Genomic DNA, 144,179 nt, shown 5'->3' with positions numbered 1-144,179 from the left:
ACGTAGCAAGGTCTTTCTCAGGATGCAATGTTTGTTGTTTACAGAAGCATTGCAGGGATTACGTTGCTACGGGGACGCTACTTTCTGACGAGCTGCACATATAGGAGAGTAAAGTGTACACCGCTTATCCAGTATATTTAAACCGGAACCCAGCTTTCTCACAGTAAGCCACATTCTCACAATCACCCCCTTTTTTGGTGTACATCTGAACGTACTGACATAACCATTTGCTTAACAAATGTGATCAACTTGTGTCCACACTCAACAGCACCACCCAGTGCATTTTGTTATAACTGACAGTTTTAATTTGTGTGTTCAGGATTTAACATGCATTTCACTGTATATATGTCCAGCAAAGCACAACTTTGCGAAATTCGAATAGTATTTTATATGCGTTAATATTAATTAATGCATAACGAATATTCGAATATTCGACTACTCGTGCACATCCCTAGTGTTAATCATAGATAAGTGATGTATTTTAAAAGTTGGCATACAGTGTTCATTATAATGGGGCATAGCTTTTGCAACTCGGTACTCAATACTCACTACTCATAAGTACTTTTAAATGAGCTACTCTTTAACTCTTACTTGAGCTACTTTTACTCTACACATTCTACATCAGTAACAGTACTTCTAATTGAGTAGGATTTTTCAGTACTCTTTCCACCCCTTGCCGACACGAATAACAATTTTTAAAAATCTATATTTAGTATTAGCCAGCACTTGTAAATTTGATCAGATGTCAGACACTCAAGTCCCAAAATGCATTGAACATTTCAGCTGGAGTCTCTATTTCCACATTCCTTACAATAGAATCACCAATCATTAGGGCTCTTTCAACATGATTCTCAGTGGGTGCATCATTGAATGGGGAGAATCAATTGGAAACACTAACAGGAAAGGGAGAGTGGTATCGCATTGCTGAACGAGTATGCCTCCGAGACGTCACCCAAACACCCTGCAGCGGGGGCTCTAGAGCCGCAACCAAAGTGTGTGTGCTGCTCACTGTTCTACCCACATCCGAAACAGTACCTACCGGCTACACTTTCTCACTGATCTCCGTTAGCGTTCGGATGTGTTTCTAAATCATTAACCTTCTCCCTCAGCCTGAATAATTCCTTACATTTATCACATGTGAATCCTCACTGCTGATGGAAGAAGCTATAGTGAACATGTGACATGCAATGCAAACACAAAAGAAGAAAAAACACAAGCGGTTGCCATGACTTACTTAATTTTAAATAATGACAACTTAATTTTTTGTTGTTGTTGGTTGTTCCTGATCGGTGAGGGTTTGAGATCAATATGCAATATGTTGTTATGGTTGTTCATGATAAGCGGTGCTTTGAAATTGATCCAATAATCCATGTAACAGAGAAGAAAAACGGGTGCATGCTGTAAAATGTGCGCAGTTTACTTGCGATAAAAATAGAAAAAGGATGCATGCAGAAAATGCAGTTGATTCATGATAAGAGAATAATAATAGCGGAAAATAATAGCTGAAAAATAGCAGAGGTTAAGGATTAAAAGCTGGAAACAGATAGATAAGCAATGCTAAGCAGGCTAGCAGGCTACAAACACTCGTGCAGCATGCCATCAGCAACAGGAAGTCCAGGAAGCAAGTTTTGCATCTTAAATTATAAAAAGTTTTTTAAGACAAGATCAAGATGTTAGGCTCAATAATATACTATAATTTTTTACATTTTAATAGAGGTCATTGAGGCTAAGATGCATAGGTATAGTATATTGTTATCAATAAAAGTTGCTCTTCCAGTATAAGAGGTAGTATCTTCTTGTATTTTAATATGATGTATGTGATTAACAACATGGCCTGGTGACTTTAAACTCCTCTGTCAGGCCAGTGAAGGGAAGCTGCAGCTTGCTGGTGTGCCCATATAGAGCAATACCGCTAAGCCTCTTCGGCAGGCCCAGCCAACTGCGAAGGAACTGGCTGATGTTTCGCTCAAAGCTCTCCACGGTGGTTATTGGAACTTCGTATATCAGCAGTAGCCAAAGGAGTCTTGGCAGGATTCCGTGTTGATAGATCCATGCTTTGAACTTCCCTGGGAGTCCTAACTTGTCCACTGCTGACAGCCATGATTTCAGTTCCCCTGGACCGCCACGGTGTCTCTCAAGGTTCCGTCAAAGATCTTCCCCAATTTCTTCATGGGCACGCCTGGAACGCCTCCCTTCTGCACTGCGATATCTATATAGGAATTCCTCAGGAGGTACTCAGTAAGCCGGTTTGCAAGGATCTTGAAAAAGACTTTGCCTTCCACACTTAGCAGCGAGATGGTGTATTTGAGATGGTGGCAATGCTTATATACTTTGTATGGCACTCCTCTCGGCCCTGGAGCTGCACTTGTCCGCGCTGCTCTGACTATATCCCGGACTTCTGCCAGGGTGAGCTCTTTGTTGTTAAACAGGATGGATGGGTCTGGTGGTGTAATTAGCTCTCCAAGGGGGGGCAGGTCTTCCTCTCTCCTACTGTCACTGTAGGTGTCACTGAGGTGTCGGTTGATTTCCTCTTCTTGGCATGTGAGGGTCCTGCTCCGCTTCTGCCCTAGCAGCTGTTTAGTGAATCCAAAGGGATTTGAAATGAAGGCAGTCCACTTGCGAGCCCTCTCCCAACCACTTGTCCTATGCCACTCTGCGCGTTGGAGGGAGATAAGCTTCTGTCGTATGATGTTCCTCAGCTCTGTGAGGGCTGGTCTGTCCTCTTCTCTTGGCTTTAGAGACCGTAGTTCTTTCCTGAGCTGGGGGATCTTAATCTCACGGCGGTTTGGCCTAGCTGTGGTGCTGGCTTTTAGTTGTTTAATGCCAAATCTTTCAGCACCGTTGCTGATTATCAAAGTGCACATCAACTGAGCTACCTACCCATGTTTTTATGTCAAAGCTGTGTTAATTTCATGCCCTTTGGTTTGCGAGAAACACAGCCAATGGCTCTTTTATGAGAATTGGCACTCTAGGGCCAACATCAACTGCTCTTTATTAGGTTTAGACAACACCAGCCTTTGATTTTACAGAGATAAAAACAAACTGTCACCTGAACTTTTCACCTTTCTCTTTCCCTCCCTCCCTTCCCTCTTCCTCTCTTTTTTTCACTCACACACACAAACACAACCATGTTTGCAAGCACACTAATCTGTTCGCATTAGCACTTGTTTGATTAGTATGAGAGGTATAAAATACCAGCAATGAGCATGGAGGTGGAGTGGGGGTGGTGTAGTGGCTAAAGCACAAGGCTGTTATACAGAAAGTCACAGGTTAATCAGACGGTCACAGGTTCTAACCCCACAGCCACCACCATTGTGTCCTTGAGCAAGGCACTTAACTCCAGGTTGTTCTGGGGGGGGATTGTCCCTGTAATAATTGCACTGTAAGTCGCTTTGGATAAAAGCGTCTGCCAAAATGCATAAATGTAAATGTAGGTGATTCGAGAGAAGGGTATGACTCGAAGTACGGATGAATTATGACTTCAATGAGCACCATTAAGGTTGTTAACATACCCAGAATGCACTGGATTTAATAAAAATAAAACACCGCCTCTGTGCTCTATATAACTATCACCATTTGCCAAAATTAGGAAGTGTGAATCAAGAAGGTCTATTATTCCAGGGGCCTCATTTATAAAATGCACATAGGATTAAATCCATGAAATGTAGATTTAAATCAAAAGCCAGGAACAAATCGTGATTTACAAAGGCAGAAATGGGCGGATTTGCGATTTCTGAGGCCCCAAGAAACCGACCAAACCGGGGCCCCGTTTTGAAAATATTTATTTCAAAGAATTAAATAAAATTGATTTTAAATCATAATTGTAAATTAATCCTTTAAGCCATTGTAGGCAAGTACATTAAAAATTAAATGTATTGTTAAATGTAATTAATGCATGTTTTGCAGTTTTTCCACAGATAAAAAGCAATATTTACCTACATATTGTATATTTTTACAAAACATTATATATATATATATTTTTTTTTTTGTGAACAGGGTGTGGAAAACCTACTACTTCACCCAGTAACATTTTGGAATTTAGCTGGTAATTATTAATATTATAATCATCAATTTTTTTATTGTTGTTCAGTTTGTCATAACATGATACAGTATTATTATTATTACTATGAGGATTTGTTGTTTACAATAGTAATATATTCCTGTTTTATTTACTTCACCTGGAGCTTATATTCTGATGCTGCAGTTTATTGTTCACCATGTTGCAAAAGGCTGTATTTATTTATTTTTGTTGTAAGGATCATAGACAACATTCAAATCAGAAACAGTAAACACAGGCATGGCGGCCCCTCAGCACACTAGAGCAGAAGGGGAAAAAACATTCAAATCAAAACTTTGCTTGGTGCAAATGTTTAACATTGTACAACATTGTATTAAACATAAAAAACAATCTAGATGCAGCAAAACGAATGAAACAAATTGCAGGTGTCTCAATATGCGTTTTTGAGACCTGAAGTTACTTGACACTGTAGCGAATCAGCTCTACATTCTTCCACCATTAGGTAGCGAATCAGCTCTATGAAATATTAATAATCAATCATAACTTGTTATAATCGATTATGAATATTTGGATCAGTTAATCGGGTTAACTTGATGTAGCTACATTAACATTACAACCAAATACTCGGTTCATCCGGTGAACACTCAATATTGGTTATTAATTAATTAATTAATAGAAAGGTACATTTCGGGGCATGGGAAATGTCTTTCTTACTAAGTATTAAGAGCAAGTAGTCAAAATCTATGATTAGTGACTTTAGATATGAGCTTGAGACACAGACAACTTTACATGTGACATGAACAAGACTTTATTAACTAGACTAAACATTTAAACTACTCTAACATACATATACATACATTCATACAGTTTACCAAGGGAAAGAGGGCTGAAGCAGAATACAGGAAGGCAAGAAGTTATAGCATTGTTTGAAGTTCAGCAGATCAACAGCCTGAGCAAACCATCATATTAGTTCTGACACGCCCTTTTTAGAAAGGGGTGAGGATACTTAATGTATCAAATAATGAGACTAAGTTTGATACTTGCATGTCCCATTTGAATTAAACTGTCCTGATGCAATTTGTTGAGGCTCCAGTTGATCTTTGATGATGTTGTCTTGATGAGAGAGAACCAGTGAGAGTCAGAGGATCTTGGTGAATGGAAAGACAAGGCCGTAGCCTGGCGCACGCTTGGGAGTCCTTGGGGGCCTTCTAGTTCAGCATCATCTTCATTAGGACTTCTCCGGAAGGCCCAAGAGAGTAAGAGAGCACAAGGCTCAGAGAACAAGAGAGGCAGGAAGCCAGAGGAGCATAAGAGAGCGAAGAGATAAGAGAGAGAGCGAGAAATAAGAGCTAAGAGCATTTATAACCTTAGAAAACATGTCCCACCTCTCATTGGCTCGACCAATGAGAAGGGTTTGGGTTCCAGGCGGGAATTTGGTTTATTGCTCTTTGTTCTCACATTTCTCATTGCATGTGCAAGAAAGAAAACTAGGAAATATACTTGTAATACTAATATGTTGTTGTTATCGACATATCATGTACACAGTCATTTCGATCTTCAAAATACCAAGTTATAGAGACCAAATATGCCACACATATGATTTCGGTTAACCATAGTATGCAAAGTCTGAAACATTAACCCATTAGTTTGCAAGAAAACATAGATCAAGCACAATTAAGGGAAAATGTGAGATGGCACATTAGATACATGTCAATATTTATCACATGGATATATAGAATATATATATAGGATTAACAGGGTCCATTTCTCTTTCTCAGTAAGAGAATGAAGTGAGGGTCAGCACTTCTCTGAACATTCCTTTCTCACATGGTACGGGTTCAGAAGGTGAAGTCACGAGGGTCTCTGGAGTGTCTCTCTGGGTCGTAAAAACGTCAATAGCGCATTCTACTCCAGACTCGCTGGCGCTCCCCGGTGATTTAGATGGGGAGAAACAGTGTGGGGGTTTTCTTTAGGACCCCTAGCACACAATGTGTGCCCTGTATTTAGAATTAATGAGTTCATGATTCTCCGTTCATACTCTACAACACAGTGTCTAAAAATGTGTCACTCCTACATGAGACACTAAAGAAACAGCATGACATGGTGCAGCAGTCAAGGACATTCGTCCAGCAAATTTACATAGGAAAACAATGAAAAAACAGATGCACACAAAAACACATTTGGTGGGAACGGCCCCTAACTCATCCGTTCACGTTTCTGAGCATGTGAGTGAAACAAGTTCGGACAGCCTATATATTTAGTCATAAATTACAAACCCAAATTTCTACTGACCTGAACCTGGCAACTTCTAACGTGAACCTCTCTAAGAGTGCCGACAACGGCGTGTTCGGACGTATACCTACAACAACATTTCACCTCAAGCTGTTTTTGTGTAGCTTTGCTACTGTGGTGGGGGACCTCTCAACGTCCGGGGCCCTACGGAGTTGCGTGGTTTGTGTGTTTCTGCTACTGGGCAGAAACAGATGTTACTGATAAAAAGGTTCTTATACCTATACGCCAACTGAAAAGCATATATACTAATGTTTTTTGCACGTGTCAGTTCACGCTGACTATCGCTTGATGACTTCAACCCTTTAATGCATGGTAATTTTCCCAAATACTCTTACATATTCGGGTGTTTATCGACTTGTAGGAAAAATCGAGAACATGATTAATTATTTTAACACTGAAACATGAGATGCAACTTGCTGTCAAACACATATTGAGCTACACAATGCATAATCTACATAAAATAGACATCAGCTACACGTAAGTTACACATGTATTTTCTCAGGCACTTATGGAGTCTAAATAAATGCACAACATAATTTTTTTCAGTAATAATTAAATTACAATATTCATGACAATGTTCATGCTATGTACAGCTGTGGCCAAAAGTATTGGCAGTGACATACATTTTGTGTTTTGCAAAGTTTGCTGCTTCAGTATTTGTAGATTATTTATTCTATGGTATACTGGAAAACAATGATAAGCATTTCATAACTTTTAAAAGGAGTTTATTGGCAAAAACACTCAATATATGCAAAGAGTCAATATTTACAGTGTTGACCCTTGTTCTTCATAACCTCTGTAATTCGCTCTGGCATGCTAGATATCAGCTTCTGGGCCAAATCCTGACTGATGACGATCCATTCTTGACTTATTAGTGCTCGGAGTTGATCGCAATTTGTGGGCTTCTGTTTGTTCACTCACCTTTTGAGGATTGACCACAAGATCTCTATGGGATTAAGATCCGGGGAGTTGCCTGGCCATGGATCCAAAATTTCAATGTTATGATCTCTGAGCCACTTCATTATCACTCTTGCCTTGTGACATGGTGCTCCATCATGCTGAAAAATGCACGGATCATCACCAAATTGCTCCTGGATTGTTAGGAAAAGTTGCTCTTGCTGGACGTTTTGATACCATTCTTTATTCATGGCCGTGTGTTTGGGCAGAATTGAGAGAGAGCCCACTAACTTGGATGAACAGCAACCAAACACATGGATGGTCTCAGGATGCTTCACTGTTGGCATGACACAGGACTCATGGTAGCATTCACCTTTTCTTCTCCGGACTATCAATTTTCCAGATGTCCCAAAAAGTTGGAAGGGGACTTCAGAGAAAATATCTTTGCATCAGTCTTCTGCTGTCCAATCCTTGTACTTCCAGCTGAATGTCGGTCTGTCCTTGATGTTTTTCTTGGAAAGAAGTGGCTTCTTTGCTGCCCTTCTTGACACAAGGCCATTGTCCAAAAGTCTTCGCCTCACTGTGCATGCAGATGCACTCACACCAACCTGCTGCCAATATTGAGCAAGCTCTGCACTGGTGGTGACAGGATGCTGTTGCTGACACCTCAGGAGGAGACGGTCCTGGCACTTTCTGGACACTCTGGGATGTCCTGAAGCCTTCTTCACTGCAGTTGAACCTCTCTCCTTGAAGTTCTTGATTATCCGGTAAATGGTTCTTTCAGGTGCACTATTCTTTGCAGCAATTTCCTTGCATGTGAGGCCATTTTGAGGCAAAGCGATGATGGCTGCACGTCTTTCTTTAAAGGTAACCATTGCTAACAAGAACACAATGATTGGAAACACTTCTTCCCTCCTTTTATAGCAATCAGTCTGCAGAGTGATTTCACCTGACTAGTACTTGTTCACACTTTGCCAGGTGCTGTTGATATGATTAGTGAAATGATGTTGGCTGGTCATTTTGTGCCAGGATCAAAAAACAGTGAAATTTGGGTTCTTGTGATAAAGTAAATTTTTTTGGCCAATGAAGCTTTTTGCAATTATTCTAAATGCATCTGATCACTCTGCACAATAACCTAGAAACAATGTGAATCAACACCACAACAACTGAAGCAGAAAACTTTGCAAAACACAAAATCTATGTCACTGCCAATACTTTTGGCCATGGCTGTACTTGTTACTTTAATGTAGTTTTTTCATCAAATAGCAATTTCAAATGTAAATCAATGAAACATCAGCCCACCTTGAGTAAGAAATTGCATGCATAATATGTATAGTGTGTACACGCATATGCAGGGGTGGAAAGAGTACTGAAAAATAATACTCAATTAAAAGTACTGTTACTTCTTAAAAAAAAACATTTTAGTATAAGTACCTGTCCTTAAAACTACTCAAGTAAGAGTAAAAGAGTAGCTCATTTAAAAGTACTCATGAGCAGTGAGTTACAAAAGCTATGCCCCTTTATAACAAAAACTCGATGCTGCAATTTAAAAATGTAGCACACATACCCTAATTTACATTCCCTTTTATGGCTGTTTGCCAGAAAGAATAACAAATATAGGTATTTCATATGTGTTTGTGATTGACAACTTTTAAAATACATCACTTATCTATGATACTGTAAACACTACATAAAAGGGTGATATGATTACAGAAATTAAAAGATGAAAAAGTTATTTTCAATATAATAATGTATGAAACAATTACTTTAAAATCAGTTTATGTGTAGGGTCTAAATTTTCCTTAATGCCAACTGAGAGAGTTGTTGATGCGCATAAAAGAAATGCAAAAACCAGTAAAAAAACAGGGTCATTTGGCGCGTCATGTACCGCACAATAGAGGCAGTAGAGGAGTTGTTTGGTACAGGGGCCACATCAGGCTTTAAAGGAATAATTCACACATTTCTCATTATTTAGTCACCCTTATGCCATCCCGAATGTGCATGACTTTCTTTCAACACAAATGAAGATATTTAGAAGAATATCTCAGCTCTTTTGGTCCATACAATGCAAGTGAATGGGTGCCAAAAGTTTGAAGCTCCAAAAATCACATAAATCAGCATAAAAGTAGCCTAATCCATGTGACTCCAGAGGTTAAATTCATATCTTCGGATATGATCGGTTGGGTGAGAAACAGATAAATATTTAAGTCAAATTTTCTCCTCCCTGCTCTGTCAATCTCCACTTTAGCCTTTCACTTTCTTCTTCTTTTGTTTTTGTTGATTCACATTCTTCATGCATATTGACATCTACTGGGCAGGGAGAAGAATTTATAGCAAAAATGGACATAAATATTGATCTGTTTCTCACCCACACCTATCATATCACTTCTGAAGTCATGGATTTAACCACTGGAGTAATATGGATTACTTTTGTGCTGCATTTACGTGCTTTTTAGAATGTCAACATTTTGGCATCCATTCATTTGTATTCTATGAACCTACAGAGCTGTAATATTCTTCTAAAAATCTTAATTTGTGTTCTGCTGAAGAAAGAAAGTCACACATCTGGGATGTCATGAGGTTGAGTAAATGATAAGAGAATTTTCATTTTTGAGTGAATTATTTCTATAAGTAGCACATGGGGGGCCACATTGTCCTCCTTTTGAGATACAATGTTCCATATTGATTTAGTTCTTGTATCTTTTAAGCCCAGAAATATTTGTGTTCTCATTCTAATGCATGATGCACAATTTTCTGAAGTTTGTGACTGGTGGAATATTCTGCTGAAGTATTGCTCTACAATGGTTGATACTTTTCTGTCAGGCATAAGAAAAAAACTTGATAAAGGCTAAGCATAATTATAAATTATTTTAGGGGTCGGAAGGGGTTGGTATTATATAAAAAAAAAAACTAACAATATTTAAAAAATATATTATTATTAAAAATATCACTGTTTTATTCCATTACATTAATTTTAAAGCTACTCAAGTTAGTCCGCCAAAAGTAGTGAGTGGTTTTCTCATTTCCTTGTTTTTGTTGTTTGATTAATGGCCTTTTTATGACACAGCTCTCTAGACAGTGCTAAATTCGATTACATGTACATTTGAAGTCTGACATTTTGATAGAAATATGCTTTTTGTCCCACTGATTACATTCACTTTAGACAAAACCGACTACGGTTACATTAATGCCTCTTCTAGATGGGCATTGGCAAAATTATAAAACGTATTTGACTATTTAGGTGCAATAGCACACAAACATTAGCCGCCTATCAATCAAACAGCATGCAGCTACAGATGTCAGGAAATAAATAGTCAATCTTTTACATTTTATCTAGATCAACCAGAATAATCAGCTTCTTGTCTGCTGTTGTTGAAGACATAAATAAAAACAAATGATTTCACTAAAATACTAAAATGCAGCATAATCAATGGCAAGCACGAGCAGAAGAGAAGAGCTGGAAATCTTACTAGTCCATGCACTCATTTACGAGTGCATGGACTTTTATGATTTTTAAATGATTTGAGATTTATAATGTTTAATGCATTTCATGCATACACATGTTTTATAAATTGTTTGCAGGAACTTTTGAAAATTCACATTCAGGATCATTCTGTGCAGAACTTCATAAATGAGGCCCCTGGAGAAACTATCCATTCTTTCAATATTAAAATGATTTCTTGTATCCCAGCTTAATATGCAGAGACTATTAAAATATTTGTAGATTGATTTTCCCGAAAAGTAAATATTGTGACTCTGTGTTGCTATGAAAACCTTGCACTGTTTGTGGAAAATCCTGAGTAGCCCAGCACAGCAATTGGCTTTAATTGTATAACCAATGCTTGTTTGAAGTGGGACCATACAGTAAGTTTGTTTAGCCAATGGCAGAGAGAATACAGACAAGCTGTTAAAAAACAGTGTTTATTTTGTTGCTAGTGTAACAGAAATTCACCTTTTACCTCCTCTCCAAGTGGCATTACAGATAACCTCTCAATTCCTTCAGCTATCATTAAAAAATCATTCCTTTCAAGTCTTGGATGCATGTAGCAGTTCACGAAACACATGTTGCTCCTATTCTTCCAGTCACTTAGTGTCCACAAAGTGAACTGCCAGGAGTGGCAATGGGTGTCCGAGAGCTTTGAAAGCCCATTGAGCTTCAAACAGAATGAAAGCATGAGCAGAGTCGGAGAGATGTGCCCAGGCTGTTTTCCTCCCTAGGGCTTCGTGCATTAGTTCAGGCCATGTGTCTGTTTTTGTTCTCATCTAGGGCACCTTTTCTGTTCAATCTTTTTTTCTCTTTCCTCCCATGTGATCCTGTGTTTAAATGTTAATGCTGCAGGACTGAATACATGATATTGATGTGGAGCAAGGTCACCACACACTCATACACTTAACCAAGGCTGACGTCAACAACGACTGTCAAGATTTTGATCCTCCTCATGTTACAGAACCCTGAGATCCAGGTCTGTCAGAGTGGTGAAAAGGTACTCCTAACCACACACAATTTGTTTCCTGCCTCGTTCACCCCATTCATACCTTTCTTTATTTATATGTTGCACTCTCTCTCCCTCACTCTTTTCCCTGGAAGATATTTGTGTGGTCAGCCTGTAGATAATTGTGTGTCAAAGCCAAAGGGATGAAGCAGATCTACCTAGCCAGAGGAAAGTAGAGCATAAGAGGATAGGATGCAGAGGGTTGAGAGGACATGAGTGCAGTTGATTGAGGAGAGAATAAGAGGAGAGGACATGAAAGAATGAGAGGAGTTGAGAGGAAAGGATAGAAAAAGAGAAGAGGTTACAGAAATAGGAGAGAGTGAGAGAAGAGAATGAGAGAAGAAGAGAGGAAATTAAAGGAGCAAAAGAGAGGAGAGAAAGAGAAGACATGAGATGAGAGGAATGGATAGAATAAGAGGAGAGGTGTCAAGAGGAGAGTATGAGAAAAGAAGAGAATGTATGAGGAGAGGACAGAAAAGAATGAGAAGATGAGAGGAAAAGAGATTAGTGGAATGAGGAGTGTAGATGAGAGGAGGGGAGAAGTGAGGGGAGGGAATGAGTGGAGGCTAGATGAAAGGAAGAGAGATGAAAGATTAAGGGGAGTGGAGATAACAAAAGAAAACAATGAGAGTTGGGGAAACAAGAAGAGAGGATAAGAGAGGAAGGGAGTCAAAAGGAGTGGAGAGAAAGAGGAGTTGAGAGGAGATAATGAGAAGAGGGGAGAAGAGAGAATGAGATGAGATGAGGAGGGAATGGAATAAGAGGAGGCTAGATGAAAGAACGAGAGAGGAATGATTAAGGGGAGCGGAGATAACTAAAAAGAAAACAATGAGAGGAGGGGAGACAAGAAGAGAGGATTAGAGAGGAGGGGAGTCAAAGGGAGAGGATAGAAAGAGAGAGAGAGGATAGAAGTGGAGACAAGAGGAAGAGAGGGGAATCCAAAGGAGAGATGGGGAGTTGAGAGGAGAGGGGAATCAAGGACAGGATTCAAGAGGAGAGAGAGGAGGGGAGTTGAGAGGAGGAAGGGGAATCAAGAGGAGATGAGTCAAGGGGAAAGGAGGGGAGACCAGAGGAGAGGAGTCAAGAGGAAAGGAGTGGAGTCGAGAGGAGGGGAGTTGAGAGTAGTAAAGAGGAGGGGAGGGTGTCAAGATAAGGTGTGGAGAATCAAGAGCAGAGAACAGGGGAGTCGATAGGAGAGGATGGAAAGAGAGTCGAGAGAAGAGAAGATGTGAAGGGAGTCAAGAGGAGGGGAGGGGAGTCAAGAGGAGAGAATGGGATATGAGAGGAGCTAAGAGGAGGGGAGTGTGTCAAGGGAAGGGGTGGAGAATCAAGATTAGAAAGGGGTGTCAATAGGAGAGGATGGGAAGGGAGTTGAGAGGATGGGAGGGGAGTTGAGAGGAGAACAAAATGGTTTTGAGTCACGGGTGGCAGCCACCCACAAAGGAGAGTTCTCCTAGGTAATCTTACAGAATTACAGCCCCTCTAGTACTGTGGTCTGGGATCATCAAGCTAAGTAGTGAAAATGAAAAGCAGTGACCTTAGAATACAAACTGCTGCCCTCTGTTTGTTGAGGTCAGAACACTTAAAACAGTATTGTGGGTTGGTATTAAATGAAGATAAAGTTATGCCTAAAACAGTTAAAAATCCTAAAGAAATGTGACAGGATCCTTAAATGAAACTACTAGGATCGAGTTAGAATCTTCCAAGAATCAAATAACATCCCCCAAGATTTTATTAGTTTTAAGCTAAATTTGATAGAAATTATACACACATTTTTAAAAACCTTGTTCCTGGGGAGAGCTATTTGTTCTACTTGATTTCAAAAGCAGTTGCTCGGCTGGCACATGCCCTACAGCAGTGGTCGGGAACCTATGGCTCGAGATGCCACAAGTGGCTCTTTGTTAAAAAACAAGTGGCTCGCCGGGTCTCTCACCATTCACCAAACACATGATCATTGAAAACTTTCTAGAGATACTTTTCCAACAGAAAATGTGGGTGCTATTGCAAAGCTTGAAGTCAATGATACTGTTTTGGATTCCTATCTCTAGAATTTTACAGCCTACTTCTGGTGAACAAGGTTTGAAATGAACACCCGCTAAATGCAAAGAGTACTCATGCAGAGTATTTTGCTGATGTACCAGCCACTGTGGAAGGTGACCTGAAAGACTTGTCAGAAAGATATATAACAAGAAATTAGACACAAAGACATGTGTTTGACAAAACGTGATTATGTTTTGAAGACCAGACGCATGAAAAGCCGCGGATGCGTGTCTGATTTGATGTGTGTGTGTGCAGTGAGCTCTGAGTGCAATGAAAGCGCTTCTCCAACACATAAACATTCATAGAGGTCTGGGACTCGTTTCCCAATAACTATTGACCTTAACTGTTAAGAGCATTTTCTACGAGCGATTTTATGAACGTTCGTTATTTTTTATGTGCAACCAGGGTGTGATATAGCACCCGCAAAATGCGACGAGACTCAATCCAGTTTGCGAGCTCCTCTCCAAATGCATTTCATGCGTGAGTAATTTTGCTCATCTACCTGCAAAAGGTGTCTCGGAGTGACACATGACAAGAAATGCTGACATGTTTGAAGAAACACACTTTATTATATTTTTAAGAACAGACAAAAGAAAAGCCGTCAATGCTCGTGTCTGATTCACTGTTCAGAGGCGTGCAACAGGACCCTGTCTCATTGAACAAGCATAATAACTTTATCACTCATTTTTCTCAGTTTCATTCCACTGAAAACTGTTTGGAAGAATAATGTAGTCTATGAGAATGCTGCAAATGATCTCTGATCATCTCGTGAGGTACTGCGAGTTATGTTCGCTCTTACACATTGTGAACGCAACTCTGCAGGTCAGTAATACATACATGTATCTTTGTATTAAATAAACAAAGACAAAAGTGATTAAATCATAAGGTAATACAAGACATGTTTGCCTTTGACCTAAAATTGAGTTCTATTTTTTTCCTTTAGGCAGCTTAAATATTACCAAAACGGAACACACATTTGGCAGCATTTTTTGGGGAACACAATAATTTTTTAGGCTTATTTATTATGATGATTATTATAATTATCTTTACATTTATAATTGTCGTTAGTTCTTAAGTTGTATGCTAGTAATTTTCACCTGTTGCTGCATTCTGATACTTGCGTGAATGGAGCCTTTGGAGACGGTAAATGTTTGGCTTTGGAGAGGTGGTTATATATATAAAAAAAAATTTATCACTTCATTATTTGTATTGCTTTTTCGTTTCGTTTAAATTACCATTTGAATTTATAAATGTCTTTTGTACAAGTTTTTCACGTTTCAATAAATTAAAGCAAAATCAATAAAGTAAAAATATTCACTGACCTTGGGCATTGACCATATAATGGGTGAAATGCGATTATTATTCAAATGTTTTTTTTACATATCGCCCAGCCAATTGAAGTTACATTTTTCATGAAGTAAAATTAAGTAATTTTACGGAGACCCACACAAACACTTGTACTCAATTCCATATTGCAACAGGTTACCTATTAATATTTGCATATGTGTTTGTATTTGAGTAGTCTAAAGGCAATGTAAACATTGTATTTTATTGAAAAACTTAGTAAAATAGTAAATTATTTGTTTGTGGTATGGCTCTTTCAAAAAAATCCATCAACCAAAAATGTAAAAAAGGTTCCTGACCCCTGCCCTAGAGGAAGAATTCAACCTGTATGCTGGCATCTTTGCTCATGGGCACTTTTCTTTTCTTTTTTTCAATCAGCAGAGTTAATCAGCAGCTTTAAAATCACGTATTGACATGCTGACAGTGTGGCACCACATGGAATTTTGAACTGTTCAGTAAAGCTTTTTTTAAATCTGATCTTGAACTTTAAAGGTGCAGTATGTATCATTCTGAATTTTAGGGTTGCATGATATACCAGTGCTACGGTAGTATCACGATACTAAAGCTTCAAAGTACTGCCGGTGCCACGGTATTTTTTAAACAGTAGTACCGTTAATACAGAAGTACCATAAGTCATGTTGTATGTACGGAAGTAAATCAGATTATTTTCACTAAAACCATACTTTGAATCAGATCTATGTCTGCAATAACATAAAAAATTTAGTTTTTCGAGGGGTGTTCCCTTCACACAGTGCCCTTTAAAGCTCAAAATGCTGTTTAGAATTTGAACCTTATGTGGTATTGTTTATTTGTCAATGTTTTCTCATGCTTCAAACACATACACATCTGATCCCAGCATGTTAAATTGGCAGTCGTGTCTTCTAATGGATAATGTGGATTTAAATGAAACTTTGAACAGCGAGAAGCTTTTTAAAAAACACAATGTGTGAGATTCATGTAATGAGATTTGGAATTAATTTGGGGTTTGCCTGATGAGACCGCCGTGAATGCCTACAAAGATTTCAAGCCAAAGGTGGAAACACCAGCAACCTTATTGAAACACCTTCAGACACACCCCATGGCTTCTGCAGAATACACACGGGTCAGTGCCACTTCATTTAACATAAATGCTTTATCTGAGATTTACTGTTTCTTTGAAAAATTGACCATTGCACTTGTTTATATTTTTCCAATTACAAATCGGTTGTTTTGGTCACGATTTGATCACGTCCCTGAGCCATGCGATCAAACCGGTGTGTGTGTGTGTAATCTTCATACTCTTTAAAAAAAAAATTTGCACTGCTCTTTACTGAAACAGCTGCTCAAAATCATCTTATCAACGTTACAATATCTTTATTTTTATGTTACCTGCATTCAAATAATCACAGATTAATGGAATAAAAGTTTAAAGCCCTTGCCGTTGAACTGGTTGTTTTGATGCTGCAAAATCTTTTATTTAATTTTATTTTTTTTACATCAAACTAAGAATGTATTTGGTAACAAGTTAGTCCAACACACTATCATGATATGATATGATATGATTTATACTACATTTAAATACACATTTTTTACATGTGTGCCCCAAACGTGGTCAAACTCCACACATGCAATCCATATGCATCCTTCACAAATAACCCACAACAAACACTCAATTTGAACATATGACTCCTATGAACATATTTAATGCAATTTAACAAAATTTTGTGTAGTATTTTATATTTACCCAAAGAATTATAAACCGATGAACAATGTATCATCTCACTTTCTAACCACCACACACACACACACACACACACACACACACACAGCAAGTGTTGCAAAACCCTTAAAGGTGCCACGTCTAATTTATGACCAGTTCAGTTCAATTACACAAAATTTCTCCACTTGGCAACACAAAAACTCATTTCATAAGAACACATGGCTACTTTTGAATGGCCGCCAACAGAGAAATATACTATTTGCTCACAAAATGGTGTAATTAAGATTATACCAACTGGAGCTGACTGCCCATGCTATCCATACAAACCCTGCAACTTTGGATTGATGAACTTTGGAGCGAAGCTATTATCTTAACTCAAGTAGCTTGATTTCAAATCAAGTATCTTTTCAGTAGTAAAGCTTTTTTATTGATTAGGTAGCAGAGTAGCATTGACACAACACTGCATTTTACATCAAGCCAGGTATACACTGAAGTCTGATTCACAAATGAATTATTAGTTTTATTTTATTTATTTGTTTCTGTTGAGTAGTTGTTAGCTTAGCAAGCTAATTTTTTTGAGTCGCTTGCCTCACACTGTTTATGGCTATCTATTTCCATTCTCAGCTTTATCCATCACTCTTTCCTATTATAAAAAACATGCTCCTTGATCACAATTACAATTTTCCTCCACAAAAAGCCAGCTGCAAAGTTAACTGGGGGCTTCCTAGTTCAGCTGTATGTTATTAATTTCTGGAGCTGTGTCAGTATACTGAGATAGATGGCAGGGAACATTGGCTCTTTTTCTCACTAAGCCTGGGAGCTGTGTGCAGCAGCTGTGCCAGGCTGAAGATAAGTGATGACTAGCTCAGTCGCTCTTATTAAAGGTCAAACATGCTATGAGTATGACAGAACAGTTCTTTTTTATAAGACTGCATACATCAAAGATGGTTTTGCAGGAACAGAAGGGCACAAAATCCACTTACATGGACAAACTCCATGTCACAAAGCAATGTTGTTGCATCATAGGAACGATGAAATCTTAGATGGTGTTGAAAAAATTATTAACCTTTAACCAACAGAAAATATGTGTCAGGGCTTTATTTTTATTGCTGTGTCTGTCAGTGGATTAAATCATATTTTTAATCAAATTATAGTCAACATAATATGCTGATTAATTAATCAAATGAATCACAATTTATCACAAAAATGTATAATATAAAAATTCAGATAATTAAAATACATTACATTATTGTAATGACATTCATAAGCAATCCATTCAATCTAGTAATCCATTTCACAACAGAAGTGGCATCATAAACACAGTGTTTTTAGGAGGCTGTGTCAAGTTAATCCAGAGACTACTAAACAGAGACGGGCCAAATCTCTTCAAATGAATGGGAGATTTTGGAACATCCAGTGACAAACAGACATTGAAGAAAAGTAAGTCCTGCCATATTGTCCTACCAATCAGCTTATAGATACAGACATCCCCTGTCAATCAACTCAAGAACGTGCATGTGCATTAGCTAAACAAAGTGGGGAAAAAGCTTTTTTTTTTTTTTTTTTGCATAATCTGAGATAAAGAAGCACAATTTGTGATACTAGTATTGTCAAATTTTACTGCTGATTTGAATTATGTTGTTTGACTCTAATCTTGACAAACCGTTTTGGAGATTTTGGTATTCCATATTCAAGTAGATTGGTGCTGTACTTGTATGTTGCTAGTTTACATAGAAAAATAGCTGCCCAGCCTGCCCGAGAGCATTTCAACTTGCCTTGAAGGAACTTTGGTTAAATGTAGTGTGAAACTTAGAAAAACTCACATCGAACCGCCTGCATTTGGAGATACGCTCCATCCAATAGCATTTGCACACAAAAACATGTTCTCGTGTTATGCTGTCTGCTGTCGAAAAGTCTGGTTGATATGTTGCCTGTACAGCTGGAGCCCTGCTGACTGAGACTCGCAAAAATTAAAGGCAGAACTTCAAGCTTAAATTGCTCCGATGGTTTGAAAATTCCTTATAATGAACCAGGGGCATAATTAATTGTGTAATTTCTTAATTGCATATGTTTTTTATATAATTAATCAAATTATACTAATCGACATCCATACTTTTTTTTTTCCTGCCTGTTGATTGATTGATTGATTGATTGATTGATTGATTGATTGATTCAGTAACTGACCACTTGGTCTCAGCCTTTTTGTACTACTGTAGCATTCCATGCATAGAGCAGATACATTTCTGTGTTGATTCAAGCTGATTGAGTCCAGTTTTTTTTTAAGTTTTTGTTTTTAAACATAATGTCAATAATATTATCACGTTATCTCTGAAAATTACTCTACCAGCAGCCATATCACCCTGCAGCTCTTGCCTGGTTGCCCAATATAGCTAAGCAGGGTCAGTACCTGGATGGGAGACCTCCTAGTGAAAGATATGGTTGCTGCTGGAAGAGGTATTAGGGAGGCCAGAAGTGGGTACTCACCCTGTGCTCTGTTTGGGTTCTAATGCCCCAGTATAGTGACAGGGACATTATACTGTAAAAAGGCACTGTCTTTCAGGTGAGATGTTAAACTGAGGTCCTGACTCTCTGTGGTCATTAAAAATCCCAGAACACTTCTTGTAAAGAGTCTGGTGTCCTGGCAAAATTCCCACAATTGGCCCTTCTCAATCATGACCTCCTCATAATCCCTATTGATTAATTGGCTCTATAGCTCTACTTTCTCCTCTCCACTAATAGCTGGTAAGTGGTGGGCATTCTGGTGCAATATGGCTGATGTTGCATCATCCAGGTGGATGCTGCAAAACTGGAGGTGGTTGAGGAGATTCCCCCTATACTATGTAAAGTGCTTTGAGTGCCTAAAAAAGTGCTATATTAATGTTAGGTGTTAGGAATTCCTTGTCTTGTTTCACTGTTGCCCTCTGTCTGCCATTTTTGTCACCTTGCATTCCATAGTTTTCATTTTGTCCCTTGTTTAGCTCCACTGTCTCACTTGTCATTGTTTAGAACTACACTTCCCAGAATCCACCTGCCATCATCACTGCCATTTTGTTCATTGTTTTCACCTGTGTCTCATTCTGTCATCACTCACTGTGTATTTAAGCCCTGCTTTTTGTTCACTCCTTGTCATTCGTTGAATGTTGTTATCCTGGTGTGTGTTCCCTGCCTGTGTTTTCTAGTTTTATGTTTATTTCCCCATTGAGGGTTTTCCTTTGTGTTTTTTCTTGCTTGTTTACTTAATAAAGTTGAACTGCGATTGGATCCGCATCTCCTCGTCTGCTTCGCTGCCTCCATTCGTAACAGAACGAACGACCAAACATGCATCCAGCGGTTCGAAAAGCGAGCTGTCAGCTGCTCAGCCTTAGTCAGGGAAATCGTCCGGTGGAGGACCACATCCGCGATTTCTTCGCGATTGCGAGTGCCACCGAATTCCCTGACTCCGACCTGGTGCGGTTTTTCCGGGCGAGCCTGAACAGTGCGCTCAAGGAGCGGTTGCCACAGGCAACGCCGGCTGGGCGCTCCACGCGTTCGTGGAGGAGACTCTGCTGGCCTGCGGTTCACCGTTTACTGTGGGCGTCATCGAGGAGAACCCTGCCACTCCTCCCACAGTGGTAACTCTCCCTTCGCCCGTGGTTCGTCCCTTCACGCCTACCACGGCCAATGAGCCAGCGTTGCCAGCTTCGTCCGCCCGGCGGAGGAGGAGAAGAGGAAAGGCTTCTGCTCCCCAGTCTCCGCCTGCCCCGGTCTGCGAGCCAGAGCCCTCGCCTGCCCGGTCTGCGAGCCAGAGCCCTCGCCTGCCCGGTCTGCGAGCCAGAGCCCTCGCCTGCCCGGTCTGCGAGCCAGAGCCCTCGCCTGCCCGGTCAGCGAGCCAGAACCCTCGCCTGCCCCGGTCTGCGAGCCAGAGCCCTCGTCAGCCACGGTCAGCGAACCCAAGCCAGCGCATACCACAGTCACCCAGCCTGTCGCCTCAGAGGGTCAGTGAGCCAGTACCTGTCGCCTCAGAGGGTCAGTGAGCCAGTACCTGTCGCCTCAGAGGTCAGTGAGCCAGTACCTGTCGCCTCAGAAGTCAGTGAGCCAGCGCATACCACAGTCAGTGAGCCAGTGCCTGTCACCTCAGAGGTCAGTGAGCCAGTGCCTGTCGCCTTGGTCGTCCCTGAGCCAGCGCCTGTAGCCTCGACCGTCCCTGAGCCAGCGCCTGTAGCCTCGACCGTCCCTGAGCCAGCGCCTGTAGCCTCGACCGTCCCTGAGCCAGCGCCTGTAGCCTCGACTGTTCCCGGGCTAATGCCAATAGCCTGGACTGACCAAAAGCCAGCGCCAATGGTCATGCCCGTCCTAGAGCCTGCACCCCTCGAGCCTCCCGAGCTTCCCAGAGCTCCGCCTCCCGAGCTTCCCAGAGCTCCGCCTCCCGAGCTTTCCAGAGCTCCGCCTTCCGAGCCTCCCGAGCTTTCCAGAGCTCCGCCTTCCGAGCCTCCCGAGCTTTCCAGAGCTCCGCCTCCCGAGCTTTCCAGAGCTCCGCCTTCTGAGCTTCCCGAGCTTTCCAGAGCTCCGCCTCCCGAGCTTTCCAGAGCTCCGCCTCCCGAGCCTCCCAGGGCTCCGCCTCTCGAGCCTCCCAGGGCTCCGCCTCTCGAGTCTTCCAGGGCTCCTCTTGAGCCTTCCAGGGTTCCGCCTCTCAAGTCTCCCGAGCCTCCCAGGGCTCCTCTCGAACCTCCCAGTGCTCCGCCTCTCAAGCCTCTCGAGCCTCCCAGGGCTCCACCCTTCAAGCCTCTCGAGCCTCCCAGGGCTCCACCCCTCAAGTCTCTTGAGCCTCCCAGGACTCCGCCTCTCGAGCCTCTCGAGCCTTCCAGGGCTCCGCCTCTCAAGTCTCCCGAGCCACCCCGGGCTCCTCCTCCCAAGCCTCCTAGGGCTCCACCTCCCAGGGCTCCATCTCTCAAGTCTCTCGAGCCTCCCAGGGCTCCTCCTCTCCAGCCTCCCAGGGCTCCTCCTCTCCGAGCCTCCCAGGGCTCCTCCTCTCGAGCCTCCCTCTGCTCTGCCTCCTGAGCCTCCCACGGCTCTGCCCCCTGAGCCTCCCGAGCTTTCCATGGTTCCTCCTCCCTCGGCTCTGCCTCCTGAGCCTCCCACAGCTCCGCCCCCTGAGGCCTCTGAGCCTCCAGAGCCTCCCTCAGCTCCGCCTCCAGAGCCTCCCTCAGCTTCGCCTCCAGAGCCTCCCTCAGCTTCGCCTCCAGAGCCTCCCTCAGCTGAGCCTCCCGAGCCTCCTACGGCTCCGCCTCCCGAGCCTCCTGCGACGCCGCCTCCAGAGCCTCCCTCAGCTGAGCCTCCCGAGCCCTCCATGGTTCCTCCGCCCCCTGAGGCCTCTGAGCCTCCAGAGCCTCCCTCAGCTCCGCCTCAAGAGCCTACCTCAGCTGAGCCTCCCTCGGCTCCGCCTCCAGAGCCTCCCTCGGCTCCGCCTCCAGAGCCTCCTACGGCTCCGCTGCCAGAGCCTCCTACGGCTCTGCCTCCAGAGCCTCCTACGGCTCCGCCGCCAGAGCCTTCCAGGTCACTGCCTTTAGGGCCTCCTCCCAGGGGTCCTGACCCTGTCCCTGACCTGTGGCCTCCTCCCAGACCTTCTGACCCTGTTCCCGTCCTGTGGCCTCCTCCCAGGCCTCCTGACCCAGTCCCTGTCCTGTGGCCGCCTCCCAGGCCACCTGACCCTGTTCCAGTCCTCTGGCCTCCTCCCAGGTCTCCTGACCCGGTCCCTGTCCTGTGGCCTCCTCCCAGGCCTTCTGACCCTGTTCCCGTCCTGTGGCCTCCTCCCAGGCCTCCTGACCCAGTCCCTGTCCTGTGGCCTCCTCCCAGGCCTCCTGACCCTGTCCCTGTCCTGTGGCTTCCTCCCAGGCCTCCTGACCCTGTTCCCGTCCTGTGGCCTCCTCCCAGGCCTCCTGACCCGGTCCCTGTCCTGTGGCCTCCTCCCAGGCCTCCTGACCCGGTCCCTGTCCTGTGGCCTCCGCCCAGGTTTCCTGACCCAGTCCTTGTCCTGTGGCCTCCTCCCAGGCCTCCTGACCCGGTCCCTGTCCTGTGGCCTCTGTCCAGGCCCCCTGACCCAGTCCCTGTCCAGTGGCCTCCTCCCAGGTTCCCCAAACCTGTCCTTGCCCGGTGGCCAGCTCCCTGACCACCTGAACTTGTCCTTGCCCTTTGTGCCCCCTTGGACTTCCTGCCTGCCCTTTGTGCCCCCTTGGACTTCCTGCCTGCCTTCTGTGCCCCCTGGACTGTCTGTCTGCCCCTCGTTGCCCTCTGGACTGTCTGTCTGCCCCTCGTTGCCCCCTTGGTCTGTCTGCCCACCTCAAGCTCCCCCCCAGTCATGGACATTTTTTTTGTTTTGTTTTATGTCACTGTGACCGATCCTTGAGGGAGGGCTATGTTAGGAATTCCTTGTCTTGTTTCACTGTTGCCCTCTGTCTGCCATTTTTGTCACCTTGCATTCCATAGTTTTCATTTTGTCCCTTGTTTAGCTCCACTGTCTCACTTGTCATTGTTTAGAACTACACTTCCCAGAATCCACCTGCCATCATCACTGCCATTTTGTTCATTGTTTTCACCTGTGTCTCATTCTGTCATCACTCACTGTGTATTTAAGCCCTGCTTTTTGTTCACTCCTTGTCGTTCGTTGAATGTTGTTATCCTGGTGTGTGTTCCCTGCCTGCGTTTTCTAGTTTTATGTTTATTTCCCCATTGAGGGTTTTCCTTTGTGTTTTTTCTTGCTTGTTTACTTAATAAAGTTGAACAGCGATTGGATCCGCATCTCCTCGTCTGCTTCGCTGCCTCCATTCGTAACATTAGGAATTATTATTACTCTAGCTTTATAGTCATAACATAGTAGTATTGCAGTATACAATATAGTAGTATGCTTATACTAATATAATATATTAATATTAGGAGTGCTCTTTATTCTTCCTTCATTCCCCTTACTGTTAAGTGGTATGGCAACTAAATTCTAAATAAAAATGCATGTCAACTTTCAGTTGGTGTTAACCTATTTTGAGGCATTTAAAGGAAGAATTTGTAACTACTTTGGAGAGTTCTTCTTTACAGAGTTGATTGTGGGCAGTCATGACATGGCCCATATGCTGTCCTACTTTTCAGTGGAAAAGAGAATTAAAATCAGTCCCTGTGGTTTCATTGTGAAATCACTTCTTCTCTGAAATGTGTCATATATTGCCACCCAAGGACATGCTGCGCTGAAACGTGTTAATAAGCTTGAAGACACTCATATTCCCTTCTATAAAATTATACACATTTGCCAGCACAAGCACGCACATGCATAGACGATGCATCGTATTATGGAATATGTATGAATTTCTTATATTGCTGTTATATGTTATCAAACCGTGAAGAAACTCAAATGCCCCAATTGCACAGTAATGTTCTCAAGTACACTCTTATGAGTTACAATTTAGGCTTTTCAAGGACATCATGGCCTCTTATTGAGAATACATTATTTACAGAAGCAGAAAATTAAACATAATTTACATTATTCATTTCAAGAATAAAGACCAATAAAGCATAAATAGATTAAACAGCCTCAAACTAATTGCCAAGATAATGTTCATTCCAAAGTGTGATACTTTTGGTTTAAAGGAATTGTTCACCCAAAAATAATGGGTGTATGATGAACAGTCCGAAATGTAAGATGTTGTTCACTCTGTCGTTATTCACTGTAAACTGGATTATTGGATTGTGGGTGGTAAAAGACACCTGAAATGCCACATTAGTAAATTTGCCCCTGTGTGTATGTTCACATTTCCACAAAACAAGGACTGCTTATTTAGACCATTGCAACTCAATAAGATTATTAGTCTCTTGTCATTTGCATCTTTCATTACTTTTCACAAATCATGTCCTTTTTTCTTTAATCCCTCTTCTCTCAACCTCATTCCACAGGCAGGCATCAAAGCCCTAATTTGAGCTATCTGAACACATGTGGAGCTTCAGGGAGATGCCTGGGAATGCTTTTTGGAATGCCTCAGTTATGTGTGAGTGTTAAGAAGCTGGTAAAGCACAGGGGTGTCAGTCAAGTAAAGAGAAGAGAGGTGATTCCAAGCTCTGCAGACAGGAAAAGCCCTCAGAGCTCTGGGCTTATTTTCAATCCGCCAGCTGTAATTAGTTTCAGATAATTAAAATGCATAACATTCCTGTAGCAGAAGAGTTCATCTTTGATAAGACCATTCAAAAAGCAGCTTTAGAATACAATGTATTGTTTACTACCATATTATTGATCATAATCCAATCATTGGCACACAGTTCACAGCAATCCATTTCACAAGTGAATTTGTCAATCAGTTCAAGATTTATTATGAGGGCTTGTTTAAGGACCCGTCAATGTACACCTACGTCAGACATGCTTGTGTAGTGTCTTGGGTGCTTTGTGTCATAAACATAAAATGTTTAGGTCACTGTGTCAAGTTAAATATAGTTTAATACTCAATCTTTAAACACATCTTAGTTAGGGTTTGCGCTCCATCAAGTGTTTTGAACTTGAGAACGTAACGCATGTTTGTGTTGTTCTGCCTACTGAAGTGTTTTCTTCACTGTATAAACTGCGCGTTGCTCATACAGCTGAAATTTCACTTACTGCCCTCTGGAGTAAATAGGTGGTACTACAAACTTGCATTTGTCAGGAATCTTCCTTATTGTGGTCCGGGGGCATTGCGATTAATTGCGTACATTTTTTTAACGTGTTATTTTTTGTAAAATTAATCGCACTGAATTAACGCGTTTAATCGACAGCCCTAAAATATATATATATATATATATAAATAACTAATGCAACACGCATGCATCACACCTCAGCAGCACACTTGAAAAGGACAGTGGAGCCACAGATCAATCAAATCAAATTCCTTTATAGTCACTTAACCATATACACAAGTGCAACAGTCATCGAAAGTCTTTGGTGCAGTTCCAAGCAACATAGTATTATGACAATTACAATAAACATCTGATTTACACAGTTTACATATAATGTTAAACAATATACAGTATACACAAAATAGAAGACTATACAATAAAAATAATACAAAGTATACACTGTATAAAAGAAAAATACACTGTACCCCCCTCCATGTAATCAGTGGAAATAAATATGAAGTGTTGTGTTGCCATTCAGCTGTCGGTTAATAGTCAGTTGCCATTGTGTTATAAAAAGAGAAGTATAAAATGTGAGTCCAGTCTGAGGCTAATAAAGCGTGTTGCTGATATATGTATCGTGAGCAATCAAGATTTCAAAAGTCTGATTGCTTAGGGGAAGAAGCTGTCATGAAGTTGTTTGGTGCAGGTCCTGATGATGCGATACCGCCTGCCTTATGGTAGCAGTGAGAGCAGCCCATGGCTCGGGTGGCTGCAGTCTCTGGTATAGATGTGTAGGAGGGAGGGAAGCTCACCTCCAATGATGTGTCTGGCAGTTCGCATCACTCTTTGCAGGGCTTTGCGGTTGAGGGTGGTGCTGTTGCCGTACCAGGCAGTGATGCAGCCAGTCAGGATGCTCTCTAGAGTGCTGGTGTAGAACCGTGTTAAGGTGTGGTGGTTTCATTCCAAACTTCCTCAGTCTTCTCAGGAAGAAGAGGTGCTGGTGAGCCTGCTTCACTTCAGTGTGGACAGACCATGTGAGTTCCTCAGTGATGTGGACACCGAGGAACTTGAAGCTGCTAACTCTCTCCACCAGTGCTCCATTGATGGTGATGGGGCTGTGTTCGCTGTCTTTAATCCTGAAGTCCACCACAAGCTCCTTGGTCTTACTGACATTGAGGGAGAGGTTGTGCTCCTGACACCAGCATGTCAGAGTGTGCACCTCCTCTCTGTAGGCTGTTTCATTATTGTCAGTGATCAGAACTACCACCGTCGTATCATCAGCAAACTTAATGATGGCATTGGAGCTATATTTTGCCACACAGTCATGTGTGTACAGGGAATTCAGGAGTGGGCTGAGAACACAGCCCTGCGGGGCTCCAGTTTTGAGGGTCAGTGATGAGATGTTGCTGCCCATTCTAACCACCTGGTGTCTGCTTGACAGGAAGTCCAGGATCCAGCTGCACAGTGATCTGTTTAAACCCAGAGCCTGGAGTTTCACATGTAGGCTGTTTCATTATTGTCAGTGATCAGAACTACCACTGTCGTATCATCAGCAAACTTAATGATGGCATTGGAGCTATATTTTGCCACACAGTCATGTGTGTACAGGGAATTCAGGAGTGGGCTGAGAACACAGCCCTGCGGGGCTCCAGTTTTGAGGGTCAGTGATGAGATGTTGCTGCCCATTCTAACCACCTGGTGTCTGCTTGACAGGAAGTCCAGGATGCAGCTGCACAGTGATCTGTTTAAACCCAGAGCCTGGAGTTTCACATCAGTCAGCATCATCAGTGGAGCGGTTGATGTGGTAAGCAAACTGCAGTAAGTCCAGTGAGGCAGGCAGCACAGAGCAGATGTTCACTACCGAGACAAATTGAACAAACCGCAGTAGCTTCGGCCGCGGGAGCTCTCTCCGAGAGAGCCGTGTTATTTCCCTCGAAACGAGCATAAAAAGTATAAGCTCAACTGGGAGAGAGGCAGAGTTTTTATTCCCTTTGAAGTCTGTGATTATATTATTTCCCTGCCACATGCTTCTAGATCCGATGTTGAAATTGGTGATGGGCATTTTGTCTACTCCAGTACTCGTCGAGTACTCAAGGGGCAATTCCATGCTCATAACTCTCTCTATATATATTTATATATATAACATGTCTGACAAATGTCTATGGCTGCTGCATTGCGTCTTGTTCTAGTGTATTGTCTATTCATTATTATAGGCTGTTATAAAATAGTATGTTACAAAATGTACAAAATATTGCATAATCAAAATGTAATGCATCATATTTTGTCATTATGTGAAGACTTGCTGCCCAACTCTGAAAGAATGTGCACAATGCGCATCTGTCTGTTCTTCCTTCAGATTACCGTAGTAATCTTAGTAAGTGTGCATCTGTCTGAACAGTATATTTTCAAATCACAGGAGATGCCATAACCATTGCATTTTAATATGCATGTTAAGTTCAAGTTCAGTGTTTTGAAGATGCTGCATTGTGTTCCATTTAACTGTGCTCTGTCTAGCTGTTTGAAACACTCGCCTGCTGTACACTGCCACACCCGCCAAATGTCTAAAGGGCAGGGAGGTTTAGTCAGTGAAAATCATAAATTTTTATTACATAATATCCATTAATGAGTCAAAGTTCTTACATTTAAATGATAATAAAGCGTGTTTAGCAAACGTTTTACAGAGACAGGTTTTCAAAACATGGTTAATTGCACTCTATTTGTTTGATTATTGTAATGGTAGCATTACAGCATCGTATCAGATTTTTGCCATGAGAAGTCTCTGATAATCGATGTACCCATCAAAGTCACAACGTAATCAATCTCCAAATTAAAAATAAGCTCCCTCTTTGACTTTTAGTTGTCAGGTAATTGTCACTGGATTTCGAATAAAGTGAAAATTCACATCATGCGTGATCACTATCGATAATCGTTTTCAGGATCGATCATTGCTGCCACGTCCGAGAACTCGAGTCCTCGAGTACTCGTGCCAATTTATAGTTGAATTGTCCTTCAATCTTGTCCCTGTACTGGCATTTGGCTGCTCTGATAGTTTTGCGGAGGGCATAACGACTCGGTTACTAACGTAACCTCGGTTCCCTGAGAGGAGGGAATGAGTATTGCGTAAGTAGCTTACGCTATGGGAAAACTCAGTTTCTCGAGAAATATTGAAGTCTTTATGTAAAATGCATTGCAGCTGCACAGCAGACAGCAATGAGCGAGGCAGCTCAGTCATTGGCTGTGCTGCGGCAACTTGCTTGAACCAATGACGGGGCGACTCTGAACGCGCGACCAATGAGCGCGCGCTTAGCGACCAAGCGCTCAGAGCCAGCCAAGATTAGCATGGCTAAGGCTATATATTAGGCGCCCCGTCATGAGAGTTCTTTAGGTTCAATCGACTGAAGCGAACTGACCAAGCACAAGCATGGCAGCTTACGCAATACTCGTTCCCTCCTCTCAGGGAACCGAGGTTACGTTAGTAACCGAGTCGTTCCCTATCGAGAGGTCTCTCCTATTGCGTAAGTAGCTTACGCTATGGGAACACCATGTAAAACGCCGTGCATGCTGACTTCGCTCTATAAAGCCAGAGGCAGATGCCTGAGCCTTAAAGCAAAGTGATTATTCCACGAGCCGGCCAACGGCGAGCTACATAATGGGATAGTATAGAGCCCTTCCAAGGTGGTCCATGGTGGGCGCTCATAGTACAAACACAAGCACATATCTTATGTACTGAGTTTTCTATGTACTGATATGCATAAAAATCCTCTAAGTCAGTCAGAGACGGACCTTGTAAGGGAGGAGATAATGCTCAGCATATACATACTCCAGTCCATTCTACAGTCAGGCTGATAGAATGTTGGAATGCATTTTTCTATGTACTGATATGCATAAAAAATCCTCTAAGTCGGTCAGAGACGGACCTTATAAGGGAGGAGATAATGCTCAGCATATACATACTCCAGTCCATTCTACAGTCAGGCTGATAGAATGTTGGAATGCATTTTTCTATGTACTGATATGCATAAAAATCCTCTAAGTCGGTCAGAGATGGACCTTATAAGGGAGGAGATAATGCTCAGCATATACATACTCCAGTCCATTCTACAGTCAGGCTGATAGAATGTTGGAATGCATTTTTCTATGTACTGATATGCATAAAAATCCTCTAAGTCGGTCAGAGACGGACCTTATAAGGGAGGAGATAATGCTCAGCATATACATACTCCAGTCCATTCTACAGTCAGGCTGATAGAATGTTGGAATGCATTTTTCTATGTACTGATATGCATAAAAAATCCTCTAAGTCGGTCAGAGACGGACCTTATAAGGGAGGAGATAATGCTCAGCATATACATACTCCAGTCCATTCTACAGTCAGGCTGATAGAATGTTGGAATGCATTTTTCTATGTACTGATATGCATAAAAAATCCTCTAAGTCAGTCAGAGACGGACCTTATAAGGGAGGAGATAATGCTCAGCATATACATTCTCCAGTCCATTCTACAGTCAGGCTGATAGAATTTTGGAATGCAATGAGGGGACCTGTAGGTTATAAAACCTGATAAATGTCGAAGGCGAGGCCCAGCCCGCCGCCGCACAAATATCTTCAATGGGTATCCCACTCGACCACACCCACGAGGAGGCCATGCTCCTCGTAGAGTGAGCTCTGACGCCTAAGGGGCATTGACAGCCCTTGGCTTCATAAGCTAGCACTATAGCATCCACTATCCAGCGTGATATCCAGCACTGCACATTTCACTTCCCTGATCCGACTGATGACCTGAGGTAGCATCGCGATCGGGGAAAAAGCATGCAAGGGGCGGCTCGGCCAGACTTGGGCGAGCGCATCTGTGCTCTTTGAGAAGAAAAGGGGGCAGTGCGCGTTTTCTCTGGAGGCGAAGAGGTCGACCTCTGCCTCACCAAAGGTTTGCCATAACCACTGAACCGTCAGGGGGTGGAGAGACCATTCTCCTGGGAGAACCTTGTCTCTGGACAGCATGTCCGCTCCCTGGTTCAGGGCGCCTGGCACATGCACTGCTCTCAGCGAGCGCAGGTGATGTTGTGACCATAAGATGAGCTCCCTGGCCATAGAGTGTAGAGAGCTCGACCTGAGTCCACCCTGGTGATATATATACGAAACTACCGTCATGTTGTCCGTTCGGACCAGGACGTGTTCGTTTTTCAGGTACGGAAGCAGGGCTCTGAGAGCCAATGTGACCGCTTTCATTTCCAGACAGTTTATATGTAGGCGCTTTTCCGGGTTTGACCAAAAGCCGGAGACAGGCCTGCCCTCGTAAAGGGCCCCCCATCCTATTTTGGAGGCATCTGTCGTGATCATTTTTCTCCGCGTATTTACGTCCAGACTCACGCCAGTTTGATACCAGTTGACGGCTTTCCAGGGCGTCAGGGCTTTTATACAGCCGTGATTCGCTCTGATCAAAAAGTGGCCCGAGCGCCACGAGTGAGTGGGGACACGGCTCTTGAGCCAGCGCTGCAGAGGACGCATGTGCAACAATCCTAGCTGGAGTACCGCTGATGCCGAGGCCATGAGACCGAGCATTCTTTGAAATCGTTTGACGGGGGCGTGTGCACCCATTCTGAATGATGTTGCAAGGTGTCGAATAGAGAGCACGCGCTCTGATGAGAGGCGCACTGTCATCTGCACTGAGTCTAGCACTATTCCCAGAAAAGAGATATTCTGGCTGGGGGATAGCATGCTCTTTGCAAAATTGATTCTCAGACCCAGGCATTCTAGATGGCTGATAATCCAAGATCTGTGCATCGTTAACTGACCCTCTGATTGTGCTATGATTAGCCAATCGTCGAGGTAATTCAGTATTCGCACTCCCCGCTGTCTCAGGGGGGAAAGTGCCGCGTCCATACATTTCGTGAATGTACGGGGGGCCAATGATAGGCCGAATGGTAGTACTGTGTACTGTGTACTGGTATGACTGTCCCTCGAAGCTGAATCTCAGAAAAGGCCTGTGATGAGGCGCTATCGAATGTGAAAGTAAGCATCTTTCAAATCCACTGATAGAAACCAATCCCGGGCGAACTTGCGCGAGGATATGTTTGGTTGTTAACATTCTGAACGAGCGAATCATTAAAGCTTTGTTCAGATGTCTGAGATCTAGGATGGGGCGGAGGCCACCGTCCTTTTCGGGACGAGAAAATAGCGGCTGTAAAACCCGCCTAGCTCATAGAGGGAGGAACAGTTTCTATAGCCCTTCTCTATCAGTTTGAGCACCTCGGTGCGTAGAACATGTCACACATCTTTCCTCACTTTCGTCTCGACCACCGCTGAAAAGCGGGTGGTCTGCGAGCGAATTGAAGTGAGTAACCGTGTTTTATTATGTTCAAAACCCATTTCGGCATGTCGGGATTTTTCCCCAGGCTTTTGTTCGCACAGATATGGGCTGAATGCTGGCTGGGGGCGTGTCGCAGTGACATATGGGCCCCACCGGCAAATTGCCTTGTGCTAACACTGAGTTTATAGCTCTCAGAGGCGCAGGTGCGCGCTGAGCAGCCGTGTTGAGTGCCGAGTGCAGGGGTGCGTGTGAGAGTACAGGCACGCGCGCTATCTCCGAAATGCTTGCAGCATGAGTCGGAGAAATGCTTGAAACTCTATGGACAGAGTTTTCGGGTGGGGGTGCATACATCGTAATAGGCACGCGCGCCACATTCATAAAGTCTTCCGCTCGCGGCGGGGTTTTTTTTTTTTTTTTTGGCTATGCATACAGTGTTTGTGTGTAGGGGTGCATGCATGGCAGCAGGCACGCGCGCTACTTTTATAGTATTTCCCGCTTTTACTGGGGAAGTGTTTATAAATGTGGGAACAGTGCTTGTGTGTAGTGGTGTTTTAGACAGGATGTGGACGATCTCTGAGTCCATGCTGGTGCCCGTGCTCGTGTCCGCTAATGTCGACGGCGCGGGGTCGAAGGCTGAGCCCGGCCAGTCGTTGGATGCAGCATCAATGGAAAGGCTGTCATCCTTTTCACCGTTGTCCCCTGACGCGCCGAATGAGACGAGACCCACCGCTCTGTAGGAGGGGTGCTGGTCCGCCTGCGTTGAAATGGACTGGCGGCGGGGAGTTCTCGTGTAGTGGTGAAGCACGCGGGGACTGGCCCGGCGTGACGTCACTGAAGTCCGCGTGCTCTGGCGGCCTCCGTGAGTGGTGCTTTTTCTTGCGCGGCTCGAACAGAGGGGACGGCAGCACGGTGGTAGCAGGCTTGTTCGCGCGAGGCGGCAAAGCGAGCGCGCAACTCGGTGAGGCCCAGGGAGTCACATTCGGGGCGTCCGCCTCGAGTGAGAGCAGCTTCTGCGTGGTCAGGTCCCAGGCAGCGAGTGCAAATGATGTGACGATCCCCGTTCAGGAAGAGGGCCTCTGCACGAGGCGCAGGCTGAAGGCATTTGCTACAACGCCTTGAAAAATTACTTTTTTACTCAATCAAAAAGCATCACAGAGGCGAGCGCTTGCAGTAAAAGGATATAGCGATGCGCGCCGGATGGCGTAGCAGAAGGCTTCGAAGGCGGCTGAAGGCGCCGGCTTCCTCTTAGCGGTCCTGCTGTAGGCTTTTCGACGGCGGCCGAAAGACTCCAACAATCCGGAGGATCCAGCGAAGAGAAGGTCTTTGCTGAAGGAGATTAAATCTAAAGAACTCTCATGACGGGGCGCCTAATATATAGCCTTAGCCATGCTAATCTTGGCTGGCTCTGAGCTGGCGCTGAGCACGCAGCTCATTGGTCTCGCGTTCAGAGTCGCCCCATCATTGGTTCGAGCAAGTTGCCGCAGCACAGCCAATGACCGAGCTGCCTCGCTCATTGCTGTCTGCTGTGCAGCTGCAATGTGTTTTACATAAAGACTTCAATATTTCTCGAGAAACTGAGTTTTCCCATAGCGTAAGCTACTTACGCAATAGGAGAGACCTCTCGATGGGAACTGGCTTGTTTATGCTCCTCCGCATACCCGAAATTAAAAGTGGTGGTCCGCGCATTAAGTGCCGAATGAAAATCACTATTAATCCAAGGTTTCTAGTTAGGGTAGATCCATATTGTTATGGTCGGCACTACATCATCTGTGCACTTCCTGATGAAACCCATTGCATATCAGCGTAGACCTCAATGTCGTCATCAGAGGCGGACTGGATTATCTCCCAGTCCACGTGAACAAAACTGTCCTGTAGCATAGAATCTGATTGGTCCGACCAGCACTGGAACATTCTGAGGGCGGGTGCTTCCTGTTTCAGTTTCTGCCTGTAAGCGGGCAGAAGTAGAACAAAAGAGTGGTCCGATTTGCCAAATGGTGGGTGGGGAGGGGATTTGTAGCCATCCCGGAAGGGAGAGTAGCAATATTCCAAAACCTGGTCCCCTCATGTGTTGAAACTGATGTGTTGGTTGTATTTCAGTGCTATTGACTTGAAGTTGGCTTTGTTAAAATCCCTGAACACCATGAACGGGGCCTCGGTGCAATGATTGCTTGTATGTCACTAGGAACCCGAACAGGCTTGTGTGCTTTCAAAGACAGCTCTACCTGTCTACCTGGGGTGGCTGTGGCTCAGGTGGTAGAGTGGGTTGGCTGCCAAAAGCAGGGTTGGTGGTTCGATTCCTGGCCCACATGACTCCACATGCTGAAGTGTCCTTGGGCAAGACACTGAACACCAAGTTGCTCCCAATGGCAGGCTAGGGCCTTGCATGGCAGCTCTACCGTCATTGGTGTATGAATGTGAGTGTGAATGTTTGTGTGAATGGGTGATTGGGATACAGTGTAAAGTGCTTTGGGAACCTCTAAGGTTAAAAAAGCACTATATAAGTGCAGACCATTTACCTAAAGGACATGGCTTTGTCTTAACACTCTCTCCTTTCCCTCTTCTCTCCTCCAGGCTGGGACTTATTGGAGGTTGAGAATCGTTAAAAAGTGGAAGATCTGAGTTATCATTCCTCCCACTCCCCTGTCCTTTACCTGAATGATACATTGTTTGAGATCCTTTACTGCTCTCTAGCTGTTTTTTTGGTAAAAGTGCTAAACCACTACATTATAGTGGGTAAAGTTGCTACAGCTTCAGAAAGTGAAATTGAAATGAAATGTAAAACACGTTCAGTAGTGTGACATAGATATTAGGTTTGTTTGTAATCAAGTTCAATCAAGAACAAGTTCGGCGCAGAACCAATTACCAGTGAGCACTGCCAAGTACATGTCAGATATTGTATTCTATAAAAAATTATGTGCGTGTGTGCGTGCGTGTGCTAAAGCTCTACATTATAATTGTTTTGTGACAAAAATTACATAATTCATTTAGACTTATTGCCTTTTTATACCTTTATATAGAATAGGTTTTCTCAACTGATTAGACATAATTTCTTAAAAGTTCAATTCAGATTTTCATTTTGCCATACAGCACCACCACATTTTCACCATCATACCTGAAATAATGCCTATTTTTAACTGAAAATTTACATTGAAAAAAAGGCACAGATTTTTGAGGGAATTCAAAAACGGAAACATTGCTTTCACATCATATAAAATGTGAAATATAAAAGCAGCAGTATTTTAATTTTATTAGCTTTATCAGCAACAAAGAACACAAACGCAATATGTCCAGGTATTGTCCAACTTAACTCTTTTCTGTTCCCCCCTGTAACTGCAACCGCCAACTCTGGTCTACTTATAAGGCGAGGTGCTTTACATCTCAAACGAGCCTATTCTTATCAAAGCATGTTTTCATTTGATTTCTCCAATGTGCACTTGCTTCGCTCAAAATATTTTTGGAATTCTGATGTATAAAGCTTCAATATACTGTATTTACTGTCCCAGGCTATTCTTTTTACTGTCTGTCTTCTCTTGTCACTGTCAGAGGATTGTCCTCCACCCCCTCATCCCTGTTTAGATCTCTAATCAGCCTTTCATGTGTTGGCCAGTCACAACATCTGCTGTTTATTTTATTTTATGCAAATCAGGATTTATGCAGACACACCACAAAATTGAAAATAATGAGGCAATAGAATGTCAAAGTCTCTTCTCAGTGACCCTAATTTTCAGAGCGGGAGAGTAGATGAGGTGACAGCAAAATTGCATAGGAAATGGTAGGTAGGTCATAATACTTTGGTTTGTAAAGACATTTTTAATTAGTTCTCTAAAATACAGTACACATATAATTTGTCTGAATGCAAATAAATTATTTAGCTTTATTCCCCTGCATATTTGTGCACGGAGTGGTGGTGGCGTTGTGGCTAAAGCACAGGGCTGTTAATCAGAGAGGGTCCCTGGTTCAAACCCCACTGCCACCACCATTGTGCCCTTGAGCAAGGCACTTAACTCCAGGTTGTTCCGGGGGGATTGTCCCTGTAATAATTGCACTGTAAGTCGCTTTGGATAAAAGCGTTTGCCAAATGCATAAATGTATTAAATGTATAAATGATATTTACAGCAAACAGTGCAGGCCATTGTGTCACTTCCACATTATCACACAGGAAATCAGTGTGTTAGTTCCAAATGTTATTCCACCTAAAGTGGAACATTTTGCTTTCTCTCACAATAGCATTATTCATCGACTACAGTAGATAGAATACTGTATTATTACAGTAACCAAAGTTGTTGGGAGTAAAACCATAACCACAAAATTGACTGTTTTTACTACAGACACTTTAGTATAACTACGGAACACAAACCATAGTATAACTATTGGACAGAATCCATATAGTTCAAATATGGTATTGGTGGTAAAACCATTGGTTTCACTACAGTAACTGTATTTTAACCATGATATTTGTTTATAAATCAAGGTACATGTGTCACAAATTAACATTGGAGTTGAGTAATAATAAACATAAAATAATAAACTATAATAACCATTTTTTGTTTTTGCAGAATGATTATGGCCATTCTATGTTGACCTCTCTCATCAACAAGGCATTTCTTTGCACAGAACCACCGCTCACTGGATGTGAAAAAAGACATTTTCAGAAAAGAACATTTACTTTAAAAAAAAAAATTTACAAAATAAAAATATTCCCTCCCTGTCCGCAGTTATGAAGACAACTGTAGTACCAGCTTCGGCCACTGGAGACTGTAGGGGAACAGTATGTGTGTGTTAGGAATTAAATTAAACTGTCTGCATATCTATTGGGGCTTATCCACTGCACGGTACAACTCGACTTTTTAGGGTTTTCCACTGTGGATAGTACCTGGTACCTGATAATTTTTTAGTACAACCTCGGTCGAGGTTCCAAGCGAGCCGAGCCGATACTAAATGTGACGTCAAAATCCTGCAGATCACTGATTAGTCTGGGAGAATCGTCACTACAAGCGTCCCTGGATTTCCGACAAGCGACATCAACCCGCTAGTTTTAAATTTAGCAACAGTGATAACAGTATAATTTGTTCACGTGACTTTCGAATTGTGAAAAAAGAAATGGCTGTTCGCAAAACCATGCCGTGGTCAATAAACGAGGTGCAGATGGTCCACGCGTTAGCGAGGAGCGAAACAAAAAAGTCTCTCAGGAAGTGTCTCAGCTGTTGGCTGCACACGGCTACCAACCTTAAAAGTGACTACAGAACCATCAAGGAAAAGTGGAAGTGGTTCGACCAAATGGACACTATCTAAACCGCCGAGCAAATGGGAGGGAGAGTGCCCTGGACTCAGCCACGATGGAGGATGGTACGTTTTGTTACATTAACTCTATACTCTGCTTGAAAGCTATAGAACGTCTCGTTGTATCTGCTCACAATTTCTATTGTAAGGAATTACCTTTTAATAAGGAAATTATGACTAATTCACTAATTGGAGTAATATTATTCTCATGGCTTATTGAAAATAATATCACCCATAATTTCGGTATAGCTTCAGGGCTGAATCTTTGAAAAAAATCAAGGGAATAGATTATCAAAGTATACCACAGTCAAATTATCTTTGAATACAAACAAGACTTAATTGCTAATCTAAACAAAAAAATTTATCCAACACATGCAAACATGAAACAGGTTGGGGAGTAAAGTGAAAAATTGTCTTGAAAATGATCTATACAGTGAAAAGGAACTTTATGGAGTTTTGAGACAATGCCTTAAGAACCATGGATACTACTTTGGGTAATCAGATTGCCAATCGATTTAGACTCAAAGTATTTAAATAATACACCAGCACTTTCAGCAAAATTGTTTTTAAAAACTGGTTCTGTTGATGTTTTGGACATCTGTTAAGATTGTGTATAGCTTGTTGTCTGTTGCATCGATGGATGATGAGGGCTTTGTAGCGAGGCCTTCTGCAGGGAGGGCCGTCACGTGTGTGTTGTAGTGCAGAGAGGAGTTTTACTCAGAGCCTTCCTGGACTTCTGCATTGCACGTAGGCTGCAAGCTACGAGGGCGAGAGCGCAGAGGAAGTGGAGTGCGGAGCAAGAGAAGAACTTGGAACTCAAACTCAATCAGAGGTTGTTCAAGCTTGCCTTTTTTAACTCATTTGGTTTGTTCACACCCCAAAGAGGCTCTTGGCTAATCAGAGGTGCTTTTGAGAGTCATATGGTCAACTTGTCTGTCCTTGTCAAAGTTAAATAAATACCACAAGACTAAAGATTATAATCATCAATTTGTCAGTTATAAGTGATTACAAATCACTACACATATTTTAAAATATACATAAGCCTGTAATCATTAATTTGTCAGTTATAAAAGTGATCACAGAGCATAACGTCAATTTCAAAATTATCTAGCAAGGCTAGGTATTGTGTAAATTTTAGAGGGTTAACTCAGCGAAGTACTGTGACTTTGTGTGAAATGTTCCTGGATTAATATGAGATGTCTTCGGATTAAAATCGTGCAAACAATAGTAAACTTTAGGTCTGTGTCTTGGTAATTAGTTTTTTAGCATGTGACAGGAAATGTCTCATTTTAAGTGTTCGGGTGTTATGAAATAAATGAAACAAAGGGACTTTTTTTAGCTGCTGCATGCAGAATACTGATCAGAGAGGATGTCTCATGACAAATTTGGAGCCTAGAAAATTGGTTATTGTCCAGAATAAAGAGTCCTAGAACTGGCATTGTGTTGTTAATTGTAATTCAGGAGGATCTGTGTTTTACTATGTGTCTTTTATTGCCCATCACTTCTTCTACCCTTTAAGTGGTGGTACTCTCTAGAACATCAGTCCTCCAGTCATTTGAACAATTTATTAACATGAGTGTTTTCAAGTATGTGCTATCTGGACAAGTCTCTTTTGTTCATTTTATTGATCAGATATGTTTCATCTCATTTAGCTGAGCCATGCCAGACTTTAGGGAGCCATTTTGTCAGCTCTTAGTTTTATGGCTCGGAGGAATTTATAATGCTCTAGGTCACCTTAGTGAAATGCTGTTTTAATTCTTCTTAATTTCCTTCTGCCAGGCTACTCCAATCCTACAGACAGTTCTAAAATTCAGAAAATTTTGAAAGCATAGACTGATGTTATCAAACGAGAAATTATACATTTGGTCGCCAATATTCCTGTTTGAACAATCTGGTCACTTGCAAAATTACTGGCCAGCTTCTAACACTGTGTCCTAACCAGACACACTAATGTGTCTAATTAAACACGTCATGGAAAGTTTTGCAACAGCCATTTTTATCTACATTTAACAAACTAAATTTGGACCATGGTAACCCATTTATAATGTTTATACTTAAATACTACATTAAAAAAAATCCTCTTTACATTGCATGTTCTTGGTCTTATTGTGTACATTATTCCACAGAAAAAAAGGTTGTTCCTTATCTAATCAATTGTATTAAGTTGCTCTGCTTCTAAACAACCTGTTTTCCATTTTGGCTTACAGTATATCACCAACCCCTCTTTCAACCTCCAACCACCTGTCATAGGCAACTATGAATAAAATATTCCAATGGATTAAATTTCATACACCCATCATACAATTTATTTCGTAAAAATGCCACAGTATGGATTTAAAATGTAAAACGCTCTTGATTAATACACTGTTTCAACCCTGTATGTTTGTCATCCAATTTATTTATTTTTTTCTGAGAGTACAAACTCTAAAGCACCAACACACTTTATGTATTAAAGATCGTACCAAGAGAGTCCCTGTATATTTCTGTGTGTTCTTTGTGTAAGTAATGTGGTGAAAGGCTGAGAGCTGACAACTTGTCTTCAAGTTACGGCATTACCCTCAGTGAAACTAAGCATTTCTGTTCAGCAAAGTTCAGAAGTAATGATCTTGAATTGATCTGAGCAAATAGCCTTTATTAAACAAGTGATGCAGACTTTTAATGAAGGGCAATATAACAGCTCAGTATGAAGAACAGAAATAAAGGGGTCTCGCCATATTAACCCCAGGATGATTTGGGTTTTCAGTGGCATATGACTGGAGCTTCAACACTCGAGCTGCTTTAGCCACTAAAGTAATTTCACTGCTTTATGTTGCTTTCAATGATTCATCATGCTATTTTTCATCACTATCAAGCCTTCAGATGCTCCCTGAGAGCACATGCCTCCAGTAAATTGACTCCAATGACACATTTCTCATTGAAAATCTTAAATTTCTTTCACAACGCCTTCCAAAGGTTGCTATTTTGTGAATGCGTGGGGAAAGAAAATATACAGTATGTTCTCTGAACTGAAATAAGACAACAGAAGGGATTTTCAATTAGTGTGAGTCGGTTTCACCTCTATTACCTTTCCATTCTAGGTGATGTCAGGGTAGTCCTTTGAAAAGGCATTGGTTTTACCAGGCTAGTTATCATACCCAGCCTGTTGCTATGAGAACTGCTGCAGCAGCAATCCTTCAGCAAATAAATTATCCCGTCTCATAAGTATTAACAAATATGCAATTATGCAGTATGGGTCGATAGCAAACAGAGATAAGATGGCATAAATAACACTAATGACACAGTTGTCTAGAAGTTCCAGACTCTCTGTCTAATGACAACAAAGGACTGTGTGACCAGGGCAGTGTGCTCTGATCTAGCAGTAATCAGTATCTGGAGAGATGAGCCCATCACAGCCGGCTTAGCTGTGTCATTACCCAGCAGGCTTCAGTGTCATTACCCAGCAGGCTTCAATCACTGCAGGTGGCAGTAATGTTGTGCACCAGCTCTCAGTTCACCACACCATTTCTCAAAAAGTGGAGATGGCACTGTTGTGTATGATTGGACAGTGGATATATTATTTGATCATAGATATTATTCTTATGTTGAGTGCAAGATGTTGAAAGTTTAAAACGTTCAAAAGAATGTCAATATTGGTATGTCAATAAGGGATTAAAACTAGACTTTGTCAGCTTTTTTGGCTGACGTCATTGGACTTCCTGTTTCTGACGGCACAGCACGCACGCACGCTGCACGAGAGTTTGTTTGTGGCCTGCTTAGCACTGCTTATTCTCATACGTTCAACGTTATAGTCATCGTTCATAGTTATATCCTTTGTTTTAATCATCCGCGTTTCAGATTCTTCCGCTTTTTCTCACGTTTCATCTGCGTGTATTTTACCGGTTGCTGCTGACACCTAGCTAGAGTCTGTGTTTGTAGCCTTTAATCCTTAAACATCTGCCATTTTTAAGCACGCATCGGGTCTTCCCGTATTATTCTCTTAACGGGATTCAACTGCGCGCATATTCCACCTGTATCCACGTTCTATTTTTATCGCGGTTAAACTGCGTGCATTTTTTCAGCGCACACCCGTTTTTTCTCCTCTGCGGTACACAGATTATTGCATCGATCTCAAAGCACCGCTTATCAAGAACAACCACCACCAACAACAAACAATTTTGTGAGGGATTCAAATCAATCTCAAAACCCTCACCGCTCAGGAACAACGAACAATTTGCGGTAAGTCATGGCATCGGCTCATGTTATTTGTTCATGCATTGCATGTCACATGTTTAAAATAGCCTCCTCCGTCAGCAGTGAGGGATTCACTTGTGATAAATGTAAGGAATTAGTCAGGCTGACGGAGAAGGTTAATGAGTTAGAGACTCGCATCCGAACGCTAGTAGAGGTCAGTGAGAAAGAGAAGCCGTTAGATACTGTTTCGGATGCAGGCAGTACAGAGAGCAACACACACACTTTGGTTCCGGTTATAGAGCCCCTGCAGCAGGGCATTTGGGTGACGTCTCGGCGGCATACTCGTTCAGCAAAGAGACACCACTCTCCCGCTCCTGTTAGGGTTTCCAATAAATTCTACCCACTCAGTGATACACCCACTGAGAATCATATTGAAAGAGCCCTTGTTATCGGTGATTCTATTGTAAGGAACGTGGAAATAGAGACTCCAGCCACTATTGTTAATTGCATTTCGGGGCCAGAGCGCCTGACATCAAATCAAATTTACAAGTGCTGGCTAATGCTAAACGTAGATTTTCTAAAATTGTTATCCATGTCGGCACTAACGATGTCCGGCTTCGCCAGTCGGAGATCACTAAAGATAATGTTAAAGAGGGGTGCAAATTTGCAAAAACGATGTCAGACACTGTAATATGCTCTGGTCCCCTCCCTGCTCGTCGTGGTGAAGAGGTTTATAGTAGATTAGTGTCACTGAATGGCTGGATGTCTGAGTGGTGTCTGCAGAATAAAATAGGATTTATAGACAATTGGAAACGTTTTTGGGGTAGACCTGACCTGCTAAAGAGAGACTGACTCCACCCCTCCAGGGAAGGTGCCGCCCTCCTCTCTAGTAATTTGGCTCATAGACTTAATAATGATATTAATTGACTAAATGGGGCCCAGGTCAGGAAGCAGACAAACTGGTTAATCCGAACGTCTGCTAGCTGCCTTGAGACGTCACACAGGTCACATAAACTACAACACATAGAGACTGTATCACCTAGATATCTCATAGAGACTGTGTCTGTTCCACGAACTACGAAACACAATACCCTCACTAAATCATTTAGAAAAAATTTGATTAAGGTCAAACTTGAACAAAACAAACAAATAAGAATGTACATCATATAAAAATAGGGCTACTAAACATTAGATCTCTTTCTACCAAAGCACTAATTGTCAATGAAATGATTACAGATCATAGATTGGATGCTTCTGTTTGACTGAAACCTGGCTTAAACCGGATGAATATATTAGTTTAAATGAATCTACTCCCCCTGGTTATTGTTATAAACATGAGCCTCGTCTGAAGGGTCGAGGAGGAGGTGTTGCTACAATTTACAGTGAAGTTTTTGGTGTTACTCAGAGGACAGGATATAAATGTAAGTCTTTTGAACTAATAATGCTTAAGGTGACTAATGCTAATTTTTTATCAGATCTTGTAGTTACTGTATAGAGCCTTAATTGTTGGTGACTTCAACATTCACATAGATAATGAAAATGATACATTGGGATTAGCATTTATCGATATTCTCAACTCTCTTGGAGTCAGACAAAATGTAACAGAACCAACTCATCGCCATAATCATACGCTAGATTTAATTCTTTCATATGGAGTTGATGTTGATAATATAGAAATTCTGCAGCAGAGCGATGACATCTCGGATCATTACCTTGTCTCTTGCATGCTGCAATCAGCTAATGTTACTCAATCTACACCACGCTATCGTTCAGGTAGAACTATTCTTTCGACCACTAAAGATAGCTTCACTAATACTCTTCCAGATCTATCTCATATACTCAATAAACCCCAAAGCCCAGAAGAACTTGATGAAATAACAAAAAATTTAAATGCAGTCTTCTCTAGCACCCTTGATGTTGTCACCCCACTTCGATTAAAGAAATAAGCCCTGCACCATGGTACAATGATCACACTCATGCTCTCAAGAGAGCAGCTCGGAAAATGGAGCGCATGTGGAAAAATACAAAATTAGAAGTATTTCAGGGTGCATGGAAGGATAGTGTCTGTAGCTACAAACACGCACTCAAAGCTGCCAGGTCAGCATATTTTAGTAAACTCATAGAAAATAACCACAACAATCCTAGATGTTTATTCAGTACTGTGGCTAAATTGGTTAGGAATAAAGCCTCAACCGAACCAGATATTACGTCACAGCTCAAGAGTCATGAATTTCTTTACAGATAAAATTGAAATAATCAGAAATAAAATTGGAATTATGCAATCATCTGTCATAGCACCTCAGAAAACATTGTCGAATAATTTCCCTCATGTGCAACTTCAATCCTTTGCTATCATAGGTCATGAAGAGCTAACAAAACTTATCGAAACATCAAAAGCCACAACTTGTTTGTTAGATCCTATACCAACTAAGCTCTTAAAAGAGGTAGCTCCTGTAATATCAGAACCTCTTCTTAATATCATTAACTCCTCGCTATGCTTAGGACATGTCCCAAGAAACTTTAAAATGGCAATTATTAAACGGCTAATTAAGAAGCCACAACTTAATCCTGGAGAACTTGCTAATTATAGACCGATTTCAAATCTCCCGTTTATGTCAAAAATACTAGAAAAGGTAGTATCCTCCCAAATATGTTCATTTCTACAGAGAAATAGCATATATGAAGAATTTCAATCAGGATTTAGGCCTCATCACAGTACAGAGACTGCACTTATCAGAGTTACAAATTACTTGCTCTTATCATCTGATCGCGGCTGCATTTCTCTTCTATTGCTTTTAGATCTTAGTGCTGCATTTGACACGATAGATCACGACATTCTCTTGAATAGGCTAGAGAATTATGTTGGAATTTGTGGAGTGGCATTAGCATGGTTTAGGTCATATTTAGCAGACCGCTACCACTTTGTCTATGTAAATGAGGAATTGTCAAACCAAACAAAAGTAAAATATGGAGTGCCACAGGGATCAGTTTTAGGGCCTCTGCTTTTCTCCATGTATATGCTTCCCCTGGGAGATATTATCAGGAATCGTGGAATAAGTTTCCACTGCTATGCTGACGATACACAACTTTATATTTCTTCAAAACCTGATGAGATTTCACAATTCTCAAAATTTGCAGTGTATTAATGAAATAAAAGATTGGATGGCCAGAAATGTCCTTCTACTCAATTCTGACAAAACAGAGGTTCTAATTATTGGACCAAAAAACTCTAAAAATAAGCCACTAAAATATAATTTGACTCTAGATGGATGTACTGTTACATCATCTTCAACAGCGAAGAACTTAGGTGTTATATTTGATACCAATCTGTCCTTTGAAAATCAAATTACAAATGTTTGTAGAACAGCATTCTTCCACCTAAGAAATATTGCTAAATTAAGGCATATGCTCTCGGTGGCTGATGCCGAAAAACTAATTCATGCGTTCATGACCTCAAGACTAGATTATTGTAATGCATTACTGGGAGGATATCCAGCAAGATCAATAAATAAACTTCAATTGGTTCAAAATGCAGCAGCCAGAGTGCTGACGAGAACCAAGAAATATGATCATATTAGCCCCATTTTATCATCGTTACATTGGCTACCTGTTAAATTCCGTATTGATTTTAAAATTCTGTTAACTACGCATAAAGCTTTGAATGGTCTAGCTCCACAGTACTTAAGTGATCTTCTACCATGCTATATTCCAACACGTTCATTAAGATCGCAAAATTCTGGCCTATTAATAGTTCCTAGAATATCAAAATCCACTAAAGGAGGAAGATCCTTTTCATATTTGGCTCCTAAACTATGGAATAGTCTACCAAACACTGTTCGAGATGCAGACACACTCTCTCAGTTTAAGTCTAGACTAAAGACTCATCTATTTAGCCAGGCATACACCTAATTTATCCTCCAACCCACAATTAGGCTGCTTTAGTTGGGTCTGCCGGAACCAGAAAACAGAAACACTGAGCATGATCTCTAACTCTGCAATAAATTAAATGGCATCTACGCTTACATCTTTTTATTTGTTTCCCTGTCTCAACCTCAGGACTCCTATCCTGAGGTCACCAGAACCAGCTGGATCCAGCACCATTCCTGCTTCATGTTGGACTCCACTGCTACATGTCGCAGATGACTAAATGCAGCCGGTGCCAGCCAAACATCACTTCAATCTATTATGACGGACTTCACATACAAATACCGAAGCATTCGGGCCCTCACGGCCAGACTGTGTAACAGCTTCTTCCCCCAAGCCATCAGACTCCTCAATACTTAGAGACTGGTTTGACACACACGTGTCCTGAGTTGCACTTTAATTACTGTCACTTTATAACTGTCTGCTACCTCAATAACTGCTATGTGCATAGAACACTATCTCTTAGTATGTTATGTTTACATTTTTAGAAACTGTCATCTTTTTGCACTACTGAGTACTGGTCGGCGCTGCACTGTCTATTGTCCTGTTCATTGTCAGTAATTTGTTGTACTGTCCTGTACTTTTTGCACATGTTTGCAGCGCACTTTATATAGGTATATATAGGTAGTTTATATAGGTATTTTATTTCGTTGTGTAGTCTCATGTGGTCTTATGTTGGTCCTTTGTTGTTTTTATGTAGCACCGTGGTCCTGGAAGAACGTTGTCTCGTTTTGCTGTGTACTGTACTAACTGTATATGGTTGAAACGACAATAAAAACCACTTGACTTGAAATGATGCCAACTCCAACCTGCATCACCTCGGTCTATTTATGGACTACGATCTTGAAATTAAATGCTTAGACTAACTATTGCCAACAAAAGCCTTCATCAGCCAATTAACAAGGACAATTGCATCTATGTAAACTTCTGCAATTAATCAAGATGGACTTCAAAGACTTTGGTCATTAATCTTACAGTTCAAACACAATCGATGTTTAATCACTGACCCTTAACAATTAGTTTAAGAATTTTAAACCATGATTTTACCTATACATAATTACTATTTACATTACATTCATAATGTTTTCAGTGGGGAACTGGCCCCCACAGTGAGTCTGGTTTCTCCCAAGGTTATTTTTCTCCATTAATCTACATCTTATGGAGTTTTGTGTTCCTTGCCACAGTCGCCTACAGCTTGCTCACTGGGGTTATTAATACAATTATCATTTAATTATTTTTAAACACTATTAAAAATCGTATTTTATCTAAATTACACAATGATGATTAATCGACTTTATAGACATTACAGTTTTATCGTCTGTTAATGCTGATATTCTGTAAAGCTACTTTGAAACGATGTGTGTTGTGAAAGGCGTTATACAAATAAAATTGACTTGACTTGACTTTGCATTTCCTGAAGGAAATACCAGTGCTTGCAGAACAAAACAAAATGTATTTTATTAGAAGTTCAGACAATAACGGAATTTCTGACATTATTTACTCACAGTAATGTCGCTCCAAACAGGTACAGTTTTCTTCCATGGAACACAACAGGTAATTTTTTGTACCTTTTATTCAGCATAATGACAGGGAATAGCGACTGTTCTGTCAATCAAGAAAAGGGATAAAAAATAAAATGAGAACTTATGAGATTTGATGTTACTGACGTTGCTGCCATATTTGATTTAAATGAATATTATGGGTTCAATATGTTGTAGCATAATGCTGATTACCACAAAAAAATTAAATAAAAATAATAATATTTGGAGGGTTTAAAAACAGAATTGTGAAGCTTATATTATTACAGAAGCACTTTAATTCTGTTTAAACACATGCATTATTTAAGCTGCAAATTTATTTTCAGGATTAGATTTAGTACAATGCCAAGTCATCATGGCAAGCAAGTTGTAAAATTGCCAGAAAATTTTTTACAGAAAAAAGGTTTTTAAGCAATTTTATCACACAACAAATGTTTTAATAGCATATTGTTTGTCTTGTTGTTATCATTTTGAAACAGTATTTTAACATTAACAGATTGGCCCCATTCACTTCAAGATTTTTGCCTTTTTTCCAAAATAAATGTTTGTGGTAATTAACATAATGCAGCAAATGCTGTCCTTTTTTGTGTTAATTACATAATTTAGAGTGAATAATGGTTTAAATTGCATTCTTTTCTTCACACTGAAGAGACAGGTGTTCCCTCAGGGCACAAAGTGATCGTATGGCTTCAGAAGACTTGGAATTTGCACTATATACCATAATGAGTCATACAGCTTAATTTATCGGTGGTTTTGTCCTTTTTCAAACTTCTCAGACCGAAGTCACTTATCACAGAAGAAAGACATATGGGTTTACAGTGACATGTGAGAAAATAACAGAATAAAAATTTTGGGTTTGTTTAGTTTAGGTTTTAAATGTTGCATCAGAAATGCTTTGCTGTTGTCATGACACTCTGCATGCATTATCAACACAGTTACTGAGCAGTGTAAATTTAGCCATTTTTTGCTAAACATACATTATGCAAAAAAAAGACAAAAGCAATTGCACAAATAACAATAACCCAGTATGCAAATATTATGATGTCTCACCATTAATGGTAACATTTTGATTCAGAACATTCTATAAAGTCAGAAGCTGATTTTCCAACTTTAAACTTGCATTTATTGCATCTGAAATATTTCATTTTAACATTTAAATTGACAAGTACAAAAACTAAATTGGAAAACAAAGAGGCTGAATTTATGTACAAAGCATTCGAAGAGTTTATCTGGTAGAGCATGGCATTAGTAACACCAAACTCTTGTGTTTGATTCCCAGGGAAAGCAATAACTGATAAAATGTACATTGAATGTGCGCTAGTTCAGGAGACAGAAAGAGCCACATGCGGCCACTGTGTCTCTATGTGTTTAAGTTGATTCAAGCTCATTTAATGTTTTTAAAAATTAAGCTGAAAGTTCAGCCAGTTCCCACCTCCTCCTTGCCCACCTTACCGTTACAAATGTACTGTCACTAAAATTACCTGGCAAATGCATACATGTAATGTAAATAAATCTGTTTGCTAAACGCTTTGGATGGAAATAATTGCAGATGCTTAGTACTAAGGGTTGAAAGCAATCCGATTAAGAAATATCAACAATGAGGACGAGTCCAAGACAAAAGCCAATTCCACACTCTAAAACACAAATCAATTGTCAGCATTATGTAAGCACTGTGTCATAAGACACATCCCTATCAAATGTCAAGCATCAACAGAATGTTAATACTCCACTCCCTTCACAAACATGCGTCTAAATGCGACTGATAATATTATATCCAAGAACCTAATCTAATATCAATAAATCATCGCTTTTGAAATGCTTTTATGTTTTCATTACCACTAATATGCCCAGTCCCATCAGACTCATTTCCTGTGTGGCGACACTGAACCCAAGACCACAGGATGTTGTTTACTCTTGACTGATATATGGAAAACACAGTAATAACAGGTCAAAACAGAAGAAAGACAAGGAAATTTCACTGGTATTTTTTCCACTTTTTACAAACAAAATACATTTATTCTCCCAAATACAAATGACAAGGACTTAATTTACAGAAGGCCAAGCTGTAATAGTTCACTGTCATTTCTCAAAAGTTATGAGGGAATGCATATACAGTATATCAGTATATCTGAGCAGTGTGTGCTAGTCACGATGAGCGTGAAAATAGGACCAAAAGCAAAACCAAACCCTGCTGTGGATTGTTCGAGTTAAATGCGAGTTCAACTCCAAAGATGTTAAAAATGAGACCATTAAGGTAAATTACTGCTCACAAGCCATTTTAGAGGGACCAGTTAGACGTCCATAGGAGAGAATAAAACAATGGTTTGGTGAAATCAAAATCAACACTTGTGAATGTACACACGCAATGACGAGCCCATCATACCCAGCAAGCTCATCAGAATTTTGGTTTGTTCTCAGACTGGTAAAATGACAGTTAGAATTGATGAACTTTTAAAATCAGTGGGGACTGGTGACACAAAATATTGCAGTTATAAATAAGGGCGGATGTATGTAAGTGAAATAGCATTGAAGTAATCAAGTGATTGTGTGACTGTCTTTGAGGGCAGAATGACAATCCATGTCATCAGTCCTACTCAAGATCAATTTTGCATTTTTGTATTATGCAGGCACAGATTGAGCAGGTTACTGCGGTTTCCTGGGCTGGGTAGCGACATACAGGGCCATTAAACAGTAGAGAGTGCCACCAATCGTCAAGCCCATTGTGGTCCTATACAGCATTTTGTCCATGACTCCACGCTTCAGGTGAACCGGTGCTCCATCAGCTTTCTGTAACAGATCACATAATTTAGTAAAAAAAAGCAAAGCCTTGTTACAGAAGCCCATATTGAGCATGGTTTACCACTTTTCTTCGGTCTTGTTTTCTTGTGATCACTACTTAAGTGTAAATCACTGCAGAATCATTCCAGAGATGTCATTCAGTATTGCAATGTCAGAGGAGCAGGATTGCATCACATATCTCTTCCGTTTATCGCAACGGTAGGCTTCTCCAGGTCAAGGAGATGGATCACGAAAAAACGTTTATGTCAAGATTAAAAAAAATGGACAAACCAAATCGTGTGCGTCATTGTAATATAAAAGAAAAAATTATAATTTCTTCAGCTTCAGATGATGTAAATCGTGAAGCATGTGGGAATTATACAAAAATACAAAATAAGTTAACACAAAAGCACTCTCATTGTGAAATAAACCAGAGCCGAAGCTGCTGTTCTGCTTAAGCAAAACTTGCATGTCATAGTATCTTTAAAGGAAACACCCTGGCGTTAAATCTTTAATGCATCCTTTTTAAATTTCAAATAATAAGGAAGCAGGTCATTGGCGCTTCTATGTGTCACGTGTGAAGTGACCCGATCTAAGGGGTAGAGATTGATACTCCACCCGGCTGATGTACACTCTGGCGCTCATTCCACTCTCATACACTCGTCCCTGATGTTGCTGCAGCTAGATTATAACGTGATGGCTTGCGATGTATTAAATCATAATATATGTGTCACTGTATGTTTCTTATCATAAAGAAAATCTGCAATACGCAGCTTTATTAAGAATAGAAATTTGTTAAAGATGGATCGAAGTGAACACAATAGGTGAGAGCTAGACTTCGCCCATTTATACACTGCAACAAAATACGTTTTTGATTTGTTTTGGCTTGTTTTCCAATATAAATATCTAAAACTCTTTTAAAGAAAAATACATAATCTTTAGCAGCTATACTGCAGAAAAGAAAATTGTTATCTGATAATAATAAAAATTTAAATATTTGAAAATATCTAAAAATCCTTTTAAAAATGTTCACATGAGAAGCAGCATATAAGATATTTAGACTTGCTTTTAGAGAATAGATCTTGAATAGAAGTATATTTTGTCTTTACTGCACTCGCAGATGTATGAACAAGTGAAGAAATACACTTACTGTATTATTTAAGATACATTCTCTTAAAGCAAGTCTAAATATCTTATATGTTGCTTCTGAAGTAAATGTATCTTGTTTTAAGGATTTTTTTGCAGTGAATTTCCTTACTGAATTAAACTTTTTTTTTTTTTCCTTTAATTCAGTGGATGTCATTTAGAGGTATTTTTAAAACATGATTTTGTCCTCTTTACTGTTAGTAAGCATGTTTAACACTATTTAAATTGGGACACAATTTGAATAATTGGTTACGAGCTAATGAATCATCTTGCAATAATTGCAGAACAGTCGAATAATCGTTCTATTTAATGGCTCGATTAATCGATTATCAAAATATTTATTTATGAGTAACTCGTTTTTTATGGGTTAGAACACTCGATTACAAAATTCTAACAAAGTGCTCATTCCTAGTTCTATCCAATCCTCGACATTTCTGTCGAGCAATGGCGAATCAGAGATGCTTAAATTAGATTATGATCTAACTTGCATTGCAGAGTTTGCTTGAAATATGCCGGACTCAAAAAGTGTAAACCTGCAGTGAGTGACAGCTTCAGTCATTATAATAGGAGAGTTCCAATATTCTCACATTGCTCGATTTAAAAAAAAAAAAAAAACTTTTATCAATTATTTCTGTCTTCTTCTCAGAAGGCCAAAGTGAAGGATTTACAGATGTATAAAACATCAATAAAGTAATTCAGCTTAACAGTTCTCAGCTTGTTTTGGATGTGTAGTGTTCATAAAGAAAATGGCATCATGTTTAACAAATAAGTATTTAATGTAACTTCTATTAATCATCATTAAGGATTGTGATTGCAGCCTTAATTTAGTATAATACCTGGAAGATCTTCTGCAGCTCAGGGACTTTGTTTATTCCCAAGTAGTTTACTGTTGGACCTGCTTCTGAAACCACCTTGGTTGGTGAGGCAAAAATCATGGGAGGGGGTTGAGAGGGCACTGTGGGCTTCAGCCCCTGTCAGAACATAAACAATAAAAGGAGAGCTATAGAGGCATTCTGTCTTTGGCATTGTAACACTTTACAATACTGTAGTTGCACGTGCACTTAATTAACATGAATATTGAACATGGAAAAGTCATGGTGGAAGGCTGAGGGCCTAAATGTCAAATCAAGGCCATTAAACTGCTTTATTATGATCTGGTCATGTGATATCAACATGGTGGCCCCCCTCAGTGGGTGACCTGCTATTACTGGAGTCAATCTTATTAATCTCATATTAAGTCACAAAATATAATTTATTTCTTTGAGTTTCACAAATAAATTATGTTCTGCTTATATTCGATTGTTCAGCTCCCTTTCAAGAGTTTAGAATAGCCACAGCACTGTCTTTCTGGCAGTCAACAAGCAGTTATGACTATGAGACAAGAAACTACCAAATCCTGCCCAGGACGTCTTGGCTGCAGTCTGTTTTCACTTACGTTGCGAGAAACCGTAACCTCTATTATTTTAATAAGAATGCAACCCTGATAGTAGCACATGAGTATGTTTATCAGCACAGTAAACGGACAGAATTGCGCAATGACAGTGAATGGCTCTTCCTGTGAAGGTCATCCGTGAAAAATCGCTTCATTAAATAAAACAACGGAATAGTTCACTACCTGCGGGCTGCAGGCGGACGCTGCGGTAGTTCCCGTTAATTTTCCGGTGACTCCGCTGACTTTATAGTACATGGTTAATGAGAGAACTGAGTTACAGCGGATACAAGCTGCACGTCCACCACCGGCTAAAAGGAACGAGAGGACCCTACTGCCGGCGGAAATTACATAGACTTAGAACACCGCTTCTTGCCTGATTAAAAAGGTCAAACTACCGTTCAGCTTTGGTATTTTATGTACTCTTTATTCATTGAATATTCCTGTTTCAATCCAAGTTAAGCTTAATTGTTAGCATTTGTGGCATAATTTTGATTAACACAAAAATGTATTTCGAATCGTTCCTACTTTGTAATGAGGCACTTTCAAGTTAATGAGGCCAATTTTTGAGGGTTTAAAGGCAGAAATGTGCAGCTTATAATTTTATAAATGCAGTAACATTGATTCTTCTGTTAAAACTCATGTATTATTTGAGCTAAGTTGTTTTAATTGTCAATTTTACAGTCATTTTAGGGTAGGGTTTTTAGACATGACATCGTCATGTCATCGAAGTTGTAAAATTCCCCAGCTAACAATTTTTGGCTCCTATAACATTCTGGGAACATTAGTTTGTGTTCCTGGAACGTTCCCAGAATATATATTTTAAGGTTATTTATTTATTTTATTTTATTTATTTATTTATTTTTGGTTAGCCAGGAAAGTTTTATTTATGTAAAAAGAAATCTCAAAATCTTAATTTGCTCTGACAGACAAAAATAGCCAGTGCTAAAGCATTTTACAAGCCAGTAATTAGCATAATTAATTCTAATAAAAAGTATTGGCCAGTATCGTCCAATCAGTGGCAACCATATTCAGATAAAATTTAGCATTATGAATTTTGAATCTAATTACTGATTACCATTGTCCCAAACATGTTGAGTGCTCAAAACATCATCTGCAGCCTCAAACTGAACTTTTGGTCGGATGTTAGGAGTAAATGCACTTGTCTGCTTAGGAAAGCTAAAGGATACTCCCTTCCTCCCAATTGAATGAATGATTTAACTTCCAGTGTGCTGTCTGTCTGCACTGGTCTCAGAACAGTTCAAAATGCATAAATTTCCATAGATAACTCCATAGAAAGCCTCTGATAAAGCAAAATTTTTCAGCTTTTGGATCAACCCCTTGATTCTCAGTGTGATAATGCATAGTAAATATAGGATATCTAAAGAAGGAATAGTGCTAAAGTACACAATATTTGTACATTGTGTTCAGCACAGTGACATTTTACAATAAGTCGCTAAAATTAAACAAAATGGCATATCAGATGAAACTTAACTCTACAGCAGTCTTTTGACTCAAACAGGTTTCAGTGTAAATACTTAATTAGGTTACTTACCAGATGTAAGACAAACACTGCTGAGATCAGCGGCATGTTGTTTTGTCACATGACTCGGTACGTTGAAAATGTAACCATTTACTGACAGCCCAGGGAGTTCTGAACTGAGATCAGCAGGTTTAAATTAATTTAAATTATGCATTGCCTATAACAAATCCAAAATACAACATCCAGGCATGTGTATGCAGGCTTGCAAGAGGTTAAGTTAAAAGATGACAAGAATAACAGCATAAATTAAGTCAACAAAAATAAGCCTATAACACTAACTGCATAATTTATTAATGTTGAAATGCATGCTGGAAACTCGCAAATCAGTAGCATTGTTCGATGTGAAATTGTTCTTTCAGACAGCTCTGTTAGACTAGATGTGACAACATTTGGGGGAATATAGTTCATCTAACATGTTTTTTTAATATATTTTTACAAAGTTATTTACATTTCGTAGTATCTATTACTCAAAAACAGCTATAAGCAGGATAAAATATAATAAAATTTTACAAAGAGGACAAGGCTCAAAATACTCATTCCCTTTGGATTTAGAAAACTTACTGTATTGACCTAAAAAGTAAATAGTACATCCTTAAAGACCAGTGCAAAATCTACATCAAATGTTGACTTGACAGTCCCAAATGTAGTGTAAATTTGGAGCATTACCCAAAAGTACAGTATGTCTCTATATCTTGTTACATATATATGTTTTTGCTGGGTATCTATTTAATAATTTAAATGTCATACTTTTTTTAATCTATGCTATATACCACTAGAGGCAACTTCCAAACTTTTTTCATCCAACATTGTTAACAAAAATGCTCCCAGTATGACAAAGGATTTAGGTTTACGTAACTTAAGCACATGGAGCTTATGTAAAATTTTATTTTGATGACTGAAAAAACATAAACAAACCACAAAACATTTCTTCATATTGAATTTATTAATGTCCAGTTTTCATGAATGTATGCAAGACCTGCTTTAGCTAATACAGCGGCATATAGTTAATTTAAAATAGACTTTCTATTTAAAAAATACATTGAAAGCTTACAACATACATACAAATCATTGCAGAAAAAAGGGGGGAAAATAATTAACTGTTTTATTTCCATTTTACAGCATAATTTCAAACAATTTACCAGCTTACACTCTAAACATTGGGTTTTAAAACAGCCCTACAAAAAGCTCAAGCCATCTGTGACAAGCCCAAGCTGTCATATCATATTCATAATGTTTATAAATATGATCATAATGCACACAATTTGTTAAAACGCTTTGTTAATTTGTTTTTAAGTTGTTAAATATCAGAATGCTTTGTGTTAAATGCTAGTTCTACCAATAAATCAATGAAACAAATAATACGATTAAAAATTATTACAGTAAACATATTCAAAAACATGTCCAAGGTGAGTGTTTTTGCTAACACAGTGTTTATCAAGTGTCATGTAAAAGTGAACAGTGCCCGATGAGAATATTCAACAATCCGTTTTCATCATAAAATGTAAATTACAAGTCCCCTGCTGTCTCACAATTCAAAATACATCAAGTCCCATCAACAAATTGGCCATACAAACAAGACCTATTGGTTTGAAAGATGATAAGTAGGATACCTCAAGTTCAGCATGGTTAATAAAGCAGGCAACAGAGAGCCAGTGGTAAAAATCTATTGAGATAGAACCAACTGGCAGCCTACAAATGCAATCTGCAATTAATTTCAAGGATTTAACTTTTTTTCACATTTGTATTAATTTATGGGTGTTGTTGTGTTGTATGTGTGTGTCGAGGGATTTTGTTCCATCTCAGTATTCTAAAGTGATCTCGAAAACACCTCGCGGCATAATCGCTTCAGGCGGTTTAATTAATAAAGAGGGAAGTTTTGGCACATTATGGTCTGACACATTTTGCATCCTGTAACCCAAATTGGAACACATCTTTTTGCAATCACACAAACTTCTGATAATAAATTCACAAAGGAATGTGCTGCAATCAGTGGCTGATGGTTTATATGAACACATCACTGTGGAGAATGTGAATAAAGATGATGATGAGTTAGAATGTGGTAATTACAGAGAAGACAGTCACCTTGGACTAGAGGGAATTAAAGACCTTTTTCACACTCATGGTTTTGGAACGTGGAAGTAAACTTTTGCAGGGTAAACTTCGACAGTGGTGAATTTAAATGTCATACTCACAGCAAATATTAGTTTCACTTACCTATTTGCTCCAAGACAAAAATAAAAAAATGTGGTGGATTAAGAGAGTAAAATGGGATCGCTGTAATCGAAACCCCCTCACAGCTGTGGTAATTAGTTTCCTTTTTTACTCCAGAGTAATATAACACAAATAATACTGCAACAAACTTACACTAACAATTTAAAAAAGGTATAATATATAAAAAAACATTGCGAGATTTATAATGATAGATAAGGTGGAAATGCACCATTACAGTCTGTGAAAAAGGTCTATTATGAAAAGGAAAACGTTTGTGGCTCTAGGCTTATTTCTATTGTGTCTACAAGTGTTTGAAAAAGTGACAGAAAACATTGTTCCTCATTGTTTAAATATTACAAAGAGGAAAGTTTGAAGATTCTAGAAAGACTTAGCTTTTTGTCTGACAAATCTTTGCTTGACAATTTAAAATACGAGAGAGAGAGAGAGAGAGAGAGAGAGAGATAGAAAGAGAGAGTTAGGAGCAATTACAGTGAGAATTACAGTTTGTTACAGAACAAAATTGTCTGTGTGATCGGTTAGAAAGGAACCTGAGTCAGAACAGGCTAGAAGTTTGGTGGCTATAGCAGGAAAACTCTAGGAAACGTTACAATTTAAAAGTTTGGTCTCAGGTTAGAAATTTGGTAAAAGAATAAAGACAAGTTTGTAAAAATAACTAAATCCAACAAACATATTTATCTAAAGTTCTGTCAATCTCATATCCAGCCTTTTTTTTTGTTGTTGTTAGTGGAAAAAACAAAACAAAAAAACAATGAACAGGAAAAGGACATTTTAAACACTTTAAAAAACACATCCTTACAAATCAAACCAAATATTACATAAATGATGGTTTTTGCCCTCTGTCCCACTGAGAAATTGAAATTAAATAATACAATATTTTACAATTTTCAGCTCAATTGAACAGTCATATCCTGAAACACACCTGAATATATGCCCTTAAATATCTAATATAATAATAATAATAATAAATAATATAGAGATGGATGTAAAGAAAAAGGCTAAAACCTGACAAAAGTGATACAATGGAGCCACTTTATTACACTTGAAGAAAAAGCATGAACTGCAAGAACTGGAAAATGTTCCAAATAAATAAATAAAATATAATTAAAATACTAGAAACAAAGTTAACAGAGTTCTGAAAGTTTTGCAATGCTTGAAATTAATATGTTTCTCATACCATAGTCCTTATTTTTGCAACATAATCTCATGATAATATGTACGAGACTGCAAAATTGTAAGACATCGCATTTGGCTCATGTGAAAAGGTACAACTTTTATTCTCATAGAGACCAACCAATCAATAAACAGAATTTAAAATCGATACAATTTACAACCACCAAATTTTAGGTAGCCTCCTATCCAACACTTTATTTTAAGAAAGAAAATGGCTGTGAAGTTTTGTTACAATTCAATATTTATATAATCATTACAAATGACTGATGTATGGCAATATCCTGTATACACTTTCATTGTCTTGTTCCAAATGCTCGTTTTTTCTTTTCTCTGTGGTAAACAAGACTTATTTTCCTACAAAAATCATGGCTAGGTTTAGGGTTTGGGTAAGGAGTTCAACTTAAGAAAAATCGTTATAAGATCGTTCGTTGGTTCAGAATTTTCTTCTATGGGAGTAAAATTCAAACGTTTTCTTACTATTTCGCCATATCGTACTATTATTAGGATTTGTCATGAGATATATCATGGATTGAATATGAGGTGAATGAATGGACACTGGAATAACTAATACATTTACACTCTGTGCAGTTTGAAGTTGGAACAGGACACGTTCATTAAAAAGGTAAATAGTGTCAATTTTAACTTCATTTTGAATTTAAAGATTTGTTTTTCCTAGAGTTTAAATAGAAGCTCAACAATATTTGAGCCCATTTTTTGCATTTTCTCCAGCAGATGCCCTCCCATGATAATCATTCTCACAAACTTTGGAGAAATGTGGAAACATAAAAGCAAACACATTGCCTGGTGTCTGTCTAAGAGTGTTAAGGAACATTAGAGCCACAACAACATAGAGACAGCAGTGAGTCGGGGAGAAGTGGGTGTTATGGGTGACTCCATTGGAGGAGAGAGGGCCTTGAGGTCATTGTGTCCCGAAAGATCTCCCGAAATTTTCATGGACTTACAGAGAACTTTATGTGAAGATGTGCACAAGCCTCAAGGCTTCACCTTCCTCAATCTTAAAAAAGGCAAGCCAGTAGAGAACCTTCACAGGTAGCTGATTCTGGAAGAACTCTACGTGCTCTGCGTGGTGCCATCCAAAACACCAACTCTCCATGACAGCACTCTCTCTCCATGGCCTGTTATGTTCCACTCTACGTACGCTACATAGCTGCCCACACAGCTCTCATTCCATGCCTATAATTCTCTCTTTGTCTTTCTCTCGCTGTATTCTGCTCGTTCTCTCTGACTATCTCTAGAGGCTTGCTGTCACACCAAATTGAGCTCTACATGACAATTTAGCCTGGAAAGAGTACTCAGTAACTGGAAAAGATGGATTGAAATCTTTTGTTTTATTAATCTATTGTCAGTCATCTGTGTTTTTGATCTCATTAATTATAGCTTTCTAAAAAGTAGGTTTTGTTGCCCTCAATATTTTAAATGCTGGGGGAAATGGTGCTGCTTTAAAACTTCATTGCATATAATGAATGAAGGCATCATCAAAGAGAGGTTCCTGGGTGACAAATGATTGAATTATTTCTCTCCTATGTGCCTGCCAACCCTGTAGGCTGTCTAAGAAGCATTCAGAAGCTAATTCCTTCTGGCGGGATGCCACATGGATAGAGCAGTTCGAATATCTAAAGTGCAAGGATGTTGGAGTCTTTTTAAGGCCTCTGATTGACATTTGAAAGCTGCCCTCTGGCAGTGTGTACCTTTCAAATATATCTGGCCTCGATGCCACCATCACCAAGGCAGCCTCCTCAGCCCCTTGAGTAACAGATAAAGCACTGAAACTCAGCAGCATCGAGGAAACCTGTTCTGGAGATGAAAATATCTGATGGAATTGCCTCGGGAGATGTCACCACACAAATATATTGGGTTTGGTTTCTCTAACAGAAAGTGGAGATTGGACAGCAGAGAGTCACATTATTTGTGATAGTCAAACCTAGGGAGGGAGTCAGTTGAGAAACTCAGCAGAGAGGCTTCTGGTGCAGCGAGCTGAACGGAATTTAAGTTCATGGTAGCACTGCACAAAGCTGTGATAAATGAACGTGATTGGAAGAGCCAGCAGCACTATACCACTGACAACGCACATGCCACCAAGCACACGTCCCGGCACAGTGATGGGGTACATGTCTCCATAGCCGACAGTCGTCATGGAGATAATAACCCACCAGCAGGCAGCAGGAATGCTAGCGTATTCATCGTTCCCAGACTGCAGATCCAGACCATGCTCAAGAAGTTGCGCCAACGCCCCAAATATGGACATGGCCACGCAAATGAAGACTAAAAGCATGACCATTTCACGGTAACAGCGCCTCAATGTCAGCCCCAAAGTCTGAAGGCCAAGGAAATGCCGTGCTAACTTGATGACCCAAAAAATTCGCATCATGCGCAGCACACGTAATGTCACGCCAGCCCTCTGCAGCTGAGAGTTCTCTCCCGTGAGAACAGTCATGGTAACGGAGATGTAATAGGGTGTAATGGCCAGAAGATCTATGATGTTTAGTGGACGTCGCACAAACTCGCACTTGTCTCTGGAAACAATGAAGCGCACAATGCACTCTGCCGTGAACCAGCCGATGCACACCGCCTCGATGATCCTGGACAGGTGTACATTGATAGGGAAAGAAAACAAAGAGAGTCTGAGAGAGAAAGAAGACTAATTTGAAGAGAAACACGTTGATTCGGTTCAAAGAGAGTGGGCTCATTACACAAATTAGCATTTAACTAGCTGAATTTTCATCATTTTGTGATAATTCAAAGCCATTTTAAAGCTTTTACCGAGATTTATCTTGCAATTTGCTAAGATTCTGAGTGCTTTAATGTGTTGCTTTAGATACTCACACACAAAGACCCTTTAAATAGACAAGGCAACAAATAGTAAGGTCAACCAAAAGCCAGCACTCAATGTAAGAATGAGTGCTGAATACAGAATGTAGGATTAGGATCAGGGATGAACTTTAACAGTGGCTTTGAATTAAAGATGACGTCTTCATCGACTTGTGGTCCAAATAACCATTTACTAATTACAGACTAAATATTTACTTGACATAATTGCAGAGGGAAGATATGTTTTTACCATGTGAATTCTAAACCAGTTGAAATCCCGTAAGGCCTGGCAACACTTTCTCTATTGCAATGTTTGCAAAGTAATGCACTGTGTTGATCACAGTATTGTATTCCAGTTCTGAGTCTAATGAAGGCTTAAGACAGTCAGGAAAATGTAATGGAGCATCTTGCCAGAATGCCAATAATCATTATTAAAATGAAAAAGAGCTCAAATTAATAACATTCTGTTTCAGTATACTGCGGTAAACTCATGACTTATGTTAATGCTTACTGTTTTTACTTGTTTTGGAATTTTGTTTAAAGGGTTGCTGGGTCTTAGAGGGTTGGCAAAAAACAAACAAACCAACAAACAAACAAAAAAACATAAAAGCAATTCATTCCAGTTCAGAGCCATAATTTTGTCCTATTTTTTTCATATATATCATTCCAAATATGATTCTGAAATCAATAGACAGTATTGATATGGGATTGCACAGAAACAAATTTCTAATGTGCAATTGCTACCTTGATTTTGACCCTTAAAAATGATATGTATACTGATCAACCACAACATTAAAACCACCTGCCTAATATTGTGTAGGTCCTCCTCGTGCTGCCAAACAGTGCTAACCCGCATCTCTGAATAGCGTTCTGAGATTATATTTTTCTCACCACAATAGTACAGAGCGGTTATCTGAGTTACTGTTGACTTTATCAGTTCAAACCAGTCTGGTCATTCTCTGTTGACATCTCACATCAACAAGACATTTCTGTTCACAGAACTGCTGCTTACTGGATGTTTTTTGTTTTTGGCACCATTATGAGTAAATTCTAGAGATTGTTGTGTGAGAAAGTCATGCAGATATGGGTCAGGCTCTTCAGTTAATGTTCACATCAACCATCAGAATGGGGAAACAATTGACCTCAGTGATTTGGAGCGTGGCATGATTGTTGGTATATATATTATACTGATTAGAAAAGAACCAGATGTTGTTTAGATGTTATCGCATCAAGCAAATTGTCTGAGGTTATATCATACTTTTTTTTCCAGTAAATCTGTGTACTGAGTATACCAAAAAGGACTGGTGAAGCAAAGATCTGGTAAAAGATAATAATGATTATTTATTTCCTTTTGTTTCTCTGAGAAAGAGAAAGCTGTTTTATAAATGAATAATACTGATGTTTTTTTCCATTTTGAAAAACATCAGACACTGTCAACATGTGTTACACCAAAATGACTGGTGCAGCCTACTTCTATTCCTCTGTTTCAAATCCTAAAATAGATGCGTAAAATGTGTTAACATCAAGTGAAGTGGAACTCCAGTTTATATGCGACAAGGTTTCCTATGCTTTTGCCTCAGACAAGTCAGAACTGGAATGAATGCATTAGCGGAGGATGAATGGAGACTGGTTTAGGTTGAAAGCTCTCTTCAAATACATAATCACTCATATTGTTTTTGCATGAATAACAATCCTGATCTTTCGGCAACATATACCATGTTAAATTATTACACACATACACACAGTATGGAAGTTTGCTCCTTAGGTACGAGTACCTTCAGAGCAGTCCACGTGGCAGTCATGAATACGGAACAGACAAGCACAGAGGTTAAAAGGAATATTAAACACAAGAACATTGTACTTATATTTGGAAATTAGCACTAGGTAGGTAATGGTTTGCTAGCTTTTATTTGTATTTTTTCATAAATTTGTTCATTTTGGAAGATTGTTCAAAATGGCATTACTGGGGTCAGAATGGGCAGAGCTTTCTTTAGCGAAAACTCATTTTAACCAAATAACTGTCATCAAGCAGAATTCTTTTGTTGTTTAGAACTTGTTAATATCTCAAGATGATTAATTCCTAAGTACAATCTACAGACCTAAACTGTTGGCTCTCAACATTCATTCAGATCCTTGGAGAGTGACAGTTTTTAGCTACACACACAGTTACCTTGAGAGATAATTTTCATATATGTGACATTTATAAATAATTCTCACAATCAGGGGAAACCAAGGAGCCCTTAACTTCGAGATGCTCCAGTAGGCTATAAATGTATAATTCTATGAAAGTTTATGACTGTTTCATGCTGAAATATAAAAGACAAAAATGTAAGACATGTGCCATACACTTGATCCAAAAAATGTCCTCTGCAACTTAATCTTTTTTTAATTATTATTATTGTTTTTTGCATGTTTTGATTAATCAATCTGAGTGTATTAAGAACCAATCTGCACTACTTTTATTTCAAATTAGAATAATAATAATGATAACCTAATCCAGATGGCATTGCATTCCATTACTACCCAGCATTTTGAGTAAACAAATTAAAAATATCTCAGACGGGAGGCAAGAGTGTGTAAACATGCCCTAAAGGTTCCGTTTATAAGGGAATGTTGCATTTGGCTGCGTTTTTAAAACGCTGGAATAGTTCATCCAAAAATAAATTCTGTCATTTTCTTACACTCATGTGGTTCTAACTCATATTACTTTCTTTCTTTGGTGGAAAACAAAATAATATTCAAAGCAGAATGTCCAAGCTGCTCTTTTCCAAAGAATAAAAGAGAATAGTGACCACGGCTGTCAAGAAAGATGAAGACTTTTGCTTAATAATGACTTCAATTTCAGGTTGTTCCTCACACAAACTTAACTACTTTTATGTTGATTTTGTGAGCTTGACAGCACCCATCCACTGTCATTGTATGGAAGAGTGCAGCTTGGACATGCTGCATCAGTGACGTGCACAGACCGCACCAGGGACAGGGGCAGAAGAATGTAAAAGGGCACTGTTTTTTTTAATGAGTAGTAAGTATATATACTTAAATAATTTATTTGCTGTTTGAGCATTTTTCCTTGTTTTATATCATTTTCATTTGTTTTCCCTTTATCACAAGTAATAGCCTATTCTCACACCAAAAGTTCCATGGTATTACACTTACACTATTTATTTATTTTCAGACATGATCTGTGATTACCCCATGTTTATGATATGTGTCATGGTAAAGTCATTGTATTTTTTATGAAGTACCTTGGAGTACCATGATAGTATCATCAATTAATATAATAATCATTACCATGGTATTACCCTGTCTCATCACTCTTTTCAATTCTCATCTCTGCTCCCTCACTTCATCCTGTCATCAAAACTGATACTTCTTATATTAATTTCTCTTCTTTTCTTAAAATAATTATATAGTTATTTTACTGTATTCTGTCATTAATATTTATAAATATACAGGACCTTTAATAATATCGTGGATCCATGGTACAATGATGGTGTCAAGATGGTACCATGTTTTTGAATGGTTATCATGGTTGACTACATATCCAAATAAAATGGTAATACCGTGGTATTTTTCTGAAAATTACTCTAATGGCTTATTAGTTTCAACAAAACCAAACAGGCTAAAAGACGAATTTATTTTCTATGGCTTATTAGTTTCAACAAAACCAAACAGGCTAAAAGACGAATTTATTTTCTATCACTGAAAGCAATGTGACCGCTCCCATTCTAATTAATACATCTGTCTACACTAGTGCTACACTATTTCGGAAATGCAGTAGCAATCGAGTATTATTCTTTTGATGGACTTATAACATAATGCATGGGGTGGACTTTTTGTCTGACCTGTTACTTGTCTGAGGTAATGGCATGATCTGGGGTGAATCCAAAACTGCATTTTTGCTTCCTTGAAGGGCACTCCTGCGGGAGGGGATGGCACTCCCAAGCTTGTCTAAAACGAAAGTGAGAAAATGTATCTTTTCTCTGAGGGCCCTTCCACAAGACTGTTAAGGAAGGGTACATTCATGCAGTAATGCCACGTTTCCTTTAGAGTACCCTCTACAAGGGCTCTGCAGTTTGGAGTGAGTATAGGGCATGGGGAGTATCACGTGTGTTTGGAATCTGCCACCGATCTGCTGTAGCTCTTGAAGGCACCTCCGCTTAATTTTCTTTAATACACCCACGATTTACAAAGAAATCTCATAATAATACATTACTGTTAATGTGAGATTATTACAAGATCTTCATTTTGTTTAATTAAACTATTTAAATGTAATTATGAAAATGTCTCCCCATTTTATGGTCGACCAAAAGGGCACCTTTAGATTCGTGCAGGGGCTTGCTCCCCTGCTGCCCCCCTTCTGTGCATGTCAGTGTTCTGTGCAACTTCTCCTTTCCTGTCACTGAAGAAATAAATTCCTATGGATTTAGAGTAAATGATGACAACATTTACATTTATGGTGAACTATTCTATTAACAAACGGGGTCAATAAGTTATATTCCCTTCCACCGCTCTACGTCCAAGCGTCTTGTGTGAACTGCCCCTACTAGGGTATTTCTTTACTGTGGACATTTCTCACCAAGCAGTTTGTTAATGGAAAGTAAGTTTAGACAAGAAAGAAGACATAAATACCCGGATGGATGCTCAAAAGAGTACCTGTTCTGTTCCACTATGTTGCTATCAGCAGTTTTCCAGTCAGGAAGAGTGCTAGCGCAAAGCATTACCATAGACACAATGACAAAAATGACCGAAACGGACGCCAAAATCTGTGCGGCCAAAGAGGAGGTGGGCTCCTCGAAAGTCCTGCGCATCTGCTCCAGCCACTTGGAGTCCCGCTTTGCGTCCACCCGACTTGACGCCTGATCCGTCGTCCTAAATTTCTCGTCCGTTTTGTGGTCCTCCTCAGGAAAGTGAGTGTACGTTTCGGACATGCGATCGTCAAGTCTCCGCTGGCAGCAGAACTCCAAATGAGAGCTTTCCAAACCCCAGTAAATCATCTCGTTGTAAAACGACAGCTCACACATATGCGGGACGAAGCGCAGTTTGCCGTACTTCACGTAAAGCATGATGAAGCCGAACGCTTCCGAATGTCTATCAAAGAAGAACTCGTTACTCTCTCGATCATAATCATCACACACTTCCAGCACTTCTCTCTCCGAGGCGCAACTGTGGAGACGACTTACTCTCCTCAGAGGGAAATCCTTGATTACGTCCTTTGGAAAAGCATATTTAGTGCCACCCACGTTGATGATACAAACGCTTTTGCCAGACTTCATTTTTGCGAACCTTTAAAACATAGAGTACAGAATAATGTCATTTTTGAGTGGGTCGCGTCAAAATGACTCCCAGGATTGGAGTTTGATTCAAAGTTCACGTTTCAGCCCTTTTCAAGTGTCCACCACGTGGCGTGGAAAGCAGCAGAAGATAATGCTGTATCTCTGAGTATCTTCTGTCTGAATGAAAATTGCGCGCCCGCGGTGGCGCACTTTTACATGTGCGGCGGTTGCAACGCGGCGCGCTTCGCTCCACTGGCTAGGCATCGCACTGGATCAAGATCTGAGGTAGCCTACTTCGGTTTCCGCGAGACTCCCAAACTGAGTGAGCCACCGGAGCGCAAACAGGGATTACGCGTGTGCACACTCGCGCACGCTTCCACACACACTGCTTCAGAGGTGCTCTCAGGTCTCTTATCTTGATGTTCTCTTGTCTAAACACAGTTTTCAGGAGGCACTTGTTTTTAAAAGTCCATTATTTAACCACATTTCTTAATCAAAGCATAATCTTTTCATAGCATCCCTTGCACATCTAGACTTCATGTTAAAGGATTAACTGTAAACCAAACAATTAAAATCTACTTAAACTAGTTATAATATTGTAATTAATATTGAATACATTTATAAGGTTAAAATGCATGGGACAACTTGCCCTAATACAAAAATTTCAACTTGTCCTTACCTGGCATTTATGAAAAATATCCTGGTGCTGAGAAAGCAGTTTAACCTTTCTGTTAAAATCTACCTTCATAGATGACCCTTGTCTTAAAGGAATATTCCGGGTTCCATATAAGTTAAGCTCAATGGACAGCATTTGAGGCACAATGTTGATTACCACAGAAAATATTTTTTGACTCGTCCATTCTTTAAATAAATAAATAAAAAATCTGGGTTACAGTGAGGCACTTACAGTGAAAGTGAATGAGGCAATGTGCTATAGACATTACAAAAATTGCTTCTGATGTCACTACTATAATCACTAAAATCATTAGATACTTCAGACACCACTAAGGGATCCACATTGGAACAAATGGTTCTGAGCACATGAAGAATTGTTCCAGTGGCATTTCCACTTGAGGTTCTGCACGATTACAAACTGTTTTCGGACAGGATTTCTCAGTATGGTTTGCTAACCGTGCTGGTGGAATGGGTTTAGTACGTGCCAAAGCCAAGGAAACTAATTTGTTTGGTAGCTGATATAGTTAGCTGTGGTGAGGGTAATTAAAAATAATGGTGTATGTTTTGTGCATCTTCATGATATTATAATGATTGTTTAACTCATATTGTACATTATTTTTATACATGCCTTTTTCATCAGGGCGGTAGATTACACTAGCTAGCTCATTCAAACATATATAATATATAATTATATTACTCTTATTATATTTTGTACTTTTATCTAATCTGGGAAATTTTACCTTTCTGTGTGTTCATGTCCGGTGGCATGAACACACAGAAAACCTCTTTAGCAAATTATGGAAAACCTCTCACATTTTTCTCTTTGCTCTCCTTTTTGTGACATGGGCCATATCTTTCCTGTGCTTTTGTAGAGTAAATATCAAGGGGGGAAATGCAGTCTTAAAAACTAGAATATGCATTCATCCTCCATTGCGCTCGCTCCAACTTTTACCTCTAAGCTGGTTATTACAGGAACTTTTGGTTTTTATTTAATAGCTTTCTAAGAGAAATGTGACAGACAGACAGACTAATTCTTCTCTATGAGTAATAGGTAGTAAATATGAGTGTAAAATGGAAAAACATCACAGCTAGAGGGCGCCCCCTGTCATTCTTTTATTTGTTCCCCTGTGTGAGAGACATTCACTCCAGGCCAGTGTATGAACACTAAAATAAGGTATTAAACCACTCAATCAGTTCAATATGTTGATACAGACAGACATCAGACTATGAACTATGTGCAGAACACTAGACTCATTTTGAAAGTGATGATTAAAGACTGATAATTACAGCTTCTGCCTTGGGCTTTAATTACCCATGGCAAATAGAAAAACCTGATTATGAATCTATTTTAATTAAAAAGCGATTTAATGCCAAAGAGCTCTGGAAAACAGGTATGCAGCAGGGCTCTTAATAAGAACCTCATATAGACTAGACAGAACTGAACATTATAAAAACAGTGCCTGCTCTTGGGTGAATAATAAAAAATACCACGTTATAACATTGTTTTATTTTTACCAAAACACTAAATGTTAATGTTATAAATGGCTAATTCTCAAACACAACATAAAAGGAAGTCCTACAAAAATGCAAATCCAATCAAATTTATATTTTGTTCAGAAACACTGAACCAGCCAGCCTGAAATTAAGCAAATAAATATGTCTGGATATTAAAATAGAATCTCTTGCTGCTTTCATCCTTTCACACCCAAAAACTTGGTTGTGTCAAGTTTTTTCCTCCTCCGCCCAAATACTTAACAGGGGTTTTCTCTTGCTGTCCATTTGCACAAAACCGCTATTTTCTATAGCCTGAGGAGACGAGATAGGCCTCAGGACTGATAGCAAAAATTACTTGCAAAGTGCACACTTCATGCTTGTGACAGGGCGGAGGGCAGGGCCAGGTTGTGATTCTACACACCCAGCCCTTTTTATCAGGCTAATCAAGCCTCCGAGAGGGATAAAGCCCGACTGCGGACGGTGGTGCAACGTAGAGAGAGCATTTATGGGCAGCTGTCTGTCATATCTGTGTGTTTGTGTCTTTTGGTTCAGTTTTATATTAAAACTATTATTTATATCGTCAAGCCAGTTCTTGCCTCCTCCTATCCCTTAATCCCTTTACACTGCTATATGTATATCAATGACGTGTCACACTTTATATTAGGTGGCCTTAACAACTATGTACTAACATTAAATACATACAAGACTATGTATTTACTGTGTGACTACATGTTGATCTGCAAAATTCCCACAATTGCTGCTAATGAGGTTGAGGTACGGGTAGGTTTAGAAGTAAGGGTAGGGTTAGGTTTAGGATTAGGGGTTTGAGTTAGGTTTTAGGGTAATGGTTGGGTTAAGGGTAAAGTTAACAGTGTAACTACAAATGTAAGTAATGCAAGTACTTTAAATGTAAATACAATGCAACAACATGTATGTACATAATACGTACATTGTATCAAATGGTTAAGTACATAGTAGTTAAGGCCACCTAATATAAAGTTGGTCCCAATGGCACGGCAGTCAACTAATTGTCGACTCTAGTTCCATTCATACTGGACATATCAACCAAAGTCAATCTCAAAATTACATTTAAGTCACCTCAATTATAGAATACTGATGGTTGTCACTCTCAAAGCTAACTGAACTGTGTTTAAACAAAACATTCTTTAGCACTCCAAACAGGACTGACAACCATATTCTGTTGCTGTGTGAATGTGTGAACCCAGAGGTGACTTTTATCCAACCGAAAGGTGTACTTCATCCAGCAGAAACACAAATAACCAACTAACTTTCTGGTCAATCAAAACTACCCCACATTGCCACAACAGGACAAAGAGGAGCAAATGTACAAGGGATTGTAGCATATAACATATATATAAGTATTGTACGAGACATGTTATTGAGCCCATTGGGAACTTGTGCCTTGTGAACACATTAGGGCATTTAAATAGTTGTTATTAAGAATTCATTGAGGTTTTAGCTTTGTTGTAGTACTCTGCTGTTTTGTTGCAAATTGTTGTTTTGTGTGATGTTATTTGGGAGATCTCTGTCACAGTCTGACCTGACTGTGCCTCCCCTGACTATCTGTTTGTCTTGTCTGAGTTTTTTCCTGTGTTTGCCTTGTCTCTTACACTCTATTTTGTCTTACAGGTGCCATGTTGAGTTTGTGGCACCTGCTCTCCCAATTACATCCTATATAAACTCTCCTCATGTTGAGTCCATTGTCAAATTGTTTGTATTGTGGTGCTGTTTATATAAGCACATAGTAAGAGAAGATTACGATGCAACACTCTTGATCTCCTTTTACCCTGCTCAGGCTTCACTTCATAAATTGGAACATCATCAGCAACTTGGCGTGCAACAATGTGGTCTTGGTCTCCCAATAATTCCTGAGTTTTCCAGGTCCTCCTCTTGGGGTCAGGTTCTTTGCAAGGACTCTGCTTCCTGGAACTACTTTTTTTACATGTTTTCTGGTGATCTCTTGGGCCTCTTGCATTTTTTTCCACTTTTCCATGTATTCACTTTGACTAAAAGAACTGTTATCTGAATTGACCCTGAAGAGTGCATCGATGGGGAGTCTTGGAGAATGACCAAATGAGAGGTAGTAAGGTGGGAAACTGGTAACTTCACACTTGGAACAGCTGTAGGCATTGATTAACTTGTGACTTCCTTGTGATGAGGAGGAGGGCGGGGCCGGTTCAGTGACTATTTCCAGTTTGATTTCTGTTTCTCTGTCAGGGTTTTCAGCATTTGCAACAATGTTCAGTTATATCTTTCCACCTGCCCATTTCCTTCAGGGTGGTCCTTGAACTGGTGATGCCACCATACATTTGGTGTTGTGTTAATAGCTGATTTTCAAATGCACCACCTTGGTCATGGTGCATTTATGGGAACACAAACTTCAGTGTGAAATAATTGAAGCGTCAGTCAGCCACTGTTTTTCCAGATTTTGAGGTTGTTGCATAGGCCTGGGTGAATCTTGTGAAGTGGTCGAACGGGCGGGTCGTTGCTCTTTAGGCATGCTCTTGTCTCTCGGCATGATTTCTTTTGTTAAATGCAGGAGCAGGCTCACAGAGCATGATGTTCTATATCTCTATGCATGTAAGGCCAGAAGAAGTGATCTCTGATCAGCTTGTGGTGGGGTCAACACCCTGATGTCCCATCTTGTCATGCAGTTCTTTTAGAACAGTATTCTTAAATTTTGCTGGCAATACAAGCTGTGTGCTCTGAGATGTTTTTCTGTGGCAGGCCAGAGTGTCAACCCCCAGAGTGTACATCATGCCGGGGGTTCCATTACCTGAGGCAAAGGAGGGAGGAGTGTGATGAAGAGGGCGGGGCCGGGCCGTGAGTGCGCACGGCCCGGCCCCCAATCGGGTTGATCAGCTGAGGAGAGGGATAAAGCTGAGCCGGATGTGGCAGTTTGGGAGAGAGCGTGCCACACGCAGCCGCCGTGTGTGTTTATGTTTGTGTCTTTTTAAGTTTTCATTAAACATTATTTTGATGGTTCAGCCGGTTCCTGCCTCCTCCAGGGCCGACCTTTACTTATTACAATGAGTTGCATACTGTTTTGATGCTGGATGATGCTGAGGCTGTTGTAAGGGCATTGAACATGGCTGTAGACTGTGAGGATGTGATACTGCATACTGCTGTTGCAGAACTGCACTCTGTTGTGATTTGAGATGGTGGGACTGATGCAGATATAGCTGTTGTTTATTTGTGGCTTGGCCTAGTCCCAGGTTTGGTGCTGTGGCTCTTTGCTCCACTTTGAAGTTGGCTGGTAACATTGCGAGAAGTCCTGCAGTGGCTGGTGAGCTGGTGAGGTTGATGGATGGTTTCTTTAATTTGCATTATATCCTTACTGAGACTTTTTAGTTGTGGTATCAAGTCAAATTTAGGCTGTTTTGGTTGGCATTTTTGGTTTGATTAACTGTGCGGGATTAACAGCAGCACTGTATTCGAATTTCCATTTGTTTTGCCTTTCAGACTCATAAGAACAAGCAACATTTAATTTCGCCAATAGCACTTCATCTGAAATTGTGGCATCGGACAGGTATGGCTGGAGGTCTCTCTGAACATGGTCATTCTGTAAACCAGTCAGCACTGTTTGTAGGAACATATTTTGTATTAGAGCTGGATCATAAAGCAAACTGAATTTTCTGTCTGAGATCAATAACATATATCAGAAAGCTTTGTGGTGTTTCTTTAGTGTCCTGGGTCTCAATAGTGAGCTGCTTGTACAGTTCAGTAGCATTTCTCTTTTGATAGTGAGAGTGGAGTATTCGTCTCAATGTTGGAAGTGTCAGACATGCTTTCCCCTAAAGATAACTATGCAACTGAAGTGCCGGTATGATGGGCATAATGACTGAAACTATGACTTCTTGCTCAGGGTAGCCTTTATTCAGTCCATTTTCTATTTGATGCGCAAGGCTTGAAAATTACAATCTGTCTGTCTGACCAGGCTCACCAATAAGACCTGAGATTTTGAAGTCTTTGTACCATATTACTGATGTGGTTTGTCTCTGCGATGGGGGCGGAGGACCAACCAGTGTACTGTATGTTGCTTCTTGTCTTATTGCCATACTTTTGAGACAGCAGGACTTATGTTCATGGCGGAAAATTATTCAGTTGCAATCTCAATTCTTCTCAATGGTCTTTAGACTATATTAATTTCTTCTTCAGCTTGCCTTAACTCTGTTCTTGGATCAGTCACATTAGCATTTGTCATCATCACCTCATTTAATTTCTCATTGATGCTCAGAAGTTCACCCATGCCTCCGTCCTCTAGCTCCTCTAATTCACTTCTTAATAGATGGTTACTGAGAAGGTTTACTAAGGACAGTTGTGTGACGTTTGCTATAACCTCTGCAGAGATTTAGAAAATGACTGAGCTCTATGAGCTTTTCTCATGGTATTGTGCGTAGTCTTTCACCCATTTCCTCTTGAAGGCATTGAAGCACATCCATCTTTGACTGCAGTATTAAACATGGTATTGGAAGTGGACATTTACCTCACTGACTTGACTTAGCTGCCTCTGATAGTCACTGTACATCAAGTGCATGCACTGCTCAATCAGCTCTTTCTTGCAACTTCACTCTGCTGCCTCACACTGCTGCTCATCTGGGTAGTTGAGGGACGAATGTTACTAGGCGGGATCTGCCGATCATGGAGATGAACTGCCCAACATATCCCAGCAGTGCCTCCAAAACTCTAGTACTCTTGAAAAAGGATAATAATGAGAGAAGGAACAACTCTGATGCGATGCTTCACCAATGGCACTTTATCTCTAATGAAGCACATCACAGGTTTTCTTTCTGTGCATGCACACGGTGACATGGGGCACGCAAGTGTGTAAAGGAATAACTAATTTGGCACTCATGTAACAGAACATTATGTAAAACATACACTGCTATGAATAATTAATATGATAATATTTATAATTTACTGCTTATAATTTGAATTACCAAAGAAAACTGTATAAACTCAATAACCTTAATTACTGTATCTCATTTTAATCTGCAAATAAAGTGATAGTTTTATAACTCTTGTCAGTTTCCATTTATGAAAACAGTAAATACCTTTTTAATTCAAAAAAATATGCAATTAATTATTTGCCTCTGTAAATACCTTTTGATGCACAAGAGTTACATTTGTTTCGTTATACAACATTCATGCTATTTCATTCTGCTTGTGCATGTGCAACTGAAGTACAAGTATATATGCATTTCGGTGGAGAATTTAGATAATTTAATGATTGAATCAGTTATCATCTTCTTTATTTAAGGTAAGATATGTTATTGTATGACCAGAATGAGCACATTCAATTGAAATTATTAAGTAGAAATTATTAAGTTAGTTAAGTCTATTTGCATCTAGTTACCTTTAAATAGTTAAGTTAATTCTATACTACCAAAAAACACCTAAGTATATAAGTATACATTAATAAAGTACTTCTAAATCATTTGTAAGCTATTTGTTTATAGTTAATTCATAATCTATAAATTGTTGTCTCCACATTGTTAATACATTAATAGTCTGTGGCATGGGGGGGCGTGGTCATGTGTCTGTCTGCGGGAGAGGGAGAGTGGTTAGGCTCGTCACCTGGGTTGTGATGATATCCTGATAACCCTGAGGCCGTTCAGCTGGCAGAGGACTAAATGGTGGCATTTCAACGAGGCAACGAAGCAGTATCTTTTATTATCTCTCTTCTCTCTCTCCACCCACTGTGACTCATTCCCCCCCAGTTCCTCCCTGTTTTGGCTCCGCCCTAACCCTTCCCCGGTTCAGGGGACCCCTCCCCTTTTCTATTCCTCCTGCTCCCCCTGTCTCCCTCCACTCTCCTCCCCAGGTTGGCAAGACCACCCCTATGAGTGTGGTGGGGAAGCCTGGGCTGGCCTGTCGAAGCAGCGGGGAAGCTGGGCACTGCCAGGATCGATGTCCGGTGATGGAGGTGAGGACACTGATCCAGATCCCTGATGCTCCGCAGGTAGCCCCCCAATCGGGCAGATACTGATAGGAGTAAAGGGGGATACACATTAAGCTTTGGTGTATTCGGTTTGTTCTCAAACCTCTATCCACCATCACATGGTGCAACGTGGGGCGTTGAATAATAATAAACGGGTGAGTGTGAGGTGTGTGCATGGTGACAATCACAAGTATCTGGTGGTTACTATTGAGATAAGATTCAAGGGAAAAAGGCAAAGAGTCAAGGCTGTGGTTAATTCCCGCCTCACTCATCCACTAATTATGGGAAACAATTGGCCTGGTTTTAAAAAAATGATTGAGGGTAATATGTGTGGATGTGTCCTGCAAAGTGGGTTGTGGTGTGGCGTGCGACGCTATGGCTGGGGAGGTGATGCCAGGTCCGTTGATATCTGCTCCCCATCATAAGGACGCAGAAGAGAGAATTCATGTACTCCCATATGCATATTCAATTGCAAAAAAATATTACACAAAAGCTTTAAAGGGATAGATCAATTGAAAATGAGAATTTTCTCTTAATTTACTCACCCTCATCCCATCCCAGATGTGTATGTCATTCTTCTGCAGAACACAAAGATTTTTAGAACAATAACACAACTCCAGTGGTTTAATCCATGTCTTCGGAAGTCATATGCTAGGTGTGTTAAGAAACAGATCAAAATTGAAGTCCTTTTTTACTATGAATTAGCCCAGAAGGTGGCGATATGCACTAAGAATGTAAATCGCCAAAAAACAAAAGAAAGTGATTTATAGTAAAAATGGACTTAAATATTGATCTGTTTCTAACTCACACTTATCATATCTCTTCTGAAGAAATGGATTTAACCACTGATGACATATGGATTACTTTTATGCTGCGTTAAAGGTGCAGTATGTAAGATTCAGAAACCCTTGTTATTGATGATACCTGTTGCTGTTTAGTGAACGGCAGCCAGCTACCTTTTCTTGTGCTCGCGCTTGTGACGTAATGTACAAAGAGACTGAACGTGATTCACCGGCATCATGCTAGCATAATTAAAATGACACAGTTATGATTGTTTTTCTACAGACTTTGATACTGTATTATATTTGATGGATGAGGACAGTTGCTATTTATATAATAGGCTGTACATTATAAATATGTTGACACAATTCAGTATTGATGTTCATTGATTCCATCACAACTGTCATTTTGATGCACTATTGTTTTATAATAATAGAATGTATATATTTTCTGGATAACCAAGTTCCCCTTCTGTCGCACTCTCCACGTTGTGTCGGAGAAGCGACACTAGGGGTTTCTCTTGAGCGCCGATATCCACCTCTGATCTATGAAAAAAGGCCAATGAGAGTTGGCAGCCAGTATTTGCATGTCCGGCCCCCGGACATACGGGTATTTAAGTGGCGCAAATACGGGAGTTCATTCAGAAAATTTCTTCGGAGCCGATGGTCTGTCTGCAGTTTACTGCGAGTTACACACCACTATAAACGTTCCTGTTTCCTCTGACGATCTGCATGCTGTTGGATCTTGACGGCGACAACAGCGGCTTTCTCCTTCACATTGCACGGCGTGCATTGTTGCCCCTGAGCTTCGACAGCGCAGACACACACACACACACTGTGTATTAAAAGAGTACATTTCTATTAAAAGAGTAATTTCTCTAAAAGAGCAAACACAGCGGCGTTGAACGTCCTTTTAAGGACGCGTCTTTTTCAAGATGCCTTTCCGCCCCTGTATCGTTCCTGGATGCGGTAGAGTGCTTTCCGCTTCAGACGGCCACAGGCGCTGTCTCGTGTGTTTGGGCCGCGATCACACCGAGGCGGCGTTTGTGGATGGTTCATGTTCTCACTGCGAGAACATGACCATGACCATGACCACGTTGCGGTCGCGGCTTGCTTTCAACAGAAAGCAAGCCACCCCAGCTGCACCCCGCATTGCTCCTTCTTCCCACGGGATTGAGGACGTTGCGGTTGGCGCTGGGGGCGATTTGGGGGCGGCAGCGGGTGCAGTTTCGCCGGGTAACCCCCCGCGAACCTCCCGTTCCCGACACGCTCGATGGTTTCCGTCTACGCTCGCGGCGATAGCAGCTCGCCTCACGGCCTGGCTGTCTATCCTCCCGAGTCCGAAGCAGATGAGCTCGCCGCTGCATCGGAGAGTGCGGCGTCTGGTGCCGAGGACTCCCCTGGACTGCCGTTCGCGGCCTCGCATCCCCCCGGTTCCTTTCGTCCCGGAGGTGCATGATGAGCTGACGTCTACGTGGAGAGCCCCGCTCTCCACTCGTCTAGGTGCCACCCGCTCCACTCTCACCACCCTCGACGGCGGAGAGCGCCACGGATACGGGGCGATTCCCCAGGTCGATAGGGCAGTTGCGTACCATCTATGCCCCGGTAGTCCTACCGCCTGGCGGGGCCGCCCCGTACTCCCATCCAAGCCCTGTAGGACAACATCCTCGCTCAACGCGAAGGCCTACAGTGCGGCTGGACGCGCTGCCTCCGCCCTGCATGCGATGGCCCTCCTGCAAGTCCACCAGGCCAAAGCACTCAACATGCACGGGGGTGGACCTGATCCTGATGTGCTGCAGGAACTGCGCTCAGCGACCGACCTCGCCTTGAGAGCGATGAAGGCCACAGCGCAGGCACTCGGACAGGCAATGGCCACCCTAGTGGTCCAGGAACGCCATCTTTGGCTCAATCTGGTCGAGATGCGTGAGGCTGATAAGAAACGCTTCCTGGACGCACCTGCCTCCCAGATTGGCCTTTTCGGCGACACCGTCGAGGACTTCGCCCAACAGTTCTCCGCGGTGGAGAAGCAGACGGAGGCCATCTCTTACATGATGCCCCGCCGCAGACCTGCTGCTACGGGCCAGAGGACGCCAGCATCAGACCTCCTCCTCAGTCAGGAACCCGCCCCCTGCCGGGTGCGCGGAGCAAGGTAAGTGCTTTGAGTCTATTCTCAGCACCTCAGCCTCGGGATGCAACGAAGCCGCCCGACGCTGCATTACCTGTTCCGCCCCGCTGCGAGGCCCCGTCGGGGTACGTCCAAAATACTCGTCCCTTTGGTGCCCCTAGCGCAGAGCTGGGAAGCGTGGCTTTTGCTCCCCAATGCATCACGCTGGCTGCACCGGACCATTCCACTCGGTTATGCAATTCAGTTTGCCAAGGGTGTGGTAGAGCCCGTCCCTCCAACCGAAATGAGGAAGGGTTTCTACAGCCCTTACTTCATTGTACCCAAGAAAGGCGGCGGCTTACGACCAGTCCTGGACCGGCGGTTTTCAATCGGGCCTTGTTAAAACTCCCGTTCAAAATGCTCACGCAGAGAAATATTCTGGCTGGCGTTCAGCATCTAGATTGGTTCGCAGCGGTAGACCTGAAGGACGCGTACTTCCACGTCTCAATTGTGCCACGACACCGACCCTTCTTACGGTTCGCGTTCGACGGCCAGGCGTTTCAGTACAAAGTCCTCCCCTTTGGCCTGTCTCTGTCCCCTTGCGTCTTCACGAAGGTCGCAGAGGCGGCACTTGCCCCGCTACAAGTAGCCGGCATCCGCAGAGACCAGGTGCTCCGGCACCTCAGCTCTTTGGGGCTTCAGGTCAACTGGGAAAAGAGCAAGCTCACTCCGGTTCAGAGCATCTCTTTTCTCGGGTTGGAGTTAGACTCAGTCTCAATGACAGCACGTCTCACGAGCGAGCGTGCTCAGTCGGTGCTGGACTGCCACGCTTCCCTCAAGCCAGGCACAGTGGTCCCTCTAAAACTTTTCCAGAGGCTCCTGGGGCATACGGCATCCTCCGCGGCGTCGCGCGCTGGGGTTGATGCATATGAGACCACTCCAGCACTGGCTCCAGACTCGAAGTCCCAAGACAAGCATGGCACCACGGCACGCATCGGGTAAGGATCACCCCCGCCTGCCTCAAAACACTCCGACCCTGGACAGACCTCTGCTTTTTACGGGCAGGAGTGCCCCTGCAGCAGGTGTCCCGACGCGTTCTGGTCACAACCGACGCCTCCCGGTCCGGGTGGGGTGCCATGTACAGCGGGCACGCAGCAGCGGGCCATTGGAAAGGGGCCCCGCTGCGTTGGCACATCAATTGCCTGGAGTTGCTGACCGTCCTTCTTGCTCTCAGGAAGTTCCTCCCGTTAGTTCGGGACAAACATGTCCTCGTGATATTGGACAGCACCACGGTGGTAGCATACATAAATCGCCAAGGCGGTGTACGCTTCCGCCACACGTCACAACTCGCCCACCGTCTCCTCCTATGGTGCCAGCAGAGACTCAAGTCGCTGCGTGCCACTCACATCCCCGGCAAGCTCAACGTCATAGTGGACGCGCTATCACGACAACGCCTGCCCGGCGGGGAGTGGAGGCTTCACCCCCAGTCGGTCCAGCTGATTTGGGAACGGTTTGGCAAGGCCCAGGTAGACCTGTTCGCCGCCCAGGAAACCTCCCACTGCCCGCTCTGGTACGCCCTAACAGAGGCTCCCCTCGGGACAGATGCGCTGGCACACAGCTGGCCCTCGGGCTACGCAAGTACGCATTTCCCCCAGTGAGCCTTCTTGCACCGGTGCTGTGCAAGGTCAGGGAGGACGAGGAGCAAGTCACGTTGGTGGCCCCCTACTGGCCCACTCGGACTTGGTTCTCGGAACTCAGGCTCCTCACGACAGCTCCTCCCTGGCGAATTCCCCTGAGAAAGGACCTCCTCTCTCAGGGATGGGGCACGCTCTGGCACCCGTGCCCAGACCTCTGGAACCTCCATGTCTGGTCCCTGGACGGGACGCGGAAGAGCTAGCCGGCTTACCGGCGACCGTTGTGAATACCATCAACCAAGCCAGAGCCCCCTCTACCAGGCACCTTTACGCCCTAAAGTGGCGCTTGTTCGCAGATTGGTGTTCTTCCCGAGCCGAAGACCCGCAGAGATGCGTGATTAGGTCAGTGCTTCTGTTCCTACAGGAGAGGCTGGACAGGAGACTGTCCCCGTCCACCCTCAAGGTGTATGTTGCCGCTATCGCCGCCCACCACGATCCTGTAGACGGCAAGTCTTTGGGTAAGCACCGACCTGATCGTCAGGTTCCTGAGAGGCGCCGGAGGTTGAATCCCTCCCGGCCAGGCCTAGTTCCCTCCTGGGATCTCTTGGTAGTCTTGGCAGGACTCCAGAGACCTCCCTTCGAGCCGCTCAAATCAGTTGGACTCAGGGCCCTCTCTCTTAAGACGGCCCTGCTGATCGCTTCGCCTCCATTAAGAGGGTCGGGGACCTGCAAGCGTTCTCTGTCAGCTGACACTTGCCTGGAGTTCGGTCCGGCAGATACGTCTGTGATCCTAAGACCGCTGACCGGGCTATGTGCCCAAGGTTCCTACCACACCATTCGAGATCAGGTAGTGAACCTGCAAGCGCTGCCCCGGAGGAGGCAGACCCAGCCCTTTCGTTGCTGAGTCCAGTGCGCGCCCTGCGCATTTACCTGGACCGCACACAGAGCACCAGACGCTCTGAGCAGCTCTTTGTCTGCTTTGGGGGACGGCAGAAAGGGAATGCCGTCTCCAAACAGAGGCTCGCCCACTGGGTTGTCGACGCCATCACACTGGCTTATCACACCCAGGTCGTGCCCCTACCCTTACGGGTCCGAGCTCACTCAACAAGGGGTGTTGCGTCCTCGTGGACACTGGCCAAGGGCACCTCCCTAGCAGACATCTGTAGAGCCGCGGGTTGGGCAACACTCAACACCTTCGCGAGGTTTTACAACCTCCGCGTTGAGTCGGTTAGCGCCTCGTGTTTTCTCAGGTCCGAGCCCGTGAGAACTTCGGTAACACGTGAGACCGACCGGCCGGGTGGATCAGCTATGCCCAGCGCCCTTTCCAGACGTCAAGGTAAAGTAGTGCGCCTTCTTCCCAGGGCGTCCCACTCCGAGTCGGGACCCTGGTCGATTCCTCCCCAGCCCTCTGGGTCCAGCGGTTCAGCGGAGGAACTCGCCGACCCAAGCCACTGCGGGTATCCTGATGGCTACCCTGTAATGGTATAGGTGCTCCACAGGTAAAATAGAAGGCCTCCTGCTGGCGCGCCCCTGTGCGTATTTCCACAGTTCTGTCCCCTACGAGCGGACCCCGTGTCTTCCTTAGGCAGTTACAGCGGCCCCGGCCGTGATTGCTCTATGTGAGAAACATAGAGAGAAAAGAGGCCCAGCCAGGCTGGCCCGTTCCCATGTTGGCAAACATCGCCTTGTTCCCTCCCAGGGTAACTAGAAGGATCCCGATGTTCAGTATGGGGCATTGGGGAAGGGTACGTGCAGCCGGGTACAGACGATGCGTGGCACTGGATGAATCCCTGCCCACCTCTGTATCGGCAGTTCACGCATACGGTTCAGCACATGGCAAGATTGGAATGGGTCCCCTAGTGTCGCTTCTCCGACACAACATGGAGAGAGTGACAGAAGGGGAACGTTTGGTTACGTATGTAACCTCCGTTCCCGAGGGAGGGAACGACACGCTGTGTCTTTCCTCCGCCATGTCACTGAACTGAGCCACTGTTGTGGCCGGACCATTTCGGCTCCTCAGAAAAATCCTGAATGAACTCCCGTGATTTGCGCCTCTTAAATACCCGTATGTCCGGGGCGGACATGCAAATACTGGCTGCCAACTCTCATTGGCCTTTTTCATAGATCAGAGGTGGATATCGGTGCTCAAGAGAGACCCCTAGTGTCGCTTCTCCGACACAACGTGTCGTTCCTCCCTCGGGAACGGAGGTTACATACGTAACCAAACGTTACGTTACACAAATGAATGGGTCTTTTTGCATTATCTTGAACGTTGTCTAGCATTCATTTCATGTGTTATTGTAGTTTAACTTGCTGAATAATCACAGATTAACATTGTTTATGTCAGTTACTGTGAATCAGCCTACCTCAAATATGGAAATATATATAAATAAATATAAAAATATCAGTTTCATAATATTTCATTTTTTTCATTTCAGTTAGAGCTGCATATATTTCCAGTTCAGAAATATATGCAGCTCCAACAGATGAAAGCCATAACAGTGATGATAGAGGAAGAGGGAGGACAAGAGGAAGGGGTCATGGCAGAGGTGCAGGGCAGAGGAAGCGGCAGAGCCCGGGGGAGGTGTAGGGGAAGAGCAGGAGCCGATTATGTCACGGAAGAGGACAGACTCCGGGTCACCCAGCTGACTGCTGCCAGGACAGCAGTGATGCAGGTTGGTCAGCCATAGATCTTTGTTTATATATATATAAACCATAAATGAAAAGTCTGCAACCACTTGAAATGTGAATCTAGCCATTCTAAACAGATGTTACATTTCCAGAGAGAATTGCAACAACTGTCCCAGGAAGAGAGGGATGAAGTTCTGCAGATGGTGGTCACACGTCTGCTAGGGGTTTTTCTGGACATTATGGATTACCGGAGAACAACAACAGGAGCATATGGTAGTCACACATCTGCAAGGGGTTTTTAAGAATGTAAATCGCCAAAAACAAAAGAAAGTGATTTATAGTAAAAATGGACTTAAATATTGATCTGTTTCTAACTCACACTTATCATATCTCTTCTGAAGAAATGGATTTAACCACTGATGACATATGGATTACTTTTATGCTGCGTTAAAGGTGCTGTATGTAAGATTCAGAAACCCTTGTTATTAATGATACCTGTTGCTGTTTAGTGAACGGCAGCCAGCTACCTTTGCTTGTGCTCGCGCTTGTGACGTAATGTACAAAGAGACTGAACATGATTCACCGGCATCATGCTAGCATAATTAAAATGACACAGTTATGATTGTTTTTCTACAGACTTTGATACTGTATTATATTTGATGGATGAGGACAGTTGCTGTTTATATAATAGGCTGTACATTATAAATATGTTGACACAATTCAGTATTGATGTTCATTGATTCCATCACAACTGTCATTTTGATGCACTATTGTTTTATAATAATAGAATGTATATATTTTCTGGATAACCAAGTTCCCCTTCTGTCGCTCTCTCCACGTTGTGTCGGAGAAGCGACACTAGGGGTCTCTCTTGAGCGCCGATATCCACCTCTGATCTATGAAAAAAGGCCAATGAGAGTTGGCAGCCAGTATTTGCATGTCCGCCCCGGACATACGGGTATTTAAGCGGCGCAAATACGGAGTTCATTCAGAAAATTTCTTGAGCCGATGGTCTGTCTGCAGTTTGCTGCGAGTTACACACCACTATAAGCGTTCCTGTTTCCTCTGACGATCTGCATGCTGTTGGATCTTGGCGGCACAACAGCGGCTTTCTCCTTCACATTGCACGGCGTGCATTGTTGCCCTGAGCCCGACAGCGCAGACACACACACACACTGTGTATTAAATGAGTAAATTTCTATTAAAGAGTAATTTCTCTAAAAGAGCAAACACAGCGGCGTTGAGCGTCCTTTTAAGGGCGCGTCTTTTCAAGATGCCTTTCCGCCCCTGTGTCGTTCCTGGATCGCGGTAGAGTGCTTTCCGCTTCAGGCGGCCACAGGCTGTCTCGTGTGTTTGGGCGCGATCACACCGGCGGCGTTTGTGGATGGTTCATGTTCTCACTGCGAGAACATGACCATGACCATGACCGTTGCGATCGCGGCTTGCTTTCAACAGAAAGCAAGCCACCCCAGCTGCACCCGCATTGCTCCTTCTTCCCACGGGATTGAGGGCGGTGCGGTTGGCGCTGAGAGGCGATTTGAGGCGGCAGCGGGTGCAGTTTCGCCGGGTAACCCCGCGAACCTCCCGTTCCCGACACGCTTCGATGGTTTCCGTCACGCTCGCTGGCGATAGCAGCTTCGCCTCCACGGCCTGGCTGTCTATCCTCCGAGTCGAAGCAGATGAGCTTCGCCGCTGCATCGGAGAGTCGCGGCGTCTGATGCCGAGGACTCCCCTGGACTGCCGCCGGGCCAGCAGGCCCAGGCTGAGCCGGCAGCTCAGATGTTCGACATGCTTGCCGGGCGCCATGGCGTGGGGTTGGATTGGAACCCTCCATCCTCCCCACAGCCTTCACGGTTGGATGATTGGTTCCTGGGGTGGCGCCGTTCAGCGACCTCGCATCCCCGGTTCCTTTCTTCCGGAGGTGCATGATGAGCTGGCGTCTACGTGGAGAGCCCGCTCTCCGCTCGTCTAGGTGCCACCGCTCCACTCTCACCACCCTCGGCGGCGGAGCGCCCGCGGATCTGGGCGATTCCCCAGGTCGATAGGGCAGTTGCGTACCATCTATGCCCGGTAGCCCTACCGCCTGGCGGGGCACGCCCGTACTCCCATCCAAGCCCTGTAGGACAACATCCTCAGCTCACGCGAAGGCCTACAGTCGCGGCTGGATGCGCTGCCTCCGCCCTGCATGCGATGGCCCTCCTGCAAGTCCACCAGGCCAAAGCACTCAACATGCGCGGGGTGGACCTGATCCTGATGTGCTGCAGGAACTGCGCTCAGCGACCGACCTCGCCTTGAGGCGATGAAGGCCACAGCGCAGAGCACTTTCGGACAGGCGATGGCCACCCTAGTGGTCCAGGAGCGCCATCTTTGGCTCAATCTGGTCGAGATGCGTGAGGCTGATAAGAACCGCTTCCTGGGCGCACCTGCCTCCCAGATTGGCCTTTTCGGCGACACCGTCGAGGACTTCGCCCAACAGTTCTCTGCGGTGGAGAAGCAGGCGGAGGCCATCTCTTACATGATGCCCTGCCGCAGACCTGCCGCTCACGGGCCCTGCCCGTCTGCCGCCCGAGCGTCCCCTGCTGAAGAAACCAGCTCCTGCTCCGCCTCAACCCGGGCCCAGCTCTCAGCCCCAGCGTCGAGCACCCGCAGGCGGCGCATGCCCCTGTCTCACGAACCCCTCCAGGACCGGAAGGCTCCCAAGCGTTCCTGAGACAGCCGACCCAGAGCCGAAGATGTTAGCTCGGAGGTGGTAAGACCGCTCCGTCCCGGTGGAGGGCGGGAAGAGAATCCTTTGTTTTTCATGTTTCCACACCCCTGGCCGGGGCTGTGGTACCCACATTCTCATTAACAGAGCTATTTCCTTTGCCTCTGGGTCACCTGGCCCACAAATGCCGTTCTCCACGGCAATCTGCTTTCAGATTACGACAGTCCGGTACACGGACGTGGCGATCCGCCTTCCGCCTGCCCACGACTGTCCCCGGCCGGCCGGTTCAGGCGAGTCCAGAGGGCGCCAGCATCAGACCTCCTCCTCAGTCACGAACCCGCCCCCTGCGGGCGCGGAGCAAGGTAAGTGCTTTGAGTCTATTCTCAGCACCTCAGCCTCGGGCGCAGCGAAGCCGCCCGATGCTGCATTACCTGTTCCGCCCGCTCGCGAGGCCCGCCGGTACGTCCAAAATACTTCGTCCCTTTGGTGCCCCTAAGCGCAGAGCTGGGAAGCGTGGCTTTCAGCTCCCCAATGCATCACGCTGGCTGCACGGACCATTCAACTTCGATTCACGCAATTCAGTTTGCCAAGGGTGCGGTAGAGCCCGTCCCTCCAACCGAAATGAGGAAGGGTTTCTACAGCCCTTACTTCATTGTACCCAAGAAAGGCGGCTTACGACCAATCCTGGACCTGCGAGTTTTCAATCGGGCCTTGTTAAAACTCCCGTTCAAAATGCTCACGCAGAGAAATATTCTGGCTGGCGTTCAGCATCTAGATTGGTTCGCAGCGGTAGACCTGAAGGGCAGCGTACTTCCACGTCTCAATTCTGCCACGACACCGACCCTTCTTGCGGTTCGCGTTCGACTGACCAGGCGTTTCAGTACAAAGTCCTCCCCTTCGGCCTGTCTCTGTCCCTCGCGTCTTCACGATGGTCGCAGAGGCGGCCCTTGCCCGCTACAAGTAGCCGGCATCCGCAGAGACCAGGTGCTCCGGCACCTCAGCCGTTTGGGGCTTCAGGTCAACTGGGAAAAGAGCAAGCTCACTCCGGTTCAGAGCATCTCTTTTCTCGGGTTGGAGTTAGACTCAGTCTCATTGACAGCACGTCTCACGGCGGCGTGCTCAGTCGGTGCTGGACTGCCTCGCTTCCCTCAAGCCAGGCACAGTGGTCCCTCTGAAAGTTTTCCAGAGGCTCCTGGGGCATACGGCATCCTCACGGCGGTCGGCGCGCTGGGGTTGATGCATATGAGACCACTCCAGCACTGGCTCCAGACTCGAGTCCCAAGACAAGCATGGCACCACGGCACGCATCGGGTAAGGATCACCACCGCCTGCCTCAAAACACTCCGACCCTGGACAGACCTCTGCTTTTTACGGGCAGGAGTGCCCCTGCAGCAGGTGTCCCGATGCGTTCTGGTCACAACCGGCGCCTCCGGTCGGGTGGGGTGCCATGTACAGCGGGCACGCAGCAGCGGGCCATTGGAAAGGGGCCCCGCTGTGTTGGCACATCAATTGCCTGGAGTTGCTGACCGTCCTTCTTGCTCTCAGGAAGTTCCTCCCGTTAGTTCGGGACAAACATGTCCTCGTGAGATCGGACAGCACCACGGTGGTGGCATACATAAATCGCCATGGCGTGCGCTCCGCCACACGTCACAACTTCGCCCACCGTCTCCTCCTATGGTGCCAGCAGCGACTCAAGTCTCTGCGTGCCACTCACATCCCGGCAAGCTCAGCGTCGTAGTGGACGGCTATCCGCGACAACGCCTGCCCGGGGAGTGGAGGCTTCACCCCAGTCGGTCCAGCTGATTTGGGAGCGGTTTGGCAAGGCCCAGGTAGACCTGTTAGCGCCCAGGAAACCTCCCACTGCCCGCTCTGGTGCGCCCTAACAGAGGCTCCCCTCGGGACAGAGCAGCTGGCACACAGCTGGCCCTCGGGGCTGCGCAAGTGCGCATTTCCCCAGTGAGCCTTCTTGCACGGTGCTGTGCAATGTCAGGGAGGGCGAGGAGCAAGTCACGTTGGTGGCCCCCTACTGGCCCACTCGGACTTGGTTCTCGGAACTCAGGCTCCTCACGACAGCTCCTCCCTGGCGAATTCCCTGAGAAAGGACCTCCTCTCTCAGGGATGGGGCACAGCTCTGGCACCCGTGCCCAGACCTCTGGAACCTCCACGTCTGGTCCCTGGGCGGGACGCGGAAGAGCTAGCCGGCTTACGGCGACCGTTGTGAATACCATCAACCAAGCCAGAGCCCCCTCTACCAGGCACCTTTACGCCCTAAAGTGGCGCTTGTTATGAGATTGGTGTTCTTCCGAGCGAAGACCGCAGAGATGCGTGATTAGGTCAGTGCTTCTGTTCCTACAGGAGAGGCTGGACAGGAGGCTGTCCCGTCCACCCTCAAGGTGTATGTTGCCGCTATCGCCGCCCACCACGATCCTGTAGGCGGCAAGTCTTTGGGTAAGCACGACCTGATCCTCAGGTTCCTGAGAGGCGCCGGAGGTTGAATCCCTCCCGGCCAGGCCTAGTTCCCTCCTGGGATCTCTTGGTAGTCTTGGCAGGACTCCAGAGACCTCCCTTGAGCCGCTCGAATCAGTTGGACTCAGGGCCCTCTCTCTTAAGAGCGGCCCTGCTGATCGCTTCGCCTCCATTATGAGGGTCGGGGACCTGCAAGCGTTCTCTGTCAGCGACACTTGCCTGGAGTTAGGTCCGGCAGATCGTCTGTGATCCTAAGACGCTGACCGGGCTATGTGCCCAAGGTTCCTACCACACCATTCGAGATCAGGTAGTGAACCTGCAAGCGCTGCCCGGGAGGAGGCAGACCCAGCCCTTTCGTTGCTGTGTCCAGTCGCGCCCTGCGCATTTACCTGGACTGCACACAGAGCACCAGACGCTCTGAGCAGCTCTTTGTCTGCTTTGGGGGACGGCAGAAAGGGAATGCTGTCTCCAAACAGAGGCTCGCCCACTGGGTTGTCGACGCCATCACACTGGCTTATCACACCCAGGCCGTGCCCCTACCCTTACGGGTCCGAGCTCACTTAACAAGGGGTGTTGCGTCCTCGTGGGCACTGGCCAAGGGCACCTCCCTAGCAGACATCTGTAGAGCCGCGGGTTGGGCAACACCCAACACGTTCGCAAGGTTTTACAACTGTAGACTGGTTTGGTTGGGGGTTTGGAAGAGTCAGGAGACAATGAGGCAGGTTCAAGGTTAGTGTTTTTATTCCCAGTATTTTTACAGATATGACGGTAACCGTCGTTACGCTTGTACACAACAGGGCACAGGTCTCCACTCTCTGGCTGTCGTGTTTCACGCGTTCACTCTCTCTCCCTCTCGACATTTGGCGTTCCTTAAATGTCTCTCTCCGTATCACTATAACAAGACACAGGTGTTAGAGGTAATTAAACTCCAGGTGACAAGCCTTACCGCTCTCTCTCTCGCCCGCAGACCGACACACACCCACGCCCCCCATGCCACAACAACCTCCGCGTTGAGTCGGTTGCGTCTCGTGTTTTCTCAGGTCCGAGCCCGTAGAACTCGGTAACACGTAGACCGACCGGCCGGGTGGATCGCTTGCGCCCAGCGCCCTTTTCCAGACGTCAAGGTAAAGTAGTGCGCCTTCTTCCCAGGGCACCCCACTCCGAGTCGGGACCCTGGTCGATTTCTCTCCAGCCCTCCGGGTCCGCGGTTCAGCGGAGGAACTCGCCGACCCAAGCCACTGCGGGTATCCTGATGGCTACCCTGCTCCACAGGTAAAATAGAAGGCCTCCTGCGCGGACGCCCCCTGTGCGTATTTCCACGGTTCTGTCCCCTTACGAGCGGGCCCCCGTGTCTTCCTTAGGCAGTTACAGCGGCCCCGGCCGTGATTGCTCTATGTGAGAAACATAGAGAGAAAAGAGGCCCAGCCAGGCTGGCCCGTTCCCATGTTGGCAAACATCGCCTTGTTCCCCTCCCAGGGTAACTAGAAGGATCCCGATGTTCGTATGGGGCATTGGGGAAGGGTACGTGCAGCCGGGTACAGACGATGTGTGGCACTGGATGAATCCCTGCCCACCTCTGTATCGGCAGTTCACGTACACGGTTCAGCACATGGCAAGACTGGAATGGGTCCCCTAGTGTCGCTTCTCCGACACAATGTGGAGAGAGCGACAGAAGGGAACGTTTGGTTACGTATGTAACCTCCCTTCCCGAGGGAGGAACGACACGTTGTGTCTTTCCTCCGCCATGTCACTGAACCGAGCCACTGTTGTGGCCGGACCATTTCCGGCTCCTCAGAAAAATCCTGAATGAACTCCCGTATTTGCACCGCTTAAATACGCGTATGTCCGGGGGCGGGACATGCAAATACTGGCTGCCAACTCTCATTGGCCTTTTTTCATAGATCAGAGGTGGATATCGGTGCTCAAGAGAGACCCCTAGTGTCGCTTCTCCGACACAACGTGTCGTTCCCTCCCTCGGGGAACGGAGGTTACATACGTAACCAAACGTTACGTTACACGAATGAATGGGTCTTTTTGCATTATCTTGAACGTTGTCTAGCATTCATTTCATGTGTTATTGTAGTTTAACTTGCTGAATAATCACAGATTAACATTGTTTATGTCAGTTACTGTGAATCAGCATACCTCAAATATGGAAATATATATAAATAAATATAAAAATATCAGTTTCATAATATTTCATTTTTTTCATTTCAGTTAGAGCTGCATATATTTCCAGTTCAGAAATATATGCAGCTCCAACAGATGAAAGCCATAACAGTGATGATAGAGGAAGAGGGAGGACAAGAGGAAGGGGTCATGGCAGAGGTGCAGGGCAGAGGAAGAGGCAGAGCCCGGGGGAGGTGTAGGGGAAGAGCAGGAGCTGATTATGTCACGGAAGAGGACAGACTCCGGGTCACCCAGCTGACTGCTGCCAGGACAGCAGAGATGCAGGTTGGTCAGCCATAGATCTTTGTTTATATATATAAACCATAAATGAAAAGTCTGCAACCACATGAAATGTGAATCTAGCCATTCTAAACAGATGTTACATTTCCAGAGAGAATTGCAACAACTGTCCCAGGAAGAGAGGGATGAAGTTCTGCAGATGGTGGTCACACGTCTGCTAGGGGTTTTTCTGGACATTATGGATTACCGGAGAACAACAACAGGAGCATATGGTGGTCACACATCTGCAAGGGGTTTTCTGGACATTATGGATTACGGGAAAACAACAACAGGAGCATATGTTCAAAACAGGGGACAACCTGCATGGTGCACCTGCCTGAAGTACCGGCTTATGCCGACAGATTTAGAAAATAAATGTTGTGGTCAAATCCAGAGAGGTGTCTCAGCAGGAAGGCCTATATGGAACTTTATTGTTGGCTAGACAGACATGGAACAACATTATTGCACTCACTGACAGATAGGACCCAGGGGTAGATAACAGAGAGTATTGGTACTCTGCATATCGCCAGTTCACCATCTGGCAACATTGATGTCTGGGAACCAGGAACAGGGTGGTAATACCGAGCTGCTGCGTGTGGCAAAGAGACAAATTCCCTGACCCCTTTTGTAACAATGTTGGCTACAAGGAAGCACCATTTAGGTGAAATTAAAAACTGTGTCTGGTGTTCCTTTTGTTTTTCCAACATAAAAACTTGTTAGTTTTAAAAAATAAATGATTGTTTTGTAAACAACTTATTTTTTCTTTTTGCTCCATTTGTTCATTTAGCAGAAGTCATCTACTATATGTAAACAAAATAACAAGAATTATGTACACAAGTATTTCCCCAACCCATTCTGAAAAGGCACAAGTTCCAGGAAGTATTTGTTCAAGCTCTAGTCCTGCTCAGCCGATCCAACATATTACATTATTATATTAACAATAGATATGCAAGAGTAAATACCACAGTAATTAATAATGCTAATAATGAATATGCACTGCTAAAAGATAATAAACTAATAACCAAAAAGGGAAGTACTGAATTAAATAATAAACAAATAAATTATTTGAACTGAATGTAGCAATGGGAGAGAATTGAATGGAAATGCTGCTTATGGGGAACCCATAACCCATGGGGCTTTGGCAAAATGGTGATAAATAATACTTATTTAACATTAAACAAATTATATACCTATTATTTGAAACAAGCTGACCACAGCCCAGATAGCAATAAGTCGGCGGGCCGCTGGCGGTGCTCCGGCGGCAGTAGAAGCGGCAGAATGGCGATACGTTTGACGGCGCACCGCCGGCGGCAGCCACTTTTTAAAAGCGGCAGCCACCTTCCTACCGCCTTCGTTCCGCGGCCGGCCTGCTGGCTATCCGCCGTTCCGCCGCCGTTATATCGAAGGCGGACCGTCGGAGGCAAACGCTTTTTTCGAGCGATCTGCCACCGCTTATTGTATATATATATATATATATATATATATATATATATATATATATATATATATATATTATATATATATATATATATATATATATATATATATATATATATATATATTTATAGCATGCAGTTTATCAAGAATAATGATTGATCAAACCAGACAAATTTCCATTTGGCGTTTTAATTCCACATTTCAAAGTACAGTAACTGTCATTGAAACATGTCAGATCACTGAAATATAAATAACAGAAAAATACAAACATTATATACACACACACACACACACACACACTAAAGAACATGCAGGTTTCCAAATCAATTTTGGTAAAAAAAATTTTTTTTTTTTAAAAAAAACACTTTTGTAACACTTACAATAATTGTTAATAATATAAAGAGGTCAGCTCTGGGATGAAAAGAATTACCAGTAAACATAAGCAATGAGTATATTTGGTACCAAATAAAGTGCAGGATACCAAATAAATTGAGGTATAACATCATATTTACAAGTCATTTCTAACAATAGGTTAAGTGGTAATAATTTAGAGTAAAGCTCTGGAGTAGAATATACCATTATAACTGCAATGCTGACCTGTGGCACAAGGATTTACAAGCTATATTTAACAATAGACTAGTTAAGCACTGTAACAATGAAATAAGCAGCAAATTCTATATGAAATAATTGAGATCTTTGGTATCAAGGAATGTGCAGGATAACAGGTATAATATACATTTTGACATTCAACTTACACATGACAACAAGTGGGAATAAATATAATTAACAGCAGAAAATCTGGCTGTAGAGAACACAGCCAATCAGAATGTCTGGAGAGGTTGGGGACTGTGTGGCGTAGTGGGCTACGAATCACCGGTTTTCCCCGACCTCCAGAATGAGGCAGTGAAAATTGGCATATCTTCAGTGATTCCTCGTGTGCCTGTATAAAAGGAAAAACCATCCCATATTCATCCGAGGAGCTGCCCTAAAAGCAGGGTCACGAGAGAAAAGAAAAAAAAAAAAAGCAATTTCCACAGTGAACAGTGTGGATTGGGTGAGTGTAGTCTGACACTTTTAGCAGGCTTTTTTAGGGGTCTTGATGTTACTGACTGCAGGATAAAGAAAGGGTTCCAGTTGTCAGTGATGCTGGGGTGTCAGTAGTCAGCCTAGGTTTAAGGGGTCGGCTGTGGGTCCCTCTCAGCTGTGCGGCGCCTTTTTCCACCTTCATGTTCAGATGCTCCTTTCAGGTAACGCGTAACGTTAATCTGGTCACCTCATCAGTGGCATCCTGGGTTGCCGGGTTCTTCCGGATGGCTCCTGTAGAAAATAAAGATCTGTCATTCCATTTGAATGGCATAAGGTCATACACATCTACTTAAATATAAAAAAAATATCCAACTTACTTTGAACAATTCAGGAACATGTCTCTAAAACATGCTTTATCCCCTACACCAGTCCAGGTTGTATTGATGGAAAGGTGATTAGAGAAGATACTCTGAAGCATTCGCCACACGGTTGTCTTTAGGTCCCTCCTACATTTGATTGCCAAAAACCGAAGCTGAAAATACAAAAAAAAACATGTTACAAATTACATTTCTCTGAAGCTTCTCATAAATTTAAAATGTGACAGGCTGTGGATTCAGACTGTAGAATATGCAGTGTACGATCTTAATTTTACTTTTTAGATTACCCTATGGCGTTATAATGAAATCGGCACACTTACAAATCGTTGCTGGAGCTCTTTATCCTGCCTCAAACTGTTGTCAAGCAACGGCAAATCTTCCTGGGTGTCTAGGGGGGAGTAACAGATCCCCTGGCAGGGATAACTCTCCAACAGACACATTGGCACTGAAATGTTGCAGCATAGCATTTTGTTGTCCATGCTATGCACAACATCGCCAAACTCCAAGACGTCGCAGCATTAGGGTTTGATCTGCACCTACGGGGGTTCCCAGAATAAAAGAATAAAGTAGTCAGTCCTGGTCCTTCAACTACTAAACTATGACATTTATATCTAGGTCTACTACATGTACAGGTGGCCCCAGTGGGAATTAAACCAACAACCACAGGTGTTGTTTGCAAGTTGTACCCGATTGCCCAGTGCGAGCAAATGTCTTCAACATTGTCCCAACTTGCTTCACCTGCTCTTGAAGCGAGCCGCTGTCATCTGGGAAGTAACAATATATTGATTAGCAATACACTAAATATAATAGTAATATAATATAATCACAATTATCATACCAGTAACTTTCCCTGTAATTTCTATCCACAGTATGTTATGCATGGCATACAAGTTCATAATGAAAAACCCTTATGATAACATCAATTTCATTTTTTTCTTTGAAGCAGAATATTTGTTTGTAAAAGGGAGGAAAAGAAAATAATGAAATATTGGTATACAGATTTTGGTTGATATATCATACTGTACAGTGAAATTTGCTATTGTTGTATCCCTACTCACCTGAAGGACGGATAGATCAGGCTAATCTCCAGTCAGGCCTTTGTAGAGTGTGTGCTCCTGCATATCCACAGGTATTTTAATTCAAACATGCAACATATTGTAATAAAGCTACAATATTCAGCCTTTACCTTACACCCTCGGTTGTTGCTCTACACTTTTATTATATTAAATACTTATTTATATAGCTTGCTCATCAGTGGCGGTTCTACATTGAATTGCACCCTGGGCGAGACAACCTTTGAGTGCCCCCCCAAAAAAAAACACACACACACACAAAATTCACCTGAAGGCTCATGCTGGAGAGAAGTAGAGGCAAAGTTGACTTCATCCTCAATATCTGATATTTGTGGAGAAATTTGTGAAGACATACTGTGGCAGGGCGGAGGGCGGGGCCGGGTCGTGATCCTGCGCACCCAGTCCCGTATTAGGCTAATTATGCCTCCATGAGGTTTAAAGGCTGACTGCAGAGGGCCGTGCGGGAGAGAGAGATCGTTAGCGGACATGTCCGTCATGTGTGTGTTTATGTCTTCTTTTAAGTTTATCATTAAAACTATTATTTATATTGAAAAGCCGGTTCTCGCCTCCTCCTTTCCATTGATCGCATTACACATACACTCACCTAAAGGATTATTAGGAACACCTGTTCAATTTCTCATTAATGCAATTATCTAATCAACCAATCACATGGCAGTTGCTTCAACGCATTTAGGGGTGTGGTCCTGGTCAAGACAATCTCCTGAACTCCAAACTGAATGTCAGAATGGGAAAGAAAGGTGATTTAAGGAAGTTTGAGCGTGGCATGGTTGTTGGTGCCAGACGGGCCGGTCTGAGTATTTCACAATCTGCTCAGTTACTGGGATTTTCACGCACAACCATTTCTAGGGTTTACAAAGAATGGTGTGAAAAGGGAAAAAACATCCAGTATGCGGCAGGTCCTGTGGGCGAAAATGCCTTGTTGATGCTAGAGGTCAGAGGAGAATGGGCCGACTGATTCAAGCTGATAGAAGAGCAACTTTGACTGAAATAACCACTCGTTACAACCGAGGTATGCAGCAAAGCATTTGTGAAGCCACAACACGCACAACCTTGAGGCGGATGGGCTACAACAGCAGAAGACCCCACCGGGTACCACTCATCTCCACTACAAATAGGAAAAAGAGGCTACAATTTGCAAGAGCTCACCAAAATTGGACAGTTGAAGACTGGAAAAATGTTGCCTGGTCTGATGAGTCTCGATTTCTGTTGAGACATTCAGATGGTAGAGTCAGAATTTGGCGTAAACAGAATGAGAACATGGATCCATCATGCCTTGTTACCACTGTGCAGGCTGGTGGTGGTGGTGTAATGGTGTGGGCGATGTTTTCTTGGCACACTTTAGGCCACTTAGTGCCAATTGGGCATCGTTTATATGCCACGTCCTACCTGAGCATTGTTTCTGACCATGTCCATCCCTTTATGGCCACCATGTACCCATCCTCTGATGGCTACTTCCAGCAGGATAATGCACCATGTCACAAAGCTCGAATCATTTCAAATTGGTTTCTTGAACATGACAATGAGTTCACTGTACTAAAATGGCCCCCACAGTCACCAGATCTCAACCCAATAGAGCATCTTTGGGATGTGGTGGAACGGGAGCTTCATGCCCTGGATGTGCATCCCACAAATCTCCATCAACTGCAAGATGCTATCCTATCAATATGGGCCAACATTTCTAAAGAATGCTTTCAGCACCTTGTTGAATCAATGCCACGTAGAATTAAGGCAGTTCTGAAGGCGAAAGGGGGTCAAACACAGTATTAGTATGGTGTTCCTAATAATCCTTTAGGTGAGTGTATGTGTAGCTGAGGACATAGATGGTAGCTCATCCTGAAGAGTCGAGACCATTCCAGAAGAGGCCTGTGTAGCGGGGGAGGTGGGTGGCTCATCCTGACCAGTGGCAGAGGATGCTCAAAAATATTTTAGAAGTGCCCCTGAATTGCAATTGAAATTGAAATTAAAAGACCATATGATGATGTTTTATAACAGCTAAAACAGCCAGTCAAATTGACCCCAAACATAATAAGAGACACATAAACATGACAACTTCTTGACATTACCAAGACAACATAAATTGTCATAAATATGTCATAAACATGCAGATGAATTATCAAACTTAAGAAACCACTTAGCTTTATGGGTTAACTTTACATTAAACTGTCATGTGGTTGGTTTTGACATTGGCTGTCATGAGGCCATTATAACTGTGTCATGAATATTTTTCTTGACCTCAACTACAGTGGTACACATTGAATTTGTCATTAAAATGTCATTGTACCACTTGAGGTCAAGAAAAGTATACATGACACTGTTATAAAACAACTTGAGAGAGTATTAACACTTAATGACATTTTACTGACATTCAATTTGTACTACTTTGAAAAAAAGTGGTCAGAAAAATATTCATGACACAGTTATAATGGCTTCATGACAGCCAATGTCAAAACCAACATGGCACTTTAATGTAATGTTAACTCATAAAGCTAAGTAGTTTCTTAAGTTTAATAATTAATCTGCTATGTCATGTTTTTTATGACATATTTATGACAGGTTATGATGTCTTGGTAATGTCAAGTTGTCAACAAAGGCATCTCAAACAAATAATGTCATATTTGCATTATAAATGTCATAATTGAGCGAGTGACACTTAATGACAGTTGTCATAAACATGCATAAAAACCTCCTTCATATTCATGGCATGTGTGATGTAGCAAATAAGTAGTAAATAAATAGCAAATGTCGTCTCTTTGAAACTACCTACAGATTTAAAAATAATTACAGGGCCTAACGTAACCCAACTGATGGAAATAAATAATAAATGAACTTGTAACAGTTTGGTTGCAAAGCACAATATTATGGTGAAATTAGATCTCGTGTTTGTTGACTTAAAACCGAATTATTGTTGTATAAGCATAGCAAGCATCATAGCAAATAGGCTAACAAACGTAAGCGTTACCAACAATTAACATTAGCCCTTCATTCATGACAACATGGATACCGTAATCATATCACAGAGAGAACATAGTTGCATACCTTTATCTTTTGCTCGTTTCTCCTCTTCTTTTCTTTTTTTCCTAAATTGTGCACCTGATGGCTTTGACCTTTTCCTATCCATCCCTGTTTATTTGGCACTCGACAATCAACAGATTTCCCATCCCCCGCCCCCCAACACTGTCACTCACGTTACGAGTCACGGCCAGAAGTCAAGACTAAACCAATTCACCTTGGTGAGGTGACCACATAATCGTTTTGTATTACTTATTTTTATTAGCCATTTCACACAGAAAAACAAAAATGTGCAGGAACTATATGCCTGTATTTATAATATTATGAATAAAATGTGCGTTATTTGGAAGAAAGTCGAGCGTGACTGACTTTAGCCCACTAATTTCATTAGAGTATTGCTCTGTTATACAGTGGACCCCCAGTCAGTCACCCAGAGGTGAACTATCCCCTGCCTGCTCGCCCCCTCCCCTTTCCCCTTCTCACACACGGCACCTTCTCAGCACGCTGGGCCTAATTTGCCAATTCTCCACACAGTGAAATGATAGATAATAGAAAACCTCTATGTAGAAAACCGCTTCGCGGCGCAGAGGATTTTTTAAATTTTTTTTATTAAACTGCTCGTGCCGCCCCCCATGTGACATGAAAAAATGCCGCCCCGGGCGACTGCCCGGTTCGCCCGTGCCTAAAACCGCTACTGTTGCTCACTGTATAATCATGATAGCCTAATACTTATAACACAAGATTGCATCTTAAACGAATGACTGAGTTGAAAACTTGAATAAGAACGCATTTTACACAGAGGGGACCAGCTAGGGAAACTTACCTGCCTACAATAACTGTTTTCATTTGATTTGAGTTACATTAAACATGAATAACCTTAGCCGAGTCCCCAGGAACATCGGGCTATTAAAGTAACAAGCCTGTAACTGCGGTCTTATCAATTCTAGCTTCACCATACACTCAAACTGTGAGGTTTATCTGTTTTCCTCATGGACCTGTAGCACAATGCCCTGACAGTGACTTCACCTGTGCCTAGATCTTTATTAGAAACTGAGAGGAGAGCAAGTTAATATAATTGATATTACAATTATCACAAAAATTAACAAACAGTCTGCTTTAAAACTAAGAAAAAACAAGCTTCTATACTAACCTTACATTAAAAATGAACACGTGGCGAACTAGCTTAGCCGCTATCTGCCGGCACACCACATTAGATTAAAATACTTACCCTTGTAGTTGTGCAGATAACTCGATATGTAGAGTTTAAAGCCCTTGTCCCTCTTGCTTGTCGGAGCAGGGGACCAGGCATCAACAATGCGATGAACATCGCTGACGCGTATTTTCGGAAGATTCTGGAGACATCGAGTAAAAACAGACATTTTGGCCGACGCGCAAGTAAACCGGAAACAGATATGGCGACAGCGGAACTTCACAGTCCAGTTTTTGTAATGTGTTTTAGCAATACATTTTTAACATTTATAATGCGTTTAGATTTTTTTTTTTATTGCCTTTACAGGGACTTTAACACTTTCTTAAACATTTGTACAGGTCATAATTGCAAAACCTGTAAAAGGTAAAATAACAAAAAAAAAAATTGAGGTTGGAAAAAATGTAGACATAAACTAAATTTCTGCGCAACTGTGAAACCAGAGGATAATTTCGCTTTTTCATTGAGTTTATCCTTCACGTCAAAACAGGGATTTTCATGTTTATGACAGATATCACCATGGTTGCAAATTAATAAAAAAAAATTTAAGTATACCTGAGATTCTGGCCATGTTGCAGATGTCTTTCACTGTTCACTGATAGTCAGGCATTCGTGAAAAGTCTAACTTCATCAGTTTATTCTGCTAAATTGTTCATACCATGAATTAAATATCTATTTTAAAACCTAATCAGAATCATAAAGATATTTATTGCCAAGTAAGTTTTACAAAAGGAATTCTTTTTGGTTTATTGGTGCATGTCTCAAATGCGCAGCAATCAAAGAAATGTAAACAATTTTGAAGTGCATAAAATAATTCAATATATTTTACATATATTACTGTATAATCGCTTCAGAGTTTCAAAGTAATTTAAATGTAATTTCCTAAACCTTACCTTATCATGGAATCAAGAGTCAAGACTCCGTTATAAACCCTAATGGCTTTGGAGCAAAAATAATAATAGCCAACATGGCTGGTCGATTTTGAGAGTAGAAATCCTTGTATTTCAAAGCTGCTTGCCGCCAGCCGCCATGGTCGATCAGCCCGCGACAACCGCCAGAGAAAATGAAGCGGGCGGCCCGCCAGCGTTCGTGGGCGCATATCGCAAGAAATGGGAGTGACGAATTCGGCGGCAAACGTTTCATCCCCGCCAGTGGGACGCACCTATAGCCGACAGCTTAGGGACGGCGGCAAAAAGAAGCCGTGCGGATATTTTTTGCTATCTGGGAGGTAACTGTTTTCCAAGCAAGTTAGAAATGTGTCTGGTAGCTGTCTTAGCATCTTATCTGATGTGAATGAACATTTGTTTGTTCATTCACCAAGGATCCAATCACAGTGTGACACATCTTCTTCCACACTGGCAGTTAGAGAGGGGCCCTGCCATAAACTGGTCCCTGCAATGCCATTTTAACTGATGTTCACCACAACAGCATGAAGTCCCCACCTTGCATTCCATACTTCAGTAATGGCTTGCTGTTCCACTTCCAGAGCCGATGCCCATGTGTGCAAATCTATGATAGGGAAGACAACACATGATCCATACAAAGTCAATAACAAGATCTTTTTAACAATAATGATCAACAGAAAACAAATTGATTGTTTGTACTGTTAATTGGCAGCCTTAGTGAAGGCTCTGCAAGCAACTTTTATTTGCACTTATTTGCACTAAAAACTTTGAAGGAGATAAAGTAGATGAAATTAGGAATGTAAACTCACCCACTCAACCATTATTGCAGTACCCCTTGAATGAAGTTTCACATGAAAAGGTGGAATGCCATCATATTCAGTACCCGTGTAGTCACTGTAATTGCACTTCTGGATGGGTAGCTGGAGGAAAGTGGCCAGTTGCACCAAGCTGCTGTTTTAGGTGATGCTTGCTGGCAGGTCAATGAGATGGCCTTCAGAAACTACTGGAACAGTGCCAGGAAAGGAGGACATATCACAGGTAGGTTGTTGTTCTGGGTTATCAGGCAGGTCTGGCTCATGGGCTGGTGCATCCAGTCGGTCATGTATGTTTATTACACTTTCTTCAAGAACGATAACGGGGAGTCTGTCAATTATATTCTGTAGTGCACCATCAGCTCTGCAGGGGTAAAAAAAGTTATGAAAATAGATATTGGCACTGTCAAATACAAATGAAAGTTATCAACAACACAGAACTGCATTAATATTTATTCAATTTGGGTATTTCTCAATACATACCGCACACATATAGGTGGGACATAATCAACATCTGAAAAGTCAGAAGCAACATCACCCTCCAAATCAGTTCTATAATAGCAACAGAAGAAAAAAAATAAGTTCCAAAATGTACAATAGACATGCAAGATGACAAGATGTGGTGATGATGCGTTACACTTTCACACTGTTTGCCTGTTCTTCATCTACACACAAAACAAGTCTGAGTACATATTGTATGATAAATAAAAAACAATCACACAATGTAGAAGCACCAAATGAGATTCACAGTGGACATATTGAGGTAATTTCTAGGCATTATAAGGAATCACTTACCTTTCTGCAAAGCCTCTAAACAATGTTCATCTGCTAGTGGTCCAACTTCTGCCACTCCAAAGTCAGTCTACCGGCTTTAATAGGCAACCTAGGAAGGGCTAATTTATTAAGTTGCGTTACAAGCCATTCACACATTGGCAAAAAAAGGTGAATATTACATACTTTTTTTCACATATTGCACCTTTAATGTGCTCTTGGAGACTCAAAATTCTGGCCACCATTCACTTGCATTGTATTGACCTACAGATCTGAAATATTCTTCTAAAAATCTTTGTTTGTGTTCTGCAGAAGAAAGAAAGTCTGGGACATCTGGGATGGTGTGATGGGGAGTAAATTATGAGAGAATTTTTATTTTTGGGGTACCTATCCCTTTAATAGACCAGTACCTTATACTTTTAGCAAACACTTTTATACTTTTACTCAAGTGAAAATTTAAAAGGAGTAATTTCACTTTTACTGGAGTAATATTTCATCAGGGAGTCTACTTTTACGCAACTACAAGATTAGTGTACTTTTTCCACCACTGCTATTTACCCCTAATAAAACATTTATTAATGATTCATTACTCTTCATTACATAACCTTCTTTAATAAGGCTCAAAACACACAACACAAGTGATAGAGAAAACATACAATACATTTAATTTAGTTAATGCAGGCTATGTGTTCTGTATATTTTCTTTTCTGTAATAATTAACACCTTATTCAGACTAGTTATTAGGTCTTATTAGGACTAATTGCTTATCATAGGACGGTAACACTTTAGAATACTGTATCTTACTTAATGCACAACTAATAAGGAATTACTGCAGAACTAATAGGTCATTCTTCATAACACTTAAGTCACTACTATTAACTACTAAGGAAGATGCGTATTGCATTTCCATAGTAATAATAACATTAGAAGTAAGGAAGAAGAAAGATCCACAACCTGAATATTGTAATGGCTAATTGTTATGATATTATTGTAATTGTAATTAATCGACTGTTCATTAGTAGTTACTCAATAGTTATTTCTCCTGAAGCTGAATTAGTAGATAATTAAAAGTAGTTCATCAGGAGGCATGACTGAATTCAATAGTTATTGATTAGCTAATTGTTACTTAACACAACTATAAAATGCTATTACATACTGATTAGTTAACACACCTTCCTTAGTAGTTAATAGTAGTGACTTAAGTGTTAATGAAGAATGACCTATTAGTTCTGCAGTAATTCCTTACTAGTTATGCATTAAGTAAGATACAGTATTCTAAAGTGTTACCCATAGGACTAGTTACAACAGTCTGACTGTACCCATGAGTAGACCACTTAACTAAGTTGGGACTGTGCTAGAGGAAATTCTGGTATCATACTCTATGACAGACACTGTTATCTTTTCATCAGGCTCTTAATGATTTAAGTAATCAATACTATTTTTTGTTAATTAAATTTGTTTATCAAACATCATTCAAACAGAAGATAACAAAACATCTTGGTTACCGATACTCTAATCCCTGACGGAGGGAACAAGAAATTGTGTCAATGTAGTGACACTAGGGGTTTGATCTTGAGAGACCCAATCACCTTTGCTTTATTCAGAAAAGGCCAATGAAAATTGGCGAGTGTAATTTGCATGCCACTCTCTGCCCCCAGACATACGGGTATAAAGGGAAATGGCGTGCATCACTCATTCAGATTTATTCTGAGGAGCCGAGAGAGTGTCCCGGCCAGGTCAGCATCTCAGCAGGAGGGACGCAACATCTTGTTCCCTCCATCATGGAACAGAGGTTGCATATGTAACCAAGACGTTCCCTGTCTGTCACTCACTCAACATTGTGTCGATTTAGTGACACTAGGGGTACCTACTCAGGTGCTGAGCTGTGTCACAAGTATGGAGGAGCGGACACGGGCAAGCTGCTGCATGCCTCACAGCGAGCACTCGACCACGTCGTGACCTTCCAGCCACCTAACTGGTGCTATCCCGTAAAACTCGGGTTGAAACCGGTTCTATGGTTAAACTGTGTATTTCATGAATATACTACGAGCTTGTTTATGCATGGTCATCCCATGAGCTGCAGCAGCTGTTATTTTATGCCAAGTTTCACTACCCATCTGGCTAGTGGATTTGTATTCATGTTCACATATTTTAGTGAAGTAAATCATCTTGCAATACCATCGCCATGAATATCCTCCTATCCATCATTTTGCTCCTTATTACTATTATGATACGAAGAGGAGAGTGTCTGTGTTTTTTAACAACCTGTGTTTTAGTGGGCATTGTCTGTGCATGCGAATCAGTTTTAATAATAATAATTCCTTACATTTATATAGCGCTTTTTCTAGGCATTCAAAGCGCTTTACATAGTACAGGGGAAACCACCACCAGTGTGCAGCATCCACTTGAATGATGCGACGGCAGCCATAGTGCGCCAGAACACCCACCACACACTAGCTATTGGCAGAGAGGAGATGGTAGAGTGATGTAGCCAATTCAGGGATGGAGATTATTAGGAGGCCATGATATATAGGGGCCAATGGGGGGAATTTAGCTAGGACACCAGGGTTTCACCCCTACTCTTTACGAGAAGTGCCCTGGGATTTTTAATGACCACAGAGAGTCAGGACCTCAGTTTAACATCTCATCTGAAAGACAGTGCTTTTTTTACAGTATAGTGTCCCCATCACTATATTGGGGCATTAGAACCCACACAGACCACAGGGTGAGCACCCCCTGCTGGCCTCCCGAATACAACTTCCAGCAGCAACCTTGGTTTTCCCCAGGAGGTCTCCCATCCAGGTACTGGCCAGGCTCAACCCTGCTTAGCTATAGTGGGCAACCAGGCAAGAGCTGCAGGGTGATATGGCTACCAGGGCCGGTAGCGCAGCATGATGGTATACATTTCCCCATAACATCGGCTATCAAATGCAGCGTCAAATCACCATCTTGAAAGGGAATGATAAGGTTAAAATTGCGTAGGCTGACAGCGCCACTGAATCTGCGCTGCGAGGGCAGAGTATCGGTTTGTACCCTTTAGTCAAATATTCGGATCAGATAGCACTGTGCTCTGCCATATATATATATTCTGCTATATAAATGATTTTAAAGAACTTCATAGATCGTTTGCACCTGCAGAGATACCCCATTGTGTCAGCCATCTGATGTAGCATCTCATTTCAGGGAATCAGGGTTAAAGACGTAACCTTATCGTTAGAGTTGTTCCTCGAGGCTTCACTCTTGTAGCTTCCTCTTCCCCATAGAACTCTGACTGGTGCTAAAAGTATTCATTTTGCTGTATTTTACCCTTTCATACGTACCGTCAAACATATGTGACAGTTAATGACTGGGCCCCAGTTTTCATGCTGATCAAGCGTCTATAATTTATATTCACTCAAACAGTTACTCATACAGTCTTTTAAACCACAGAATAAGTTTATTGTATAGACATACATTCAACTCATCACCAAAGTACCATGATAAAAAGTTTACAGCTCTTATATGCATAGTCAATACATTAAACGTGATCTTCCTCCAATGCGTGCTGCCATTTGTTTACATTAGTTGTGGTTGTCATTCGTCAAACAGACAGCTACTTTCAAGCACATAATATGCTTATTTTAACTGCCAGATTGTCACCAAAGTACCATGATAACAGTTCACAGCTTGTATATGCACGTTTTTTATTCACACAACAGCAACTCAAACAAAACTGAAATAGACCAAACTATCACAAAAGCACCACAATGCCAGTTTAAAACTCATACAGTCACAGTGAAAAAATGCTGATCGAGTGTGATTATCCGATGCACGCAGCCAAGTCTGTTTATTTGTCACAGACACACACACACACACATACACAAATACAAATACAAACACACACACAAAATGTATGAGAAGTCAAACAGTACATATAGGCAAACCGGACTGCTGATATTATTTGTTCATTTGTTTTTTACTGCTATAAAAATGAAATAAATTAAACAATTACAGTACATCAGACATAACCCATTTGTTTTTCATGTTTACTATATTATACACAGATCAGCCACATTAAAACCACCTGCATAAAATCATGTATGTCCCCCTCGTGCCGCCAAAACTGCTCTGACATTTCAAGGCATGACTCCACAAGACCTCTGAAGATGTCCTGTCGTATCTGGCACCAATACGTTAGCTGCAGATCCTTTAAGTCCTGCAAGTTGCGAGGTGGGGCCTCCATGGATCGGACTTGTTGGTCCAGCACATCCCAGAGATGCTCAATCGAATTTGGAGGCCAGGTCAACACCTTGAAATCTTGGTCATGTTCCCAATTATTGCAGTGTGGCAGGGCACATTATCCTGCTGAAAGCGGCCACTGCCATCAGGGTGGACAGGGGTCAGCATGGGCACTGTGTGTGGCTACACAGCTCCATACGCAGCAAGCTGCAATGCACTGTGTGTTCTGACACCTTTCTATCATGGCCAGCATTACGTCTTTCAGCACTTTGTGCTGAAGTTGCTCTTTTGTGGGATTGGACTAGACAGGCTAGCCTTCGCTTCACATGTGCATAATAAGCCATGTGCATAATAAGCCATGACCATGTTGCCGGTTCACCAGTTGTCCTTCATTGGACCATTTTTGGTAGGTACTAACCATTGCACACTGTGAACACCCCACAAGACCTGGCATTTTGGAGAAATTCTAACCCAGTCATCTAGCCATCCCAATTTGGCCCTTGTCATAGTCGCTTCGAGCCTTATGATTTCCCATTTTTCCCTCTTCCAACACATTCAATAACTGATTGTTCACTTGTTGCCTAATATATCCCACCCCTTGACAGGTGCCATTGTAACAAGATAATTGTTCACTTCACCTGTCAGTGGTTTTAATGGTGTGGCTGATCAGTGTATACAGTATTTTATTTTATTTTTTTATGACAAGAAATAACAAATTTAAATAAATAAAATAAATAAATAATTACTCCTCTGCACTCTGCCCACCTCTACCAGCTGCAGTGTCAGGAGTTGTGCTACTGCTGTTGTGTCTTGATTGAGTTCATATTTTTCCTTTTTGTTTCTTTGATTTTACTGGACCTGCAAAAACTGATACACTTTTTTGTGTGTGTGCTGCTTTGTTTAAATGTTTTACTTTTTGAAATTAATTTCTCTTTGTTGAATGCTTTGAAACACAGTTTGTTATTATAATTGGCAGTTTATCGTCTGGGTAATTCCCAGTTTGACATGGGGCTACGTGTTAGTCAGCATTTACACAGTTGAAGGCAGTGCCCAGTTAATGTGTTTTCTGGTGATGTCAACCCTTTTTTATCTGATATTGGTTTTGTCTTGTTATAAATTGTTTTTGAAAGATTTTGTATACATTCTATTTGAGTTTTTCCATCTCAGCTTTGTTAAAGCCAAAACTGGCAGTACCTAGGCAGTTTTCACTTGCGATCCCCAGAGCGAGAGAGAGAGTGTGTGTGTGTGTGTGTGTGTGTGTGTGTGTGTATGTATATATATATATATATATATATATATATATATATATATATATATATATATATATATATATATATATTAGGAAAAACTGAGTACGGTCATAAAAAGAGCATTTGTGCATGGAACTACTTTCTTACCAGACAGATCAGAATCTGCCGTTGCTGGTTCCAAGCCTCCGTTAGTAAAATGTCACTTCAGAAATAGTATCACAGTTTGTGCTGTTTCTATCAAGTTATTGGATTAACAAGGATGGATGTGAGTGTGTGTATGTGTGTGTGTGTGTGTGTGTGTGTGGGGAGAGAGATAGAGAGAGACATGGAGCATTTGCCACACCCAAGCAGAGACGCTGTCAGCTTTCTGGAGATCAGCTTTCTCAGTGGAAAAATAGCCATCCAAGAGAGGGTAATTCTCCTTATTTCGCGGTAGCCGTTGAAAAAGTCCCTTACACTTTAGTTTAGAACAGCACGACCACAAGCGGAGTGATACACACACAGTGAAGTGTCCCAATGCTGATGGTGTCATGGAACTTCTCTCATCCAATCAGATTCGAAGACCAGAACTAACTGTTGTATATATATATATATATGTATATATTGTATGACAGCTGATTGTGGTTGCCCAAACATCACAGATAATTAACAAAGAAATAGTTTTAATTCTCATCTGAATGTTTTTTTATAAACGTTTGTTGATTTCATATCTGACAATAATGCATCTATTAACTAATTATCATCACCAAGCTTTTGTTGGATTTGAGTAGCTTGTCACACTCTATCTAGCATTTGTAAACTGCTCTTGGCATGTAACTATTTCATAATTAATATTTTTGCAACATTCATTCTCATACATTATTGCTTCTCATGATGAAAGTACTTCATACTTTCAAACTTCATACTGAATGTAAAATATTCATACTTTGTTTTGAAATGGACATTTTAACACATTCACAAAAGTCTCTTTTGTAATTGAGAGAAAAGCACAGTTTGCACTGACATGTCCTGAAAGTGGTGAACCACCTGATAGTTCCTGCTGTGTTCAAATACTCACAAGTCCACTTGATCTTTATACTTGCAATCTGACTCTGGAATATTACATTTTGATGTATAATGTGTATAATGACCTTGAGAACACTGCATAACTTATCCCTTATGTGAGAAGAACCTACCAATACATCTCAAAAACAGTAAAAAGTTCAATCTTGATACTTTGTTTTTTGTGCATGTAAGTTCTCACCTTTAATGCATGATCACATCTTAAAATATCCTCTTCAGATTTGAACATTCATCTTATCGTGGGGTTAAGAGCTAACCACTTGCTGGATAACTCATGGTAAATCTCTGCAGGGGCAGACGTGGCTCTGGAGTGGTGGTGTGTGGTCAGTCATACTGGTGTCCTGAACGCTAATTAGGCTCAAAACGGAAATCCATGACGATTCGTCATGCCTCTAATTACCTCCACATCGTGCCTGGTGGGTCCACATCTTGGTGCTGTCTCACATTAATGAGCTATGTCTCGATACAAGCTTGTTCCAGATCAGCATAATTAAAATAATGATACATGGCTGGATCAACTCATCTCTGCCCTGTCTCTATCTGGACAGAAAGGCTGTCAAGAGTCAAGCTGACTTCAGTATGAGTCATTTTGCCAAAAATTTTACCATGTCCCTTTGCTGAGAAAATTCTTCTTTTTTAAATTAGCTTTGATCCCTCTCTCCATATCGCTGAGCATTTAAATTCCCATCAGTACATGCATTTAGTTTAATTCCTTATGTTATATGCTTTACTGAGGTGTTCAGTCAATGCTGTCTTTGCTGCCTGATGGGACATTTGATTTTAAGTCAAGTAATCAGTATAGTATCAGTACCATAATTTATGGTAATTTATAAATACAAATTGAAGCTGTCGTTTTGAGGAAACCTTCCCCAAAATGAGCTTTACATAATCTTTCTTTAAAAAAAAGGGGTGTGGTGCAGTAGGGGAAACTATATTAACTTTGATGAATAGCAAGGATTTCATGAATGATGATATCAGATGATCGTATAAAGTGAAATCATATGATAATAATATCATATAAAATCTACTGTAAATGACAAGTGAGTCATAGATGCCTTAAGTGAGCTTCATGGTTATATATGGCCAATTACAACACACAAATGCCATATTTTCGAAAGTGTGCCAATATCTTTGCAAATGAGGTAGTTTGCACCATTGTTCTTAGTAAATCACTTGCTATACTCCCACAAAGTACAGAGGCAATCCGATAGATTCCTCAAGTAAATTAGTACACTTTATGTGGGATCTTAATTAACCAGGGCCCAAGAGGAAAGATTTTGGCCAGAGTAAACTGCAATATGTATCAGACTTAATGCCACAAGTCAAAAGTCTGACTAAAGAACCCTGCATGCTTCCTTTGAAATCGAACATCGAATGGGTGTGACAACATTTTGAACAAAATCTGACCTAAAATAATTAAACATTAATGGAAGCAATTGTATGGAACCAAGAAACATTCTGATTTTGTTTAATCTTTTTACTTACGAAATTATATTTTTTCAAATTTAATTTACACAACTGTGAGGCTTTCATTCAAATGATTAAAGAAAACATTCTTCTTATTGATAATGATTTTTAAGATGTATGGGACATGTGATTTCTAGTTGGGAAACTAAAGAAGCCCTTCTTGGAATGAAAGATCACCAGGTATAGATGGGTTGACAGTCGAATGTTATTTACATTTTTGGGATGAGATTGAAAATCCCTTGTATATTATGTATAATGAATGTACTATGAAGCAAGGTGTTACTTTGTTAAAAGTTAAACCAGAAAAAGATCCTCTTTTTATTGAAAATTGGTGACCCATATCACTTCTTAAAGTTGATTATAAATCGATTACGTCTGTATTTGCTAAAAGATAAAAAAGTCTAATCCTTGTGATTTATTAAACTCAGTATGAATTCTTAAAAGTTCATCATAACAGTAATAATATTAGGCTTGTGCTTGACCCTTGGAATATGCTGAAATGGTAGAACATATCGCTTTCATCTTTTTCTTTTTACAAAGCACTCAATACAATTGAACATGAGTTATAGTTTAAATCTCTGTCACTCTTTGGTTGATGGAAAAAATTAATAATAGTTGTTAAAATGTTTTACACTGACATAAATAGTTCTGTAATTCTTAGTTCCCCTTCTGTCGCTCTCTCCACGTTGTGTCGGAGAAGCGACACTAGGGGTCTCTCTTGAGCGCCGATATTCACCTCTGACCTATTGAAAAGGGCCAATGAGAGTTGGCAGTCAGTATTTGCATACCCCACCCCCGCATACGGGTATTTAAGCGGGGCAAATATGGAAGTTTAGTCAGAAAATTTCTTCGGAGCCGATGGTCTGTTTGCAGTCTGCTGCGAGAATACACACCCTGAACGTTCCCGTATCTCTGACGATCTGCTTGCTGTTGGATCTGACGGCGCACAACAGCGGCTTTCTCTATACTTTGCACGGCGTGCATTGTTGCCCCTGAGCACTTCGACAGCGCAGACACACACACACACACACACACACACACACACTGTGTATTAAAAGAGTAATTTCCTGTAAAAGAGCAAATTTCTCTAAAAGAGCAAACACAGCGGCGTTGAACGTCCTTTTAAGGATGCGTCTTTTTCAAGATGCCTTTCCGCCCCTGTGTCGTTCCTGGATGCGGTAGAAGCCTCTCCGCTTCAGACGGCCACAGGCGCTGTCTCGTGTGTTTGGGCCGCGATCACACCGAGGCGGCGTTTGTGGATGGTTCATGTTCTCACTGCGAGAACATGACCATGACCACGTTGCTGTCGCGGCTTGCTTTCAACAGAAGGCAAGCCACCCCAGCTGCACCCCGCATTGCTCCTTCTTCCCACGGGATTGAGGACGATGCGGTTGTCGCTGGGGGCGATTTGGGGGCGGCAGAGGGTGCAGTTTCACCGGGTAGCCCCCCGCGAACCTCCCGTTCCCCGACACGCTTGCTGGTCCCCGTCCATGCTCGCGGCGATAGCCGCTCGCCTCACGGCCTGGCCGTCTATCCTCCCGAGTCCGAAGCGGATGAGCTCGCCGCTGCATCGGAGAGTGCGGTGTCTGACGCCGAGGACTCCTCTGGACTGCCGCCTTCGGTCCAGCAGGCCCAGGCTGAGGCCGACGCTCAGATGTCCGACATGCTTTCCCGGACCGCCGTGAGCGTGGGGTTGGATTGGAACCCTCCATCCTCCCCACAGCCTTCACGGTTGGATGATTGGTTCCTCGGGGCAGCGCACCATTCGCGGCCTCGCATCCCCCCGGTCCCATTTTTCCCGGAGGTGCATGATGAGCTGACGTCTACGTGGAGAACCCCGCTCTCCGCTCGTCTAGGTGCCACCCGCTCCACTCTCTCCACCCTCGACGGCGGAGAGCGCCACGGATACGGCGCGATTCCCCAGGTCGATAGGGCAATTGCGTACCATCTATGCCCCGGTAGCCCTACCTCCTGGCGTGGTCGCCCCGTACTCCCATCCAAGCCCTGTAGGACAACATCCTCACTCAACGCGAAGGCCGACAGTGCGGCTGGACGCGCTGCCTCCGCCCTGCATGCGATGGCCCTCCTGCAAGTCCACCAGGCCAAAGCTCTCAGAAACATGCATGGGGGTGGACCTGATCCTGATGTGCTGCAGGCACTGCGCTCAGTGACCGACCTCGCCCTGAGAGCAACAAAGGCCACAGCGCAGGCACTCGGACAGGCAATGGCCACCCTAGTGGTCCAGGAACGCCATCTTTGGCTCAATCTGGTCGAGATGCGTGAGGCTGATAAGAATCGCTTCCTGGACGCACCTGTCTCCCAGATTGGCCTTTTCGGTGACACCGTCGAGAACTTAGCCCAACAGTTCTCCGCGGTGAAGAAGCAGATGGAGGCCATCTCCCACATCAATACCTGCCGCTACGGGCCCTGCCCCGTCTGCCCGCCGAGGGCGTCCCCCTGCAAAGAAACCAGCTCCTGCTCCGCCTCAACCCGGGCCCAGCTCTCAGCCCCAGCGTCGAGCACTCTGCAGGCGGCGCACGCCCCCTGTCTCACGAACCCCCTCTAGGACCCGGAAGGCTCCCAAGCGTTCCTGAGACAGCCGACCCAGAGCCGAAGACATTAGCTCCGGAGGTGGTAAGACTGCTCCGTCCCCCGGTGGAGGGCCGGGAGGAGAATCCTTTGTTTTTTCATTTGCCACACCCCCTGACGGGGGCTGTGGTACCCACATTCTCAATAAAAGAGCTATTTCCTTTGCCTCTGGGTCACCTGGCCCGCAAATGGCGTTCTCACGGCAATCTGCTTTCAGATCACGACAGTCCCGGTACACCGGAAGCGGCGATCCCGCCTTCCGCTTGCCCCCCGGCTGGCCAGTTCAGATGAGTCCAGAAGACGCCAGCATCAGACCTCCTCCTCAGTCACGAACCCGCCCCCTGCCGGGTGCGTGGAGCAAGGTAAGTGCTTTGAGTCTATTCTCAGCACCTCAGCCTCAGGCCGCAACGAAGCTGCCCGACGCTGCATTACCTGTTCCGCCCCGCTGCGAGGCCCCGCCGGGTACGTCCAAAATACTCGTCCCTTTGGTGCCCCTAGCGCAGAGCTGGGAAGCGTGGCTTTAGCTTCCCAACGCATCACGCTGGCTGCCCTTCAGGGGCGTCCGCTTTTCCGCAGTACACAGCGAGCATGCCAGTTCCCTGCGCACGGAAATCGCGACCCTCTTAGCCAAGGGCGCGGTAGAGCCCGTCCCTTCAACCGAAATGAGGAAGGTTTTCTACAGCCCTTACTTCATTGTACCCAAGAAAGGCGGCGGCTTACGACCAATCCTGGACCTGCGAGTTTTCAATCGGGCCTTGTTAAAACTCCCGTTCAAAATGCTCACGCAGAGAAATATTCTGGCTGGCGTTCAGCATCTAGATTGGTTCGCAGCGGTAGACCTGAAGGACGCGTACTTCCACGTCTCAATTCTGCCACGACACCGACCCTTCTTACGGTTCGCGTTCGACGGCCAGGCGTTTCAGTACAAAGTCCTCCCCTTCGGCCTGTCTCTGTCCCCTCGCGTCTTCACGAAGGTCACAGAGGCAAGGTCACCCTTGCCCCGCTACGAGTAGCCGGCATCCGCATACTCAACTACCTCGAAGACTGGCTCGTCCTAGCACACTCTCGAGAGTTACTATGCACACACAGAGACCAGGTGCTACGGCACCTCAGCCGTTTGGGGCTTCAGGTCAACTGGAGTTAGACTCAGTCTCAATGACAGCACGTCTCACGAGCGAGCATGCTCAGTCGGTGCTGGACTGCCTCGCTTCATTACAGCCAGGCACAGTGGTCCCTCTAAAACTTTTCCAGAGACTCCTGGGGCATATGGCGTCCTCCACAGCGGTCGCGCCGCTGGGGTTGATGCATATGAGACCACTCCAGCACTGGCTCCAGACTGGAGTCCCGAGACAAGCATGGCACCACGGCACGCATCGATTAAGAATCACCCCCGCCTGCCTCAAAACACTCCGACCCTGGACAGACCTCTGCTTTTTACGGGCAGGAGTGCCCCTGCAGCAAGTGTCCCGACACGTTCTGGTCACTACCGACGCCTCCCGGTCCGGGTGGGGCGCCGTGTGCAGCAGGCACGCAGCAGCGGGCCGTTGGAAAGGGGCCCCGCTGCGTTGGCACATCAACTGCCTGGAGTTGCTGACCGTCCTTCTTGCTCTCAGGAAGTTCCTCCCGTTAGTTCGGGACAAACATGTCCTCGTGATATTGGACAGCACCGCGGTGGTGGCGTACATAAAACGCCAAGGCGGCGTACGCTCCCACCAAATGTCACAACTCGCCCGCAGTCTCCTCCTATGGAGCCAGCAGCGACTCAGGTCGTTGCGTGCCACTCACATCCCCGGCAACGTCATGGCGGATGCACTATCACGACAACGCCTGCCCGGCGGGGAGTGGAGGCTTCACCCCAGTCGGGCCAGCTGATTTGGGAATGGTTTGGCAAGGCCCAGGTAGACCTGTTTGCCGGCCAGGAAACCTCCCACTGCCCGCTCTGGTACGCCCTAACAGAGGCTCCCCTCGGGACTGACGCGCTGGCACACAGCTGGCCCTCGGGCTGCGCAAGTACGCATTTCCCCCAGTGAGCCTTCTTGCACCGGTGCTGTGCAAGGTCAGGGAGGACGAGGAGCAAGTCACGTTGGTGGCCCCCTACTGGCCCACTTGGACTTGGTTCTCGGAACTCAGGCTCCTCGCGACAGCTCCTCCCTGGCGAATTCCTCTGAGAAATGACCTCCTCTCTCAGGGACGGGGCACGCTCTGGCACCCGCGCCCAGACCTCTGGAACCTCCATGTCTGGTCCCTGGATGGGACGCGGAAGAGCTAGCCGGCTTACCGGCGACCGTTGTGAATACAATCAACCAAGCCAGAGCCCCCTCTACCAGGCACCTTTACGCCCTAAAGTGCCGCTTGTTCGCAGATTGGTGCCCTTCCCGAGCTGAAGACCCGCAGAGATGCGCGATTAGGTCAGTGCTTCTGTTCCTACAGGAGAGGCTGGACAGGAGGCTGTCCCCATCCACCCTCAAGGTGTATGTTGCCGCTATTGCCGCCCACCACGATCCTGTAGACGGCAAATCTCTGGGTAAGCACGACCTGATCCTCAGGTTCCTGAGAGATGCCCAGAGGTTGAATCCCTCCCGGCCAGGCCTAGTTCCCTCCTGGGATCTCTCGGTAGTCTTGGCAGGACTCCAGAGACCTCCCTTCGAGCCGCTTGAATCAGTTGGACACAGGGCCCTCTCCCTTAAGTCGGCCCTGCTGATCGCGCTCGCCTCTATCAAGAGGGTCGGGGAACTGCAAGCGTTCTCTGTCAGCGACACTTGCCTGGAGTTCGGTCCGGCAGATACGTCTGTGATCCTAAGACCGCGACCGGGCTATGTGCCCAAGGTTCCTACCACACCGTTCCGAGATCAGGTAGTGAACCTGCAAGCGCTGCCCCGGGAGGAGGCAGACCCAGCCCTTTTGTTGCTATGTCCAGTGCGCGCCCTGCGCATTTACCTGGACCGCACACAGAGCACCAGACGCTCTGAGCAGCTCTTTGTCTGCTTTGGGGGACGGCAGAAAGGGAATGCCGTCTCCAAACAGAGGCTCGCCCACTGGGTTGTCGACGCCATCACACTGGCTTATCACACCCAGGCCGTGCCCCTACCCTTGCGGGTCCGAGCTCACTCAACAAGGGGTGAAGTGTCCTCATGGGCACTGGCCAGGGGCACCTCCCTAGCAGACATCTGCAGAGCCGCGGGTTGGGCAACACCCAACACCTTTGCGAGGTTTTACAACCTCCGCATTGAGTCGGTTGTGTCTCGTGTTTTGTCAGATCCGAGCCCGTAGAACTCGGTAACACGTAGACCGACCGGCCGGGTGGATCGCTTGCGCCCAGCGCCCTTTTCCTTACGTCAAGGTAAAGTAATGCGCCTTCTTCCCAGGGCACCCCACTCCGAGTCGGGCTCCTGATCGATTCCTCCCCAGCCCTCCGGGTCCGCGGTTCAGCGGAGGAACTCGCCGACCCAAGCCACTGCGGGTACCCTAATGGCTACCCTGTACTGGTATAGGTGCTCCACAGGTAAGGCTTCCTGCTCGGACTCCCCCTGTGTGTAACTCCACGGTTCTGTCCCCTTACGAGCGGACCCCCGTGTCTCCCTTAGGCAGTTACAGCTGCCTCGGTCGCCATGCTGTAGCAACTCCCCCCTTTCGAGGCTGGATCTACCACCGCACCATACTTTCCACACGAGCTCTAAGACGGCCGTGTGACGTGTCTATAATTAATATTTGGCCGGCAAGAGTGCGGGCCAGTGTGTGTGTAGTACATAAGCACATAGACAGAGCGGCAGTGCCGGTCTGTGTGGACTGTGTCCCATTAATGCAGCTCACCAGGGGAGCTGTAGCGTATTAAACCGCTAGCAGTTTAGCCTGCAGAGCGGGTACTTCCAGATTGTAAAATCTGACAAAGGTGGAGGGGGAAGCCCAGCCCGCTGCCACACATATGTCGTGAATGGAAATCCCGCTGGACCATGCCCACGAGGAGGCCATGCCTCTAGTGGAGTGAGCCTTAATGCCTAGCGGGCATGGTAGGTCTTTTGATGCGTACGCGGCAGCAATAGCGTCCACTATCCATCTGGACAGTGTCTGTTTCGAGGCAGCGAGACCTTTGGTGCGCCCTCCGAACGAAACGAAAAGCTGCTCGGAGCTTCTGAAAGATGCGGAGCGCGCAGTATACAATCTCAGTGCTCTGACTGGGCAAAGGAGATTGGCGTCGCATTCGCTATCAGATGCTGGTAGCGCCGACAAGGAAATGATCTGTGCTCTGAAAGGAGTACCGACCACCTTGGGGACGTAGCCGTGTCTAGGCTTTAAAATGACCTTGGAGTCACTTGGTCCAAACTCAAGACACGCAGCGCTGACAGATAGCGCGTGAAGGCTCCCACCCGTTTAACTGATGATAGGGCAGTTAGAAAAACGGTTTTAAGTGAGAGGTGTTTCACATCCATGGATTGAAGCGGTTCGAAAGGGGGGGCTTTCATAGCTTCGAGAACTATAGAAAGGGCCCAGATAGGAACCGATGGGGGGCGCGGAAGGTTCATCCTTCTAGCTCCCCTGAGGAAGCGGATGACCAGCTCGTTTTTACCCTGTGACTGGCCGTGCAGGGGTTCAGCGAACGCCGCGACGGCCGCCACGTACACTTTGAGCGTGGATGGGGATCTGCCCTTATCCAGCAGCTCTTGTAAAAACACGAGCAGTGGCGACACCCCACATGTCTGTCGGTGCACCATTTTGAAAACACAGACCATTTTGACGCATAGAGTCTTCTCGTGGAGGGGGCTCTAGCGTGTATGATGGTGTTTATTACTCCTTCTGGCAAAGCGACGGGTAGTCGTTGATCACCCACGCGTGTAGCTCCAGCTCTGGGTGGGGATGCCAGATCGTTCCGCGAGCTTGCGAGAGGAGATCTGCTCTCACTGGGATGGGCCACGGCGCTGTCATTGACAGCTGTGTAAGCTCCGGGAACCATGTTTGATTCTCCCAGCGCGGGGCTATGAGGAGCACCGAGTGGCGCGTTTCCCTGATCCTCTGCATTACCTGTGGCAATAGCGAGATGGGAGGGAAGGCGTAAAGTGGGCGGTTGTGCCAGTCCTGGGCCAGCGCGTCCTCGCTTTTCGAGAAAAATATTTGGCAGTGAGAGTTCTCTTCTGACACAAAGAGGTCTATCTCTGCTCTGCCGAATATGCGCCATAACGTCTGGACTGTTTGAGCGTGCAGGGACCATTCCCCTGGGGGAATATTGTCTCTGGACAGTCTGTCTGGGCCGTCGTTCAGGTGGCCTGGCACGTGCGTCGCCCTCAGCGAGCGCAGGTGGCGCTGGGACCAACTCAGTATGCATTTCGTCAGATGGAAGAGGTTCCTGGATCTGACACCGCCCTGACGGTTTAGATAGGATACCACAGACCTGTTGTCCGAGCGGACCAGGACGTGGTGACCCTGAATGATCGGAAGCGCACGAGCACATACTCGACCGCTATCATTTCCAGACAATTTATGTGAAGGAGCTTTTCCTGAACTGACCATAGGCCAAAAACCGGAGAGCCCTCGCAGATCGCGCCCCAACCCGTGTTGGACGCGTCTGTCGAGATGACTTTTCGGCGAGATACAGCTCCCATCATCACTCCCCGCTGATACCACTCGGCCACTGTCCAGGGCTGCAGAGCTGAAATACAGGTCTGAGTCACTCTGATTGGCTGGCGGCCTGTGGCCCAAGCCCGGCGAGATGCACGGGTGTTTAGCCAATGCTGAAGCGGGCGCATGCGCAGTAAACCCAGTTGAAGTACTGCTGCGGCTGAGGCCATGTAGCCTAGCACTCTCTGAAATTTCTTCAGAGGTGTGAGGCTGTTCATCTGAAATGACGCTGCTAGTCGCTGCACACGGCGCCGCTGTGTAGATAAGCGAGCCGTCATTGCCACTGAGTCTAGTTCTATTCCAAGGAAGGAAATTGCCTGACTGGGCTGTAGTGAGCTCTTGGTCCAATTGACTGCAAGGCCCAAACTGTTCAGATGACTGAGGAGAACTGTCCTGTGAGACAGAAGCTCCGTATGTGATTGTGCCAAAATCAGCCAATCGTTCAAATAGTTCAGAATTCGCAAACCCTGACTCCGCGAGGGGTGCGAGCGCCAGGCCCATGCACTTCGTGAAAGTACGGGTGCTAAGGACAGGCCGAACGGAAGGACGGTGTATTGATAAACCTGGCCGTCGGCTGAATCTCAAGAATGGCCTGTGACGGGATTTATCTGAATCTGAAAGTATGCATCTTTCAGATCGAGAGAAATAAACCAGTCCCCTGGCGCATCATGCGCGAGGAGTTTGCTGGTTGTAAGCATTTTGAACGGTCTTTTTGCAAGCTTTGTTCAAAACCCTGAGATCTAATATTGGTCTGAGGCCGCCGTCTTTCTTGGGGACAAGAAAATAACGGCTGTAAAACCCCGACTGCTCAGGGAGGCGCACTCTCTATGGCCCTTTGCACAGAAGGTTTGCTATTTCTGAACGAAGCATGCACGCTAGCTTCCGTGTTCACAGTAGTTTCGAGCCAGCTCTGAAGCGAGGAGGATGGCGATCGAACTGTAGCAAATAGCCCTGTTTTATTGTGCTTAACACCCATTCGGATATCCCTGGAATATCTTCCCACGCTTTGAAGCGTAATGTTAGAGGGTGAATGGCCAAATCGCTCTGATTGCCGCACACAGCAGCTGAACAGAATGTGTGAGCGCTTACTGTGCTTATGCTGGACTGCTCGCAGACAGCATGGACAAGCTGTTCTGTGAGTGACTTCCGATTGAGGTGAATGGGGAAAGAGTCACGCCTGTTAAGTGATGCGCAAGCATAGTCACGGGCACGGGACTTACATACAGAGAAGTGTTTGCTGGCCGTGTGACAGAGCGGGCAGAGAATGGGCGCACGCACGTATTCGTGAGCGCATTTATTGACTCTAACACTCGAGTGGTTCAGTAACCGCTTTTGAGTGTGCTCTGATGGGGACACGGAACGTGTAATGCTTGTGTGTAGAGGTGAACACTGGATTGTGGGCACATTTTCTACACATAAGGCTGGTCGTGTGACAGAGCGGCCAGAGAATGGGCGCCACGACGGATTCGTGGGTGCGTTATTAACCCTAACACTCGAGCAGTTCAGTAACCGCTTTATGTGAGTGTGCCGTGATAGGGCCACGGGATGTGTAATGCTTGTGTGTAGGGGTGAACACTGGATTGTGGGCACATTTTCTACACATAAGACATGTTTGCTCTCTGGTATGGACACGGATATGTAATGCTTGTGTGTAGAGGTGAACACTGGGTTGTGGGCACATTTTCTACACATATGGCATGCTTGCTCTTTACCAGATTTATTTGGGTCGCCGTGAAAACGGCGTTTGAGCGCAGGCAAGCGGGCGTTAACACTGGCTTGTTGGCTGCTGAATCTACCACTGTAGTAGCCTGAAGGAAGGGGACTGACAGGGGCTAAGCTTTGACGGTGGTCCGGCCGCAGCGGTACTGATCCGTCGTTTTGTCAACAAAGCTAGGAGGACTTTGGTTGTTCAGGTTTCAGCGCAATTCTAGTCCGAGGCCCGCGGGGGGCGGCGGTCTGCGGCGGCTGTCTGAGCGCGATCGAGGGCGGCCGCCCTGTCGACGCTGAGAAGTCTGGCTTTGTTGAGCTGGGCGCTGTGAAGTGGCTCGTGCAGGAGGCTCACATGGGCGGTCTGCAGAGGAGCTAGCGCGACGAGGCAGAAAGAGATTCATGGCTTTTGTGGCTTTTTGGACCTCTGAAAACCGGTCAATGATAGCACTCACCGCGGAGCCGAAGAGACCGGATGGAGAGAGCGGTGCGTTGAGGAACGTAGAGCGCTCTGCTTCTCCCATGTCGGCTAGCGTTAGCCACAGATGTCTCTCGGTCACAGTCTGCGCGGCCATGCACTTCCCTATAGCTTGGGCTGCAGCTTTGGTAGCGCGGAGGGCGAGGTCTGTAGCACTCCGTATGTCTGCAACTGCCTCTGGATGCCTGCTTTCCTCATCCCACTCCCGCAGAAGGTCCGCTTGGAGGATCTGTAGGACGGCCATAGAGTGCAGAGCAGATGCAGCTTGGCCGGCGGCGGAACAGGCGTGGCCAACACAGGCGGAAGTTGTTCTGCAGGCCTTAGACGGGAGCACTGGTTTAGACCGCCATCTCGCGGAGGGCGGGCAAAGGTGTGCTGCTACCGCATCCTCGACCGGAGGGATGGAAGCGTAGCCCTTCTCAGTGGCACCGCCCATCGAAGCAAGAGAGGTGGAGACGTGGATCGGACCCTGGCCGAGAAAGGCACGCTCCATGATTTGGAAAGCTCGGCGTGGAGTTCCGGCAGGAAGGGAGCGCCCGGCTAGCGGTGCTGCGCGGGCGGCAGCTCTGTAGAAAGCAGCCGTCAAGTCTGTTGGGTGCCTGCTCAAGGGCGGTGACCACTCGAGCCCGAGGCGGTCGACGGCCTGTGTGAGGAGGCGTGTTAGTTCCCCTACGACTCGGCGCTGGTCCTGCTGGATTCCTGGGCCGAGGAGGATTCGTGTGAGCCTGACCACTCCTCGCTGTCTGAAGCCATGATGGAACAGCCCTTATCCTCCGCTTCTTCGTCCGAGATGGCAGCAGAGCAGCCGCCGGCGGCAACTGCGCGCGTCCCGGTGGGCGGGAGGGTGAAGGCGATGCTCGAGGGATGGGCTCCGGCAAGGCGATCGCTTCTACCACTGTTTCCGGCAGCCTTTGAGAGCGGCGCTTTTTCTGCGCGGCTGAACGGAAGGCGCGGGCGGCTTCAGTCCTGAGCGCTCGAGTCGAGCCCGCAGGGTCGACATAGGCAGCTCCTCGCAGAGATCGCGATCCGCCGGGCGAGGGCGAGCTCTGCATGCCCCAGTCCCAGGCAGAGAGCGCAGATGATGTGGCGGTCTCCGGTGCTGAGAGGAGCCGGCATGAGGCGCAAGTGGAGCGAGGCATCTTAAAAAGACGCTCAGTACTCTTTTGTGAAGTTCTTTAAGAACTAGCTTGCTTTTAAAAGGATACGTCGCCGGATGGCGTAGCTCGCAGGATGGCTGAAGGTGGCTAAGACGGCCGGCTTCTTCGAGCGCTGTCCACGCTTGCTTGATGCCCCTCGAACGGCAACGCGGCTTCCGGTTCAGTGATGCGAAGAGCTTCGCTGAAGAGATGAAAATCAGGGTTCCAGCCTACTAACTACGCTTATATGCACTCTAGTCACGCCCTTTTGGCGGGCTTTGATGCAGTGAGCGCGGACGCCACTCATTGGATGCGAGTTCAGCCCAAGCTCGTCTATAGGCTGCAGCAGTTGCCGCAGAGCAACCAATGAGCTCGCTAGCTAGCCCGCTCAAGGTCTGCAGCTGCCGCACTGCGTTGACAATGGATACAAAATTAAGGATAATTTTTTGGCTTCAATATCTCAGAAAAGATGAATCTTTCCCGTAGCGTAAGCTAGCTTACAAACGTTACCTAGAAATCAATATCTAAAAAGTATTTTTAGTATATCAATCAATTTGTATAACCTGCAGATAGAGTCCAGATATCACAAAAATTTCAGTGTAGTTGAAAACAAAAGCACAAAGCTCAGTTTAAAATAATGGCATCAGTCTGTGCTCTGAGCAGTGGTACACACTGAGCAGAGCAGCAAAATGAAATAATATAGCAATTAATAGCGATCTATCTGAATCATCATGTTAAAAGGAGATGTGGATGATTCTCCCACTTATAACCTATCCCTTATATGATTTGATCATGCATGTTCTAACACTTTATTGTAAACACAAACATTTCTGCTGATAATTCAGAAAATGTAGTTTGGTGTTTCATGACTGACACAACTAACATAGAACAATCACACTGTACACGGTCTCCGTGTTGTTAACCTATGTTACGTTGGAGAGCACAGCCGCACATATTTCCATAACTGTTCATCTTATCAGATTGAGGATGGCATCAAGCCAAGTGCTGTGAACATTTGTTTTTCTCTTTTACATTCAGCCATTGGTGGATTGACAGTGCATTCAACTATAGCGTCTGGTAATATTTTATGCAAAACCTTGATTCCACGATTCAAAAAAATTAAATCATGTCAAAAATTTAAATTCTAATCGACAAAATCACCCAGATCTAGTGCCATGTGGAGAACGTCATCTCTGTTGCCAGGATGACTGATTGTTTCTCCACCCAGCCTGTCACCAGTGGCACCTGCCTCCAATTACATCTCCTATATATTCTCTCCTTTGTTGTTCTGTCTTGGTTGGGTTGTTTTACTGTGTTGCAACTCTGTTAGCATGTTCTGGTCTGTTTCTTGTCTACAGTTGTCTAGTTTCTGTTTTGTTTTCGGTTGTTCATTACTCTCCCGCGAGAGCGTTTTGATTTGTATTTTATTTCTCTATTTAATAAAAGCCCTATTCTGCCTTCCTGCTTTTGGGTCATTCTCTCAGTATCATGTACGTGACAGAACGATCCAACCAATTCAATATGGCAAGTATGGACATTTTCCTTTTCCCATCTCCCAACCCCCGTGGTTCCATTAGAGAGCATTTAGACCAGCTTGCCTGGCTTCTTTCTCTCCGTCAAGGAGAGGCTGACATGAGGGTATTTGCTGGCGAGTTTGTAAGAACAGCTGATGGGCTGGACTAAAATAACACTGTACTTAAGGAAATATTTAACACCTGCCTTGAGGATCCGGACAAGGAGAAGGAAGCCGAGTAAGGTGCCCAAGCCCCACATTGTTCAGTCAAGTTTGTCAACATGAACATACCAATGCAGAGTTATTAGGCCCCATTCTTCGGACGTCACTTAATACATCTGAGATATGGTGTATTCCACATTTTCTAATCATGATAATTTCTTTCTAGCTAATTCTGTTCTTCAAACGCATGAAGGAATTTGATTAATATATCTGGATTGAGTTGTCTGAGATAACTGCATGTTCCTGTGTTTACAGGAAAGGCACATTTATCGATATCCTAAACCATGTTCAGAAATGCAGCGACTGGTTGGCGGCACGACAGACGTGTGTATTAGACAGTGTATTGACATCATAAACTTTAAAATATGAATATAATACATTATATTACAAATCATTATATATATTTATTTATTGATATGCACATTTTTTACAGTGTGGTCTTTTAATCTACCACTTCAGGTATTCCTCAATTATGGTGTTTGATATCCAAAATTCTTGATATTACAATCAATACAGGGACAGTCATCATGGAGCTCTTGTCTAAACTGGAATGTTGTCATGGATGACAAATTAATGTTTGAAAGAGAGCCAAAACCAAAAGACATTCATGTTACAGGGGTGCTCTTAGTGACCAATCCAAAACCAGAATCTCCTATAGCAACACTTCAAACTCAAAGCTATTGTTCTCACTTATCTTGATTTTTTTTTTTTTTTTTTTTTACTTGTCATCATGATTTCCCTTGATTGAAAATGTGCTTTCCACTTTTGTCCTCTAAGGCTCTTTATTACTTTCCAGGAACTTTAGAGTTCTCTTCCTATTCTATCTATTGTACTCAAGATTCAATTCCTCTTCCATTGCTTTGGGCCACAAGCCAAAATTGAGAAAGCCAGGTGTTATCAACAACAAGTGTAGAGTCCTGACTGTGGGATGTTCTTTAGGAATGCCATCAGATTAGCACAGTGCACTGACATATCTTTTCCACCAACTCAACAAACCACAAACCATTTTCCATCATAAGATTATGTTGTTTCAGAGGTGGTATTATATAACGACCCTGAGGCCTAATGCCTTTCAACATCCATATTGCTGTCACAACATGAGGTGACAAAATAACTAAAATGGTTCTTATCTCTTTCAAGATCTCTAAACTGTCACATTTAGACACTACTTGATTTGAAAATTCATTTCAGTTCTGTTTGAGCCATACACAGTCATTAGAGAGGACTTTCAGAAGTAAAACTGCTTTTACAGCTACTCCTCAATAAGCCTTTAAGGCTTTGTAGAACTCACTTTAGATCATTTGATCCCAACTGTCCATTTGAAAGAATTACTTCAAAATTGGTTGTGACAAATTTGTAATGAACTGAGGACTAAACCCTTGAAATCTTACCAATCCCTCACCAATATTTTGAATTACCGAAGGTTGGTAAGGGTGGACATTTTTTGATTGCCTCAATTTCGCTCTGGTCAGGTTTCAAGCCATCTGGCCTGACTATGTTATTTCTTCAAGGACTATTTCACATTTCTTTTGATTCTCTCTGAAATTCTTTGCCCTGGCTCTCATGCTGCTCTTTAGGCTTCACCTGAACAACTTCATTGCCATTGAATCTCTGCTTCGCTATTATTATCAAATAAAAATTATTTTGACACTCATTTTAAAATCAGTAGCCATATTTTCAAATGCCAGAAGTGTTTTCAAGTAAAATCAAAACCATTTACTCCAGGACAGTGTTGGTCAGTGTTGGTTTGATGCTGATTTTGCATGCTGGGCTCACCAGAAAAACACATTTTGTTTTCAGTACGGACATGTTATTTATTTTACTGTGAAAGTGAATTTGATCATGCTCTCTCTCCTTACTGTTGTGTTCAGATCACAGAAGTCATGAAAAATTAATCTTTCATTTTTAAACTATCACAAAGAGCTTGATTCACAGGGCAGGCTCCACAATGTTTCTGACCACTTTCATCTTTCATTCTGTTTGTTGTGTTTTTCAATCAATGTGACTTGTGTTTTTCTTGATGTGTGGAGTTTTGGAAGAACATTTTTTAAACAGTCTGCTCTCCCTCTAGGCATCCATAGAGCCTATTTTCCTTTTTCCTATCCACCTTATTTTTCAGCGTCATTAGGGTGCAGCCATTATCCACCTTGAATGTTGACCTCTCTACCGGTATTAGCCACCCCCAGGTAATTTAGTGATAAAAAAAAATACTACATTATGTTGCTTTAAATTGCAGGCTGACAATATATGTTATCATATTATTTTCATTAATCATTATTTGTATAAATATATTGTTTTTTTGGATCACAGAAAAGAACCATAGCTCATCCCATCGTTGCCATGTATGACCAAAATTGCTATCAATATCTTCTATTTTCCAATAAGTTGCTGTTGGTGGCTCAAAGTTCCTAATTGTTATTGGCTAGACTTCAGCATGTCTGGCACCACATTTCTGTTGTGGACTTGTATAGAGATATGAACTCATTACAGTTCATATAATGCTAACACAAAATTAGGTGAAATCTGTGAATTTTGTGAAATACTGTAAATTTCCAACCACTGAACTGAGCAGCACATGGCATTTAGCTCAACAGGTGTGTTATTTCTTGTTCCTTTGAGATCCCCCTTAAGATGATTTTCAACATCTTAAATGTGCCACACCAAAGGATGGTTGTGGTCCTTCCTTACCTTTAAAGCAATTAACTTCAATTTGTGAGCTGCACACCATTGGTGTAATTTCATTCTTAAAAATGTAATTATCTCTAGAGATCCAGTGGTTAAATGCCAAGGTAGACCGCTCCATCTTCACCTGGCTGGCTAGTAGAGAGTATCAGTTGAGTGCAATACACACAACCCTTCCCCTCCCCCTCTCTTCCGAAAACACTCAAAGATTTACCGAACGTATATCAGCAGTGTGCTGATTTAAAATGTAAAATTCAAAAGATTGAAAAAAGAGATTGTTCAATAAATTATTAACAATTTACCATGTTGCCTTGTTAATATGTAATCATGTAATCTATAAAAAAGTAACTGTAGTCTGATTACGAATATTTTAAAATACAATTTAATCCAATTATAAATACTTGAATTTTGTAATCTGATTTCATAGTACAGATTACATGTAATCCATTACTACCCAGTATTGCACTTCAAATTTCCATTGTAGATGATGTTTGGACAACTCAACATGGTTGGCCGATATGGGACAATGGTAAATAGTACGTAGATTTTGAATTTATAATGCAAAATTAGATTTTTACATGGTTTGCAGCAAGTGGATGATGACGGCCCTTACTTTGAATCACAATTAATAATGCTAATTTTTGATTGTAAAAATGCTTCAGCACTGGCTATCACTTGTTTGTTTGAGTGTGCAAAGAGAGAACATTGAGATGTTGTTGCCAAAGTTGAAAAAAAAACTTTAGGTAACACTTTATTTTACGTTGTCCTTGATACAGAGTAATTACTTAGTTAATTACTTAGTAATAAACGTTGTAATTACATGTACCAAAATGTAATTAACATGTAACTAAGTTATGGTACAGCCTGTAATTACAGATTGTAATTACACACGTAATAGGCAGCTACTGTTACAAATATGTAACAAGCCGAGTCTGTTACATACGTGTTACAAACTTGGTACACTGTAATTATGTATGAAAGTACTTAGTACCACACAATGTAACAAGAAGTACTTATATTATATTATTATAGTACATATATTAGGCTACTAAGGTCTGCAGTTACACATGGCAAATGTGTACGTTTTGTAGCATTACATGTATGTAACATAAAATAAAGTGTATCAAGATTGTACTTAAGTGGACTTCATGTGTATCTACATACCTTATCCATCTTAAATAACCCACTAGTTCATCGCTAAAATACATGCATTAACTTATTTATTACATTAAAATTACAGACAATTACACAGGTATAAGCTACGTAAAATAAAGTGTATCAAGACTGTACTTAAGTGGACTTCATGTGTATCTACATACCTTGTCCATATGTACCTTAGTTTGAATTAACTCACTAGTTTACAGCTTAAATACATGCATTAGCTTCTTTATTACATTAAAATTACAGAAAATTACACAGGTATAAGCCACGTAAAATAAAGTGTATCAAGACTGTACTTAAGTGGACTTCATTTCTATCTTACCTTATCCATCTGTGCCTTAGATTGGATTAACTCACTAGTTCACAGCATAAATACATGATTTTTGTCATCAGCACAGTCCGCATATAAAACATATTACTGGGACTGATTCAGAAACAAATAATACAATAGCCCCAATATAAAACAACTGAAAAATAAGGGTCTTATCTATATTTATACTTGATTGGCAGAAGCTTCCCTTTCGCTTTTAGCTCTTCAATTTTAGCACGGACCTCTGGAGTCACTGATTCCGCACAACGCTTTGAATAATCTAAAAGCTTCTCTTTTTTGAGATTAAATGGTGGGAGGCTCTTTAAAAATTTTGGAGCTGCGATTGTAATTTCAGCCAGGGGAGCAGACAGAGCCAGTGTGTTACGATCCACACCTACAATTTTGAAGGCCTTATTCATGCTCCCCTGACTCTTGTAGGCCTTCACAACTTTGTGGTACCGACGTACCACATCGTCAATTGTGCGAGCTGCAAAGAAAACAAGAAAAACAGAATTATAAGCCATTTACTTTAAACTGACTAGAATAGGACTAAAATTATGTATTAAATAGCATTGCTTACTCCCACCCAATTGTCTGAGGCAGCATTGTAAATGATCAAAGTACAGACAAGAATCAATATAAGTCTGTGTCATATAAACTGCCAGCCAAACAACTTGCTTATCTACATGCATTGAATTAATATATTTATTCAATGTTGTTTAATATACGAAAACATATTTATTAAATGTTATCCACATGAGAGTTTCTCCTCATGAAAGACTGTGGATCTGTGGAATGTGGAACTGTGACAAGATGATTGACAGGGCAGTTTAAACGGTGACAGGATGCACATAACTAAGCAACAGAGCTGTCTGTCAAAGATGATGAAGTATTATGTCCTAAAGCTGGATACTACTACATGCCTCTCATACATACTCAAATGTATGTACTTTTTCCTCACAAAAGGAGTATAATTTTAGGGTGTAGTATATGAAGGCGAATTGAGATGTAGTATTGAATTGGGTGTGTTCAATGAGGACATATGAAATGTACAGTGTTGGGGGCTACAAAAACAGGATTTGGGAACCACTGCAGGTAAGAACAGCAGGATTCTATCAATAGTAAAAAAAAAAAAAAAAAAAATGATTAGGGATGGAGCTAAACTCTACAGGCCCACCAAAGTCAGATTTGAAGAACACTGTTATCCAGTATGTGCACTCTACTGTGAACTGCCCTGTCTGCTGGCTAATCTACTGCAGGCTATCCCATTATTTCTGAAGATAAACAAGAAACATGTGAGGTAAGCCCAACAACATTCTAGCAAATTGCATATTTACAAAACATTCTTAGAATCACAATCATGACTCTTTTACACATTTGTATTTAATCATTGTATCTTGTTATTGTGATGTAAATTTGATGTTATTTGAAATAGTCTTATGTATTCATATACTAAATATAATAAGACGTTGGCAAGCCTAGGAAGGTGTGCCAAGGGAAAAACATTTCAAATGATACGTGCAAGGAGTGTTGAATAACTGTATCTGCATGCTGAATTATCCCTAATAGTAGTTATTCCTGTTAGAAAAAAAAGGTAACACTATGGCCCTTAATTGCAAAATGGTTGCCAAACACAACAGTACCTCTCGCCATTGCCAGAGGATGACAGTGCTCCTTTTTACTCTTCTTGCGGGATTTCTTCATTTTGGAGAACGAAGAGGATGAAAGTGAGGAGCTTGAGGTGGACTTGAAGGTGGAGCTGGAGGTGGAGCTTGAGCTGGAGCTGGAGGTGGAGCTGGAATCATCTGAATCACGGGATTTGTACTTTTTTGACTTCCCTGCTTTTTGTGTGAACTGGTGGTGTGAACTGGTTTTCATTTGTATTCAAGTGCCTTCAGTTCACACCATAAATAAGCCTAAACTGCCAGTAATTTTTTTGTTTTGTTTTTTACTGTGGATGTATTTGAGCTTTGGCATCTGCTATCTCCTGACAAAGAACTAAAGCTTGCATGCAACATTTGTTTAGTTTGAAATGAAATGGGTAATCAAATTGTCCTTGATATTTTGACACTTGACAGACTTTGCAAAAATGACTTATTTTAAAACCAGCCCCATCCTGTTGTCGCAAAGCAGTTCTACATTTCATTCCGCTAACATCTTAACAGACCTCACCCAACCATAGTCACCAACCTGTTCTTGCCCTCAATTTTTTCTTCAAAATGTCAATTTCCTCATGCATTTTCTTAATTTTTTTTCCACAGTCTTTTATTTTTCTTCAGCAAATTCAGGGAGCTGGTTTTATCTGCAATCAACAAAATATTCAATGTAGAGTAAGGCATATTTATGAAGCACTTAGATTTCCACTTTAACCAAAGCGCTAAATAAAGATTTCAATAAGAGATAAAAAAAGATAAACAAAAGTTATTTGACAATACCATTTTAACACAAGATAAAAAAGCATGATGTTAAAACTAATCTACTACATTAAAATCAGTGACATTGCCTGATAATAAAAATGAACTTGAAAAATCAATGTTAATAAAATAAGCAATGTATGGGTAAAACCTAAAGTGTGGTCCCGTTTCTGTGTACCAGTTAAAAATCTAAGGCACATATCTATATTTCAAAATTTCAATTGAGGAATGCTTACATTCTCAGAATCAAGACCGAATACAATGATTAAACTCTTACCACTGGACAGAACCATCTCATCACACTGTACACTCTCCTCGCTGGACACATTATCTTCATCTAGCATGATCTGGTCTTCTCCATGCTTCTCTACTTGTTCAGCAACTTGTAGATCTTCTGTCACATTTCTGGGGCTCTCTACAGTCTCTTCATCCATACTTTTTTTCATTTTCTTTCTCCCTCTTTTGCTGGCCATGGTGGACCTGGGTCAGAATAAATAGTGATCCACACAGCAGATATGATATAAACCACATCATTAAAACTTTTTTGGCTATGGTATTTAATATTAAAATCGGTGAATGTACTTTATTTTTATTAAAAGTAAGTATATGTATATATCTATCAAGATAGAGAGAAAGAGAGAGAGAGAGAGAGAGAGAGAGAGAGAGGGGGATACAGGTACTTTAACAAAACAAATCTCACACGCGAACTGCCCAAATACAGACAGCACATTACATGCCCCACCAGAGACAGGAATATACTGGACCACTGCTATACTACATTAAAGGATGCATATCGCTCTGTCCCACGTGCAGCTTTGGGTCTCTCTGATCACTGTCTGGTTCATCTTCTCCCGACCTACAGGCAGAAATTAAAATCAACCAAGCCAGTTGTAAGGACTATAAGGAGATGGACTATTGAAGCAGAGCTGGAACTACAAGCCTGCTTTGACTGCACTGATTGGAGTGTTTTTGAAGCTGCAGCTACAGACCTGGACGAGCTCACAGATACTGTTACATCATACATCAGTTTCTGTGAGGATATGTGCATCCCTACTAGGACATTTTTGTCATTCAACAATGATAAACCATGGTTCACAGGAAAACTCAGACAGCTTCGTCATGCCAAAGAGGAGGCTTACAGGGGTGGGGATAGAGTCTTGTATAATCAGGCCAGGAACACACTGAATAGGGAAATCAGAGTGGCTAAAAGAAGTTACTCTGAGAAGCTGAAAAACAAGTTTTCAGCTAACGACCCAGCATCAGTGTGGAGTGGCCTGAAACAACTTACTAATTACAGGACTCCTACCCCCAACCCTGTGGCGGACCAACGACTGGCTGACTGACCTGAATGTGTTTTACTGCAGATTTGAAAGGCCCGATTTCACACCCCACATGCACTCGGACCTTCATTTCACACAACCATTAACACCTCCTGCAACCCCCTCCTCCCCCTCCTGCTACACTACCTGCACTAAAGATCTGTGAGGACGATGTGTGCCGTGTCTTTCGGAAGCAAAGGACAAGGAAGGCTCCAGGACCAGATGGCATCTCACCAGCTTGCCTTCGCTCCTGTGCTAACCAACTGGCCCCCATCTTCACTCAGATCTTCAATAGATCACTGGAGCAATGTGAAGTCCCATGCTGCTTCAAACGCCAGTCATTATCCCCGTCCCTAAGAAACCAAAAATCACAGGACTTAATGACTACAGACCTGTCGCCCTGACATCTGTGGTCATGAAGTCATTTGAGAGACTGGTGTTGGCCCACCTGAAGGACATCACTGGACCCTTTCTGGACCCCCTTCAATTTGCTTATCGAGCAAACAGGTCTGTGGATGATGCAGTCAACATGGGTTTGCATCATATCCTGCAACATCTGGACAGACCGGGACATACGCTAGCGATCCTTTTTGTGGACTTCAGCTCGGCTTTCAACACAATCATACCAGATATACTCCGGACTAAGTTAAACCAACTCCTGTTCCCACCTCTACCTGTCAGTGGATTACCAGCTTTCTGACGGACAGGCAGCAGCTTGTGAGGCAGGGAAAATTCACTTCCACCACCTGTACCATCAGCACTGGTGCCCCCAGGGATGTGTGCTCTCCCCACTACTCTTCTCCCTGTACACCAATGACTGCACCACCAAGGACCACTCTGTCAAGCTCCTGAAGTTTGCAGATCTACACCACTGTCATCGGCCTCATCCGAGATGATGATGAGTCTGCGTGATAGAAAGGAGGTTGAACGGCTGGCTGTCTGGTGCAGTCAAAACAACCTGGAGCTGAACACGCCAAAACAGTGGAGATGATTGTGGACTTTAGGAGGAACACCCCAACATTGTCCCCCTCACCATTCTAAACAGCACTGTGTCAGCAGTGGAGTCATTCAGGTTCCTGGGCACTACCATCTCACAGGACCTGAAGTGGGAGATACACATCGACTCCATTGTGAAAAAGGCCCAGCAGAGGTTGTACTTCCTTCGCCAGCTGAGGAAGTTCAACCTGCCACCAGTGCTGCTGAAACAGTTCTACTCAGCGGTCATTGAGTCTGTCCTCTGCACTTCAGTAACTGTCTGGTTTGGTGCAGCCACTGAAATTAGACATCAGAAGACTACAAAGGACAGTTCGGTCTGCTGAGAGGATTATTGGTTGCCCCCTGCCCTCCCTTCAAGAACTATACACTTCCAGAGTGAGGAAAAGGCTGGTAAAATCACTCTGGACCCCACTCACCCTGCCCACTACCTTTTTGAACTGTTGCCTTCTGGCCGGCGCTTCAGAGCACTGAGCACCAGAACCGCCAGACACAGGAACAGTTTTTTCCCTCAGGCCATCCATCTAATGAACAGTTAAATTACCCCCATTGAGCAATAATTATGTGCAATACACAGTTTAATTTTAATTTAAATTATATTATCCAACTTATCCACTTCTGCCATTACTTACATTGCTCTGTACATAATATACTGTTTTTTGTTCTTTATATACAGAGTGTATTAGATTTGAACTCACGTGTGTGTATGTGGGTATGTATGAAGGTGAGTTTATGTACGTATATGTATAATTATTTATTTTGTGTTCTTTTTGTTTTTAATTACCTATGCCTTGCTGCTGTTTTTTTGGTATTGTTTGTATTGTTGTTGACTGGAAGCTCCTGTCACCTAGACAAATTCCTTGTATGTGTAAGCATACTTGGCAATAAAGCTGATTCTGATTCTGATTCTGATTCTGAGGTACATAGATAAGATATACAGAGAGGGAGAGAGAGTTAGATACATAGAGAGAGAGAGAGAGAGAGGTTCAAAATTCTTTAATTTTTACATTTCAAAAATACATACATACATACATACCTATACTTATTCTAAATTAAAATTAGAGCATAAAAATTACAAATTCAGAACCATCACATCCTCATAAATAGTGCATAAAACATCATTAACACACCATATTTCAATAAAGCTCCTGACATCATTTACAATATTATAATATGCGTACTCCACTTTAAGCCTTCCTTCCACTAATTTCCTAAACATAACTTCAGGATCCGTGGATGCAAATTGTAAGCCTTTGTTCTTCCTAGTCTTCCACACTGCCAATTTTGCAGTCCAATCAGATAACTCAATAAACAAATTTTTCTCCTCATCAAAAATCCATACTTTAACCCTCCAATGAACACTTTATCCGAAAAATCCTCGTTAAATTTCTTGAACCATTTCTTCAGAAGATTAAAAAGATTCTGTAGTCTTTCACATCTTAAAAACAAATGTTCCAAATCTTCCTCTTCTCCACAAAACCTACATTCCCCACCCACTGCTGGATTCAATTGTGCCACATGTCTGTCTGTAGCTATTGCCCTGTGAATAATCCTCCATTGTAGATCAGCTGTTCGCTTCTCCACTGGAGGTTTATACAGTGCTCTCCATCTGTCCCTCACGAGGAACTCTGGTGTCAACAGTTCTGGCCACCCAGAGGCTTTTACTCTCCTGAGTGATTCCTGGTGTATAACCTTCACGGTGATGTGATAAATGGCCTTCTTTGATGTAGACTCGAAGAGTTCTATTTGAGGAACCTCAAAAGACAAAATTGAACAGGCGTCCACACCCTCCAAGTCTTCCTTACTTGCAGGAGCTATTTTTAACTTCGGGAATCCTTTCTGATCGGTTTCCTTCCTTGTGATGATCTCTCTGTAACTGCTTGGTATTACATTAAAAATATCCTCCATCAGTTTTGCTGAAAGTCTTAGTGACCGTAATCCTGTCACCTCTCTGAGAGTCTCTGCTGATCTCCATCCATTGTTGTCCAAGAGGTGTCCCAATTTTACAATATTATTCTTTAGTAAGCATGTTCGTATACTCACAGAAGATAACATCCTTGTCTGGATCATTGGATTAAAAAGCAAAGGTTCTTCAGTAACCCAGTGTCCTTGAGAATCAATGTCCCGCTCTACTTTAAAAACAGTTCTCCAGACCTTCAACATAGATTTGTAAAACGGTGTAAGCTCAGACAAGCTCACCTCCTCCAGTTTCATTAGGAATAAATGTTTATCCAAACACAGTCCTCCTGCTCTCTGTAGCAAAGCACAAGCAGTTTGGGCCCAAGTCAAGTCCCTATGATATAGGAGTCTCTGTGCAGCTTGTATCCTGAAAGCACTGATACGACTCCTCAAGTCCACCAACCCCTGGCCACCTTCCTGGACAGGTAAATACAGCGCTGCTGCCCGGATCCAGTGCTGCCCACTCCAGAAGAAGTCCACCAATGCTCTTTGTATACGGCATATCAGTTCATCAGGTGGCTCCATGACAATAAACCTGTGCCACAGTGTAGAGGCAGTTAGGTTATTAATAACCAAAACTCGCCCTCTATATGACAACTGCGGTAATAGCCATTTCCATTTAGACAATCGGGCAATCACTTTCTCCAGCATTCCCTCCCAATTCTTCATCTGAAATTGATTATTCCCTAAATATACACCTAAAACTTTCAGCCCTTCCCTACCCCATTTCACACCACCAGGAAGCTGCGGAGGTCTTTTCCCCATCCACTGTCCAATAAGGAAACTCTCACTTTTTCCCCAGTTTAATCTAGCTGAGGATGCCTTCTCATATTGCTCAATGCTCTTAGTTAAAGCTGTAACATCATCCTCGCCTGTAATAAAAACAGTAACGTCATCAGCATAAGATGATACGGACACCATAGAACTTATGTCTCTATTTGGAATTAAAACCCCATTGAGATTTCTCCTTAACCTACACAAGAGAGGTTCAATGACAAGGCTATGTAACTGTCCTGAAAGTGGACAGCCTTGCCTAATTCCTCTAGAAACAGGTATTGGTGCACTCAAACCACCGCCAGCTTTTACAAGCACAAATGCATTGGAATACAACAACTGAATATATGAAATAAATTTATCACCAAAACCAAAATGCTGTAAAACATTATAGAGATACCCATGGTCAACTCTATCAAATGCTTTCTCCTGATCTAGAGAAAGAACCCCAATTTCATAATTATTCACCTGACTTATTTCAATAACATCGCGTAATAAGGAAGTATTGTCCATTATAGAGCTTTCAGGAATGCAGTATGTCTGATCCTTCTGCACCAATAAACCCAGATAACACTTTAATCTATTAGCCAAACATTTTGAGAATATTTTATAGTCAACACACAACAATGACACTCGTCTCCAATTTTTTAAAAGTCCCAGATCTCCTTTTTTTGGAAGTAATGATAATACTGCCCGACTACAACTTACGGGAAGTATTTTACTTTGACAACATTCAGACAGTACCTCGTAAAAGTCTTCTCCTAAAATATACCAAAAACGTTGGTAGAATTCAGTAGACAATCCATCAATTCCTGGTGATCTACCCGTGGACAACTGCTGCATTGCCTCTGTAAGTTCTTGAAAAGTAATGTTATCATCCAAAGTCTTTTTCTGTTCACCCTCAATCTTTGGTAGATCACCAAGTAGATCCTCAGCGCTTTCACAGTTACAGTTTTCAGAAGCATATATTTGGGAATAGAAATCCACAGACATCTTCCTTATTTCCACAGGATCAGTTGTTATAGAACATCATGACGACGAAGATGAAACATTTGCTTCTGCGTTGTACTTTTCTTTTCAAGATTGAAAAAATATGCGCTAGGGGTGTCCATGTCTTTAATAGAGCAAAATCTTGCCCTTATTAATGCTGTCTTTACTTGTTCTTGTAAAAAAGTCCCAAGTTCTTTATTTTTCCTTCGAAGAGCATCATCATGCACAAGTTCATTATTATTAAAAATGTCCAGCTCTAAAAGTTCAATTTCCCTTTGTAGTCTTTTCACAGTTTCCTTCACCACCGATCCAACATGAGATGAATAATTCTGACACAAAATCCTTATATTAACTTTACCTACATCCCACCACTGACTGAGATTCTCAAACAAATCTTTCTTCGTTTTCCAGTTCTTCCAAAACAATTTAAAAGAATCACAAAAATGTATGTCTTGTAGCAATTTAACATTAAAATGCCAGTAATAAATAGGTTTTGACATATTTTTTAAATTCAAATAAAAAATAACCATGTGATGGTCTGAAAACCCATTAGGTAAAATAGAAGCATTCGTCACCCGATTACTCCATACTTTACCCAAATAAAATCTATCTAATCTTGCACCACTGACTCTATTATCATTTACTTTAATCCAAGTATATTGTCTAGCTCTTTTATTAATCATTCTCCACACATCTAGTAATTCAAATTCATTTAAAACTTTTGTCAACATCATACTTGATTGAAAATGTGGCTCTTCACCATTTCTATCAATTGTAAAGTCTGTGGTGCAATTAAAATCTCCTCCCACAACAATACACACATTACTATCAATTGTCTTAATTAACCTCGTAATTTTCATAAAAAAATCCATCCTCTCCGACCCATTGTTTGGGGCATAAACATTAATTAACACAAATACCATTCCTCCAACCTCAATCTTATTTAACAACAGTCTACCTTTTATGACCTCATCTACAGCTAAAATATTAACATTGATATTTTTTGAAAATAAAATGGCTACCCCTGCGCTGTTATTTGTCCCATGACTTAAAGTGAGCTTCCCTTCCCACCACATGCTCCATTCATTTTCATTGTCAGTATCAGTATGGGTTTCTTGTAAAAAAGCTACATCAACCCGATTCATTTGAAGAAACTCTGAAACCATTGCCAGTTTTGTCCTATCTCTACCTCCATTTATATTCAAGGAGCCCACCCTTAAAAGCCCCATAAGAAAAAAGAAATAAAAGAGACAGGACAGGTACAAATATGACACACAAAGTTTAGAAATCACCATGTGCAACTTCTTCATTTAACTTTTTCAAAGCATGCATTTTATCCTTCCTTAACCTTGTTATCATTTTCTTCAGACGATATCGCTTTTTTTTTTCTAAGGCTTCGTAACTGACGGTTTTCAGTAGCATCAACACTGACCCAATGAATTTATCCGTGTCTGGAAAAAAAATCAGTAACTTCCACTACTTTTCCAAATGTTGCATCCAAGAAGTTGTTAATCTCCTGCAATGGGTATGTATCATCCAAAACCTGTGAACCTATCTCAGAAATATCAGAGATTGAATCATCATCCCTTATATCCTCATACATCACAACACATCCAGATGTCCCTGCCACTTCATTATCCACAGTTCCATTAACTCCAGCCTTTTTATTTTGTTCAGACAAAACAGATTTTTCACCTTTCTCACTAGACTCATTGCCATCATCATCATCATCATCATTATCACCACCACCACCATCAACAACAACAACAACATCAGTTTGTTTAGCACTTTGAGCTTGACCGTCACTCGTCTCTCCAGCATGAGACTGTTTTGCGGTCTCAGATCTATTTGCTACATCAAGAGCATCACTAGGGCCTGCAGTCTCCTCACTGTTCTGAGCTTTATGTGGACACGCCATCCTTTTATGGCCCACATCTCCACACTCAAAACACTTCATGCTTCCAGAGTTTGCATACACCATGTACGCCTTTCCTTCATGCCACACTCTAAAAGAAATATCAAATTCAGGCTCATTCAAAAACATGAACGCCTGCCTCCTAAATGACATAACATGCTTTAATGCTGCATTTTTACAGCGAAGTGGAACCATTTTAATTGCGCTAGCAAACTTTCCATAACGAACTAATCCCCGCTCAATCTCATTTTTAATGAATGGGGGCACGTTCGAGATAGTTATGCGTGTCGTCGGGGTAACCAGCGGTGAAACATTAATAAAATCACCACTTACCACGATTCCGTTGATAATGAGACGATTAGCTACCTCTTCCTCCTTTACAAAAATCACAATGGCCTTGTTCATCCTCGAAGCCGAAGAAATGTTCTCAAAGCCGATCTGCTCTCCGACCGCAACTAGCACATCTTCCACCTCCACACCTGGCGCGGGAACACACCTGATTCCATTACGCAGAGACACAGGTGGCGGTGGCTCTCCCCCGTTCGGGAACGACGCCATCCTAACACCGTCCCAAAAACTTTACTCAAATTTACCTAACCAAATGTTATCCAAATCTTAAAGATGAAAAAATAAATAAATAAAGTAAATAACAGTCACCCTTCTCCCCTTACGAATCTCCACACACACCCAAACGCACCCAACGTGCACCGGAAATGAGAGAGAGAGAGAGAGTGAGAGAGAGAGAGAGAGAGAGAGAGAGAGAGAGAGAAGAGAGTCTGACCATAGACTGTAGTGGTTATCTGACATTGCCTATTGTAAAGTTTATAGTAAAGCAGTCAACTGAGACAGTCCTATACATAATTTAATACATCTCACATCAATATATTATCTAAATATGTACTGTATATAGCAACAAAAACACTTATACCATACCTACTGTATCTTCTCGACTCATACTCGTTTTGCAGGCATCTCCAGACTCCAGACGATTCCTTTTTTTAAACAATAGAGAACATTATTGTGTCACGTGGTAATGCGTTTGACGTACAGATACCGCGCACGCCCAGGTTGGCGGCTAGGCGCGGCAGCGCGGGATTTCAAATATGGTGTCTGTACCATTGCCACAGCACAAACAAAATGACAAGATAAAGCTTATTAAATGGATGCAGCGAAATAAATTATTGGCCAAAAAAATGAGATGTGGACACTGCAGAAGAAAAATGAAGTTCGTGAAAGACAACAGAAAAGATGGATATACCTGGTGAGTAGTTTGGAAAAAAGAGTAATTTATTTATTTTTAATTTACTGATCACTTTAGTACCATTAATCTTTTTCTTTCTTTTTTTAAAAAACAGGGTGTGCTATCGCAAACAGAACCACACCCAAAGGAAGAAAAAAATCAATCCGGACCGGATCAATTTTTTCACAATCCCATAAAGAACTTCATCAATGGTTGATGTTTATTTACAGGTAATTCACACAATATTTATATATATATATATATATATATATATATATATATATATCATTAAACTCCACAACATGCTTTCTTAGAAGTTAAGTAGCCATCAGACATGTTATAGGATTTCCGTGGTTCTGTTTGATCAGATTTAAGGCCATATAAAGAGGATAAAATAGCTTAATTATTATAGCAAAATTATTAATTATAATATTAAGTGTTATTCATTTTTCCTGCCGATGGAAAAACAGAGAAATGTCGATACATGTGATTTCAAAGTCAAAATGCTGCGATGTTGCACATTGTACTGGCTCGTGGAATTGTGTTTAAGTTTTTTTTATTATTATTGTAATATGTTATATGGTTGTAAAAGGGCATATTTTATGTCTCTGGATCATCTGTGGTAAAAAAATAAAAAATAAAAAAAAAAACAAGAAGAAAAAAAAGAAGTAAAACTGTAGCAACAGTAGTAAAGCATAAACATGTCAAAATAAGAGTCCCAGTGAATTTCTGGCTTGTTTATGATTATGCTTGCAGGTTTTTTTTTTTTTTTTACTGGATATTCTTTTGGTTATACAATAAGCTGTTTCTGTGGCTTCTCCCTTTGCCACCCCATCACAGGAAGGAAAGACAAATAACATTATCTAACAAATTCAATTATATACAGTAGGTATAGTAGTATCAACAAAATAATCTATTTGTTGTGTTTCTTTAAACACAATTTTATACTAGGAAACTAAAATATCATCAACCTCTAATTAGTATGTATTGATGTGTTAGTACATAAACCAAGTTTATTATGTAAAAATAGAATAAAACATGTCTTGAGTTACTTGCATTTACCCTGTTCTGCAGTTGAATGTGGGCCCCAATCTGAAAGAATCTGATATATATATGATTTATTTCCTTATTGTATGGGTTTGTTCTGTATGAACATGTAGTATTTATTTGTGCAGGCTTAAAAACACTGATGTTCTTGCTCAAATTCATGTTGGAACATTTAAAAAAAAAATCTAAAAGTTTGCTGTGAACTAGTGAGTTTACCCAAACTAAGGTACATATGGACAAGGTATGTAGATACACATGAAGTCCACTTAAGTACAGTCTTGATACACTTTATTTTACGTAGCTTATACCTGTGTAATATTCTGTAGTTGCAATGTAATTAAGAAGCTAATGCATGTATTTATGCTGTGAACTAGTGAGTTTACCCAAACTAAGGCACATATGAATAAGGTAAGATAGAAATGAAGTCCACTTAAGTACAGTCTTGATACACTTTATTTTACGTAGCTTATACCTGTGTAATATTCTGTAGTTGCAATGTAATTAAGAAGCTAATGCATGTATTTAAGCTGTAAACTAGTGAGTTAATTCAAACTAAGGTACATATGGACAAGGTATGTAGATACACATGAAGTCCACTTAAGTACAGTCTTGATACACTTTATTTTACGTAGCTTATACCTGTGTAATTGTCTGTAATTTTAATGTAATAAAGAAGCTAATGCATGTATTTTAGCGGTGAACTAGTGGGTTATTTAAGATGGATAAGGTATGTAGATACACATGAATTGCACTCAAGTACAATCTTGATACACTTTATTTTATGTTACATACATGTAATGCTACAAAACGTACACATTTGCCATGTGTAACTGCAGACCTTAGTAGCCTAATATATTTAAGTACTTCTTGTTACATTGTGTGGTACTAAGTACTTTCTTACATAATTACAGTGTACCAAGTTTGTAACACGTATGTAACAGACTCGGCTTGTTATATATGTGTAACAGTAGCTGCCTATTACATGTGTGTAATTACAATCTGTAATTACAGGCTGTACCATAACTAAGTTACATGTTAATTACATTTTGGTACATGTAATTACAACGTTTATTACTAAGTAATTAACTAAGTAATTACTCTGTATCAAGGACAACGTAAAATAAAGTGTTACCAAACTTTATTTTGTAAAGTTATATATTTTGTATTTGTACTCACAGCATCATATACAAGATGAGTCTCCAATAAAACTGTACCTGTCACAAAAACGTCAAAATACATCATGATTTTGTTACTCATATTTTTGGTTTGATGGATTAATGTGATAAATAATCCACACATGTAAAACAAAATTAAAATAAACAAATAAATACTTTAGGCATCTGTAATGTGACAGAAGAGGTAGAGATACCAATGGATAGTTTCAACTGCGCCTAAAAGGCTATTTATTTCCAAAGGTTTGAGGAGTGAGTGCAGGAAAGAGATGAGTACCTCTGTTGTGCTTCTTCCTGTGTGCTGGGGGTATATGACAAGGACAAGACTGCTGGCAGGGACAGGAAACAGAGGTGAAATCCGGTGGGAGCAATCAGTGCTACTGATCGGCAGCACTGTAACACTGTAGCTCCAGGACTGCACACTTTATCGCTTGGGCCTCTTTCTCTACAGCAGCATACCTGGTCTCTGCCTGGATCAGCTTATGGCTGATGTACATCAGTGGATGTTCTTCTCCCTTCGAGTACTGAGGCAATGCCCCTATCCCAATATAAGAGGCATGATGGGCATCAAGAAGTCTGGGGTATGAAGGATCTGGTAAAGGTGAGTGCAGTTTTCAAACTCTGCAATGCCCTTTCTGCATCCTCTGACCAAAATATCCTCTCCAACTGCCCTTTTATTGCTCTGGTCTATTAAGGGACAAGGCACAGAGGAAAAACCTGTTATGAAACAACGAAAATACCCCACCAACCCCAGGAAGGCATGTACCTGTGTCTTGGTGGTGGGTCTAGGAAAGTTTTGTATGGCTGCCACTTTGTCCTCTTGGAGTAACGCCAAGCCCCCTCAGATGCAGAATCCCAGGCAGTGTGCCTCTGAATATCCTAGGTGGTATTTACGGGGGTTGGTGGTCAGTCCAGCCTTACACAAAGCTCCTGAAGGCATTCCTGGTGGTCTTCTAATGAGAAGGACCCGGTACTGCACTGAGGGGGTACAAAAGGCAGCCTTTTCTCTGGCCTTCAGCATAAGTGGGACCTGCCAATAATCTTTAATAAGGTCCAGGGTGGAGATATACCAATCCTTCCCAAGTCACTCACTTAACCTGAGGCATGGGGTAGCTATCAAAAGCAGGGATGTTGTTTACCTTCCTGTAGTTGATACAGAAATGGAAAGTGCCATCAGGCTTTGGGACCATGATGATAGTCCTGGATCACAGGCTTCTTTCAGATGTTCCTTCATTAGGCACATTACTCATTCATTTCTCTACCTTATGTCCCATACGTGCTCGATGACAGACTGGTAGGGGGAATGCTGCGTTTCCCACACTTCCTTTGCCAAATTCAGAAGGCACGGGATGCTTGATGTAAAAAATGGCAAAAACCACCCCCCTTGTTTAATCATCATTTCCCCTTACCATCCCTTTAGATCAATTGTGTCATCTCTTACTTAGAACTAATCATGCAAGTAAAATTCTCTAAGTTTTATAATTAACAGACTTCTAGCTGCTATTAGCCAATCAGAATAAAATTTCAACATATTTGGGATTGACAGATATCAAGAGCAGAAATCCCCCAATCAGATATATACACTTGCACAGTTTAAAGATATTCTGTCAGTGTTGTGCTTTAATTGTGCAATCTGCCAACCATAAGTTCCCAAGCTCTCACTCCAGTGCAAACATTTATTGCAATGTCTAATGCACAGTTAAAACATGTCAATTTTATAAACTAATATAATTGTCAGGTTTTCACCAATAAACAGGCCCGGATTACCCAATGGGCATTATGGGCACGGGCCCAGGGGCCCATGCGCACATGGGGCCCAAGCGAGGGGAAGATTTATTTATTTTGTTGAATTTTTTTTTTTCATTTCCGAAAACGGAGCATATATTTGCACTACGTGCCGGCCCGGTGCCTGTCTTTTAGGCAAAAAGACGCTCGACACAAAATAACTACTGTAGCGTAAGGCGTGAGGTGCATGATGGTAGCTTTTGACGCGTTCGGCCAGAGTTCGAATCCGCCTTTTGCCGAACTCGCTCTTCTCCCTTTTCCCAACACATGCAGGTACTTACTGCTGGTGGTGACACGTACGCGTGAATTTGAGCAACACTGGCAACAAAACTAGCACTAGTGTAATTGCTAAATAAGTTAATTGCCATTATGCAACGTTTTAGAAAAGTATGAATTAGCAGAATATCCAGTGTTATGAAAACAGTAGGTCAACATAACTACAATGCATTCTTTAATTCCCTGTCTTATTCTGCCCTCTGGCATATCGAAATTAATACAAACCTTAACATAAAGAGACGGACAGTGTTATTAACAGACAGTAAAAAATCATACTAATAATACTATGTAAAAAAAATCTGATGAGCCCAGAATATAAACTCAACGTGTTTAATTACACGTTATAAGCATTGCCGAATACACTCAAGTGAGATCGACTCAGAAAAGACGTCAATAAATGCACGCGTCACATGCTACATCCTCTTTGTTGCATGCGCAAATTATGATCACTAATACATAACAACTTACATGAAATATAGTATTATCAAAAAAAACAAAAACAAGCTGCTTTATTTTACATTTGATTTACATTTACATTTAGGGCATTTGGCAGATGCTTTTATCCAAAGCGACTTACATGTAGTACATTTGTCAATAGTTGGACAGGTCATACACCAGCAATTGTAATTTGTATTGTAAGCAACCAATATTATACCATAATACTTACAGCATCTTGTAATGTGTCTACTACCATTTCACTATCATTCAATCATCAAACAAAGTGCCATTAGGGGCCATGAATAATAAAGTGCTAAATACATAAGTGCAGAATTTTTTAGTATAAAGAAGAGAGAGTATAAAGAAGAGTAAAAAAGTTGAGTTAAGATGACCTATACTGTTTGCATCCTTTTCATCACAGGAAGAGGAGAGGGGGAGAGAGACAAAGAGCGGCAGCCCCTGTAGAGCCGAGGAGTAGAGGACAGGAGAGGAAGAGAGAGACAGACAGGAAAGCTACATTAATGGGTGTGTGTACGTGTTTGTGTGTTAATTATGGAAGAATTTGATTCATATAACTGGATTGGTAAAGGTGAGGCACTATGTGCTTGCATATGCCAGCTAGTTGCTCGCTATAGGTGTTACCAGCAAATAGTATCCAAAAATTCAAAGACTTGATTGTGTGGGTGGGGTGGGGGGCCCTACAAGACATTGTGCCCAGGGGCCTCTGAATTCTTAATCCGGGCCTGCCAATAAAACACTTTTATGTTTAGAAATGCGTTCTTACACCACTTTGTAAGCATCCTTGATAGACACAGCCCAGACTTCCATTACTAGTTTGTTTATTGGAGTAAAAATTATTTGTGTGTGTGAGTATTATCGCGTATGCAGAATTTAAACATTACAAATTACAAATAATTTACTAAATACAGTATATAAACTTTCAATCATTGTCTAGCGGTTACAAAAGTGTATTACTTCAGTATTTTTATTTATCTCATGTGGATGCCATTCATAGAATGAGGCAGAAATCATATTGTATTCTTTATAAGCAGTGTGGATCAAATGACAGCTGCATTGACATCTTTGTCTTTTCTCTATATTAAACATAAATATACAAGAGACTACTTGAAAAATATAAACAAACCATATTTTGGAATAATCATATACTGATTTAGTATGTTTCATCAGTCAATACGATATTTTAATGATTTACGCAGAAGTTACAAGGATAATGGGGCATTGTTTCCAAACCCTAACCCTAAAGCTGGAGTGCACCTTTCTAATGATGTATTGTTTGTCACAATGAAAAACATATTGTATGTAAATTACATGAATTCAATTAAAATAATTCTGATAGCGAGGCTGCCGGTGATCTTTGCATGAACCCCTTCACAAGCTACTAACAAAATGTCGCTAACTACATTAAAGCAATTTAAAGAAAAAAATAATTTTAGATATATAACAATTGAACAATAGTAATCTTTATTAGCAGTAATCTTTATATATATATATATATATATATATATATATATAATATACACATATACATACACTACCTTTCAAAAGTTTGGGGTCACTTGCCTGAAATGTTTCTCATGATCTTAAAAACCTTTTGATGTGAAGGCGTATGCTTACATGTAGACAAAAACATAATTGTGCCAACATATTCATTTATTTAAATACAAAACTAAATAAAAAAATAAAATAAATAAAATGGATGACTTGGACCGAATAATTAAGAAAAGGAGCCACTAAGTGCCCAACATATAGATGGGAACTCCTTCAATACTGTTTAAAAAGCATCCCAGGGTGATACCTGAAGAAATTGGTTAAGAAAATGCCAAGAGTACATTTGTAATAAAATATATGTCAAAATATAACATAGTTTTGGTTTATTTTTTAGTCACAACATAATTCCCATATTTCCATTTCATTAATGCTGCACTCGTATTATAGTGGGACAAATTGTGCATTTTGTGATGGTACAGCGCTACCAACATGGGAGCACACACTGTTTTCTTTGCTTCTCACTCTTTCTTGGAAAGGAAAAAAGGTTTTCTGCGCTCTGCCTAACAAATTCTAACTCCTAACAGAGGAAAATAAAGTTCTGACAGTTTGAGAACAACACACACAGAGTGGTCTGAAGACAAAATACCTGATGATGCACCTCTGAAGCATCTATTTATTGCCCTGCTACAGGTGACATCCTGATGATGTCACCACAGAGGCTATAAATTCTAGTCAATTTCATTGACGTGTTGCATACATATTCAGTGTTGGTCACTCCTAAAGACGTTCCCAAAGCACTAAATCAGCGCAGCATCAAAGTGTTTCTTTTTGATAGGGAACTTCATATTGTTTTGTCTGCTGTTCTAAACCACTGGCATTTTATTAATAAGAGAGTCACAGTGACTACAGTTTCTTCAGAAGTGACGATTTTGTTCTTTTGATCACAAGGGATGGAAACACTTTATCCACGCATTGTTTGAGCGATTATATGTTTTTTTTGCATAATTTAAATTTGCAATTTGGATGGAAACATAGGTGTTCATTTAAATACAAGCATAAATGAGGAATGACTAAATAAAAACGCTAAATATGATTTTTTTTCTGTCTCTCAATAGCTTTAGTTCTTCTCTACAGTCAGTCTGAGTTACATTTTTGAAGCTTTAAGTCAAGTTGAGTTGATGTATAAGTGCATGGCAAGGAGACATTGCAAGACGATTAAAGTGTCTGTTGGAGCACCACAGTAGAGTTGCTGTAGCCAGTCCTGCTGTTTCTCTTTTACTGACTTTTATATATTCATAGGCTTGGATCACAGAGTAATGACCACTTTGCCCAGGTGACATTTGTAGCTTTTTTATATGTGTCTCCCTGCAGTAAATCAGCAAAACACTTGCACCATATACTTATGCACACTCACTTCCATTTTATATTTTCACAATCTGCAAACACACACAATTCTAAATAAACCACGTGCTGTAATGCACTTGTCATGTTCATTGGTGTCTTTTGTCTTTGTGCTTTTATGTTGAAGTTCAGTTTAGTCCCTGTTTCCTGGTTCCTGTTTCCTGTTTGGTTTCTGTCATGTTCATTGGTGTCTTTTGTTGTTGTGCTCTTATGTTGAAGTTTAGTTTAGCCCCTGTTTCCTGGTTCCTGTTTCCTGTTTGGTTTCTGTCATGTTCATTGGTGTTTTTCGTTGTTGTGCTCTTATGTTGAAGTTTAGTTTAGCCCCTGTTTCCTGGTTCCTGTTTCCTGTTTGGTTTTTGTAGTCCTTTGTAGTTTGTTATTATGATTGGTGTTCCCTTGATTGTTTCTTCCAGGTGTCCCTCATTCTCTTGTTTGTTCCTTGTGTATTTAAACCCTGTTTGTTCCTCCATTCCCTTGTCGTTGTTTATTGTATCATTTCATGTCATGCCTTTGCCCATGTTTCCAGCCCTTCGTGGATTTTGAACCAGCTTTGTGTTCTTTTGTGTTAGAGTTAATTTTTCCCATCGTGGACTTTTCTTTGTGTTTGCTTACTTGTCATTTTTGTTAATAAACCGCATGTGGATCCAAACCAGCATTCTCCTGCTTCCCAATTCATAACAGAACGACCGACCACAATGGATCCAGCAGTTCTTCAGGTAAGCTGCCGCCTCCTGAACCTGAGGCAAGGAAGCCGCCCGGTGGAGCCACTTCCTGGTCCTAGCGTGGGCTACCGACTTCCCAGACTCCTCCCTGGTGGTGTTCTTCCGGGCTAGTCTGACCAATTCGCTCAAGGAGCTGTTGCCACCAGCTACGCGCGGTTGGACTCTCCAGGAATTCGTGGAGGAGACCTTGCTGGTCCGCGGCTCGCCATTCACTGTGGGCATCGCCAAGGAGGATTCCACCTCTCCTCCCACAGTGGTGACTCCCCACTCGTCCATGGT

The 144,179-nt window shown here is 42.5% G+C and overlaps 3 protein-coding genes across 3 annotated transcripts; 1 reads left to right on the top strand and 2 right to left on the bottom strand.

The window, feature by feature from the left end:
- Positions 1-46,647: 46,647 nt before the first annotated feature.
- On the bottom strand, positions 46,648-52,280 carry LOC127618228 (cytochrome c oxidase subunit 7A-related protein, mitochondrial-like). The gene is made up of 3 exons (XM_052090572.1): positions 52,143-52,280; positions 51,364-51,498; positions 46,648-49,390 (listed from the first exon to the last, which is right to left on the bottom strand). The coding sequence occupies exons 1-3, from the start codon at positions 52,212-52,214 to the stop codon at positions 49,247-49,249; spliced, it is 351 nt and encodes a 116-aa protein (XP_051946532.1). The 5' UTR covers positions 52,215-52,280; the 3' UTR covers positions 46,648-49,246.
- Positions 52,281-54,456: 2,176 nt separating this feature from the next.
- On the bottom strand, positions 54,457-65,337 carry LOC127618216 (potassium voltage-gated channel subfamily G member 3-like). Its single transcript, XM_052090548.1, has 2 exons — positions 64,363-65,337; positions 54,457-59,501 (listed from the first exon to the last, which is right to left on the bottom strand). Exons 1-2 carry the CDS (start codon positions 65,004-65,006, stop codon positions 58,856-58,858), a joined length of 1,290 nt encoding a protein of 429 aa, XP_051946508.1. The 5' UTR covers positions 65,007-65,337; the 3' UTR covers positions 54,457-58,855.
- Positions 65,338-72,782: 7,445 nt separating this feature from the next.
- Positions 72,783-88,345, top strand: LOC127617757 (uncharacterized). Its single transcript, XM_052089837.1, has 3 exons — positions 72,783-73,122; positions 87,673-87,909; positions 88,016-88,345. The coding sequence occupies exons 1-3, from the start codon at positions 73,039-73,041 to the stop codon at positions 88,343-88,345; spliced, it is 651 nt and encodes a 216-aa protein (XP_051945797.1). The 5' UTR covers positions 72,783-73,038.
- The last annotated feature ends 55,834 nt before the right edge of the window (positions 88,346-144,179 follow it).

The sequence above is a fragment of the Xyrauchen texanus genome, chromosome 24 (genome assembly GCF_025860055.1).
Source record: "Xyrauchen texanus isolate HMW12.3.18 chromosome 24, RBS_HiC_50CHRs, whole genome shotgun sequence".
Lineage (NCBI taxonomy): Eukaryota > Metazoa > Chordata > Actinopteri > Cypriniformes > Catostomidae > Xyrauchen > Xyrauchen texanus.
Note: the sequence above shows the minus strand (reverse complement) of the source record. Positions and strands in the feature narration are given on the sequence as shown.

Excerpts from the sequence above, each read along its gene's own strand:
- LOC127618228 (XM_052090572.1), bottom strand. The coding sequence starts at position 52,214 with ATGTACTATAAAGTCAGCGGAGTCACCGGAAAATTAACGGGAACTACC. Across the intron at positions 51,499-52,142 it reads CGTCCGCCTGCAGCCCGCAG|GGGCTGAAGCCCACAGTGCC; the intron begins GTAGTGAACTAT and ends ATGTTCTGACAG. Across the intron at positions 49,391-51,363 it reads AGCTGCAGAAGATCTTCCAG|AAAGCTGATGGAGCACCGGT; the intron begins GTATTATACTAA and ends GATCTGTTACAG.
- LOC127618216 (XM_052090548.1), bottom strand. The coding sequence starts at position 65,006 with ATGAAGTCTGGCAAAAGCGTTTGTATCATCAACGTGGGTGGCACTAAA. Across the intron at positions 59,502-64,362 it reads TCTTTTGAGCATCCATCCGG|GATCATCGAGGCGGTGTGCA; the intron begins GTATTTATGTCT and ends ACACCTGTCCAG.
- LOC127617757 (XM_052089837.1), top strand. The coding sequence starts at position 73,039 with ATGAGTGTGGTGGGGAAGCCTGGGCTGGCCTGTCGAAGCAGCGGGGAA. Across the intron at positions 73,123-87,672 it reads ATCGATGTCCGGTGATGGAG|TTAGAGCTGCATATATTTCC; the intron begins GTGAGGACACTG and ends TTTTCATTTCAG. Across the intron at positions 87,910-88,015 it reads CCAGGACAGCAGAGATGCAG|AGAGAATTGCAACAACTGTC; the intron begins GTTGGTCAGCCA and ends TTACATTTCCAG.